Consider the following 138,368-nt stretch of genomic DNA (forward strand, 5'->3'; position numbering starts at 1 on the left):
TGTCCATTCAAACTTGGATATCACTGCACTGGAGGATTGGGAGAAGCAGGGTGCAGGACTCACCCCAGGTGGGAGCTGGGCTGGCTGCACAGGCAGCGCTTCCTCAAAGCACTCCCAGGTCTGGGCATTCAGCTCCAGACCTCTGGCAGAAGTGAGACTGGAACAGAGGCAGCAATAAAGCTGTGCCCAGGCAGGAGGTTGGGGCTCCCTACAGCGCGAGCTCAGAGCTCCACGCTTTTTCTCCTCCTGCTGATCCTCTCACTTTTATTTTTCCACCTGCTGACCCGCAGGTGTTCCTGCTGAGACATAGACGTGGTGGTGGGCATGTTTGAATGCTGGGCTGTGAGGAGGGCAGGGATCCTCGAGGGACCCCGTGTTTGTCTGTGTGTCTGTCCCAAGAGCCGCGCCCGGATCCTGGCCCCACACACCACATGGCTCACCCAAGTGCCTCCCTTTGTTTCAAACTCTTGGAGCCTGGAGCACTTGTTGAACCTGACCACGAGTGCATCAAAGTGGCTGACAATTAGGAAAAAAACAAATATCATTTGAGGTGGTTTTGGACGGAATCCAATCATACATAGATGGGCTCGTTGCTGTTGTTATCATTTTGAATATTCCTCATAGTTGGGATATTTGCGCTGTGCAGCGGCGTCCCCGGCACAGCAAACATTGCGTTATCTCTCTGTGCAAAGGCTCCATTAATCACACCAGACAATGGGCCAGACACATCCCTTTGAGCCTGGTGCTGGGATCCTCCGGGCTTTTCACCTTGTCCAAACGCTTCATCCCTGTCAATGCAGGCAGCATCTCTTCAAAACCAAGGGCTCTGAACTGTGGGACTGACAGGAAAATGTCTAATTCAGTTAAAAGAATTCCCCAGTTATTTTATATTTTCCCTTTGATTTTTCATGGCTTGTAGAAGCTAAACTTTTTCAGTCTTTCCGTCTGTACATGAGATCAATCCAGTAATTTGTTAAAACACTAATGAAATTGCCTGATAGATCTGTGTCCTTTAAAGCAGCAGCAGCAGTGGCAAGCACTGAGATTGAGCAGGATGGAGTGGCCTGGCCAAGCCGTGGCCCCGCTGGCAGGAGCTGCAGAGTGGACAGCAGAGGGAACACAGCTTGGTGGTGAAGGTGCTGTTCTCCTGAAAGAGGATCCTGGCAAAAACATGGCTTGGTGCCGGGGACAACACGCTGAAGGCGAGGTAGGACCTTGTGTGCTGGGAATAGGTGTGGGTGCATGTCCCCTTTTCCTCACTGCAGTGTCCCCTTTTCCTCACTGCAGCAGGACAGTCGGGCACAGGGAATCCTGAGAGCCCCCAGAGGGATGGTCTCCATCCCACATCTGTGAGGAGGGGAGCTCGCGGTGCCTGTGGCAGGCTTTGCCTTGTGCTGGGTTCTGTCTCCTCAGGTCAGGCTGCAGCTGAGCAGGACCCTGGTCCCCCTAGCCATGGGACCCCAAGGGGCACTTGTGGCACTGGGTTTGGCTGTGTGTTGTGAGCCATTTCTGCTCCTTGCAGTCTGTTCACTGCAGGCGTGAAGGACATGCTCCAAAATGAGCCAAAATACCCTCTCCTGAACAGAAATACACCAGAACTGGTTCAGCTTGGGGAACTCAAGTTGAAGGAGCCGTGGCGCAGGGCGCTCACGAGTGTGAGGTGTAGATGCTTTCAGGGAAGATGAGGGTGGAACCCTTTGGCTGTGCATGGTCAGGTTTGAACTCAGCCTCTGGGCTCACATCTCAGAAAGCCTGAATTCAGTTCTCATTTTTCCAGGGATGAGGAAACTCAACACTGTCAATCTCCTCTTTCCTCTTCAGACAGCGGCAGACACTTGAATGGAGGCTCCTCGTGTTTGCAGCCTGGTCACACGAGTGACTGAGACCCGAAATCTCCCTGACATCCTCTCTGGATGCTTTGCCTTGGAACAGCCTCATTCATGCCACACCTGCTCCCTTCCGTTTGTGGAGCCTTCTATGCTGCACTGGACACTGGAAAAGCACTTGGAGATGGCTGGAGAAGGAAGGGGACATCCTGGAAAATGGTCTCTAAACCAGGCCCTTCCCTGTGCCATGACTTTTCTGGGGCTCATTAATATCAGTGGTATGTGCTTATATCTCAGTTCTCCAGGATTAATTAAAAATCCACAGACAGTGACATGCCTAGGGGCTTTTCAATTATGTCACTTTTGGCTAAGGCCCTTACATTTGTAATAAACATGACATGCTTGTAACTGCTGCGGTCTCCAGGTTTTTGTGTACTCAGCCGTTGTGTTCTGCGTTCCAGGTTCCTGCTGGAAGAACTCTGTCACCTTCCCTGAGGCAGCAGAGCTGAGGCCAGACGTGGTGTGCGCTGCTTGTGCATCAGACATGAGTAATAACAAGTTTGGAGGAACTGTACCACTTAATAAAAGCATTTTATTACATTTAAATGTATTAAAATGTGAACATTAAATTCAACACGCTAATTACCGCTCCCAGGCATTGCCGCTGACAGGAAATGGATCCTCACAATTGCTCTGCTGAGATCACTCACTGCTGTTACTGCTCTTTGGTTCCTGGTGTGTTATTAGTGCTCTGCATTTGGGACTTGAGTCATTAACAAAAAGGACTGGGGTTGGGCATTATGTAAATTCTGTATGTTTTCACACAGCTACCGGGGCCTGTGTTATGTGTCTCATTGACAAAAAGAAAAGCAAATGCATTTGGCTCTGCCCTGGCTTGTGGGCAAGGGATCTCAGGGGTCACCCAGGCACAGAGAGGGAAAACCTCTTCATAACACATCTCTGTGTTTCTGCAAATCCCTTTCCAGGGCAATTTGTGTCCCCCCCACCCCACTTGCTGCATGTGCCATGACACCCTGCAACGAACACCAACAATTCCTGCTCTGAAGGAGTTTCCCACTTTCCTGGGAGCCAGGAGCTTCCCATTCCTGCAGCAGGCATGCGCAGCACATGGATCCATTGCCCTGGAAAACTGGGAAAGCCTGCCAGGGGTCTCTGGTAGGTGAGAGGCCTGTGGCCAAGTGCTCAGCTCCGTGAGGCCAAGCCCACATGTTCTGGGATATGGTTACTTCCCAGAGGAAAGGGGGATGCTAGAGGACACGTGGCTGCCTCCCTAAATGAAAAAGAGTGTAAAGCTGTTCAGATTAGTGCACATCAATCCCTGCACTGGAATCAAGAGATGCTTTGGTTTGGCAGCACTGGGGACAAAGCCACCATTTCGTTCAAAGTGTACTTAATGCGACAGAAGGAGGCAGCTTCCTTTGACAGTTTTACAGCTCTTATCAGATTACATCAAAATTAAATTAAAACAATCTAAAAGAAGTGTGAAGTACTGCAGGGAGAACACAAATAAAACACTCCTCTTTGTAGGCTTTCAGGGAAGGGACCACATTCCTTATCAGGGATGGGAGGATGGAGATTATTCTTGAGTCAGTTACGAGCCCAGGGGCTGCGGTGAGCACTGAGACACGGAACAAAGTGGGAAATACATTGGGAGACCAGGCTAAGGCTCCTTATTTTCTTATTTTTCATTAAATAAATTGCAGGATGTTGAGCCCTGCTGCAGTATAACACCCTTAAGCCCCACCCTGAGGTTCATAGTGAATCAAAACCTCCCAGGGCTGCCCAGGAGATAAACTGTGCAGCCCAATGGGTCAGGGACCATCAACCCCTTTCCACCAAATCCTCAAAACTGGAATAAGGCTTCCCATTTTTTCAGTTTGGGAATAAGACTTCCAGTGGGCTCAGGATTTCAGACAGTGCTGGAAGCGCCTGGAAGTTTTGCACTGTTTTAGGTGTTCTTTTAGCGAGCACAAATATTTCTGAAAGCAGAGCCAGATTTCACCTGTGGGCCCTTGTGAAGGTGTGAGGGAGACCTCCAAAACACATCTTTGCTTTCAGTAAACAGAAGAAGGGGGGAGAACAGTCTTCATGACAAGTGCTCTATAGGGGAATGCAGTAATAAAGGGCTCCCAAATCCTCTGCTGGGCATTCCTGGAGTGGGAAAGCTCCGACTCAAGCCAGTGTTCTCCATACTTTGTTGAGCTGGGTATTTAGATGAACACACATCTGAGCCAGGCTGATTTGGGGACAGCCGGGTGCCACTACATCCATTCCACAGAGTTTTTCACTCTGAGTTTAAATCCATGAAGCTGAGCTGGAGGCTGCAGGTGTTGGAAACATCAGGAATGCTGCTGGATCACCAAATCCAGTCTAGGAACCCCAAAAGCTCCCGATTTCCCCAAGGCCAAGGCATGTCCCCAGCCAGAGCCTCCAGCTCCAGCTGAGCTTTCATGTGTCTGTTCTTGGCCAGAAGTTCTAACGAAGCGTAATTACTGTGATGATCTCGCACTAATTGTACTCTGATTGCCATCCTAATTATGCTTAAGCATTTCACTGCTCTCTGCAATTTTGTCTATTGATGTATCGCTTCTCCTTCATTTCAATTATTCCCGCGCTATTCAGATTTTATTGGGGCCCTGGAATTTAAACGCTCATTTGGCAACTTCCTTTCAAAGGGATTGAAGTTTTTATCTGGAAATGAAAGGCGGGCGTTCTGTTTTCATTCTCCAGCTGGAGATGTGAATGCAGGGCTGGAGATGGCTCTGCCTGACTGTGGCTTCTCCAATATGAATTTTGGAGAGGTGACAGCACCAGAGGGACACTGGCACTCCAGAGGACGGGGAAATCAGGGGGGCTTTCTTATTGAAAACCATGGTGTACAATAAACTCGGCAAAGCCAACTGTAACTGTTCAGCAGCTTCCAGTTATTTTTTGGATTGGCGCTTTGCAAATTTCCCCCTTTTCCTGTGACATGGATAGGTGCCCTCCAGCACCAAGCCGGGGGCTCAGGTAACAACGTGAGGGTGAGAGATGGGCTGACGATAAATAATTACTGAAAAATAAAAAAAAAAAAAAAGGAAAAAAGGAAAAAAAAAATAACAAAAGAAAAAAAAAAGAAAAGAAAAAAAAAGGGAAAAAAAAGTCTTCAAGGCTTCCAAAGCGCCTCTGGGCGGCGCAGGCCGCGCCCGCCCGTCCCCATGGCAACGCGGGGCGGCACTTCCGGGGTCCCGCGCGGGGCACGGCGGGAGCCGCACGTGGGCACCGGCGGAAACCGGGATCGGGATCGGCACCGGGATCGGGAACGGCACCGGGATCAGCGCCAGGATTGGGGCCACTGGGACCACCCCCGGGCACCGGCGCCCCCGGGATGCGCAGCCCCGCGCCAGGTGAGCCGGGTCCCCCCGCGGGATGGTTGGGGTTCGGTTCCCGCCCAGGGAGGGCGGATGCTTTTCCCGTCCTTGTTCTCATTCATCTCCTTTTTATTTTCCCCTTGGATACTAAGTTCTAGAGGGCTGGGAAGTCAGTCAGCAAAGATTCGGCTCCTGACAGATGGAGCACGGCGGGACGTGTAACTGGACTTTAAATCCCCTCTCAGATTGTTTATGGCCGGGGTTTATTCCTGGTGCTGGGCCCTTGTCCAGCCCCACGCCCGGGGGTTTGTTTGCTGTGCCTGCCCCAGGAGACCTTCCCTGGGTATCCCTGCCTGCCTGAGCGGCTGCTGCGGCAGAAAAAGCTGAAAAACCCTCTCTGGTGGGGAGGGAATGGGTTTTGGGGAGCTGAGGAACGCAGTGTGCTCCCTGCAGGATGGAGAGGTGGGAAATGGGGATCAGAGCACACATCAGATCACATCCATCGGCTTCTTTGTCCCTTAGGATATCTGTGTTCTCCACTGAGGCAGGAAAATTACTTGGAGAAGTGTGCAGGAAAATTACTTGGAGAAGTGTAAAAGCAAGATCTTGAAAACTGCGTGTGCTTGGCTGTCCGTTGCCTAAGGGGAAATGGAAGGGATGAGATCCCAGATGGAGCGGGGCTGTTAAATTGTGCACATTTAACACGCAGCCCTGATCCTGCTCCAGGTGCTGCCAGGATCGCATGGCTCAAAGGGATGCCTTGATCTCCCAGATAGAGAGGCAGGAAGGGTTTTTCCTGTTTCCCTTCTCTGCAGGGAAACTGTGAAGGGGTGTCTGTGTGTGTAGGGAGAGCCCAAATCCATGAAAAAGTGTTGGGATGTGTGATGTGCCCTTTGCTGCCTAATGACAGCCTGATGCTGTTCCTGAAGAGGCTTTGCTTGTGGCAGAGTTTGCAGGGTGAATCTGCTGGAATCCTCTCTTGGTTATTTTCAGTTTTTCCCTCAGGGCACGGTTGTTCATCCTCGGGTGCAATTTGGAGCTGTTTAATAATGGCAGCTTTACTCTGTTCCCAAAACCACCTTCCCTGTGGGATGGCTTTGGGAGAGGTGTGGGTGACTTTGTGGTTTGGCATGTGTTTGGCAGTGCCATGGTGGCTCCACAGGCTCTCAGCACCACCAGGATTCCTGGTGGACACTCATTCCTGCAGCAGTGCTGCAAGTGGGGCTCACCTGCCAGGAGGGAAATATGAGCTTGGTTTCAAGTTGAGTTCCTAAATAAAATACTTGACTGGCATGTGGGGTCTGTGAGCTGGGAGGGGTTTTGGAAGTGTGTTCTAGTCCATCCCTGTGGCAGGTTCAGGGCAGCTGTCCTGGGAACAATTTCCAACCGTTTCTTGCATGGGAGGGAGTCTGTTGTGGGATTGTGGGGCAAGAAAGGGAGGAATGGGCTTGGGAACTGCCCATGGTGGGGTTCAGAGCCCTTCCTGGGTCGTCTGGGATCTCTGGATGATTTGGTGCATCCCATGTGGATTTTAGGCATCTCTTCCCTTGCCAGCAACCCTGTTCCAGTGAGGAACAGAGAGCAGGGTGGAAGTTTGGAGTTGTTCAGAGCTGGGCTGGCAGATGAGTCTGTAACTCCCAGCAGATCTGACCTCTCTGCTCAGCAAGGGCTGTGCCCTGCAAAACCCCCACGTTCTGGTGTTTGGAGATCTCAGATGGTGAAATGCTTTTATCTCACTGTGTGTTGTTTTCTTCCAGTGAAGCCAGAAGGCTGGAATTAGGAAGGCAGAGAATGGAATACACAATGGCTGATCCACACCTGTAAGCCTGTTTAAAAGCTTCTTAGGGGGTTATTTTATTTTAGTTACAAAGGTTTAGTTATCTTGGAATGCCTTCAGAATGTTGTCTTGAAGGTATTTCAGTAATAATACATTTATATTCATGTTAATTGTAATGCAAAAGTCATGTCTTCAGGTTATTGATGAAATAGCTGCAGCAGTAACATAAATGCCTCATTCTATGGATACTAAAATCTTGGGAATAACTAATGTGCAGCTTGGCTTTATCCTGTTTTTACAAAATCACCACAGCTTAGTCCATGCTGGAGAATCCCAGGGTCTTAGAAAGTTGAAAGCCTTAAGAAGCCCTAGGGGGTATTCCAGGTTCTGGTCCTGTTCTTTGGATTCTTTCTACAGCAGTTATTTAATGTAAATTGCTTGGACGGACAGTCTGTACAAAAAAACACCAAAAAAACAAACAAACAAAAAAAACCACCAAACCCAAACCTAAACAGCAAACCAAAGGAAAAAAAAATAAAATCCAGAAGTCCCAACAACCAGATAGGACTGAGAAGTGTCATCCAATGTTCCATTCCTTTCTTCAGAGGTGTTCTGTAAAGCTCCAGGGACTGAGTGCTGGGTGCTGTGGGAGCCCCTCTTCTGAAAGGTGCAGAAAATGCAGATACAAATTAAAGAAAAAAATATCTGGACAGGTGGGGCAGCATCACATGTACTTTGTTTCCTGGTTTTATTAGATTTGGTTTAATGTAACAGGTTTAGAGCTGCAGTTTCTCTGAACATCTTGAGGGCTTTGGGTTTCGGTTTCCCTCCTGGCTGAAGGGGAGCTGTGAGACAGGGCCATCTTTGGTGCCCATTTCCCTGTGTTGGCACAGGGAAGGCACATCAGGAAAAAGGTCTGTCATCAGGAAAGGGAATCTGGTTTGTAGGTGTGAGAGAGCTGGGTCAGATGGATTTCCAGTGCCCCTCTTGGTGGCACCATGGATTTAGGCAGCTGTGAAACCGCAGCTTCGCTGTTCCCGTTTGGGTGACTTCCAGAACACGTTCCTCTGCTAGTTTTCATTTTGATTTAATGGCATAGGAGTGACTAGCACATAATCCATTTAAAACACAGTTAGAGAAGATTTTTTATGTGTTTACCCTTTGGAACACCAAAGCCCCCATATACATCTGCAGATAAGTGGCACATATATATTTATATAAATGTAGGTGTGCAGAAGAACGAGTCTTCTCCTTTTTGGTGTCTGGGGCAGCTCCCTCAGTGTTGGTGTGTGTGTCTGAGGCAGAGTGATTGTGGTGGATGCTTTTGGTTTATTTTCACACTTTCAAGTGCCTGTTCTTTGCCCTGCAGAGCGAGGCAGAAGCTGCAGAGGCACCTGGAAGCAGTGTCGGCACGGCAGCAGCTGGCCCTGCGCCGGAACCAGGCCCTGCGCCGGGAATTCCTGCAGCTGGAGGCTCACATGGAAACCACAGGCTGGGAGAGCATCTGGAAGATGGAAGTATCTTCCTATAAGACTTGATCATGGGTGTTTGCTGTTGTTATGCAGGAATCTCCTGGTATGTCCTAGAGCTGGAAGCAAACTCCGTCAGAGTCTGTATGTCAGATTGTAGGATAGACAGGTGTGAAGTACCCCAGATTCAAGAGATGCTGTAAGAAAAAGCCAAGCTCTGAGGTTTCTTGAATCACATTATTATTATGTTGTTGTTGTTGTTGTTTTCCCCTAAAGTACAGTTTGGGATGTTGCAAAGTGATGACTCCAGATTTTTAAAAATGAAGTTGCAACGTCTGCTTGTGCCACTGATGCATGGAGCCAGGTTTTTGAGGGAGCACAGTCTGGGAGGGAAATTAGTTCATTCCTGCTTTCTAAGAGCAGTGGCACTCCTCAGAAACACTTGGCTGTGTTTATTTCTCACACAGCCATAGCCTGTTGGATCTGGTGACATTCCCAGAACATCTTTCCCTGGCTGCAGTGCAGTAGCCCAGAATTCAGAGCCTTTCCCTGGGGTGTGCCATTCCCTGCCTCTGATTTTTACTTGTTACTTGAAGCAAAGCAGGAAGGGGGCTGTGTTGCAGTGCCAGCTTTCCCCTGCTGTTTTGAAGGGGATTTTCCTCCTCAGCAGCCCTGGTACACACCAGTCTGCCCAGTGTCAGGGCTGGTGGCTCTGACACCTGCTGCAAGTCCCAGTCCCAGTGCCACAGGTCGAGCTGCACGTGGGGCTTTTGTTCAGTGGGGTTTTTGTTCAGTCCTTCCATTTCTGTGTTCCTGTGCCATCCATTTTATCTTTGCCAAGTTACAGTTACTTTTCAGAGCTGCTGAACAAATGACATCTCCTCCGTGTTAGTTATGGAAAGCAGGAGAGTTATGGAGCATGCAATCATTTAATCTATCATGGGAGCACACAGGAAGAAATTATTGCTGTTTTCTCTCCTTTTTTTCCATAGAGAATGCCCTTTAGGAATGCTTTATCACAACTCTGTGCCCATTTATTACGTGGCTGTAGCTCACAAACCTCCTTTTGTTTCTGAAAGATGCACTTTTGCTCCCTGTGTTTGGTCAGTAATTTTTAGGAGTATAAATAAATTCACTTCAGCTTTCAGCAAAATCCAGGAGTTACATCTGAGTTTCTTTTGAGCATCTTAGCTCCTCACATGGTGAAGTTTTGTTTCCTAAAATTCCATGTTTGGGTTTCCTGAGTGGCTCCTATCTGGGAGCGGAGTGAAGGGCAGAGGCAGGCGAGTTAATTGTGTGAAGGATTCATTCCCAAGCCTGTTCCCTGATGCAGCACAGGTCCTGTAGCTCTTTCAGTGTGTTTTCAGCCTCAGTGTGCTGCTGCTGGGGGCTGCAGTTAGCAGCATGCAGGATTAATTGCAGGTGCTGCCCAGCTCCTCTCCCAACTCTGCTCCAATAAACCCCAGAGTGCAGCAACAGAGCCTTCCCTGCAGGGCTGCTCTCTGGAAATTCTGCCAGGGATTGTTCCTCACAACAGCCCAGCCAGTTTTAAGATGGGGTGTGAAAAACACATTGTGGAGCTTGTTTCATCCCAAGGGATGGGTACACACCACAGCAGCAATATTTTGGTGCTACAGGTGCTGGTTGGGATGCAATAAATACAATAAATAAATAAATACAATAAAATGAGCCAACAGGTTATTGCTGTTCTGCGGGATTCTAAATGATGAGCATGAATAAATGTGTATGAAAGCCCTGCAGCAGATTGTGTACAGGCCACGCTGCCTGGGCAGGGGAGCGGAAAAATGAGGAGCAAATGAGATCCCTGCTTTTAAATATGGTCTGAGTTAAAAAGGCTGTGGGGGCTTTGCATGTAAAGGTGCACGTTTTGCAAAGTGATGTCTCGGGCTGGGGGGGGTTGTTCGGCCTCCAGTTTTGTGTGACGGATTTGTTCCCTTGTAGGAGCGGTACGGAAGGGAAATTAAAAACCTGTTATCCCTTCGAGAGGGCAGCTTGTCAGCAGGAGGTGGCAAGGAGGCAGGACCCAGCAAGCAGGTAATGGGGGGGAAATGGGCTTTATTCAAACTGTGCTCTCCTTGGAGCTGCACAGCCTTTCCATGGGGATTGCAGTGCTGGCACGTGCAGTGTGAAATTGTGTGTAGCACCCGAGAGAAGGAGAACCACCAGTAAAAAGTGCAATAGTTTCATCCAGAGAGCCGGAATTAAAAAAACCTCTGACTGTTTGCACACGTCTTCTTGTTGGCTTTTATAATTCCTGTGCTGGATGGTGTGGAGATGGTCGTGACCGAGGAGGAAATGTTCCTAATGAGGGATATTTGCAGAACTGCAGCCGAGGAGCCGTGTGCTGTGTTTATAATTTTGTGTGTTTTGACCTTTCCTCAGAAGGAGCAGAAGGAGATTGCATATCTAAGGAACAGACAAAAAGACTGACAAGGAATACTTAAATATCTGCTGCCATATATCTGCAGTAATGCAGGCTCCTAATCCCTCCTCCTATCTCCATATAAATGATACAGTTCAAGACCAGAGCTGTTTTCTCCACTAAAAGCAGCAAAGCTCTTTTAGATGAAATGTCTAAAAACATCTTGTAATAACTTGGAGCATGCTGGCAAGAGTAGTCACTTGTGACTGTGTGTGGAAGCCCCTCAGCCAGGCGGCGCCGGAATAGGCAGGACGGGAGCATCACTCCATTATTCCGAGGAGCCGGCAGCACGCGCGTCCCTTAGGCTACAGCATTCATTAAGGAAAGCTTACTGGGCTGAAAGCTGGGAACAGATGATAACGGGATATGATTTTCATATTTAATGCATTCCTTGGAAGAGTGTGTGTGCTGCAGATTGATAGAAGAATCAACTGCTACTTTACTAAAAGACTTTCTAGTTTGCCCTATAGCTACCGATGGAATCATTCAGCCAAGAAATTAACTTTTTCCCCTTTTACCTGCTTTATGTATCTGCTAAGCAGGCTGCTGGCTGCCAGGGAATGTTATTATGCAGTTAAATGTTTGGTATTTAAGACTCTTATCAGAAAAGAAACAGAGGCCACACTATTTTGTTTTTATAGTAGGAGGAAGGTTTTTGGTTTCCTTTCTTCAGTGCATTAGCAGTCGTTAATCTGAGTTTATAGGAAGTTTTCCCCATAGATTAAAAAGTTAAAAACCTTGAATTTAGAGCGTTCTTTAAACTGTAATACACAAAGCAGTGAAGCCTAGCAGCCTTGACCTATATAGGCAGGCCTGTGGCAGGGTGCAAATTGTGGTTTGAACTGGGAGGTGTTGTGGGGAAAGGTGAGTTTATTTTGGAATGTGAGCTGTCCAATTAGGGCAGGCAGTGTGGCAGATGGGATTTCCAGCTGATGGAAAAGTTGTCATCAGTACTAGAGCATCAAAGGCTTGTGCTGTGACTTGAGGGTTGAAAAACTGTGGGCAGGATTTTGGCACTATGACAGTGTGGTGTGTACCCAAAAATGTCAAATTGTGTATAATAATGGATTGGATTGTTGATTCCTTTATCCCCTTCCTCCTCCTCTTCCCTACTAAAATACAGGTAACTTCAGCTACATTGTGTGTTTTTGTCATGTCCCTGTGGTGTGTTTCAGCTCTTAATTCTTTTTTTTTCACATCAATTGTGCTGCTTCTGTCCAAAGCACAGGAGTTTGTTCTCAGTGATGTGGCACTGAGTCGGTCACAGAGAGAGTGTGCAGTCAGCACGTGGGATGTCCAGATACAGCTTGTGGAACTGGTTTTATTTCCCAGCCCTGGGATTGGGATGGGCTTCCTTCAGGCTGGTTGGGATGCAGTGACTGATGACTCCCTCAGTGACATCTTGGGGGGTCACCTCTGGGCCTTGGGGACCCAGGAGGACAATCCCAGAACCAGCAATATCCCAGTGCTGAAGCACCTCCAGGAATGTCTGGCACATTCCTGAGCCATGGGAAATGTGCACTTTTGGCTCCCAGTGTCAAGGGGAGTCCTTAAGTTCAGAAGTCCCACCCTGAAGAGCTCCTTCCCAGCTGGCAGAGCTGTACAGCCCAGGCTCCTGGATCCCCTGTGCTGGGAAGTCAGCTTGGAACCTCTTCCTTGGAGCCTTCAGAACATTTTGGGCGTGCTGGAGCCTCCCAGGAACACCTGTGGGTGGCAGAGTCCCTTCCCAGAGAAGGGGATTGATAGGAGTGAGCTGTGCCTGTGCCTGTTTGAAATCCATTTGTTTTGGAACAGTGCATCCAGGAGCTGCCAGAGCCGAGCAGGAGGCGTTTGAAAGCACCAAATCCCACGCCTGAGAAGTAATTAGGAGGAACCTGAGAGCAGTGGTGATGGAATAAGCTGTGAACTTAATCTGAGTGGCAGACCTTTGCTACTGCTTAAAATGACTTCATGGCTTTTTGTTCTGCTCCTTGTTACGTGGAATTTGAGCTTTTTTAAGGAACCTTAGTCACAGAGCGGACAGGATGCCTTTGTTTCCTTTCAGCTGGGCTTGGCAGCTGACTTGGTGTGGGAGGAAGAGGTCAGGCAGTGAAAGAGATGGGAGAGGTGTGGAGGTGACTGCAAATTGTGCTGCTGGAATTTGGGGCTGGAGAGGAAGCCCTGCTCAGTGTGCACAGTGGCATTACTTTGGCTACTTTTGGCTTTGTATAAACTGGCCATGACCTCACAGCAGTTGTGGTGACAGCAGCCATTCCTCCTAAATTGTCCTGATTGAGTGGGTTTGCAAAGGAGAAGAGGCAAGTGTTAGAACAAAGGGATTTGGCAGCAGAGTGGTTGTGTCCTGGAGCTGGTTTTGTGCAAGTTCAACAGTCCTTGGAGGAAAGTGCCATTCAAAATGTGTCTGCTCTGTGTCCTGTGTCACCTGGTGGGAAAGGCTATGTGACTGCCATGGGAGGAGCAGGAGGGAGACAGTGAAACTGAGTTTTGCCTTGTTGCATGGTGTGAGGGAAGCTGGATCTGCTGTGTGGTTCACACATGGAACACGATGGTCCCTCTGGGCCTTGTGGGCAACTCTAAATGTGGTGCTTTGGTCCAGGGTCTCCAAAGCTGTGGAGGATCCTAATCCCACAGGTTTGACTCTGTAAAATCCAGTCACCATTTAGATGGGTTTGAGTCCTTGGTGTGTGGGGGTCCCTTTTGGCTGGGCTGGGGGTGCAGGCAGCTTCTGCCACTGGATGTTTTGGAGCTTTAATGCAGGCCTGGGCCCTCATTTCACACTCTGACCCACAGGCTGTGTGCCAGGGGTTGTGTCATATTAATGCCACAGCAAAGTCTTGAATTCTGTGGCACTTTTCAGAGCCCAGCATGCCACCCTCAGGAAGCTCCATGTGCCACACACAGTTTGTGTCCTGTTTGTCTCCTCAGCCATGTCCCTCTGTGTGTTTCAGGTGCTGCAGGCCGGAGGACAGGTGGGAATTGGCACCAATGCAGCCGTGCCAGGAGAACTGGGCTATCCAGCAGCAGCCTTGCAGGGCTGCCCCGCATCAGCTGCCTTGGCCACAGGAGGTTTGGGCTCTGAGCAGGAGCCCCCTCTGCGCTCCCCATCCCCTGATGGGCTCAGTGTGAGTCCCGAGACCGGCAGCGCTGCTGGAGAGGGTGAGGAGGGAGCAGCAGGACACGGGGACCTGGCTGCCAGCGAGGAAGGCTCTGAGCAGCTCAGCGCAGCTTCTGGTGCCAAAGCAGCCCCACCAAAGGCGGGAAGTGTTCCAGGTATGGCAGTGGTGTGTGTTCCTGTCTGCCTCCACCCCAGCCAGAGCCTGCCCACAGCTGCTGCTGCTCCTGCCCCTCTGGCACTGGGCTTGGAGCGTGGTGGCTCTTGCTCCTTTTTTGTCTCTTTGTTCTTTCCTCCTTTTGACTCCATTTCATCCCAGGCTGCTCAGCGGGACAGGGAAAGACACACTGGGGGCTGATCCTGGTCAGGGGCACTGTGAGGGAAGATTTCCTCACTGCTGTGCCCACAGAGGCCCTGGCATAGTCTAACCTCATCTGGACGGGTGTAATGTGAACCTGCTTCACCAGAGGAGTCACTTCTGGGTCAGGCTGATTCCCTTTTCCCTCAGAGCAGGTGCATGATGGCTGATTGATTCCCCCAGGGCTGATTTGGTCAGCTAGCTGGTCTCTGTGCCGAGGGGGTTTCTGAGAAGTGCCAGGTTTGTTCCCAAGCCCCAAAGGCTGCAGCCTCTCTGGACTCCCCCTTGTGAGAGGAGCGTGCAAGGACAGGGGCCAAGGGCAGGGAAACCCACAGACAGCGGGGGCACAGGGATGGATGGATGGATGGATGGACGGACGGACGGACGGATGGATGGATGGATGGATGGATACTCTCTCACACAGGGTGAACAACACGGGTAAGCTTGGTTTCAGTCCCTACACTGTGAGCTACTCCATGGTCCTGCTGATGTTTCAAGAAGAATAATTCAGGTTTTATATCTTTGATTTATTATTTTTTGTTGTTATTACAGGGGCAAAGCCTATCCTGAGCAGCTGGTGGGCTCACAGGGAGGGGAGCAGTGCCAAGCTCCCAGTCCCTGCCGGTGCTGAGGAGGAGGCGAGGCCAAGCATTCCCAGCCTGCAGCAGGAACAGGGCAGGGATGCCCAGGCTCCAGAGGGCTCCCTGCTGCCCTCACTGAACCCTCCTGCAGCCCAGGAGGAGCCCTTGGACAGCTCAGCACCACACAGGTACCACCTCCCTACCCTGTTTCCTGGGTCAGCTGGGCTGCTCAGGGCACCAGAGCTCACACCAGGTTCTCCCCTGTCCTTTAGTACCTTGTACCTGTGCTGGGCGTTCAGGGGCTTCGGGCACCTCACTGGGGTCAGAACTGGCAGGTGGATTTGTACTAAAAGGATTTGTTTCTAAAATGCAGATGATGTTCTTTAAATGTTCACAAATCTTATTCCAGTCACTCTACTTGGTAAAACTTCCACTGTTTGAACATTTTTGTTTGGAAATAGAGTAAGAGAGGACGAGGACAATTTGCTGCAGACACAGAGCCTGTCCTGTGCTGCAGGATTTTGTGGCCAGCAAATGCAGCTCCAGAGCATCGGGCTATATCCATCCCGGCAGGATTTTCAGCCCCGCAACGCCCTCATGAGACAGGGAAGTGCATCCCTGTCCTGGTGGGGCCGTGCCCACGGTGAGATGGTGCCCAGAGCTGGCCCAGGTCACCCAGGAGGGCTGGCCCGGGTCACCCGGGAGGGCTGGCAGGTCTGTAGTGGGATGTGCAAAGGAAACAGTGCTTTTACCCCTAGAGAGCAAGTGCTCCTGCAGAAGGAGTTCTCTTCTGCCAGTTGGTTGGGTTTTCCCATCTTGGTTGTTAAATCTGTTAATTCTGTACCTGGGCATGTTGTGGTGGTGCTGATATCAGTGCTGGTTTGGGTGTTGACACCTGAGCAGAAACTGGGGGTCATGGCAGAAACTTCAGTAACTTTATCCTTTCCTATTTGCATCGGGCTGTTGCTCACTATGGAAACATCATCTGATTTACATGAAAAAGCTTTCCCCCAGTCCTCCCTTTGTATCCCACCTGTTAATCACAGCAGAGCAGGCGAGAGCACCGAGTGCCTGTGTCTGTGAGAGGAGTCAGAGCCGACCCCAGCACCAGCAGTTTAACCTTGTGTTCCTCCCTGCAAGGCCTTGCTGTGCTGTGCCTGATGAGACACAGAGCAGCTCTTGAGCCCCGGAGAAATTATACACAAGGTTTGAGCGCCTGCATTGTCCCCAGCACACGGCTGGAACCGCAGCACAGAGCTCTCCTCCCGTTGTGCCAAGCTGAATGCCTCTGCTTCTCAAGGCCATGGATGTGGGATCATCACCACTGCTTGCTGGTGCTGCAGGAAAGATACAGGTTTTAATTTGCTTTACCTGAAAATGAAAAGGCAGATCCACCAGCAGGAGCCGTTCTCTTGCTGTGCTCACGGCCAGGTGAGCTTTCCAAGGCACCTGGAATGCAGCGTGCACACTTGAGCCTTGCAAAATTAATTGGCCAAAAATCTTGTGGAAAAGCTTGCAAGTGATTATTAGTGCATGAATTTCAATTGTACACGTTACACAAAGTATGGGAATGCAGCTTCCTCTGCTCTGTCACACCAGGGATTCACAACATGTGATGTCCTTCCAGTCCCCGTGGTTTTCTCTTGTGAAATTCCTGTGCTGGCTGAAGAAATGTGCTGAAATTCGCCAGATTCTGTGCATTTTTTGCCTTAAGTTGAAATATCTGTAACTTGGACTTTCCCACTGCAGCAGTGTCACTGTGGCATCAGAAGGAAGGAATTGTTCATACACTTCTGGTGAATTACCTGAAATGAGTACAAGGGATGGTGTTGAAAGGAGCAGAGACCATGGCTGACTCCAGAGGCAAAACCAGTCCTTGTTGTGTGCCAGGAAGCCACAAATTTTTATCTTCAGAGCAAATACCTCTCCTGTCCTACTGCAGAGATGCCAGCCTCTGTTTTTTAAGGAGTTTTCAGTTTTTTCCCCTGCAGTGAAGTGTTTGCAGCCGAGGCAGGGAGATGATGTTGGGAAAGGTGATTGAGCAGAAGGTTTCCATCTCGTTGCAGGTCACAGTAGGGTGCTGCAGCTTTGCTGCCTCAGTTATCAGAACTGGCGATTGTTGGCATGTTCCAGAGGATCAGAGGCTGCTCCCCTGCCTTCTCCCACCCAGCCCCACGGGAAGAGCCTGGGATGGGTTTTCTATCAGCAGCCTCCTGGCACCACGGGGCTCATGAAGGCTCCTGGTGTCCCCTCCCATGGAGCTGCTGATCCAAGGGGAAAGGCTCCGTGTCCTCTTACCATTCCCTGCAGCACCCAGCCCTTTCTTTGAGGGCTTAAACCCGGGGGGTGGCAGGCGGGGGAGAGGGTCTCTGAGAATTAGTGTGCAGAAAGATGATGACTATTTTAAGGCCTGAGCTGAGGGGGTGGAAAAAGGCAGAGCTAATGCCTGTGCTGCTTCAGCTGCATTGAGGAGGACTTAGCACAGATGGATTGTGCATTACAAAATGTAACACATAATTCAAGCTGTCAGCTTAATCAGACTGTTTCCAGGAAGCAACCTGTAAAAGAGAAGGACCTCTTGTTTGCTGACCTCTGATCCGTAGCCTGCTGCAGATTGTCATACATTTTGTTTTTCTTTATGTTGGTGTCCCTTCCTTCCCCTTCCCTTTTTATTATTGTATCCCTCTCGAGTGGCACCCTGGAAGGACCACCCAGCGGGAGGAAAACAATGGGAAACGAGCCGGCCGCTGGAATACAGGGTTTGTAAGGCTGGGGGAAAAGAGAAAGCACTGTTTAACTGCCTATGTGATCTCCCGGGCATTGTTTTGCTTATTAAATGTCTAGGAAACTCGACTAAAGACACAGCAGCCCCCACTTAATTGTTCACTGTTGCCCAACACTCGGAGGGAAAACACAGCTTTGGGCACAGCTCAGCACGAGTGTGCAAATGCTGCAAGTTTTTGTGCACAGAGCTTCTCTCTGGAGGCAGAGTAAGCCAGGGTTAACTGTGGAAACATGTCAGCTCCTCCATGTGGGGGAAAGAAAGAAAGAGAACTCTCTTTTGCCCCAGCTGCGGTGTTCATCGCTGGCGAGACCTGGGCTGGGAGCCCCACAAAGAGGCAGCCGGGGACCTGAATAGCCATTTACACCTCTGTCCCGGGATTAGCCCGCGCCATTGTTTCAGTGGTTAAGTCCTCATTTGCATCATTATAGAGGTGCAGCTTCATCAAAACCCCTCTGAGGTTCCAGGGCTGTCCCCATACCTGTAGGTGGTCACCAGATTTGTTTCGCTTGCGGAGGTGAAGGAATTAAAGTGCTCGGCACGAGTGTAATTTCCATGAAGCAATTTCCATGCAGCCCCGGCTCAGCCCGGGCTGATTTTTGGATGGTTTGCTCCTGTGCTTCCCCCTCCTACCCCTTCCTGTAGAGCTCGGGAGCGTGGTTCTTGCCGTTGGCTTTGGAAAGCTCTAATGAAGCTGTTTATTTTCCCAAGGGATGCGATGGGAATGCACTGGAACTCTGTCACACATCGTTGGTGCCTCTCACCCTGTCTGTCCATCTGCAGGTCCGGCGGGATTCGAGCCGAGCTCCAGGAGCTCTGCCAGGCGCTGCAGCTCCTGGAGGGGCTGGTGGAGAGGACGAGCCCCCAGCACCGGGCGCTGTACCAGGGCCAGCCCTCAGGGACAGCGGAGCTGCCCAGGTGAGTGAATGCAACCGGGTAACAAACGGCCCATGTGTGCCAGAAAAACACAGTAAATGGAGCAAGAGCGCCGAGGGAATCCCCAGAACTGAGTGTTGCCAAAACCAGTGGTGGAGAGCCCTCACTGTCCCTCCTCAGCCTCTGGGCCCCTAGGTGCAGAAGTGGGAATTGTGCGTAACTTTATTGACAACGATGCACAGCCTCCACAGACTCTTTTAGGTAGTGGAGGATTGGAGGATTCCTCAGGAATTAGGGAAGAGGGGCCCCAAACAGGCCCGCCCCCCAGCTTGCCACTGGAGGGGATGTGCTCAGCTTCCCTCTCCCTGGGTGGCTGCACCTGGTACATTCCAAGTGCTGAGAGTGACCTCCCTGTCCTGTCCCACATGTGTCACAGAGCACCATGATGTTTGTTTGTCCCTCTGGCTGTGCCCTGGCTGTCCTGTCTCCAGGCTGTGCTCACAGGGCTCGTCCCCCCTGCTTTGTGTTGCAGTGCTTGTGCTGGGGCCAGCGGGCTGGCTCAGGGTGACCTCGAGGTGATGGAAGCCGTGGTGCTGCGGCAGCTCCAGGCCGTGTCCCAGTCCATGCAGAGTGGGAGCCTCCCGCTGGAGAACACCAACGAGGCCGTGGGCAGAGCAGGGCAGGAGGAGCACACCAGGTATGGGGGACACAGAACCCACCAGGGCTGAGGAACATCTCTGTCCCTGCCCTGGATCCACCGAGGCAGCCAGGCCAGCACTGGCAAACGGAGCCGCCGGAGCACAGAGCCTTGTGGCACTCACAGTGCGAGCATTCAGGAGTTCGTTTATTTCCCTCCCTTCCCCAGTGGTGGCTCCTGCTCCACAGAGCAGCCCCAGAGTCCTCCCAGGTCATCTGGTCCACAGTGTCTCCCACTCTCTGGCAGGCAGGGAATTGCAGGAACTCCAGACACCTCTCAGCCAGCCATTCCCAGGATCTGAAAGTAAGGCCGACAAATGTAATTCTGAGAAGGAAATTATTCTGTTTGAGACAGAAGATGCACGTGGCCTTTGGAAACAACAAAGTGCAGTTACACAAAATGGGCTTTTTTTTCCGTGCATATGCCACAAGGACAAGTGAGAATTACTTTTTTTTTTTTCAGGTCTCTTTAACCTAGGAATGAAAACAATTTCCATTCTGCCTTGCTTAGCTTCTGTCTAGACCTCCCTCCCTGTCGCAGGCTCCGCAGTGCTCAAGTGCTGGCAGGATCGGGGCACTTGTGAGCGCTGCAGAAGGGTCTCTCTGCAGTACCTGCCTCTCTTGCAAGGCTGATACGCCTGCGGGCACCAACAGCTCCTTGTGTCTCCTGAATGGTTTCTTAGGGACAAACACTCCTGGAGTTAATTGGAATTCACTCCTCTGAAACTTCACTGGAGCAGCAGGAAAAAAAAAAAACAGCTTTGGCAAACAAAAGGATTGCAGGATTGAGATTTTCTACATTAAAAGACACCTTAGTTGCTTTTTTCCTTTTCCTTTTTTATTCTTTCTGAGCAAAAGACAAGCCTCGGGCAGTGTGTGCCAGGCTGTGCCCCAGGGAGTAAGCGAGGTGCTGAGACCAGGGTTGTGTCTTTGGGTCCTGAGCCTCAGGACAAGGCAGGCATGGTGATGATGATGCCCTGACCGTCTTGCAGAACTCACACATGGCTTCCTACATTTTCTCCTTTGAGCATTTTTAAAAGAAAAAGTGGGAATTAAGGACCAGATGGGTGGTGGCTTTTCCCAGCATGTGTGGGTGGGGTGTCTCACTGAGGGTGCCGGTTTGTTCCTCAGGGACACGGACACAGTGAGGACTCTCCTGAGCCACCATGGCGTGTTCCTGAAGCAGCACCAGGTTCAGCTCCCAGAGCAGGTGGCAGAGATGTTTGAGCAGCTGCTGGCTTCAGGAGAGGAGGAGCAGGAGCGCCAGGTGGGCACTGACACCTTGGGTAAATCAGGGGCACTGGAGGCTCTGCATTGCTGTGGCTGTGCCCTGGCACAGTGTGGCAGTCAGGGCAAGGGCAAGGGGCAGTCTGTGGTTACCCAGCCCTGGGGTCTCAGGGAAGTATGTCCAGTGCTTCATCCCACAGGAAAAGGGACTTTTTAATGTTCTCACTCTTTATGCCAATCAGGCATTGGAACAAGCTCACCTCTTTGTTCTGGTGCAAACCAACGTGAGGCTTCTATCTTCGTCTTTCTCTGTGAATTTTTATAATGAATGATGTATTTTGACTTTTTTTAAAGTAGAGTGAGGTTTGGTGCTGAACACACAGAGCATTTATAAATGGTAGCACACTCATGGTTTTTCTAAGTTAATGCAAAAGTTTATAGCCAATTATTTAAATAAATCAATAGAAATGGTATTCCATAGGCTGTGAGTGCCTCAGCCCCTTACTGTAATGTTAATTGATTTACTAATCAGTGAGAGAGTAGGGCAGAACATAGAGTAAATATTACAGATTCGAGTCCATATTTCTGTCCCAAAACCAGCCCCAGAGGAACACCCTAGATGTCAGGTAGTGGAACATCTAACAGAAACACCCTGAAAGCAGATTACCCCGGGAGCGTAGATTAGTCTGAATGCGTGTTGGAAAACGCTCGAGAGGGAGGATAATGGAGCTGTGGCTGTTTCTGTTTTGAATGCTCAGACTGTGCTGAGAGAGGCCCTTCCAGGAGAGCGTGGGGATGAGCCACCTGTGCAGAGTGATGAATCCTCTCTTGGCCTGCCATCGATCCCGACCAACGGCGGGGAAGGAAAGCAGGGGGAACTGGCATGGCAAGAACGAGGTAAGGGGTGTTCCAGCTCTGGCTGCCACTGCAGATTCCTGCTCTGGACATAGGGGAGTTCTGTCCAAACCCCCAGGGGACTGGGACATAGCCACTGGTAGATCAATGTACATTCGTGATGATTTGGGGGATTTTCCTCAATATCTTGGTATCCTTTGTGATTATGGCTCTCCAAACTAAATGATGCCTGTGGTGGTGGGTTTTTCTGCAAGAGAGAAAAGGCCAGGCCCTGTGGTCACTGTAAAATGGATGAGTGAGTTTTGTGTGCATGTTTGCAAGGCATGTCCCATTTAGGAACTGGGGGATGTATTTGCTGCCTCTTATGACAAAGCCAGACCACAGAAGGAATTGCCAAAATGAAAGGGTTCATGTGAGCCCATTTCCCAGCTCAGGATGTGCCAGTGTTGGGGAGAGCCCAGTTCGTTCCTTCACGCAAGGAGGGAATACATTATTCCAGCGATGGCAGCTCGCATGCTCTGCTCCTGGAGCACCCCTTCCATTGCAGTCTGGCAGCAGCAGGCAATTAGGCTGCTGTGCTCTTTGCACAGCAAATGCAAACAGGCTGCTCCAGGCTCCGAAATCCACACCATTCTTATGTGCAGAGACAACCAGACTTTGATTTAAGCTAATTTCCTGCAGTAGGTCTGGCACATGTCACTGCCACCAGGCATTGCTGCAGGTTGTTTGTTTCCCAGATCCACGAGTCTTCAATTCCTCAGGACATTTGGTTGGCTTGTCCTTCTGTGAGGAAGCTACAGAGAGGCAGGGTAGCAAGTTCCCAGTGGGCGCTGCTTTTATGAGCGGTAATGGATAGTTTAGATCAATAAACAAGAGATAACAAAAGTGGGAAATTAAAGGGAGTAGGGCTTAAAAGCAAGCAAACCGGTCTGATGGCTGCCGCTTTGAAATGGTTTCATTACGGTGTGTTCACATCCACAAGTTACAGGCTGGAGTGAAGATGAGAGCAGGCAAGGAAGTGTGGTGGGAAAGATTCCCATTACAGGTGGAAGGGGTGGCTGCATATTAACCTCAGGCCCAGCACTCGCCTGGGTTGTACAATCCCACCCCGGCGGCTCCGTGCCGCGGGCGACTTCAGAGGGAGCAAACCCAGCTGCTCGCCCTGAGCACAGATTAAATGTCACATCACAGGGCCCACGTTGGCAGAAACAAAGGTGGGGAGCACGGTGCCTCTTTAATTCCTTGTAATCATGTTCCATGTTTCACCGTGTGAATATCCACTCTGCAAGCCTGTCAGGGCCCGCCGTCCGTGTTACAGGGGTCAGCGTCTGTGGTGGAGATCCAGTAATTATATGGCAGCTCCAGAGAGTGCTGGTTTGATTCTTTCCATGAGTAATTGACTGGGGATCATTAGAATAAGCGTGGGGCAGATCTCTGCCAGGCAGGAGCCGTGCCTGTGCCAGCCAGGAGCCTCCTCCTCTCTGCCTCCTGTACCAAAGCTGCCTGATAACAGCGGCTTCCTCCAGCCAGTGCCATTGCTGAGACTTCCTGACCTCTCCTGGCTCTCTGACGGAGCAGACGTGCAGCTCCTAATGCTTGCTGTGTGTAAAAATGCCAAGAAGCTCCTCAGCCAAACCCAGTAACCCAGTTCCAGCCCGTCCCTTGTGAGGGAGCTGTCTCTGCTGTTCCTGTGTCTCCGGGAGTGAGGCTTCTCACACCTCACTTGAAAGCCAAGCTGCGCCTTTCAGACATGATTCATCTTCAGCCCGTGATCTTCTGCAGGCTTCTGATTCCCCTCCCCTCCTCTCCCTGCCAGGCAGCTGCTCATTCCCTTTTATCATCACCATTTGCCGTGGCCCGGGGGCTCTGGAGTCATTATGGGCCTAAAACAGAAGCCACATCTCTTGTGTGTTGGCTTTTGGGCTCAAACAACTTGTTTTGAGGGGTTTAGATGAACTGATATTTGACAGCCATTCATACATGATTGTTTTGCTGTATGACTTTCTCTGAACTTAAGGGAAACAAATTTGGATTGATTTTTTTTTTTTTTAATTTCGGTATTTGCTGCGTTTTTTAAGTGTTGGTTTGAAACACCAAAAGCCTTTTGAGGCTTTGGGGTTTGATAGACTTCACTGTGAAAGCTGTGTGGACACACTTCCAAGCAGTGTTTAGGGCAGCGCTGTGGGAACACTTCTGGAGTTTTGGTTCATTTTTCTTTTATTCTGTTACATAAAAAGAGAACCAAAACATTAATTTATGTGAATATCTGTAAATATTCCAGGAATATTTGTGTTGGTTCTTTAATGCCCTGTCCAGAGCTCATGGGAGGCCACCTGTGAACAATGGGCTTTAAAGGGATTGTACCTGGTCCACAGCTGGCCCAGGGAGGAGCTGGCTGATAACAGCAGGCTCCTGTGGTACCAGGTTATGTGAGGATACAGGGGGAGAGAGGGGCTCATTCTCAGCTCCTCCACGGATGCTTTGTTTTTTATGGGGAAGACTCAAAAGAAATTGTTCAGCTCTTCTGCTGTTCCTGAGGTAGGTGAATAATGTGAGATTAAGAAGGATAAAACCCATTATTTCTTGTTTTGCTGGATGACTGTTTAAGAGTCTCATTTATGAGTAGGAAATTGCTGATTTTATTGAAGGGGCAGGTTTGTTAAATCTTTAACAAAACCAGATTCTCTCTCTTCCCTTCACTTGTCTTTGATTTGAGCAGGCGTTAAGGCTGTAGAGGATTTGAATAAAAATGGTGTCACTGCTCCACTCCTTGGGCTCTGCTTTAAACAGCTGGAACAGCACCCCCAGCTGCTCTCCAGGCCTAAAATCTCCTGTAGGAATAAGGAGGAACTGCCCTATTGCAAAGAAAAAATCAGCTCTTTTTTAGGTATTATATGGGAACATGAGGAAGCACAAGCTGGATTCTGCCTTCCTTTTCAGGCCACCTTTAATGAGCCAACAATTGGGTGACCACTTTTCCCACACCCACGTGTCCTTCCTGGTGAGGTTCTCCTTTGAGGATTCTGAGGTGCTGCTTGGAGTGCACCAATCAAGGCATTTAATAAGTCTCACTCAACCTTTTGCTCTGTTTGATATCATTTGATACGTCTGGGATGGAGGAAGCTCCTTGGGCCAGCACCAGGTTGGACACTGCCCTTAGGTCAGTGTGGATGATGCCATCCAGCAGCTCATGTTGGACACTTAAGTTCCTCAAGGACCTCTGAGTCTCTGTGAAATTGTGAATTCTGGGTGGCAATTCTTCATCCATCTCTAAGCAGAGGCAGCAGCAGCTTGAGCGCTGGTTTTGGGGGAGAGGCAATGCCATGAGCTGTGATACATCATGGGAAAGGGGGGATAATTATTTTTTTAAAACCCCTTTATTTTTTTTCCACTCTTATTCTTGATTTCTCTTTCCTCCTGAGCAGACTCTGGCACCTCTTTTCTGGAAGTGCCTGAGACCGAGCAGGACTTTGGCTGCTGTAATCCAAGTGCAGAAGGGACTGGGAATGTTTACAGCCAGTTAGGAACTGGAGAATCCAATGTGGACAGAAATACTGAATTATCCTGGGTAGGGACATTGGTGAGAGCAGGGCTTGGTTGTAGTTTCAGTGCTGTAGATAAAAACATATATAGAAAATATATGTATGCAAAGCAGCCTTTTAAAGTGGGATTTGTGCTTGAGCATCCTGTGCTTTGGAAACGAATACAAAGATGAGCAATTGTCTGACTCCAGTGAATGAATCCATTTGCCTCTTCTTTTTTTTTTTTTTTTTTCTAAATCAATCTTTACAGAATGGAAATGAGATCCACAGAGCAGGGGAAAAGGGAAGAAAGGAAAGTGGGGATAACAGGTTTTGAAATAGTTGTGTGTTTGGCTGTTTAAGTCACAAAAATCTCAAGATATGTGTTTAATTTTATTTTTATAGGATTTATTTATTTTTGTCTAATTCAAGAGAATGGTTGAAAACACAGAAGTATCAAATAGCATTGACAGAACTGTAACATTCCAAAACAATCTACATTTAAGGGGAAGGAGAACAAAAATAACATTTCTGCTTAATGTGAATGGGAACTTGGAAGGTTCACAGTCCTGTTTTTCCTGCACAGGTGGGGATCACAGCCACGACAGTCCTGAAGGAAGTGACAGTTTGGGAACACATTTGGAAAGCAGCTCCTTGTCGGATGGAAGTGCTCCTCTCTTCTCCAGGTAAGGCTCTAAGGCTGGAAATGGTTCCATGAGGGAGAAACCCCAACAGAAATGGGCTGAAGCTCCCCTGATTTATTTTGGTACTTGGACCAGGGTTAAGGTTGGTGTTTCTGTGATCAAACACTGCAGGTTTGGAACACCTCAGGATATGAGCTGCTCCTTGCTTTAATCTTCTTGCTGCACAGATTTTTAGGCTGCTGTGGGTGAGGCCAGTTCTGATTCTGCAATTGCTGTTTAAATCATAGAGTTTCTATAATTCAAGCACATTAAATATGAGCTGTAACCGAGCATTGATGACTGGCATTCCTGCTTTTGTGTGGGATTAATTCTTACCATCTTAGGTTCAATTGTTTTCTCTTTTCGTATTTTCTGGCACTTTGAGAATGACGAGCCAATGATTTATCCTGCCTTGTGCTATGAAATGCAAGGGTGTTCCTGTAGATGAGTTTTTGAAATGTTATATTTTAGCCCTTCCCTGAAGCCTGGAACAGCAGGAAGAGCAGGATAGGGCCCTGAGAACTTACTTACAGGATCACTGCGGCTGAGTTAAATTACACTGAAAAGTGTAATTTAAAATTAACTATTTTTTATTTAAAATAAAAACTCTTCAAGATAAACCGCATTGCTGCTACACTGCCGGCCAATCGTGCCTGCAGCCACTTCTCCCTCGGTTAGATGCTGCACATTTTTTTGCCTTTTTTTTTCTTTTTCTCCAATTTTGATTTGTAATAGATTTCAAATAATTCCCTCTGGTCTATAATTCCAGGCCTCTCAGTGCTCAGCAGGAGCAGCACACTTTGTGCAGGGACACGCGATGATGCTGCTTTACAAAGCCATGGTAATAAAGCTCCGTAAGTCAGTGTTAGAGTTAGTTTCTGTAAATGTTTCTGTTAGTTTCTCACGGCCACAGTGGGGTTTGGGAGCAGCCCTGGGTGCCTGGAGCGCGGCACAGGGAGGAGGAAGAAGCAGAGCTGTTTGCCGTGCCGTGCCGCAGTTCTGCGGCACTGCAGCTCTGCTCCCGGCAGCCACTCCTCGGGCTTTATTGCTTTCACAAGTGGTCTCAAACCCACTACTTGAGAATAAACATCCCTGCGAGCTCGGCCGTGGCACTTTATAAATTCTCCTTTGCCGCGTTTTGTCACTGAGCTGATGAGTGACCTCGGCGCGGACCCCGCCGGACCGGAATAAAAACCGTGGCTCCTCTGATGTCCCCCAGACAATAATTATCATGTGCCAGTTAAGCCCAAACTACAGCTGAGGGATTTTACTTTAAAGCGGAGGCTCGGGCGCAAAAATGCATTTATAGCTCTTTGTCTGGCACCTCATTATGTGTGGGCCTGATTCATTAAGTAATTGGTTTGCAGTTGTTTACATGAGTATTAAGGCTTTCTATTCAGCAGCCTTTGAGATACACATTGTGCAAATGTTGCATGTTATGAATGCGGAATGAGGGGCCGGGGCCCGGCCCTATTGGCTAAACACTGCGCGCTGTTGAAAAGCAAGAGAAAGAGATTGGGTGCTGTTTTGCATAGCAATGACTTTCTTAATAAGCTTTACAGATTGATACACACAAGCTATAAAAGATGCAAAGAGATACTCTTAGCACATTTATCCATGCTCGTTTCACTATTATGGGCCTGGAGAAGGGAAGAATTGAGGGCTTTCATACTCGGGTTTTCAGTGCATGTCTTCAGTGCATGAGACTTAATAGAATCCGATGTTTATTGTATTATAAATCATGGGGAAGTAGGCAGATCTGCAACAGTTTATTATTAAAGATTCTTTCAATGTAAATCTTTTTCTGCCATTGTATTTCCTACAGCAAAATCATTTTGTGGTTGAGTGGGGATGAAAGGCATAATGTACGACGGAGTGAGTCTTAATAGGAAGCTGCTCTCCGAGTAAAGACCACTTGTTCCCTTTTGTTCAGCGGTGCATGCCAGAGCTTCCTCTTCTCCCACAAATGCCGCCTGCTCTACCTCCAGCAAGAAAACCGCTTTTCCCTGGCTCCTTTACTTTCCCGGGGGAATATTTCTACGCACGGAGATGCACCTCTGGGTGGGGTGTCGGGGTGCTGCAGCAGGCGAGGGGGCATGAAGTGGCGTGGTCCTGGGGGAGAAGGTATCAGAAGTCAGGGCTGAGGATGCCGGCGAGTGCAGGCGGGTGGGCAGCTATGTGTGTGGCATTCCGGGGGGCTGTAGCGATGGATGCAGCCAGTGGAGGTCACTCGCTTTCTGGGAATTCCCCATTTCGGATGCAGGCGTTTTATTTTTCTTTGACTTGTTTGCGCTGTCTCGTTTCCAAATAATCTGGAGATTAAAGGTGCGTTATCAGCTGAGAACCAAAGCCCGCTTTGGATTTGTCAGGACACCAACACAGCATAAAGTCTTTTAAACTTTAATTAATCTGCTGGAAGGACTCTGGGGGGGGTCTCTGAAGGCTGGTTTTCAGCCCTGTTGCCCAACACAGCTGTAGTGACATGCAAATAGAAGTTGGCAGAGTCGGATTCATCTCTTAATCGTTGCTGGGCTCGTTGGCTTTGGCCATCGGGGGGCACTCGGGCTCTGTGCATCCCCCACTTCCCCCTTCCTGAACCAGTCCTGACACTGAAAACTGCTGTGCTCTGAGGAGACATCCCAGAGCTTTGGGGCTGGCAGCAACTCAGCATATGCACAAATGCCTTTCCCTTGGAAATCCAGGAGAAGTGCCATTGTGTCGGTCTGGATTCCTGAGAGGTGCACCCAGAAACAAGGCAGGATCTGATGGTTTTATCCCCCCCCGGTTGTCCAATGGCTTCTGCAAGAAGCTGACTGAAAATTCCAGCAGGATTCTCTGCTGTTCCAGCTGTTTGTGTGAGCTTTGTTTCCTCTGCCTGCACCCCCAGCTGTTGCAGAAGCAGTGCCCTGCCAGGTGTGTGGGGAGAGGCACCAACATCTGCCAGCTGAGCACAGAGGGAACAGTGGATTTTTTGGCACTGCCCCTGCTCTCCTGCAGAGCTTCCTTGCAGCGTTGTGATGCATCTTTGTGTCAGTGGGGTTTTTTTTCTCCAGCGTGGTGAATCCAAACAGAGACCGGTCTTAGATGCAGCTCGACAGAAATCTTTGTATCCTAAAATAAGGGTCGTCCTACTCACAGTGAAATTACTGAAATTCAGTGTTATTACTCCAGCTCTGGCATGATGAATGGACTTTTGAGTTTATACTGCCTATGTGACACTGTGCAGAATATGTACTGTAGGTACTTGGTTTCCCAGGGTGGGAAAGTTCCTCTCTTGGCATTTAAGATTTCCCAAATTTTTGGGCGTCTTTTTCGTTTGACACTAAAACATAGAAGTTCAACAGGTGCTTTAGCAAGAAGACCTCAGGCTACAGTAAATGTTTTCTGCTGTTTTCCAGCAAGCTCCCTTGATTACCTTGGCTCTTGTTGTCCTGGAATTTTCCTTGATGCCTCAGGTTTTAGCTTTTATATTTTTCTGATTCTGTACTGCTTTAGTGTGTAGATCTGAGCTTCATATTAAGGGATAGCAAGCTCTCTTCACAGAGTAGGGAGACAAAACAATTCCCTCTCTAGCTGGGGACCAAGGACAAACAATCCAAACCTCAGTCCCAAGAGCACAAACAACAGCAGAATGAAGAGAGAAAAACAAGAGGGATGAGACTTCCTAACCTAAAGCTATAATTCAACAATTAACTCCAGTATGCAAATGGATCAGAACTTATAAAAGTGAGGGACCTTGTGACCAGTCATCCATTTTTGTGACCATTTTGGTTCATCTTGGGTGTAGCCCTGGCTGGGCTCTTGTACTGCCCAAGATGTATCCATTGAGGATATCCTTTTAATAAATCCCTACTTTTTTCTTTAACTCCATCTAGCCTTTATTCTAGGTCAGCCTTCACAAGGCATCATCCTCTTAATATTAATTTTCATTATAGAGGAAAAAATATTTTCTTGGAGCTTTTTCATTCCTTACTGTTGCAGCATCTTCAATACACAAAAAGCCTGTTTCATCAGAGAAATGGAGAGATTAAAAGGCTCTTTGAAGTGAAACTGGTTTGGGTTTTCTCTTTGTCAGAGCCTGGGTTCAGTTTGGAATTATTTTAGGGAAGAAGCAAATGTGTAAATGGATATCGGAGGGTCACGGCGGGGGATTAGTGGAGGCGCTGGAACCGGCCTGGCTCCGTTTGCAGCCCGAAACCTCTCGGCGGAGGTCTGTGCCCATTGTGTGCTGTGGGTGAGCGCAGCTGCTGCGCCCCGCCAAGGTGCTGCTGCACCTCCCCAGCCGCACACACCTCACCCCAGCATTTATCCCCTGCTGCATTCCCCAGGTTTGGGCTCGTTTTGGAGCTGCTGTTCCCCCTCTGGCCTTTCTGATGTCCTCGCTCTGTTTTCTGTATCTGTGTGCTGACAGCTCTCGTGCCGAGCCTTTGCTGCCACCCTGTCCCCATCTCCCTTCTCTGGGGATGGCTGTGCTTGGCTTTTTGGGGAGTGAACCCCATTCCACACCTGGTGGGTAAGCCCTGGAAGATGCAGATAGTGGTCAGTAGAACACAAACATCTCTCTCCCTGCTCATGCCAGCTTTGATCTTTCCCTTTGTGGGAAGCTCTGGTGGCAGTGAGATCTCCAGATGTTTCTCCATGGATCCCTCAGCTGGATCTGGAACACCAAGGCCTGGAGATGTGGGCAGTCCTTCCTGGTGATCCTCAGCACTGGACCCAAAGCACTGACCCACTGGTGTTTGTTGTGGGACAACAACCACTGAGAGAAGTGGGACAGAACTGAGGAAAACTCAGTTGTCAAATGGCTTTTGTGAGAAGTTAACTGAAAATCCCAGGAACCCCACGCTCCCATTCCAGCAGCAGGATGGGATGTGGCCAAGGGGAAGCAATGGCTGCTGCCCCCTGATCTTCTCCTCTGCTACTTGAAACAGTTCCTGTGCCAGCATCCACAGGAGAAACCTGCCAGCTACAGCTCAGCAACAAGTGGTTTCCTGCTCAATACCCTAGGGAAAACAGTGCAGCCTCTTGAGCAGATTTTCATGGGCTGGGATGCATGGAGCACCTCCTGGGAAGTGCTGAGGACCAGGAGATCTGGCAAAAGGGAGCAGGAGCTCAGGGTGTTCAGCAGGATCAGCACAGAGGCTCCAGTTTAAAATCCTGTCTGGGTATCCTGTCGAGTGGAGGCCTTTGAAGGAGAAGTGAGAGTATAAGGCAGTGTGAAGTTCTGTTTGGAATAAAAGGAAAAGCTGGTGGGCTGGTGCACTAAAGGAATGTTGGAGAAACATTTGAAGCCCAACAGTTTAAAGCTTTTCACTGAATAAGGTCATTATGAGTTACATCACTGTTAGTACTCTGCTAGTGCTGTCACTTGGTACTGGCACTTCTGCCTTGGTTTGGTGCCTTGGTGGAACCTGGGCTGTGTTTAATATTCTGGGAATTTCTGTCCACAAAGCAGGAGCCTTTGGAGAGGAAATGAGATTTAAACAGTGGGAGCTTTCTCTGGGTAAAAAGGAAGAGTGGCTGCACCACTGGTAGCTGCAGTTTGTGAAATTTTACATGCGCCTTTCCAGCTGCAATCCCGAATTCTGACTGAATACTGGGGGTAACGCTAGCAAGGAATCATCTTTGCTTTGTTTGTGTCCTTCACAAATGACTCCACAATAGTGGAATATTTGTAGCTCCCCACTTTAAACACTTCTGTATTGGCTGCCACATTTGTAAATGAAACACAGCAAATCACAGACATTTCAGCGTCCTGTTGTGCCTGAGGCCACAGCTTCAAACTGCACCTCGACATTGACTTATATTTCATTGCTTGGCCCATTGATGTCCCAAATATCTCCTATTTGATCTTCCTTATTAAAATCAGCTGAAGCTTTATTTTTGGAGCTTCTTGCAGGACTGCTGCTGTAACAGTTAATTCTCCCCCATGTTTGCCCCCGTGTGATTATTCCCCAGCCCCAGCACAATGCACGCGCTGCACACAAAAGATCAAAATGATTCCAGCTTGTTTGAGAGATTCAAAAGGGCCTGTGATGCTCCAGACACAAGAGCAGCCATTTAGCAGAGCAGGCTCGGGCTGCACACACATCAAGGTAGATCAAAGGCAGTGGAGATTGCACATTGCCGTGGGGCTGGGGGACAGCACCAGGACCTGGAGGAAGTGCAGGGAGCAGCACTGGGGGGATTTGGTTTTGTTTGGATTTTGTCTTTCTGTACTTTGCGTGCTCTGGAAGGCGGCAGCAGCTTGGCAGGGCCCTGCTCCTCTGTACCTTAACTCAGTGCTGGTGTAAATCAGTGCTGTTACCAGGGAATGACTCCAGGAACTGCTGGAGTCCCTCCTGCACGTGAATTTCTCCACCTTTTAGGTGAAGAAGTCCGTGATTAAATACCTATTTGAAAAAAAAATATTTACAGAAGTTACTAGGCTGTTGTTTTTTCAAACCATTTCACAGTATTTTTTTAAAAGTCACTTTTTTTTTTTTTATTGGAGACATTGTGCTGATTGTTTGAAATGTTTTACAGGCCTGAATTGCGGAAGGAAACAGTACCTGCCATAAAATCCAAAGGTAAGAGACAAATGTTACACTACTGAAAATTAGTGTCTTTCTAGTTAAATTTGTACCATAGAAGCCCTCCCAAAACAACATTATGACCTGTAAAAGGTAGAGGGAAGGGGAAGCATGGAATTTTCCTGTCTCCAGTGGGAGCCAGCAGGGAGCTGAGGAGGACAGATCCAGGGCAGAGAGGAGGTGTTTGTGGGGGGTGCTGTGGAATGGGTTGGGATCTTGGCAGGGTTTAATCAAATGCCTGTTAACAGCAGGTGGAGGGAACTGGAGAATGAGAAACCTGGGCATTCCTTGGTCTTTCCTGTGACCTGGGACTTGGGTGGGTGCAGCTGGAGGGTTTTGTGTGGCCAGGCTGCTTTTATTCTGAATTGGTGTCTGGACCCTGTGTGTTTTTGCTGCCCACACATTCCAGTTCCCCCTTTATCCCCTGCAAGGCCCTCCAGGGCCTGCAGCTGCCTCTGACGGAGCCTCCTGCCAGCGGGGCAGTGCTGGGAGCCAGGATCTCTCTGCCTGGAGCCCTGCTCTGGGTGTGGGCAGCCCAGAATGGCCCAGTTTTAGAGGTGTGCCATTGAACTGAGGTACAGATGCCATCAAGGACAGCTGCTTTGGTGGCACTTGAAAGGCTCTGGCGTGCCTGGCCCCTTTCCTGTCTTGAAGCTGTTCAGCATGGCAGCCAACACAGGGCTGGCTCTGATGTTCCTGCGGCCCAGGGGGCCGGGGATGGAGGATGAAAGATGCAGATGCTGCATTTGTAGATAAGGTGTTCATGGAGCTGGTGCCATCAGAGGCACCAGAGTGCCTCAAACATGAGCTGCAGTGTCTGTGTGAGTGTGACAGCCTTCCCCCTCCTGCTGTCCCTTGCTGAGCCCTGGGCCTCATTCCGGCTGCCTTTGGACAGCCAGCAGCCTCTGGATTAGGTGGGAACAGAGAGCACAGCTCTGTCAGCCACTGTGGCCCTGATTTCATGTGCCACACTTCCTGCTCTGTCCTATCCATGGGTCAGAAGAATTCACATCTCCAGAAATCTCTCAGGCACTCTGAACTGCTGTGGGATTCTGCTGCTGTCAGTGAAAGGGTTTGCTGATTCCCAGAGCCTAAGGTTAAAGCCATGTTCTCCACTGAGATCAGGCCTGCCTGGATCTGCTCTGATCTGCAAGTGGTGATTTTTCATTTGTGATGTCATTGCCATTTTTGTGCCAACTCTGATGTCATGGCCCGCTGGTGACTTCATCGCAGGGTCAAGTAGTGGGGAGAAAAGGGAAGAGAGTAGACAAAGCTGCAATTCAGGCAGCAGCTGGTCAAGTAAATTGCTTGGAGTGGAAATGTTCTGCCCAGCTACCTTGTGGCACAATGGAGTGGGAGCGCTGAATGAGGCCGCTGTCCAGCACAGCCGCTGCGCTGCCGGACACTGCGCCAGACACGCACACCTGGGGCTGGGCTCCCAACTCCCAGCCCTCAGTCAGCCTCGTGCTCGTGGCTGTGACAAGTGGCACAGCCACAGAAAAGGTTTTACACCTCTGCTTTCCTTCTTCTCACCCACAGCGTTCTGGGGTGAATCTGATGACAGCAGCTCCGAGCTCGAGGCTGCGTTGCGCCCACAGACCCACGGCACGGATTCAGACGACTTTGATGATTTCTATGACTGAGTTTCTCCCACTGACTTTGGGGAAGAAACAAACTGTGTTTTCCTTTACACAGTGAGTGTGCCACAGGCTGAAGAACTGCCTGTCACTGAATTGGCAAACCAAATTTAAATACCAAATAAACATACTGGATCCTATGTATTGTCTGTGTGCTCTGTCTGACCTGCAGCGTTTTCCTGCTCTGACTGTCCCCTCCCGAGGCTTGTGGCATCCCAGTATTGGGACTCCAGCACTAAACAGGGTTTGGGAAGAAGCAGCCAAGCATTGTGGGTATGCAGACAGGCGCTGCTGGGGTGGGCTGGCATGTTTGATCTTTATCTTCTTCTGCAGCAGATCAAGAAGAAGAAATGCATAAAATGTCCATTTGTAATTCAGCACATTTTGGAACAGAGCAGCATTTACATGTGGCAAGCCCCAGTGCTTTCCTGCTTTTCCTTGCTTTGTGAAATCCGTGCTGGCGTTGCTGTGTGGACATCACAGTAATTGGATGACTCCAGGAGCTTCATGCATTTTTAATTTTCTTCTTTTCATTCCTTTTATCTAAAATTAAGTTCATTAAACATGAGATTTTCTTTGGGGGGGAGAAACCAGGGGACATGTTAAAGCTGTTCATAAATGATGACGAGTTCAAAAGCAGAAAGCAGCACCCCAATTAAGCTGTGCTGTGCTGCAGCCCCACATCTCCCAACATGGGCACCAATCTCTGCACCCCATCCCTCAAAACCCAGCTAGAAATGGGAACAGCATTCAGTTTAATAAGAGGAACTTGTAAGCTGAGAGCTCAACAGCACAAAATGACTTGCAGAAGGCTTGGAACAGAGCAAGAGCCCTTGGCACAGCTGGTTGCTGTGGGTTTCAGTCTGCCATCAGTGAAGCTGCAGCCTGGAATGTTCTGGGAACTGGGAAATCTGCACCAAGGATGAAACAGGGTGAGTCTGTGACCAGGGCTGACATCCTGGGAGACTGCTGGGCTCGACTAAAGGACTGCAGCAACTGACAGAATGAGAGGACAGTCAAGCTGCGCCAAGGGAAATACAGGCTGGATATTAGGAAAAGCTTTTTTACTTTAAGAGTGATAAAGTACTGGAATGATCTGCCTGGGAGGTGGTGGAGTCACCATCCATGGATCTGTTTAGAAAAAGACTTTATGTGGCACTTAGTGCCATGGTTGAGGTGTTAGGGCATGGGTTGGACTCTGATCTCGAAGGTTCTTTCCAATCTAGTGATTGTGTGATTCTGTGACTAAACCAGATTTTACTGAGGGGTTTAATGTCCTTTTTACCACACCAGCTCCCCGTGTCCTGTGGGACTGCTGCCTTCTGCCTGTGCTGTGAGGTGGGTATCTTGCTCAAGGCCTGGGAGGAGCGTGGAGAGGAGGAGCAGCAGCCCCACTGGAAAAATCCAGCAGCCTGCAGTGCCAAGGGACATTTCCTCAGCAGCGCAGTGTCTTCGAGCTCTGAGCTCCTCCTGAGTGGCTCTGGGCTGCTGATGTCAGCCCACTTTGCTGCCTGACATCAGTCTGTGGGGCTCTCCACCGCCCCGGTCCGGCTCAGCCCTGACAGCGGCCCGTGACAGGTGACAGATGGCTGCAGAGCCACATGCAGGCAATCTCTGCCTCTTGGTGTGGGAGCGATAGCCGGGCTCTTCTGCAGCGTTATTCGTGATACACTTATTGTGCACAGACTCATTAGATGCAAAACATCCTGCCAGTCAACTTCCCCGTGCTCCTTCACAGCTGTCACCCCGGCCCTGCTGGCAGGTGACGCTGACGGACAGGGGCACTGGAATCAACACACCCCCAGCAGATTCCCATCAGCACACCACTCATCCCAGGAAAGTGCCTGAGCAGGAAAACCTTCCCTGCTCCTTCCTGCCCAGGGTGCGCCACTCTGTGCTGTGCTCATGGATGTGCAGGTGGCAGGTGAGACCTGGGCTCACCACCCAGAGCAGCTCCTCGTGCTCAGACCAACTTTTCAAGGAATTGTCTGCTGCAGTATTAATTTTTCCAGCACTTGTTTACCCAAGCAATTATAAGATAAGATGATTGCCTTTCATTTGCGTCCGCCAGCCTTCTATTTTCTTCGTCATTATCAGAAAAACAACTGATTGCCCATCAATACAAACAAAATGTTCATACTAAGCTGGCGTGATCCCTACAAAATTCTGGGAGGAGAAGCACTGGAAGGAATACAATAGGAAGCTTCAATCAGGGAACATTTTGTAAGGAACAGATAAAGGACAATCTTCAGCTGATACCACAGGTGTGGTGCCACTACAAAGTTGCAGGGGAAATTTATTCAAGTCACAGCTTTTACTGAGAGGAACGACAACAGAAAATGGCTTAACAACAGCCAAGTGAGGATAAGAATAATGAGAGACACAATATCGAGTTAATTTATTCTACAGCGAATTAGCCAGGTACCAAGGTTCCCCTCTGCTCCCCAAATCGGCGGCGTTGACTCAGCAAGCACTGCTGAGGTTTTGTTATTTTTGTTAATGGCTCCCGGGCTGCTGTTCCCTGTCCTCGGCCCTGTGGCTGCCCTGCTAACGGAGCTGATGTGCGGCAACGGGACACGGCGGAGCAAAACCCGCCTCGTGCTAATCCCGTTTAATTCCCGGCCGTTTAATTCCATTTTGGTGCCGTCAAACGGGCACAAATTAACAGTGTTTGCTTATGCCACGGGCAGAGCAAGGGGACGGCAGCTCTTTGCCTCGTGTTGGTCTCAGGAATCACATGGAGACATTTCCCACTGAGGGAAATGTCCCCTCAGAGGGCACAGAGCAGCCGTGCCCTGAATCGCTCCTGCTGTTGCCAAACACGGGATGAGTCAAAATTGTCTGAAGTCAGGACGTTCTTTAATGTAAGATCTTTGTATATTTTCATGCAGAGACCTCATTAGTGCATCCCTTCCTCAAGGACACCCTGGAACCACCAAGCCTTAAGGATGTAGTAAATCCAGATGTTGGCGCCTATGTGTGTACTCCTAACTTGGCAAAACACCCAAATTCCATGTATCCTATATCTGAACTATTTGTTGTAACACCGCAACTCACGCCTACAGCTCAAAAAGAGGTGCAGACCTTTCCCCTGAGCAGGTGGAAGAGTTGGCTGGGGTTACATAACTCATGTGGAAATTACTGATCAATCCTAAAAGGGGCTGTGCTCGGGAAATTGCCAGCTCTGGATTTCTGAGTGTAAGAAACAGAGGTTGTGCTGGATTTAGGGAATATATTGAGCATGCAGCTCATGCAGCGCTGAAATAAATCATCGATTTCTCTCTTAATTATTGGCTTGTTGGGCAACACTGCTGTGTGTGTGCAGCCTAAAGCACCCCACTGTCACCCTGAATTTTAAAGATTTTCTAAGCCTTCTGATGTTTACATTTTTATAACAAACTTTCTCACACAGTTTCTGTAAATAACTTATTGTTTTGCATTCTTTTATGGAGGAAAATTTTGATGAACTGTTGGTTTGTCCAGTGTCATTGGAGAGGTGGCGCTTTCACCCTCCAATCCACTGTCACTTTTGAAAATCTAGAAATGTTGGAGTCAAAAAATAAACTTCCCTTTTTTCACCTTGAGAACAGCAGTGTGTGCATGTCGTGTTATGTGTCTTATAGTGACACCCCACAGCAGCACCCCATGCTTGTTTTTTAGCAAGGTGCTAAGGGAAGGTGAGTCTTCTGTTAAATAGTTCGTTTATGGCAGTTTGTGAGAAGTTGTCACACTGCGTGTCTTGGCTGGGCGTGAGGGCAGCACTGGGGCTGTCTGAGGAGTCAGGCTTCCCTTTTCCTCCTGGACATCACTTTTGTGCCCTCTGGCTTTATTTTCCCCTCTGAGTGTCCCTTTAGTGCCCCAGGAGCTGCCCAGACACGTTTTACGGGGCGCTGTCCCCTCACGCTCCCGGCCTCCCCTCAGGCCGCCATTGCACCGCCCTCAGCCCGGACCCAAGATGGCGGCGCCGCCTCCTCGCGCACGCGCGCCCCGGCCCCGCCTCCCACCCTCGGTTCCCGGCGTGCCCCGCGCCGCCCCCCGACCCCGGAAGTGCCGCCGGCGCCGCGGGTCCCGCTCGGCGCTGCCCGTCCCGCTCCCGCCATGGGAGTGCCGGCCTTCTTCCGCTGGCTCAGCCGCAAGTACCCCTCCATCATCGTCAACTGCGTCGAGGAGAAGGTGAGCCGGCCGCCCAGCACCGCGCGGGCCCGCCGGTGGCCGCCCCGGGGCTCTGCGGAGCGGGGCTGGTGGGGCCGCACCGGTGCTGAGCCCCCGTGCTGAGCTCCCGGTGCTGAGTCCCCTCTGTGCCCCCGTGGGCTGCCCCGGGGCATTTCCAGGCGGGTCGGTGGATTTGGGCTTTGTTTGGGTTTGGTTCGGGTGTTGTTTATGATTGGGGGATGTTTGGGGTTTTTTTGGGGGGGGTTTGGAGTTTTTGCCGGATTTTTGATCCCGGTAGAAGCGGCCGCTCTACGCGGGGAGTTATCCCCGTGCCCCGCTCCGTGCCGGGGGTGCGGGTGAACTCTCGGCGGGAATGGGCACGTGGGGGAAGCGGGAATGGGCGCCGGAGCCGGGAATCGAGCGTCTCTTCCGATTCCTCCTTTTCCGGCCGCTTCCCTGGAATTCCTTCCCTGGAATTCCAGCCCTTCCCGATGCCCTCGGCTCTGCCCTCGTGTGATTCCGACCCGGAAAAGTAAAATTTGAGACACTGGTGAAATTTGAGTAGGGAGCGCTTTTGGCTGTTTTTTAATGTTTTTCGCAGTCCCTGCTTTTCCACAACTTTTTTTTTTGGGTGGGAATTAGAAGCCGCAGCAAGCTTCGGGACTTGCTGGAAACACGAGTTCAGCTGCCGAGCCTCTGGTTGTGCTTTAGCCTAGAGCAGCCTCAGGGGGGTTTTGTGTCATTGCTGGTGATTTCTAGTTCGGGATAAACCCCTGAACTAGAACTCTGGTTCAGGATAATCTCCTGGCCAAACACGGAGCTGATTATTCCAAAGACATCCTCTAAAATTTGGCTTTCCATAGCAGCAGGAGGAGGTTTCAGTGAAGACTCTGACCCGGGATTCCACAGGTGCCTTTCCAGGCAGCATTGCAGCTGAAATGATGTTTGTTTATGTGGTTTTTTGGATCGGGTTCCTTCAGGCACATCCCTGCAGGCACGGGGGTGTTGTGCCATCCTATGGGACACGGTGGGAGGGACAGGGAGGATGGAGGGATCTCCCTTCAATGGCACCGTGGTGGATTTACTGTGCCCTGAGCATGGCAAGTTCTCCTCCCAAAGCTAATTTGAGCCTTTTTGAGGAGGCAAACTCTGGAGTTCTTGCTTCCCAAGCTGCTTTTCCCATAATAATTTGTGTTCTGTTTTGTTAGATTGTACTGGCTGCAGTCTGCTGGTTTGGAAAGCTCAGGGCGTGTGCTGGGGCTTCTGCCTCTCTCCTCCTCCTCCCAAGGTGTGCTCACCTTGGGGAAGCACCTGGAAGGGGATAAAGAGTGGGAGCACAGTGGGGGAGATCAGGGAAAAGAGGGTGAAGTGTTGGAATTCCGTGTTGGGGCTGCAGGTGTGCCTTGCCTGCAGCAGGATGTTCAGCTCTGTGCTTTTCCAGGCTGGTTTTGTGTTGCAGGTTCAGGCAGTGAAGCACAGGTTTGGTTAAAAATGTGAGCTGCTGCTGCTGTGGTTTTATTGCAGCTGTGATTTCAGGCCCTCTCAGCAAGGTGGGAAGTTTATTTTACCTGTCACTGCAAAAGGTGAATTTTTAATGGGGGATAATTAAGATTTAAGAATCTGCCTGAGAATTTTTATGGAATAAAAGGGGGGTTGTTTAAGGGCTTAACAATTTCCCTTAATGCTGAGCTCCAGCAGCACTGACTCTTCTGGACTCTGCACCAAACTCCTGGATGTGACCTCTCCTGGGGCTTTGGGAACCCTCCATTTAGGGGCTGTCCTAAATCACCCTTTAAGATAAAAAAGCAGCCACAATTTAAACAGCAATTACATCTGTAACAGTTTGGGGCAGTTGTCTCTAAGAGCAGATTTGCCTTTTCCAGCACATTTGTAAATGTTAGATTAATCTCTGTGTAATCAAAGCTGCTCTCACATTTAGGCAAAACAAAGGTTTGCATAGCCCTGATTTTACTGATTGTGTGTCTCTTTTTTCAGTCTTCAATAACTGAGCTTGTACCAGCCAAATTATTTATGAAAATAAGTGGAAAGACACAATAAATTCCTTGAGTTGGATTTGCCATAAGTGAAGTGGCAGTTCTTGCTGTCCTCATCCACGTTGCTTTGTTCCAACTCAAGAGCACGTTGCAATTACAGCCAGGACAGCACACGGATAAATCACATTCATTAACATTTTTTTTATATTCAAATCTGGTCATAAATCTGAGAGTGGACTAGGACAGCAGGGAGAAGCTGTAGTTTGTCTTCCTGTCGATGAATTTAAGCTTCTCTCACGATGTAATCAGCTCCGTGTGTGTTTTAGGATTGCTGTAAATCTCTCTAATCAGAAATTTTGTATCTCCCGGTAGCTTGTCTCTTTGAAATATTGAAAAGTTGATCCTTGTTCTCTTACCTTGCTAGATTAATCAGATTTAAGAAAAAGAAATAATCTTCTTCTTAAGCTGAGCGGGAAGAATGAGAGGAAGATCTTGAAGATAATAAAAAAATCCAGGAGAGAATATTCTTAATCAAATGGATAGGAATTAACAAAGCTGCAGCTAAAGTATCATGTTTGAAGATCTGTTTTGAATGGTTTCAAAAGAGGCTGGAGATGAGAAGTGAACAGTTTAGTTATATCACAAGAGATATCGCTGCCACACACTTCAGCCTCCCTTGCACACGGCTGCTGCGTGAGAACCCCAGTGGGCTTGTGAAGGGGGGGCTCCTTTTCTGCCTCACAGAGCTGGGATTCCTCCTGAATCCATTGAGCTCCGATCCCACAGGGCTGGGGATCAGGGAGAATCCAGGGGGGTAGCCCAGAGGAAGGTACAATGTTTGCACTGACACTTAGTTTCTGCTAACATCACCTCATTTTGAGTGCGTGGTGTCTGGAGAGCTGAGTGGAGGAGGCAAACAGCGGTGCTTGGGGGTGGCATCTCTCAGGATAACTGTGCCAAACCTAAATACTACATCCAGACTTGAGAAATGAATGGAATGAAACTTGGGTTTCATTTTGGGGCTAAGAAGTTAGCCAGTCCTGCTGCTGCTTTAAGCAGGAAAGTTGATCTGTAAGTTTTGGGGTTTTTTCCTCTCTGAATCTCCCTCAGAGATTTGGGGAACTCACTCAGTGAGTAGCAGGCAGGAGGTTGGGAAGGGCTTGTTGTTGGCTCAGCAGCAGCTGCTGAGCTCCATGTCATGGGATACCTAGCAGTATCCTGGATTTCCCCATCCCAGGCACTCCTGTGACTGCAGCTTTCACCTCAGAACATGCCATTCATTTTATTAATTTTTAAACTTGGCTTTAAGCCCAGCTGTTCAAGAGCACACTTTGTTCCACCTTTGAGTGTGTTGTAACCCATTCCAGCCAGAATTCCTCTGAAAATCATGAGGCTTTTCCTTGCTCAGATCCTGTCTCTTCCACGCTCTTGGGCTTTAATCCATGTGTGTTATGTTTGTGGCTGATGGAAGGGAGAATCAGTGTTGCTGATTGTCCTTTGACCAAACTAACCACAAAGCCAAACCACAAGCCCAAGGACAACAAAGGCCCAAACAAAACAAACATGAAATTATGGTGAGGAAACGAAAGTGACCGTGGTTGTTGAGGATGTTGAAGAATCCACTGCTGGAGCAGTCCAGGCACACAGGTGGCTCTAGGTGATTTAGGATGAAGAAATAATATGAGATATGAGAACTTCTTGTCAGGAATAAAAAACAGCTCTTCCATAACCCACCATTGTGTTTTCTGGTTAAAAGTAGCTGAGGAAAGAAGTGCTGTTTAATAGTGAAAAGTGCAGCTGCAGGTAGTGTGGGTGCTTACAGCTGGGACTTGATTTTAATAATAATTACTTATTACTTAGTGTGGGTACATTTTTTTCTTCTGCTGCCATTAAAACCAAAGCAGACTTTGATGAGCCTGTGCACTAACAGCTGCAATCCTTGTCCCCACTGCGTCCCCAGGCCAAGGAGTGCAATGGTGTCAAGGTCCCCATTGACACGAGCAAGCCCAACCCCAACGAGGTGGAGTTCGACAACCTCTACCTGGACATGAATGGCATCATTCACCCCTGCACACACCCAGAGGACAAGTAAGGCTCTTTGTTTGGCTCTTTGCAGGTGCTGTATCTCTCTCACAGCATTTCAAGTGTTAAATTGGATGCTCTGTGTTTTAGGCCAGCGCCCAAAAATGAAGATGAGATGATGGTGGCGATTTTTGAGTATATCGACAGGATCTTCAACATTGTGAGACCAAGGAGACTCCTTTACATGGCCATAGATGGAGTGGTGAGTATTGACACACTGGGTTTCCAGCTGGAAAATCCTCATCTCCCCTCAGTACTCAGAATCATGGAATGGTTCTGGAAGGGACCTTAAAGATCTCCTGCTCCCTCATGGTCAGGGACATCTTCACTAGCACAGGTTGCTCCATCCACCATTAGATCTGATGAGAGGTCAACTCTTTGTAATAACTTCTGACCCAAAGCATCTCTCTGGACAGGAGAGATTGTCTAGATGCAAAAAGTGACCCAAGCTCTCCTGTACTTTTTTTAGGCCCCACGTGCCAAAATGAATCAACAGCGGTCCAGGAGATTCAGAGCCTCAAAGGAGGGCATGGAAGCTGCTGAGGAGAAGCAAAAAATCCGACAAGAAATTCTGGCCAAAGGTAGGGCAGTGGCCTTATCAGAGGTTTTTTCCTTGAGAATCACCTTGTTTGATCACCTCAGTAAGGTTTAGAGAAGGGCTGTGTGTGCATTGCAGGGAGAAGGGGAGAGCAAGCCTGGAGAAGGCTGGATCTGTGTTTTCCAAAGTTAAGAACTGAGACAAAACAAAATGTCATCTTTTCTTCTTCAGTCTCCTGCCTGAAATGAGTTTGTGTTGAGTGCTCTTAATTCCTTTTGAAAATAAATTGAACAGAAGAGCAGGGATAAATGCAGTGAGAAACAACCAAAACCCTTCTGGAAAGGAAGTACCTGTTTGTAGGGCTTGATGAAAGGAGGATTGAGGCTTAAAAGCAGGGATCAGATGGAAATACTCCTCTACAGGGATAATAAGATGCCAGCAAGGGGAGTTACTTGACAGTGGAAACTCTAAATTCAATGAGGAAACAAAAGTCAGAGCAACTTTGAGGGTGGTGGTGACACAGCTGGAGTGAGAGGGGAGTGTTTGCTGCTGGCTGGGCTTTGAAATCTCCTTGCTGAAGTAACAATGTTTGTAAATGTGGCAGCACCTTGTAGGACGGAGATAATGCAGTGATAAGAGTTGGTTTGGTTTGGTTTTGTGGGAATTGTATTAAACAATCTGGTTTCAATGAGTTAATTATTCCCAGGGGAGCTGTCTGGGTTTTGCCCTGCAGAAATGCTGGCAGTGTTCCATGTGGATGTAACTCTGCTCTCTGTTGCTCCAGGTGGCTTTCTGCCTCCAGAGGAGGTGAAGGAGAGGTTTGACAGCAACTGCATCACCCCGGTGAGTGGCCTGGCTCTGTACCCAGCAATTGCCAGGGGGTGAATGTTGGTTTAATTCCTTTGTTTCCAACCCTCTGTAGGGAACTGAGTTTATGGACAATCTTGCTAAATGCCTGCGCTATTACATCGCCGACCGCTTGAACAGCGACCCGGGCTGGAAGAACCTGACAGTGAGTTTCCCACTTTCACACTTGAGGGAGATGAAGGAGATGTTTGGGCTGGGTTGAGATCCAATTGAAGAGTAGAAATTTAACAGATTTGTCTTTTGGCCTGGCTGTGAGCTGTTATTAACAGCAGGCCAGCACACACATCCCGCTGAGGCTTCAGAGATCCATTCCGTGCTGATAACTCCATCTCCCAGCACCATTTGCTGTGATTTCATTGAAGGACAAGGAGCAGCTTTGCTGCTGGAAGCCACAATTTCACATAATGGGGAGACAGGGCTTTAGGAATACTTTTTCTGGTTTTGGGGGAAGTGTCAAGATACATTGTAGTTGTATCTTTTGCACTGTTACTTTTTTGTAATTGCTTCCTGAGCAGACTCAATTTCTCTGTTCCTCTAATGGCAAGCAGTGAAAATAGAAGTGCCAGCTTTCCTGCCTTTCTGGGCTGGGTGATTCTCCCCTGGTCTTGCCCAGCCACTCCACTCCTCCATTTCTGCCCTGTGTGTGCTGCACACAAGGAGCAGTGCAGGCAGGAAATGCAGCTGTGGGTGCTGTGTGCCACGAGCTGACTGTTCAAGTGCTCCAATTAGAGGGCAGTTGGCTCTGCTTGATTCCCCCATCAGACAGGGGTTTTATAAACACTAATTCTCGTCAGGGTGAGGAGGGGGTGAGGAGATCGTGTTTCAGTGCATCAATGAGCTGAATCTGGGAGTTCTCTAGTGCCCATTTCATTGCCCTGATAATTTATTGGACACATCAAACGTGACGTGATCGTTTCAGTGGAATTTGAAGCAGTGTCAGCTTCAACCTGGAACTGGCAGAGCAAAGTTCACTTTGCTCCTTGCTTGTAAATAATTTCATCTTAAGTCACAATATTTTAGCTCAAACCACAAGTTAGAATTTCAAGTATTCATAAGTCAGATGCTGTGTTCAGTATATAAGTTACTGGTTTTTTTTCCTGTGGCAGTATTAATTGTTGCCATTATTTCAATTCTTTTCAGGTTATTCTGTCAGATGCCAGTGCTCCTGGTGAAGGGGAGCATAAAATCATGGATTACATCAGGAGACAGAGAGGTAAAATTCCAATTAATGTGGACATTTTAAGTTAAGCTCAGTAATAACTTACTTAGCATGACTTTGACAAAATGTAATTTTCTTTTGTGCAGCTCAACCCAACCACGACCCAAACACTCACCACTGTCTGTGTGGGGCTGATGGTGAGTTTTCTCTTGCTTGTGTTTCCTGGGTAATCACATCAATATCTTGCTTGAAGCAGAATCCACTTTGCTTCTAAACATTAAAAAAAAAACAAAACCAAAACTTGATTATGTTTATCCTTAATCACATTTTACTCTTCTCCCTTGCTTGGTAGCTGATCTGATCATGCTTGGCTTAGCTACACACGAACCAAACTTCACCATCATTAGGGAAGAGTTCAAGCCAAACAAACCCAAGCCTTGTGCTCTCTGTAACCAGATGGGACATGAGGTTAAGGATTGCCAAGGCCTACCCAGAGAGAAACAAGGAAAGGTAAGAATTTTGCTATTTCTAGGATTTTTAAATCTGTAGTGTACAAGGAGATTCTCAAATCGTTCTTCCTGCTGGTTTTAGCTGAAGCATGGTACAAATTGTTGCTGGGAATACCTTGCTTTCCCCTTGGAAGTAAAAATACAAAAGTGTCATGCCAAACCTGATATCCCCACTTGTGGTGTTTTGTTGTTTGGAGTTTTTCCCACTGAATGAGAACAATCAATCAGTAACTGAACAGATGTGCAAAGCAGCACAATACACACTTGGCACAAGGGCTTGGGAGCCTTTTTGGATCTCTCTCAACTCTCCTTGAGGCAAACCTTGCAAGTGGGGCTGGAGAAGCTGTGGAATTCACTTGGCTCTGACGTGAGTCCCCTCTGGTTTTTCAGCACGATCAGTTTGCCGACACCATGCCGGTCTCGGAGCAAGAGTTCATCTTCATCCGCCTGTGTGTCCTGCGAGAGGTGAGGTGCTAAAATTCCATCCAAAACTATAAATCCCTATAAGTTCCATCCAAACCCCTGCAGTGTTCTCTGAGCTCCTGTTGCTTGTGTGTGTGTTTTGCAGTACTTGGAGAGAGAGCTCACCATGGCCAGCTTGCCTTTTACTTTTGATTTTGAAAGGAGTGTTGATGACTGGGTCTTCATGTGCTTCTTTGTGGGGAATGATTTCCTCCCTCACCTGCCATCCCTGGAGATCAGGTAGATGGGAATCTGTGTTCTTGTCCTGCAAGAACAGCTCCTGTGCTTTTCCCTACCAGGAGTCTCACGCTGTGCTTTGTGTTTAGGGAGGGAGCAATCGATCGCTTGGTGAACATCTATAAAAACGTGGTGCACAAAACCGGGGTGAGAGTTTTTTCCTTTAAAAATATCTGGGTCTTTGCCACAAAACAGGCTTGTTTTTCATCTCTGTTATTCTCTGACCTGCAGGGCTACCTGACTGAAAGTGGGTTTGTGAACCTGCAGCGGGTCCAGATGATCATGCTGGCTGTTGGGGAAGTCGAAGACAGCATTTTCAAAAAGAGGAAAGATGATGATGTAATTTCTTTGTTGTTGTTCTGACATTCTTTGAGTTAGGTTTTAATCACTTACTATTAGCCAGAGACCCTCCTTTAAGAGAATAAGAAAAATACCCAGAATTTGTATTTTCATTGTTATAATCTCTGGTGAATACTTCAACACTGCTGTCACACAAATAAGGCTGCAGCTAAATTTAGTAGATCATTTAAATCCTTAGCAAATTTTTGGAGCTTTGGGTACCCAGCTGGTTTTTTTCCCCATAGATTTTCAGGGCAGGATAGAAAATTCCATCCCTTTCTGTTGGATTTACAGACACAGGAATTGACCCATGTCTTACTCAGAGCATTCCCTAAAAACCTCGTGGTGTGGTCAGTTGAGGATTGTAATGAAATAATTTGCCAAGGAGTCTGTGTCCATGACTGACTTTATTTCCCTTTGTTCTTCATTTAGGATAACTTTAAAAGACGACAAAAAGAAAAAAGGAAGAGATTGAAGGTAAGTGAATTCCTTACCCAATGCAGAAACTAGCAAGAATTTGAATGTCTACTTTAGTTTTTGGATGTTGGAACTGCAGGTGTAATCATGGTGTTTTCTGCCTTGTATGTAACTACTTCAAAGTTTAAAAAAATTGAGTTAGGTTGATTTTTCTTTTTTTTCCTATTCCACATTCAAAGAATATGCTTTGTACATTCATTTCCCCATAATGTTAATCTGAAAATTGTGAGGGAGCATCCTCCCAGTGCTGGGCAGATCACACAGCCCTTTCAGCAGCCTTGTCTGTGTTTATCTTGCAGAGGGATCAGCCTTCCTTTATTCCTGGTGGTCAGTTTTCCCCTCAAGCCCTGGGAAATCGATCCAGCCCTCAGGCAATCTGTAACCCTCGACAAGCTGCCTTTGAGATGAGGATGCATGACAGGCAGAACTCGGTGAGTGGATGTTCAGAGGCATTTGCACAGAGAAAGGAAAGAATTGAAGCCTGTGTTACTCCTTTTTGTCTGCTCTGTCCAGTTTGCTTGAAAAGCTGGCACCTCAAACATGATTCTTCAAGGAAGTGGCTTTTAATAAGTGATTTTTCTAAGTATGCTTGAATAAAATTGTCTTCTTTATTTCTGCTTGGAATGATGCTTTTCCCTGGGGAAGGGAGAAACTTGGATGAAGTTTTGGGCAAGGTATTACTGAGGGAAAACTGGAAAGAAGTGCTCTGTTAGAAGTCCTGCTAGCTTTAAATAACAATTATGACAAATATTTTCTTTTTGGTATAAATCTTCATCCAAACAGTGAACAGATTAAAAGTTCTTTTTCATCACAGAGATGTGTGTTCTGTCTCTGAAGTCTAAATACAATGTGCTTTTTCAAGGTTTAATTTCTGCTGCTCTTCCCTTTTAATCTCAAAACTTTTTTGCGCATGAGTTACACAAATTAGTTCCTTTATGGAACAGGAAACATTTCTTTGAGGCTCTAATATTAAAATAGATCAATTTGAGAGGAGTTTAAGAGTCCATCTGTGAAGGAGCTCAGAGTATTTCTGGCAGTTCTGAGTTGGAAGCACCTTTTTTTCACTAGTGCCACAAAAGGAAGTTGCAGCAGAAGCTGCAGTGGTGTTCCAAAATTGGACTATATCCAGGATGGCATTTTTAAATCAATTATTACTGTGTTTATTGCACTTGTTTCTTTCTCAAAGCCAGTGACATCTTTGCCTCTATGCATCAATGCCTGCCTTTTAACAGAGAGATGTTTTTCCCTTTTGCCCCTTGACTATGATGGGTTGTGCAGCCTTTGCCTGGAGTTTTTTTGGAACTGAAGAGAAGCCTTGTGATTATCACAGAGCTGTTAATTTTAACTTCATTTTTAAAAACCTAACAAATCTTCCTCTTTCCCCCCTCACCAACCTTCCCCTGTTTATCTCTAATAATTCTGACCCTAGACAACTTCAGCATCTCCCAACACCAGCCTGACTCCTGACAGCAGCCCGTCCCTGGGAGGAGGGATTAAGCGGAAACCTGAGGACAGTGACAGTGAACCCGAGCCAGAGGATAATATCAGGTGAAGCCATTTTTTGTAGCACTTTGTTGGCAAATTGCTGAGATAGATGCAGCCTAATTAATGCCATTTAGCTCAGTGCAGCGCTGCCTTCGGATGCTTTTGTGATCTTTTTTATCCAGCGGTAATTAACGTGGAGGGTGAAGATATCCAGTAAATTCCAGTGAGATGGGTGAGCTCTGGCTGTTGAAGCTAAGTATCCAGATTAGTATGCATGCAGGTTTGCAGCCTCCCAGCCACTGCTCCCTCTGAGACCGAGCTTGGCGAGACATTCCCTGATTATGTGAGCGGAATGCTCCTGGAATCCGGGAGCTGTTTAACCCGCACGTGGGCAGCACTGTCAGTGCTCTCCACCATCTTTGGGTTGCAGCAGGCCCTGGTTTGGCTCTGAGTTCTTGCATTGTCTCAGGAGGGCTGAGCCTGGGGTGGTTGAGACAGGAATTTTCTGGGAATTAACCACCAGTGAGTCTGCATTGGTCAAGGGTTTCAGTGAAACTGTTTGCATCGAGGTGAAGGCCTTTACAGCTGTTCCTGAGAAGTGCAGCCACAGGGGTTTGTTTTCTGTGGAGTCTGCCCATGGCCTAAGACTCAGGGTTCTTTCCTTTTGGAGTTTTGCTCGCAATCATCACAATGTATTTGTGACACGTGGCCCATCAGCTCTAGCAATATCACAATTCTTGTTATATGTTCTCATTCTTATTTTCTTTCCAGTGTGTCTATATCTGAACAGACTGATTTTTTTTTAATCAATCGAGCAATATTTTTATATAAAATCATAAATTTTAAGGTTAAATTACTCCATCTGAGTGTTAGCAGAGCTGCTAAAAGAAGCTTGAGCAGTATGAATGAACTGTGGTGATTCACGAGTAGCAGTGGTTCTGACATGGTATTGCCAAGGAAAAGGATGTGCTACATTCAGCGACAGTTTTTTAAGCTTTTGTAGCTCAGAATATTTTTTCATGTCCTTTTCTGAGTGGAAATTAATTCTGTGCTTGCCATTGTAAATAAAAAGAACTGCATTGATGTCCTAGATGCAACCACACTGTTTGTGAAAATAAATTCTGTATTTAGAATGACTTTGAAACCAGAACAAATTGTTGCAGTCAGCTACAGATGGGTTTTATCTCACAGAAAGGTTTTTTTTGAATTTATGCAAGTGTCTGTCTGCCAGGCAGCTCAGAGCCTGCAGATGTTCTTGACTCTATCCCTCAAGCCTTCAGTGCCAGGAGCTCTGTTCTTGCTTACCTGCTTTTCTGGAAGTCTTGAAAGCATCTTGGCTTTTCTGCCTGCTCATCAGTGTGAGTTGTCTTGGAAGGATTTAGGAAGTGTCCTGAGCAACTGTCTGAAAACAGAAGCAAAGATCCTCTTTGCAGAGCCAAAGGGATGTGCATCCTGTAAGGAAGCACAAATGGATTGTGACTCTCTCCTAAAGCTCCATACACAGGATTTAGGGCTCTGGGAGAATCTGACCAGTGTCAGCTTGAGGTGACCTCTTGGAGTGGTTTGAAATAAAATTCCATGTAAGAAAACAAATCATTATTAAGGGATTATGTGGTTTAACCAGTTTGGTTCTTTGCTGACATGATACAGCAGAGCTGAAGGGTGCAGCTGCCCGTGTGTGAAAGAGGAGCCAGTGTTTGTTTTCCCTGCCCCATCTGTGGACAGACATGAGGGGGAGCTGTGTGAAGGAAGGATGAACTGTGGCCTGGTTGGCTCCTGTGCTCCCAATGTCCACCTCTGGCCCGAGAGAGTGAAAATCCTGTGGGAAAGGGAGCTCATCTGATGTGAGGCAGCACGCACAGGGTGCTGAGCTACAGAAGTGCCTCTGGTAATCACAGCTTGTCTGAACAGAACAGAAATTGTTATGCATTTGCTTGCCTTTATATTTGAGGTAGCAGGAAAACTGTCAATTCTGCCAACAGTCACATTTTATTCTGTTGCTGCTGAGCATGGCTTTTTCTGCTTTCATTTAAACTGCATATAAATGGCAAATGAAGTAGCAAGTGGCTTTGTTTTACAGTGTAATTCAGACCTGCAGATGTGCATCTGCTGAGGTGCCCATCCATGTTAACACGTTGCCTGTGCCTGGTTGTGTTGCAGGTTGTGGGAGACTGGCTGGAAGCAGCGCTACTACAAAAACAAATTTGACGTGGACGCGTCCGATGAGAAATTCCGCCGCAAGGTTGTGCAGTCCTACGTGGAAGGGCTTTGCTGGGTTCTCAGATATTATTATCAGGTACCCCAGAGTTTCTTGTCTGAAGTTGTTTCAGTCTGTTGCTCGTTTTGGAAAAGCTGTGGGGTTTTTTTGAAGGTGTAAAGCAAACGTGTGCCCATTCTGTTTGACACTGGGGGTTTGAGTGCAGTTTCACCATCTCTGGAGCTGCTGAAGGAACAACTGGATGTGGCACTCAGTGCTCTGATCTGGTTGACAGTGTGGTGATTGGTCACAGGTTGGACTCTCATTTCAGAGCTCTTTTCCAGCCTCAGTGATTCCAGGATTCTGGTTCTCACATCTTGGTGCAGCAAGAACCGCTGCTATTTTCTCTTTCCCACAAATAATGACACTGCAGGTGCCTAAATGAGAGAACAAAGAGCAAAGCCCTTGAAATGCCAGTAAGAATTTGCAAGGGACAGAGTTGTCAGTCTCCTCTGTAGATTGTAATGCTGCTCCATGAAGTGTGTTGTGATTGAAGTAATCTGTATCAGATTTAAATCTTTTGATAATTGAGATGTCAGATTGGCAAGAGATTAGTGGGCCATGGTGACTGATGGTTAATGAGGAGCTTCGTGCCCTGAAGGCAAAGTCAGTTAGACTGGCTGTGTGACCTGGGAGCACAGTGTGCTCCAACCCAGGGAGTTTGTCCTGTCCCAGCAGGAATTTGGAGCTTCCACACAGGGCTGTGTTCTTAAAACTTTGTATTTTTCCTCAGTGGCTGCCACCTGTCCAGCTGGGAGCACAGGCATGGCAGATACCTCAGGTGCCTACAAAATGCAGCTCCCAATAGGTTTTTTCACTCGCCCCCTTAGAACAAAATGGGAATGTGTCCCCTTCCCTCCTGCTCTAACCATTCCCTGAGTTTGAGCTCTGGCTCATCTGTTATGGGGGATGAAAATCATCAAGTTTAGGGTTTGCAAGCTCTGGTGCAGCTCGTTTGCAGGGAAGCTGTTTCCCCCACCCTTGTGTACATGATCTCCTTTTGTGAAGGACAGATGTCACCTGGATGCCTTTATAGGTGGGAATTATCAGGATCCTGGGCACAAGGAAACTGTGGTTTTTTAATCATGACAGGGTATTTTCCCACAACTCTGTGTGGCCACCAGCCTCCAGGGGTGGAAATGAGCCTTCAGGTGAGCTGTGGGTAAAAGTTTCTCCTTCAGTGGTACAAGAGCACAAGACCATTCCAGTCTGTTGTATGGGGATGGAGCAGCTGGAAAATCACTCCCTGCTGATATGGAAATGAGGTTAGGAAGCTGTTGGGCAAGGGGAACTTCAAAATAGGTTTGCTTGAGGATCTTTGTTTGGCTTTTTTTCTTCTCACCGTAATAAAAATTGACTCCAATAACCACTGCTGGCTGTCCATAAAACTTGTGCCAGAATATATTGCATGCCTTTCTGTTCCTGCAGAAAGCTAAGAATGCAGGGCATGTCCCACTAGAGGGAACATCTGTTTGGAGAGGTGGGAGGAAAAAGGGAAAAAAAGAAAGGAGAATGACTGCAATCCACCTGGCTTTTGAAACATTCCAAGTCTGTCCAAAGGACTGCAGAGAATAATTACAGGTGCTGTACTTGTATACCAAAAATATCACTGGAGGAGCCTTGTTGACATTTAATCGTTCAGAACTGGAAGTCAAAATAGTAGTGGGCTTTTGTTTCAAGTGGTGCTGCTAAGAAAAATAGCTGAGGAGGTGAAAGCTTGACTTAGACCCTCTGGAGCCACGTTTCCTTTAGGAGGTGCACGGTGTTCTGGTGTGTTTTGAGTTTGCTTGATTCTCTCCCTTCTGAGGAGACACTTTGTATTCCCCACTGCTCAAGGCAGGAGAAGGAGAGGGGAAGAGCAAAGCGCTCCTCCAAGTGTGCAGCAGTGCTGGTGCTGGAGAGAGGAGCACCAGTGAAAACCAGAATGCTTCTCAGCACTGCAGCAAATACTGTTCACATTTGCACACCCAGCAGGGCGTGCTGGGGTCTCTGCTCCCACACCTCCTCCCCAAGTTAGCTTTGGGATTTTGCTGTGGAAAACAGGAGTGTAAACTGCTCTCTGCCACGTTGTCATGTTTGGTGACTGGGCTGCATGATTTTCATTTGCTGATTTTTGTGTCTCCCACCAGGGCTGTGCATCCTGGAACTGGTATTACCCTTTCCACTACGCTCCCTTTGCCTCGGACTTCGAGGGCATTGCAGACATGCCCTCAGACTTTGAGAAGGGCTCCAAACCGGTAGGGCTCCTGATTTATCAGCTCATTCACTGCTCATCTGCCCTCTCATTCCAAGACTCTCACACCTGCTTGTCTGTTCTCAACAGTTCAAGCCTCTGGAGCAGCTGATGGGGGTGTTCCCGGCCGCCAGCGGAAACTTCCTGCCGCCCACGTGGAGGAAACTCATGACAGACCCAGTGAGAATCCCTCTTTATTTATTTATTCCTGTCTCTGGAAGCTCAGGTCATCTTGCACTGGTGTGAGGGAGACCTGCTGCTTCTCTCTTCAGGCAGAGAAATGCTGGAGACCAGGAGGGAAAGGTTTTGGAAGATTGCAAGGACTTTTTCAAAATCCTTAAAAGGGATTTCTTGGAATTCAGATGTTATTTCCCAGTTGTCTTACACTTCAGATGGTTTAGTTTGTTCCAGAAATCTTCCAAAACTTAGTTGGGGACCAGATAACTTAACTTACCCTGATTAGCTCTCCTCCTTATCCTAATTTTTCTCTCCTCCATAATTTCTAATTTTAAATCTCTGAGTAGTGCAAGTGCCCATCCTCACTTTGTATTTAAATGGCTTTTAATGAAAGCTGTTTCTGTTAGCAAAGACCTTTCTGTTTGGCACCACATGACATTCTGAACCTGTGTTAAAGTTGGCTTTAAGGGTGATTTTTGTTTTTCCAATTCCAGGAATCAAGCATCATTGACTTCTACCCTGAAGACTTTGCTATTGATTTGAATGGGAAGAAGTATGCTTGGCAAGGTGAAACTTCAACTCTCCTTTTTTTAATTTTTAGACATTAGTCTTAAAAACCTGTAAAAATAGAAAGAAATTGGAAAATTATCTTAGTGAGAAAACACTGCACAAAGGTAACTTGTGTTACTTGTTGTGGGGACAAGTATTTTACAGCAGGTGTATTTTTGTAAAGAAATTAGTATGAAGAGCAAATTATGAATCAGTAACTGGTTTTGGATTGGCAATGATTATTGGTAATTTCAGCAGTCATTCTAGATTTGTTCATTTATCCTGAACTAGAGTAATCATTCTTCTCTTTTTATCAGCCTCAGTGTGTTATTGTCTTTTGTCTCCTTTGCATTTAATTAATGGATCTTGTTCTGCACAATCAGTGGCTCATTAGTACTGTGCCAGAAATACTTTGGGGAATATAGAAATATTTTGGAGCATACAAAAAATTGAAAAAGAGCTACAGCATTTATGCAACTTTTCCTTTCTTTAGAGAATGTTAATTTCCAAGGTCTGCCAGATTTTGTGGATGGGTGTAATTTACACTGCAATTAAAATTTTAGGTTTTCAGTTTGAGTGCAACAGGTTTTGTTTGAATAAAGCCACAGAAGGATCTGACTTCTGAAGCAAAAACGTGATTCCTTCAGATTCACACTGTTCTGGCTGTTTCTTGGCTAAGGAATCTTATCAGAGCTTGCCATGCTGGTGTCTTTTCTGGGTTTTTTCAACATATGGGAGGAAACTGTTTTGGTTTTGCCAGGTGTGGCGTTGTTGCCCTTTGTGGATGAGCGGCGCCTCAGAGCTGCCCTGGAGAAAGTGTACCCTGACCTCACTCCTGAAGAGAGTAAGAATTGGGGTGTTGGGCTAAGGAATTGGGGTGTTGGGCTAAGGAATTGGGGTGTTGGGCTAAGGAATTGGGGTGTTGAGCTAAAGAATTGGGGTATTTTGTTGCCACCTATGAAATTCACCGTAAATGAATGAAGAAGGTGTCCTGAATGTTTGGTTGGGTTGAGTTTATGACAGACTCTTCCTCAGGGGTGCTGCTGGTAATCAGAGTGATCCTCAGTGGATTTGTTTTGTAACACTTGTTCAGCTTATAAAGGCTAATGCTTGTTTTCCTGTTGTACAGAAATAACATCTGGTTCTTGTGGGTAAAATGTGGAGCTGTGTGGGGTTTGGGGTTGTTTTTTATCAATTCTGTCTGTATCTGCAGTGTTACTCTATTGTAAATTCAGCATTCTTCCACTGAACACAAGATTCCCATTATTTTACTGCCTGCCAGCTGTCCTTGGGACCAGACACATCCTGCTCTCAGGGGACATTGTCTTTCCTATGTTCTCAGAGCTTTCTCCTAAATCACATTGAAACTTGGCTTTTGTGGAGGTGTCACCAGGACAGCCTTGCTGCTTTGCTGCATTCCTTCCTTCCCTGTTTCCCCTGAACTCTTGCCCCATTCCCATCATTTCTCCAGCCAGGAGGAACAGCCTTGGCGGTGACGTCCTCTTTGTCGGGAAGCACCATCCCCTCTGTGACTTCATCGTGGAGCAGTACAAGACCAAGAACACAGAGGTAGGTTGCACTTGTTGCTCAGGGGAAAGGGTGAGATGGGAGCTCTGAGGTGCTGCAGCTGAAACCTTCCTCCCTAGGCAGTGGACATCCCACCGGAGCTGTGCCACGGCATCCAGGGAAAGCTCACCCTGAACGACAACGCCGTCCTGCCCGATCAGTGAGTGTGGCCTTTGGGGGGGTTCTTGCTGCTAGAGGGCCCCTCCTGCTCTTATGGCAGCAGAAATGGTTGTGTGCCCCCCAGGAGTAAATTAAAGCTCCAGACAAAGCCACGTGTGTAGGTCTGAGGGTTCAGAGCAAGCCTGTGTTTCCTCCAGCTCAGTGAAATTTGCATTCTGTGGTCCTGTTTTTTAACCTCTCAACTTGGCTTTTAAAGCAGCCTCAGATATTTTTAAAATGTTGTAATACATTTGTTTATTTGCTGAGGAAGCTTTGTTTGTTTGTCATTTTGCCTGTGGAAGGCTGATTTTTATGTGTTTAGTTATTGTTTTATGAGGTAAACAAGGCCTGGGTAATAAAAGTGGTAGTGCTCGCTGGCCTGGTTCAGTAGGGTTATGTTTTGGCTTCTCTGCTTTTGTGTGGATGTTAATGTGGGCTGATCTGATATCCCATTAGTGCACATTGCCTAAAAACCCCAAAACTCTGCTTTTGATATGCTAATCTGCATTACATCTGAGAAAAATCCAGGTAGTGATAGCTTAGATATATTTTGGCTTAGATATAGTTTGGTTTTTTCCATTTAGTGTGCAGCACTAAAATCAGGGCTGTTCCCAGCTACACAAACTAAGAATATTTATACTTTTAGTTTTTTTGAGAGTGCATCCAGTCTGAGGAACGATCAGTGTAATCTTCTCCTTGTAGGATGCACACTTATTTCTCTGACTGTGCTCAGAGACAAAAGCAGGTGTTCAGTGCCTTGTTTGCACAAACACTGGCTTGGTTGGACAGAAATGTACACTCTAATAGACATTTCTCCATTCTTGTCATGGTTGAGAAGAATACCACCAAGTTAGAGTTGTTCTTGGACAGAACAGGAACAAGAAACCTCCTCCAGCCTTGATTTCCCTGGACAGACCCTAGAGAATCCCCACACATCTGCTGCAAAAGAGGTGGCATTAAGAAATAAGGATTCAGTCACTCCAGTGCTTATAGAAGTACTTGGTTTAGAGGAAAGGCAGGTTAACTTTGAAAGGAATGCTTTGCAGGCTTAGCTGGCAGAGCAGCAGATGGTGAGAAATGTGATTGGTGGTGTTTTGACAGAGGTTTTTCTCTTCACCAGGGTGGTGCAGTCTCCTGTTCCCATGCTGCGGGATCTGACACAGAACTCTGCCGTCAGGTCAGTAAACTGTGGGCTTTCACACAAGGGTGTGCAAAGTGCAGCACCCAAAACACTGAAAATCACTTGTGATCTGCATCATTTTTATCTCCAGAGAGGCACAGCTTGGTTCAACCAGAGCAACAGCTGTGCAGAGAAGTAATAAATGCTGAGTTACACTCTGTTAGGGCACAGTAGGAAGGATGTCCTAAATGGGGATGTAGTTCCTGTGGGTGATCAGTTAAAGGAAGGGTTTGGCTTTTCCATCTGCCACTGTCAGGAGGTTGGAATTGTTCTGTGCTGGTCCCCGTTTCTCTGTCACAAGGATTTTTCCTCCTGTCTTTGGAGGTGGTATGTGCAGTCAGGGCATTGCTCTTCAGGCTGAATTTTCCAGGGAACCATTATTTTCTTTCCTTGTACCCTCATTCTTTCTTAGTCCTGGAAAACATGAATTCCATCTGGAAGAGTGAAATTGTTCTGCTTATCTGTGTGTTTATGGCTTTCTTGGTCATAAAGCAGTGACTACTATTTCACTTTGTCTTCATTATGCAATGAGCCTAATCCTCAAATATTTTCTTCTAGCATCTCATTCAAAGATCCACAATTTGCTGAAGACTTTATTTTCAAGGCTACAGTGTTACCTGGGGCAAAGTAAGTGTCAGCTGTCAGCTTTCAAATCATTCAATTTTGATTTATCCATCTGAGTATTTGCTCTGACAAGTACTTATGGAACTGTTCTTATTGTTCAGGAAACCTGCTCCAGTTCTGAAGCCAGGAGACTGGGAAAAAACCAACAATGATGGCAGGCCTTGGAGACCACAGCTTGGCTTTAACAGGGACAGGAAACCAGTGCATTTGGACCAGTCAGCGTTCAGAACCTTGGGGTAAGGCTGTGGGGTTACTGCTGCCTTGCTGGGGTCACTGCCCTCCTTCTCCCTTTCTAAATTAAAAAAAAAAAAAAAAAGGGATTGGGCATGGAGTGACCAAGTTTGGGTGCTGGTTTTCCATGTTCGACACCTCAGCATGTGATATTTAAATTCAATATTGCTAAAAACTGAACATTACGGTGATTTTGCAGTAATGCCTTGTTTGCTTTTTGATTTTTTTTTCCCTCCTAGATAGTTCTAAGTCACTCTCCTGCTGTTTGGGGTTTTTTAAAACTTGTTTGGTGGATGCTTGCTTGTAGGAACAATGAGTATATTATGCACAAGTGATAATTAAGACTGCTAATGAAGACAGGAATGTCTTTTAAGCTTTTAAAAACAAGCTTTAAAAATTAAATGAGTTTCCATACTAGGCAGTGCAAGGAGCCATGCATCTATCAGAGCCAGAGAAGAGAATGTTTTAAAGGAGACTGGCAAATAAAGTTGGACTCTGGAGTGTCTCCTTAGGAAGAGATAATACCTTCTTCATCTTACGGCTCTGGGGGAGCTGCAAGAAGGAAAAGCACTCCCTTTTAGGAAGGAAAAGCAGAGCTGTCCTGGGGCTGCACTTGAGAACCCTTCTGCATGTCACAGGCACAATAAAAAGCACAGCTGTGCCATTGGAAGCCTGAGCATTTCCCTGGCAGCAGCTCCTCAGGCCCGTGTGTGTGTCGGGATGTGCTTGGGCCCTGATCCACCAGTGCATCCCTGGCCCAGAGGAAAGAGAGGGGGCTTGGGATGGGCTGGGAGGCAGCTGTGCTGGGAGATGGAGCCCAGCACAGCATCCTGACCTGCTGCCTTGCCATTTCTCCCCATGACAGGCACACAATGCCAAGGGACAGGGGCATGCCAGGGATGTACCCCAACGCTGTGCCGCTCGGAGCCTACGGCAGCCCCTACGCCAGGCCCCTCATGGGCAGCCAGCAGCAGATCCCCAAGCTGCTGTCAAGTAAGTGCCTCTGCTTCCTGCTTCTCACAGCTGGCTTGGTCTAAACATCATCTCTCTTCATCTCTTTCACTTTTTTATCTGTGTTTAAATACGATCTGGAAAGAAGAATTTGGGGAATGGGAAGGCAGAACTAGGAGACAGGCATCCAAATTCATCTCCAAAAAGAGAATGTTTATGTGGTTTTGGGGAGGTTTTTGGGAGCCCAGCAGTCCCTGTGCTGCTGTTCCTGCTGAGTCCTGATGTGTTATGGGAAATGCTCCAATGTGCTCTGTCTGTCCCACATCCCTGGACCTGATCCTGCCAATGAGGCACTCCCAAGCTCTTGTCTTTGTGGCACCCGAGCCCCTTGTGCTGAACAGGCAGCACTCTGCAGGCAAATACCCCCCAGTGCCATAGAGTGGTTCAAACTGAGGAGGCTTGGAGCCACTGCTAGAGAAGAAATCCCAGTCCATCTGTTGGCCTTGGAAAACTGTCTGGTGACTTTCTTTGTGGGCCTCCCTCCCCCTCAGAGCACCACATCCATTCCTGGCCACTGTTCTGCCAGGTGTGCCTGGCAAACCTCAGAGCAATTGGTTGGGCTTTTCTTCCCTCCTCCCTGTGCTGCTTTTTGCACGAGGCAGAGGTTGCTGTGCTGCTGTTGTGTGGAGCAGCAGGGACAGGATCCAGGTGGAGCTGCCTCATGGAGGCTCCTTCACCGCTCAGGGTCGTGTGCCAGCCACGCTCTCCGGAGCCACTTCCTGGCACTCTGCTTTCATGGGACACCACAGCGCTGCACGCTGCAAATGTGTCCTCTGGCTCTTCACTGGGTGGTGTTCCTCCTCTTCTGCTAAGGCTGTCCTTGGAGATTAGACTTAAACTCTAATTAACTTCTCATTTGCAATGGATTACGGCAGTGGCAGCGCTTGACTTAGAGTTTGGAGATTGTTTCTTTCGGTGCCTCGTTATTTGGGGCCTGAGGACAGCTCATGTCCATCAGGAGGGTGGATCAAACAGCCTGAGGGCTATGTTGCTCCCTAGAACCATTCCCAAAATCCATCCTGCTTGCCTGGCTGCAGGGTCAGGCCCAGCCTGGCCCACCCGGTTCTGTCAATGCCAAGTGAACCACGCGTGCCTCAGCTCCTCTACTGCCAAGCAGAGTCACACTTGCTTAAACCCTTGTTAGAAGAACACCTCCAGGTGGCATAGCCCTGGATTTCTGCTGGGATCAGCCTTTTGGATGCTCACCTGCCCAAAGATCATAACACATCCTGGATTATGGATTGTGTGGGTCTGGTGCTGAGCAGACCTGTGAAGATGAGGAGTGTCAGCAACTGCCCAAATCCCACTGCAGTGAGGCTCTTGCTGAGTGGGAGCAGTCTGCCTGCACAGTGTGGCTGGGAATTCATGAACATTTGGGCCAATTCCCCCCAACAACATTCTGCCTGGAGTCCCCAGAGATGTTCCTAGGTTGGCAGCACAGCATCTTCTTCCCTTTTGCTGTCACCTCTTCAATACCCAATGTCTTCATCAGAGCACTGGCACCTTCAGCTGGAAAATCAAATCAGGAGAAATGGGAAGGCCTCTTGGATGACACAAGGTTCTCTCCAGTGTCCAAGTTGTGTTCATCAGCTGTACTGTTGTCGGAGAACTGCAGTTGTGCTGGGAAGCACCCACAGCCCACACATCCCTGAAAAACCACATCTGATGAGGTCAAAACCCCCACATTCAGTGGGACTGATGCAGAGCAACTTTGCCCTTGGTGTGTGGTGCGTTCACACACATGCTGCAGTAAAATCAGCCTCCAGAAGGGCGATGCGGTCAAGCCAGGAGCCAGCTCCTCCTCAAGAGCCTCAGGGCTGGGGGTGTTCCTCGCCAGTGCTCCCTGATTTGCCTTGGATGTGCCAATTTTCAGCTGATGAATAATTGTCTGTGCTGATAACTTGGGGAGTCAAGTGCAGGGTGGCAGCGCTCTGGGAATGGCAGGTTTGGCTCCTGCAGAGCAGGACATCTGATTTATGACTTGCGTGGCAGGCAGTAAACTTGTCAATTAGCTGCCTTGGAAAAGTGATTTTGATTAGTGCAATCAGTAAACACAAAATCTTCTCTTTGATTGCCACCCTGATTAGATAAATTGTTACTTGAGGAGCTGCTAGACAAGGCAGTTTCTTTGGCCTTATAGCTCTGAGAAATGCCTAAGTTTTGCAGGCTAAAGAAAATATTAATTGTCATTCCTTCTCCTGTTTTGTACCTTTCTGAAGTGCAATTCACTGCTGCAGACTTTCTCCCTCCAAGGTTGTTCTGTCAGCCATACAAATGAGTAGGGGGGCTTTAAGTGTTTTGATGATGATTTCATTGAAGTCTTGCTTAAACTGAGCTGCAGAAAGGTGTGGTTACAGCAGGAGATCTGAGTCCTTGCTCACATGCAGGGGAAGGGTCTGCAAACAAGATGTTGCCTGTGTGTCTGTGAACTTGGAAATTATCAGAGAGTCATTGTAGGATATTTTTGATTGAAAGTTGTGCCACTCAGGGGCTGTCCAAAACTTTTTAAAATATTTTAAGCTCCAGTTGAAAACCTGCTCATTTTCTCCTAAAGCAGCATTGTGGATTCCATTGCCCTCCCCTTGTTTTCCAAAATAAACATGGCTTTGTGTGGGTTCAGCCTGTTCAGGCCTGGAAAAGCCCTTGAGATTCCCAGGCTGATCAGCAGGGAAATGCCACTTCCCTACCCTCAGTCCTGGTCTGCTTCAGGCTGGAAATTGGCTGGAAAAGAGGGGCTGAGGAGCATTGATTGGGAGCTGTGTGTGTGTGTTTGGGGATGTAAAACCAGGCTCTGGTTGATGTAGTTGTGTGTCTAGGTGTAAAACTGAATAAATAACCCTGCATGGGGGATAAATGAAGAATTATGGGCTGGATTGGCTTTGCCCAGCAGGCTCCCGGGAAGAGCAGAGCTGCTGGGGCTGGGAATTTATTTGGTGTTCTCTTCTCTGGGGCTGGGACAGACAATCCAGCCAGAGCTAGGAGAGAGGCACAGACTTATTTATTTAATGTTTCCCCCTTCCCCTTTGCAGGGGAGGCCAGGCTTCCATGTCCTGGCCCCTGGCAGCACGGCAGGGTGTCCGTGTGCCGGCCATTATCCAGCTGCTGGAACCAGCTGTTGGAATTAGGTCACACTTGAAGGCCATTGAAAGCCATCAAAGGTGTCAGTGAAACTGGAGCTTTTGATTGACGCTGGCCCCGAGTGCTGGGGGCTGCCTGGGTGCTTTTGAGGAGCTGCTGCTTTTATCCTGTTTGCTGACCAGGTTATTTAGAAGGACAACAAGCGTTTAATTGCGGGCCCTGTTAAGGCAGCGTTGCTCCTGCCTGGCCTTTGTTTGTGCCACCCAAACCAGCCCTGCACAATGGGTGAGTGGGTGGTCTCCTGCACGCCAGCACTGGGGCTCTGGCCAAGGTTTTACCCAAAAAGGCTTAATTCAGTCTGATTCCATTATCTGAGACATCATTAATAGGTTTTTATTAGTGTATTATCACTGCCCGCAGTCAACTTTTAAATGTACCTTTAGTATCTTTAGTGATGATGCAATTATATTTTGTTTTAATGAATGCTTCACCCTTTGCATCCTAAATATAACTATATTTACCTAAACATTAATAAAAAAGAATAATCCACTTTATTCCATGCTCTGGCCATTGTTTTAGTTGCCTTTATGGAATAAATTAGCCCAGTCAGAGGAAAACTGGCCCATATTTTGACTTTATTTGTCACAAACATGGTGTGTTGTGGTAACACAGTGTTGGGTATGTATTTGAGTGCCTGTATTTTTTCTATAGTAATGAATGTACTGGTGAGATATATGAATATTAAACTGAGTTGTTAGGGTGACAGACGAGGTTTTGCATCTTCAAAAATTCAAGAGGAGACACCTGCGAAGCATCTGAGCACTAACCAACGCCAGAGCTGGCAATTAAAATTCATAATTCCCTGTTATGAAGCTTGTTGGATGTGCTAGAGCCAAAAAAGTTGCTTTTTCTCTGTTGACAGCAGGACTCTGTCCAAGCCAGCAGCAGGAAGCCATGACTTGGAGTGTGTTTGTGGCACATCCAGCCCGAGCCTTCCTGTCTGGCTTCTCAAAAGCATCTCTGGGGCACACAGAGGAGGGAGCACAGCTCCTGAGTTGTACTTGCTCTCTCTCTTATTTTCCTATCTCGTTTTGCCCTCCAGATCTTCGGCCCCAGGAGTCCTGGAGAGGTCCCACACCCTTGTTCCAGCAGACACCACAAAGGTAAGGCAGGAGGGATGTGAAACGTGCCCAGGAGGGCGGACTGGGCTCTGCCAGCCTTCCCAGTGTTTGGTTTTCCCTTCTCTGTTTGCAGTATTGTGGTTTAAAATTGTGGAAATGATGCTGTGCAGCAGGTTTTTTGAGTTAATTAATGTCCATGATTTATTGATGTTTTGAGAGCCCACTACGTGGTGTTCATCCTTTAAAAGGCTCGAGTACTTTGTATTAAAAAAAAGGAGGGAAAAACACTTTCCATTAAAACTCAGGCTTCAAAATTAACTTTACTGTTGGTGCTTTGGTACCGTTCTTGGTTCTTTGGCCTTTATCTTATTGAAGCTTTTGAGATACTATGAAATTGAACACAGAGAGCTTAAAACTGCATTAGATTTTGGACAGGCTAAACAAATTTCTTTTTAGGAGGGCTGTGGAGCTTAATGAGGCATAACTAATGGTGTTCCACTTTTATCATTCCTGTGCCACAGCCGCAGCATTAGCACAGACCAGCCATTGATTCTTGCTACAAACCTCTTGAAGTCCTAATCAGCTTCTTTGGTACAAGTTTTTCAGGCCTGACAAGCCCATTGTAGGGCAGTGTCACTGTAGGTCAGTAGTTATTAGTTGCCACTGAAAACAGTTTCTTTAACTACTTAAGGCTGAACTGAATTAAATGCAGAAGGGACTCAGGGAAGGATTATGGAATCTGCAGCCCAATAAGTGCCATCGAATAGAAGGAATGTGACATGGTTTGATAATCAGGGATGTTTTACATGCATCCCCTCATTGATGGCTTGTGTGTCCTCCGGTGGGGTGGGCTCAATAAGCCCAGGCTACCTGTGTCAGCTATGAATAATGACATTTATTTATGTTTATGGAGGAGGGAGAGAAGTTTCTGCTCCAACACCCAGCTTTTTTCCCCCCCTGGGTTTATTTGCAAATGTTTCACCATTGAAAATATGGGCTTTGGGGGAATTTATTGAGCTCTCCACAGCCACTTTCCATGGCAACCATTTTGATCCCCACTGAAGTAAGCCTGGCTCCCTTGTCCTGTGCCTCATCTGTGTGGAATATTGTAAGGCAAGATTCATTCATAATGCAAACTTTAATACTGCTTGGGCCATGGGAGTTGCCACTCCCACCCCTTAATTAAATCCAATTTATATACTTTGATTTGTGAAGGACTGCTGCAGGTCTGTCACTTGTCACTGCCTTCCCTTTGTTACACTGTGCAGGGTTTATGAAAAGCTCTGCCAGCACTGAGGATAAGTAGTTTTGCCGTGTCTTGGAAGGTTTTGGATTTGGGGAGCAGATCAAACGTGCTTAGAGCTGGTGTTGGGTTACTGCACAGAGAATTAAGCAGAAGGTTAAACACAGAGACACTCGGTACAGGAAAAAGCATCTGAACCTGTTGAATGCATTTGGAGTTTCCTGTTCTTTCCCTGGGAGCTGCTGGTTCCCCAAACTCCTGCCCCTCTTGTTCCTGCAGCTCTCCAGGAGCAATAACTTCCATGGGGGAGAGCAGCCAGGGGTTTCTGCTCAGGGAGGGAAGGAATGAGGGAGCCCTGTGGGTTGGAGTGGGTGGGCAGGAGGCTGGGATAGCCTGGATTCACCACTCTGAGCAAGGAATAAGCAAGGAGCCCTGCCAGCTGTGCTATTTCAGGGATGGAATGGTGCAGCAGGGGCTAAACTGGATCTTCCTTCCCAGGCCTGGGAGGAAAAACCAGGAGTGTAAAGCTACTTCTCCATAATCCAGCTATTCCTGTCTCCTGTATGGGATTTCTTGCTTTTAAACCTAGTGGTGCACCTTGGTGTGCAGCAGGGAAACCGAATTTTGGGGTCCCTCTCTCCTGTCCTGACATTGCTGGGCACTGCAGAGGTCCTTTCCCTGCTCTTGAGCCAGTCCAGAGTTCATAGAGAGACATTTGCTACCTGGCTGTTGGAGATGTATCATCTGGTTGAACAGATTTTTTTTACTATTCATAGAAATAATTTCCAAAGTGGATGGAGTGTGAAGACAGGAATGTTTTCCTGCATAAATTCTCCTGAATTTATCTGACCTGGCTGAATGTTTGAGTTGGTTTAACTCTGGATAGTGCCTGTGTGAGCTCCTGGGGTGTTCCAAGTGGCACAGTTCTCTTTTTTTGGTTAGTTCTTTTTTTGGTTACAGCTTTGCTGTGTACAGATCTCCACCCTCAGGTGGTTTAGATTACCAACCAGTGCCCCAACAAAGCAATGATATTTGTGGTGTTTAATTTGTTAAATATCTCAACTTTTCACTAAATAGCACTTTAAAAGTTTAAACTCTGTGCCAAGTAAAAATTAATGTCAGAAGCAATCTGTGTCAAACTTCCCCGTTCCAGGCATGGAGCAGGAGCTAGCCTGTGAGCCTCAGTCATATTTATCACCAGCACTTGTTGTAGAGGCTGAATGATTGTTAATGAAAGCCCCAGAGCTGGGGCTGTATAGGTAATTCTCTACAGTTTTCCTACAGGCTGAGCAGTGCATTTTTCATGGAGAGTTTGCTGTTTTCTAGGAATCATGAGGGGAAAAACTTAGTACTCAAAATACTAAATCACAAGAACCAAGTATGACCAAAGGATGAACTTAGAATGTTGAGTTTGAGAGTTTAGTCCCCACAAATGTAAAGTGCTCTTGGCTTTTACTACAGCATGGCTCCTTCTGAGGGGTGGTGTGGAGGGCAGCAGGTAAACCTGGCATGCAGAGCCTCTGCTGTCCCCATCCCAAACCTGGCATGCAGAGCCTCTGTTCTCATCCCAAACCTGGCATGCAGAGCCTCTGTTCTCATCCCAAACCTGGCATGCAGAGCCTCTGTTCTCATCCCAAACCTGGGATGCGGAGCCTCTGTTCTGATCCCAAACCTGGGATGCAGAGCCTTTGTTCTCTGCTCTGCCCATCCCAAACCTGGGATGCAGAGTCTCTGCTCTCCCCATCCCAAACATGGGATGCAGGGCCTCTGTTCTGATCCCAAACCTGGGATGCAGAGCCTCTGTTCTCTGCTCTTCCCATCCCAAACCTGGGATGCAGGGCCTCTGTTCTGATCCCAAACATGGGATGCAGAGCCTCTGTTCTCTGCTGTCCCTATCCCAAACCTGGGATGCAGAGCCTCTGTTCTCTGCTCTTCCCATCCCAAACCTGGGATGCAGGGCCTCTGTTCTGATCCCAAACATGGGATGCAGAGCCTCTGTTCTCTGCTGTCCCTATCCCAAATCTGGGATGCAGAGCTTCTCTTCTCTACTGTTCCTGTTTCCCTCCAGGCTGGCCCTGCTCTGCTCAGCCAACTCCCTCTTCAGCAGGGGTCAGGAAGGATTAACTGTCTCCACTCTCCATGTTTTTCCCTCACAACATCATATTGTCCTGCAGGACCCACCTGCTCTGAATCCTTTAAGGAATTGTCCCTCAGCGGTGCTCAGCTGTAACAACCGGATCACGGCCGTAGCATTTCCCCTAAATATTTTGAATCAAACAATATTGGACGTGTTCTACCTGTTGCTTTCTAATTATCATGTCAGAATGGGTACTTGAAGGAAATGAAAACATTTCTTGCTGTGGGTAATCCGGGATGGCAAACTGGGCCATAATGGATGTGGGATCTGCGTTCCCATATAAACTGTACACCAAATGTCAGTCAGCCCGTGCCAATTAGTGCTTATGTTGCTAGGTCACCGTGGTCAATTGAAAACGGCATCAATAGAACTTGAAAAGGTTTCTTCCCGATCAGACCTCCTGACATATTGAGCAGAATAATGGATGGGAAAAAGCAGCCAAGGCCCCTACCCTAGATTCCGAATGCTCGCCGTAAGAATTCATTTGCAACCTGCAATTAACTGGGAAGAATGGGCTCCCAGAAAGAGTCTGGGCGTTCAAAGAAAGCCCCTGGCTCCCGTGTGGCACATGTTTACTCCTGGGGTGTGCTGGGGAGCCTTTGGGATCAGCAAATCTGCCCCTGCAATGAGAGGTGCACGGAAGCCTTCCAGGGAATTGGAAAAATCCGCTGCGTGCAGCCGAGTTTGCCGCTCGTGGCAGTGCCGAAGGAAGAGGTCGGCAAAGGAGGATTTGGGGAGATATTCCCCACTCCTGGTTTCTCACTAGCACTGGGCTGTCCGTGCTGAGCTCAGAGACAAAGCCAGGAGTGGGTCTGTGCTGTGGGACGCTGTGCAGGAGCCCCGTTCCCACTGCAGCGTTCTCTCCTTGCGCAGAACCGCCGGAGCTGCTCCTCTGCTCGCCTGGAACCGCGTGATGCAGTCCCCAAACCAGTTCCAGCCAGCCCAGTACCAGGGCATGGGGCCCATGGGATACCCCCAGAGACCCGAGGACCGCATGGACAGGGGCAGACAGGTAGGAAAGAGGGGCCCCACGTGGTGTGGTGCGCTGTGCTCCCCTCCCAGCCAAGGCTTCTCCCTCCTGGGGCTGTGCAGAGGGAGTGTGGCATGGGCAGGCATTGCTGAGCAGGATTTAGTGTCACTGTGTCACCACACGCAGGTGGGTGACTGCCTGGCTGCACCCCCAATGTCCATGACATGATCACTCTCCTCCTGCTGCCTGAGGCATGCATTCCCACCAGCCTTCCACAAGGAAATCTGCCCACTGGACCTTTTGGGTTCTCCCCGACGTGTTTAAAATGTAGATTCTTACACCTTCCTGAATTTCTGCCCTGAATTTCTTATTGGCTTTCTCTGAGCTGAAAAGCTGCTTAATGCAAATGTTGGGTTCTCCTAGCCTAGAGGAATAGACATGTGGAAATAGCTCTCTGCAGTTAAAAGGAAACAAGCAATTGTGAGGGGAGAACTTCATCCAAAATTGCAGGTGACTTGGTCAGCAGTTCATGAAAATGCCACAGAGTGAAAATGCTGCTTGAGAGTAGCAGGTGACTCTGCTTAGGGAACTTTTTTTTTGGGGTGTGATCCCAGTAAAACATGATCTGCATATTGTACCAGAAGTCTGGGTGTTTACACTGTTAAACACTCATTTTAAATAAATTTTGGATATCTAGATTGAACTCCTAGCTCTGCTACAGTTTGTGGAAATCAGAACTGTGGGAAGGTTAGTGACAGTCCCAGGGAGGAGGAGGTGACAGCCCCACTGCCCTGTCCTTTATGTGGAAATTAAGGCACAAAATGTTGGAAATGTGCCTTCTGCTGGGGCCTGATTCAGCTCAGGACAAGTCAAGTTAATTTTCTTCCTCCCAGCCTGCTCACCTGCCCAGTACCCAGATGTGTGTTACACAGCTCATCACCAGCACAAACCCTGCCAGCACTGGTTGTGACTGGAGGCAGAAATCACCAACATGGGACCTGAACCTTGACCCAACCTGTGGAGCTCTAAAATACATTTTATATTTGGTTAAGATCAGATTTCAGAAATCTTTCGTTTTGTGACACACAAAACCCCAGAGGCAGAGGAATAAATCCCTGATTGCACTAATCCATAGCAGGGGCTGCTGTGCTCCCGGGGGAAAATTGGGGGAGGATCTTTGTGCTGCTGGAGTCTGGGCAGGGTTTAATTAGTCTGGGAAATGGACTCCTGGAAAAGTCTGTCTGCCATGGCACACACTCTGCTCTGCCCTTCATCCCAGGCAGGATGCCCCTGCTGAAGGAATCTGTGCTTGGAGCACTTCATTCCCAGCCTTAAATTGTGGTGCCCAACAGCTGGAATTGTGAGGGGGAGCAGGAATGGTTTCCCAGCAGGGTTTGCAGTGGGGGCCCAGGGAGGGTATCCCTGTTAATTCCCACTTTGGAGCCCTGTGGACATCTACAGCCTGGGTAAAGGTGTGGTCTTGCCCAGAACAGAATTCCCCTGGTGCTGGCATGGACCCACCTGTGGGTGCAGGAAACATTTAACCCAGCAGTGACAACCCTTCTTTTATTTTTATTCACATACATGATGAGTTCATGATTAAGCACAAATCTTTCAGCTGCAGTGAATTTGCTTCCTTTAAAAATTCCCTTTGCAGTTGTGCTGCAACTGTTTATCTGCTTTTAATTTTCTTTTTTTTTTTTTTTTTTTTTTTTTGCTTTTTTCTCTTCTTGTTATTTTTAAATGAACTTTCAGATGTCATTATTTCTTCGAGGCTGGAGTGAAATGAGAAAGTACCTGAAAGGGTTTAGGGTGCCAGCCTAATCATTGAATCCGGCCTTGCTGCCTGAAAATTTCAAAGCTTTAAAGCCTTGAAAAGGGATTCAAGTGGAAGTGGTGACACGTAGCAGCATAAATAATTATCTTTGGGCCCTTTCACCTCTGAATTCTTTTTTTACAGCGTACAGAACATGGTCTGAAGAGGTTAATAAACGCGCTGCCGCAGAGTGCTTACAAAATTAATGCAGCTGCCATGGATCTGGGGGGCTCCCTGGGAGTGGGGCTTTGCTGCCTTCCAGCTCTCCCAGAGAAGCAAAGAATGAGCTGGCTGGGGTGGTGCAGGTGTTGGGCAGTTTTATTCCAGCCCGGAGCAGCACACAACGGAGCATCCACCGCATCCACGGCTGCTGCAGCGCTCCCAGGCCTCCGCTTTGTCCTTCCCTGCTGATGGCTTGGAAGGGTTTTTTTTAGGGATGTAGCCAACTTGTTTGTTTTTTTTTAATTGAGTTCATCAAGCCTGGAAACAAACCTTGCCTGCATGGGCAAGGCTGCAGGAGCCTCCCTGGCAGGTCTGCTCGCAGCTCCGCGGTTTCCGTGGTTATCCCAGCGGCCGTGGGCTGTGATGGAGAGAGATTTCTCTTTTAAAGGAAGGAAGCCCCTTTTTCCCTCCACACCCAAAATCCCCGAGTAAAGAGCAAACCAAGCCTGTAGCTGGTGTTGGTGCATCACCTTTAATTAGCTTGCTGGTCTCTGCAATGTACCAGGTTTGGAAATCATTTAAAATTTTTCAGGGGCGCTCTGTGAAATTTTCAAACGGATTTTTCCCCTGGTTACCTGATGTACCAAATGCCTGAATTTAAGTACAAATATTCATCTAATTTGGAGTAATTTCCAAAGTGAGATTTGGATCTCTTTGACCTCTTATTAAAGCGAACGAGTGCTGGAAAACACCTCTTCTGCAACAAATACAGCTTTCGTTTTTCCTTAAAATACTTTAGCATAAAAACGCTGAGTGTGAGCTGCCCCACATCCCTGGCTCCCAACGTTTCTCCTTTTGCAGCAGAGGTGTCGCAGGTGGGAAGTCCCTTGCTCACGGTGCTGGCTGGGGGTGGATTTATTTGGGATTCCAAAACCTGTGCAGCGCAGCGATCCATTCCCAGCCCGTGTTTTTGGGAGACTCCACAGCCGGATGAGGGATGCTCAGCCCTGCCCCTGGCACCTCTCTGAGCAGAGGATGTTTTGTCCCCGTTCCTTATGGCGCCTGGAGCTCACCCCACTTGTTTACTCGTGCTGCTAATCCCAAAAATAAATGCTTGCTTTTGTTTGTTTGTTTGCAGGCGTACGGCCCCGGGAGGCCCTACCCGCTCCCGCATCCCGCAGGAAGGTACAGCTGGAATTAGCTCCTGCCTCCTGGTTTTATTTTTTAAACATGGAAAACGTCCGGGATTTTGCTTTTGTTCTTTTTATTATTTGTGGGGTGAGGGAAAAAAAAAAAAAAAAGAAATTGTTAAGCACCATCCCTGTAGTTTTTAAACGGATGCCTGTTTTAAATGTGCACATTTCTTACGGACCTGATGATGAATTTTTGGGAGGGACTGGGAAGAGCGGATTGCCGTCGGACGAGGTGGGAGTGCTGCGTTGTCCTCCTTACAAATCCAAGCTGTGCTGCGCGCTGCCCGCCCCTCTGAACTCCAAACATCCTCTACTCCACACACAAGAGCCTGAAAACAGACAAGGGGTTGGAAAGAATGCCCAGAAATGGGATTTTATGGACTCTGGGGGCAGACCCAGCAGGCAGCCAGCGGCACTGAGAGAGACACAGCCCTCAGCCCTCGCTGCTCCTTGGCAGGTGCTTCCTTCGGTTTCTCGGACTCTGAAGTAAAACATTTCAACTTTTCTTGGATGCGTGCCCGTTTCTGGCGTGGGTTTTGTCATGGCATAACCAGGCAGGGGCCGTGGGTTTGTCTGTTTGATACCTAATTTAAAACGGCTGCGAAGGGCAGGAATTCCATTCGTTTTTAGCACTCTTTCTAGGGATTTTCTGTGTGAGTGTACCAAATCAGTAAATATTTTTATTTGCTTTATAAAGTGGCTTTTGAAATTCTGAGCAGTGGCGTGTGGTTAATTTCCAGCCCCCTCCAGAGCGTGTTTGTGTCTTTTACCTGTGTGCACACGTTCCTGTTGATTTATTGGAAAATAATTCCACCCAACCTCTAGAATTTAAAATTTTTGTTTAATTAAAAAAAATTAAATGAGGAGAGCATTCACTTCAGCTTTCCCTTTGGATTTTTCCATTAAATCCGGGTATTGTGTAAATCAGCAAAGTTCCCAGTCTTGCCCCGACTCCTTGGTGCTCCCTTCTTTCCAAACATCCAGGTGTTAATCACCAGCAACTGGGGGAAAAGCCCTAACAGCCCCGTTTAACTTGGAAGGAAGAAATCAACCTGGATTCATTATTTTCAAGTGATGGAAGGTGGGGCAAAATCCCTCATTGTGATGCAGCATTCCCGGGGCTGGGAGCCGCCAGCCCTCCCCAGGGCCTTCTCCCACAGCCGGGAAAAGATTGGGGGCTCAAAAAGAACGATTTTGCTTTTCCAGCAGGACAAAACCAACTCTGAGGGTGAGTTTTCATGGGAATGGGCTGGAGGAAGGAGTGGGGTGGGTCGCCTACATTCCAAAGTGGATGGCCCCGCGTGCTGGTGGCTTTGTCCCTTGCTCCAATTTTTTGGGGCACAAGAAGTCTGGGTAAACATTTGGGAAAGGTTCATCCCTACAGGCTTCACTTTGCCCAATCCTTCACCCCCTTGCAGTGTGAGTAGAGCCAGCCTGGGCCCTGGGAGCTGCGCTGCCCACTCGGAGCTCTGCTTGGAGCAGCGTGCTGGCCTGGAGGCTTCCTTTCCTCGGCTGGGATGCAGGAGCTGGCTGGGCAGCACCACCTTCCTGGGGCTCTGCTGCAGTTCCCTGTGCCCCCAGCTGCTGGGGAGCCTGGGGGTCACCCTGGGACAGCATCCCTGGGGAACTCCTCAGGCTGCTTTGCTCACATTTGGGTTTTTTCCCCAAGCTGGAGCTGAGCCCGATATATCCCCTTGGATTTAACAGAGTTTGAGGGGGAAGCCACTCACCAGGCTGGGCTCAGTCCCACCCCAGAATTTAAGTACAAATACACATCTAATTTGGAGTCGCTCTGGGCTGTTTCCCGTGGGACCCAGCAGGGAGAAATTCTCCCTCACGGAAAAGGAAGGGAGCCAGGGAGGAAAGGGATCTCTTTCCACAAGAACGGTGGAGATTCCCTTCCCCTCCAGGCTCCCACATAAGGCTTGGGGACAGGTCTGGGACTGAGTCTGTGGTCTTGCAGAGGCCAAAATCCCGATTTTCCATCTCAGGATCGTTCCTTCATGGCACAGCCGGGAGTGGAGCAGCCCCGGTGCTTCCCGGGGCTGGGGTTCAGTGGGTCCCCCAAGGATGGGGGAGTCTGGCAGAGGCGGGAGGGACACAGAATTAAATCCTTAGCAGCAGACAGGGAGGCAGCAAAAAGGGGATTTTGAGCTTGTCCTTCAGTCCGTACACCGAGAAAGAAGCAGCCGAGTCGTGAGAACAAGGCTTCCTTTTTATTGTTTAAAATAAAATTAAAATAAAAAATAAAAGAAAGAAAAATTGCCGGAAGGAGTCCCGAGGAGCGTTTCCCGACGTGCGGGATTTCCTCGGACAGTGGCGCGGGGATGAACCCGCTCCGGCTCCGCGCATCCCCCGGCCCCGGCTGCTGCGGGGTCCGATCCCGGCGGGAAGCGGGGTCCAGCCCCGGGGATCCTCGGGCTCTCCGTCACCTCCGCACGGCTCCGAGCCAAGGGCCGGGGCTTGAGGCGGCTCCGCGGGATGCGCGCCCCGTCCACGCACGGGCATTCACTGACTGCGCGGTATTTAATAACAACAACGAGAAAAACGGGGTTTTCCCCTTAAATCCCAGCACCGGCGCTGCGGGGCTCTCCTGCCACGGCTCCAGCCTCAACTGAGCTGCGACCCAATTTACCTCGGGCGGAGATAAGAACGGAATGGCACCGTTCCGGGGCACCCCCACGGCATTAATTCGGCCGCCATGAGCTGCGCCTCGAAGGGTTTATCGCGATTTGCGCCGGGGCTCCGGGCTGCGCTGCCCCGGCCGCCCCCGCCCCGTCGGGAGGAGCTCTCGGCGGCCGGGACACGGACACACCGACACTCACACAAATCCACTCTGATTCACACTCACGCAAGCACTCGGCGCTGCCGTCGGGGCCGTTTGTCCAAAAACAGGAGAGACTTAAAAAAAACTCGAAGGGAGGCCGGGAGGGGACTGAAAGTGGGGCGGCCGTCGGCGATCCCCGCGGGCACCGGGCAGGGCGGAGCGTCCGGCGCCGGAGGAGCGGGGCGCTCGGGGACACACACACGGGACGCACCGATTATTATTACCACGTCCTGCCGTAGAGCAGGTTGGGGCTGACCATGCCGCCGTTGTAGTCGACGCCGGCCGAGTCCAGGGGGGCCAGGGGAGCCACGGGGCCGTGCAGCGCCGGCGGGCTGGGCGACAGCTCCTCCAGGTCGGCCGCCTGCCCCAGCGAGCCGGGGTGCGGGTGCGCGGCGGCGGCGGCGGCGGGGGCCGCGGGGGCGGCGGGCCCGGGGCCCGGGGTGGCGTTGCCCGGCGGCGGGCAGGGTTTGCCGTCCTTCACCAACACCGGCACGGCCACGCGGCGCGGCGAGGGCTGCTGGCACAGGCCGCCGCCGCTGCCGCCGCCGCCGCCACCGCCGCCGCCGTCGGGGTGCAGCTGCTGCGCGGCCGCCTTGTCCTTGGCCTGGCGCTTCATCTTGTAGCGGTGGTTCTGGAACCAGATCTTCACCTGCGTGGGGGTTAGGTGGATGAGGCTGGCCAGGTGCTCCCGCTCGGGCGCCGACAGGTACTTCTGCTGCTTGAAGCGCCGCTCCAGCTCGTAGACCTGCGCCTGCGAGAAGAGCACCCTCCTCTTCCTCCGTGGCGCGGCGTGCAGCGGCACGATGGCCTTGGCGCCCTCGGCGATGCCGCTCAGGCCGCCCATGCCGGCCACGTTCATCCCCGCCGACGGGCCCATGAACCTGGAGACTGAGCGGGACGGCCTGCTCAGCGCCCGCCCCGTCGGGGCCGCCGCTCCGCTCCCCCCGCGCCCGGCCGCCCCTCATCCTCCTCCTCATCCTCCTCCTCCTCCTCCTCATCCGCGCCCCCCGCGCCCGCACTTACTGCTGGAGTAGCGGGGGTCGCCGCCGGGCCCGTACCAGCCGCCGCCCGCGGCCGCGCCGCCCCGCATCCCCTCGGGGTAGGCGGGCAGCTCGCCCACGTTGCCCAGCCCGCCGTTGCAGTAGCCCCCGACGGCTCCGTGCGGGAACTGCGACACGCCGTGGGGCATGTGGTAGGCGGCCGCGCCCGCGGGGACGTGCTGCGGCACGGCGGCGGCGGCGGCGGCGGGGGGCACGGAGGCCTGGCGGTACGGCCCGAGGGACGCGCCCAGCCCGCCCGCCCCGTCCATGCCGCCGAACTTCTTGTAGCTCTCCTCCATGGGGCTGAGGATGTCGGTGACCGAGAAGGGCGTCGTGTGCTTGGGGCTCAGCGACATGGCGCGGCGGGGCGGGACGCGACGGGGCGGGCCGGGCCGGGCCGGGCGCTGCCGCCGGCACCGCCGAGCCGTCCGCGGCGGCGGCCACCAGCCCCGGGCGCCGGTAGCTCGCCGGTTCTTTTAGCCCGGCGCCGGGTTTACGCCAGACGCGGGGGGGCGGAGCGGCGGCGGGCGGCCCCGGCCCCTCCCCGCCTCCCGCCGGCCCCCGGCCCCGGCCCCCTCCTCCCGGCCATTGTCCTGCGCCCGCCCGACGGCTCTTAAGCCCGGCCACGCCGGGGCAGCGCCCGAGCGGCTCCGAGCGGCCCCGGCCCCGCCGCCCTCGCCCGTAAGTACCTGCCCGTTCCCCCGAGCCCCTCGCCACGGTGCGCGGCCACCCCCGGGCACGGCGTCCCGGGGCAGAGCGGCTCCCGCCCGGCCCCGACGGCAGCACCGGGCAGCCCCGTCCCCTCTCCCGGCCGGGCTGCACGGATCCCGGTCCCGCTCCCGGCCCCTCGGAGCCGCGGCCGCGGGGTGCGAGGCCAGCGGGGACCCCCGCGGCACCGGGGCCCCTTTAGGGCCGATGCTTCGTTTGCGGTCGCGTTTTCGGGGTTTTTTCGGTCGTTCTTCGTTTGCTCGTTGGTTTTGGCGCAACGAAAGGCTCTCCTGGAGCAGCCCGAGCCCGCGGGCCGGGGCCGGAGCGGCTGCGGGACTCGCTCCGCCGCCCCGGGCAGCGGCTGCGGGGCTTCTGCACCGGCACCCCGCGCCCGTCGGGGCCTCTCTGAGCGGGGCTGAGCGGGGTCTCTGCCGGGCTCAGAGGCCGGGGCGCAGCCAGAACCCGCGGCCGGAGCTGTGCCCGCATCCCCGGGCCGGGCACCGCTGCGACGGGGCGGGTGCAGCCGAGCGCGGGGAGATGCGCGGGGTGCGCGCCCGGGGACCCGCGGGGCTGCGCCTTGCCCAGAAATTGGTAAAACTCGGGGTGTTCAGTGAGCAGCCTCGCCCCTGAGCGGCGCCGGTTCCCGGGGTGCCGCCGGTGTTCGCGCACGGACTCCGCTCTGAGGGTTTTGGGGAGCCAGGGGTATCCCGCACCCTCCAGACTGGACCCTTCCCTTCTCAATCCCCATCTTTTCCCTGATCTTTTTGAAGGCAAGGCGCCTGCCGGTCTGCGGTGATTGTTAAAAATAAAAGATAAAAGATCGGAGCGGGCGCAGGTTTGAGTTTTAAACTTTGTGCTCCACACTGAAACTCTGACACCCCAGCGAGGGTCAGGAGTTAAACGGGTCCCGAATCTCCACGCGCTGCCGTCCAAATCCCGACAGCTCTGTTCAGTTGCAATATTCCCACCATTCGGGCAGAATTCCTGGCACCTCCATCCTTTTTTCCCTCTGTACCTGTCTTCCCCTCCCCTGCTCAAAAAAAAAAAAAAAAAAAAAAAAAAAAAAAGAAGAGAAGAGAAAAAGCCAAAGCCTTTCTATATCCTTGTGAGAGCAGCACGGGGGATGCCCCACGCGTGGGGACACTGCTGCCCCTCAGGGAAACCCCAGGTGTGACACAGCTCTGTCCCTGGGGTCGGGCCCCCAGCACAGCCCCCGGTGCCCACCAGTGTCACCAGTGGTACCAGTGAACTGCTGAACCGTGTCTGAGCCCAGCTCTGCCTTCATCAGAGTCTTCCTCCAAAGGCTGATCATTTTATTATTTTATTTTATTTTACTTTACTTTTTAATATTTTATTTTACTTTTAATTTTAGGTTTTTTATTTAATTTTACCTTTTTAAACTTTATTTTACCATTTTTTACTTTATTTTACCTTTTTTTACTTTATTTTACTTTTTAACTTTATTTTGCCTTTTTTACTTTATTTTACTTTTTAACTTTATTTTGCCTTTTTAAACTTTATTTTACATTTTTTACTTTATTTTACTTTTTTACTTTTTCTTTGTTTTTCTTTACTTTTTTCTTTACTTTTTTTTCTTTACTTTTTTTTTCTTTACTTTTTTTTCACTTTACTTTTTTTTCACTTTACTTTTTTTTTTTTTACTTTACTTTTTTTTACTTTATTTTATTTCGGCGCCTGTAGTTTTCCCTCCCTACTGGAGCAGGTCCCCTCCTTTCTGGGGCTCACACTCCAGGGTGGAGCTGCTGAAACCTCTCTCCAAGGGAGCAGCTTGGCAAAGCAGGAACCCTGCCCTGGGGATGGATGGATGGATGGATGGATGGATGGATGGATGGATGAGAGGTAGAGCGTGGTGTCCCTGCTTCCCTCTGGGAAGGGACAGGCTGCTCCTGGCGCTGTAGGAAGGATTCCCTGCCAGCCACTGGGGCATTTGGGATCTCCCCGAGGCCTCAGTGCTGCTTTGGGGTCAAAGCAGGCAGAATAAGGTGAAGGGCTGGGAGGGACTGGCCCTGTTTGTGTCAGACTGGCCCTGTAAGCCGGGATTTTGGGATGTGGCACGAGCGAGCTGGTTTGTAGGGACTCAGGGGACAGGTGTGTCATCAGCCCCTGCTCACACCCAGGGAGAAAAATCCAGCCAGGATGTCCCTGGACAGCAGCCCAGGAATTTTCCCACATCAGTAACGTGATGTTTGGGATAAAAAGCATCACTTCATTTCGGTGATGAGTGTAAAGAAAATCTTTTTGATGTGGCAAATGTCTCACAAAAAAACAGCCCGCTAACCTTGAACTCTTTCTTGCTTATAGAGGTGTTTTTCTAAGCTAACCCTCCATCACCTGGAGGTTCCACACAAAACCAGACTTTTTTCCTTCCCTACCCTGGCAGGATCAAGCTGCAGATTCCAAGGGAAGTAGTTTAAAAGCAAATTAAAAAAAAAACCCAACAACAGCAACAAAAAAAAGCCAAAACAAAACCAAACAAGCAAAAACCCAAAACAAACAAACAAAGAAAAAACCACCAAAGAAAACAAAACATAACAAAAATACAAACCCAAAACAAACAGAAAAAAACCCAAAAAACCAAAACAAAAAAAACCCCACCAGTAAATACGTAGAAATTGCAAAAAACAAAAAGCCAAGAAGCCAAACTCTTGTGTTTTAATTTTTGGGGGTGATTTTCCCCGCTCCCTGATTACCCCCGTTCCGCGGAAGGTCGCCGGGATGCCGGCCTGTGCAGATGTGATTTCCAGGAGTGCAGTTGTGATTTCCCAGCCCGGCTTGCCTCCCGGATGATAATGACACACTCGGGGCTCATTTCCACACGCAAGTTGTCCTTTGCCGTGCCAGCCCGTGCCTGTCGCAGCGGAGGTGCTGACCCCGGTGCGCCACAATTGACACGGAGATGGAGGCTGATTTTTTTTGGGAGGGCGTTTTTCAATAATCCAGTATAAATGCTAATTTATTTCTCGGCCCGAAAAGCGATGGTTTCCTCTAAATAATCAGCGGTTGGCCTCTCTCTCTCTGCGCTGTGGTGGCGGCTTGCCTCGGTTCAGCTCTCACCAATAATTTGCAGAGATTAAAAGGGTCTCGGAAACGGAGGCTTAAGGAATTGCTTTCTAAAGACGTGGCGAGATTGGAAAAGGAACCCGGGGTTTCCAGCGCACTCTAAAACCATTTCCACGTAAAACCCCGGAATTAGGGAGTTTGAAGTGGCGCTAAATGGGCTGTTCACGGGCAAGGCGAGAAATTAACCCGGCACCAACCGGGACATCGCGGCCGCCGGGGGGAAAAATCGAGCCTTGAGCCAGGAACTGCGGGCTGGGATGCCCAAGGGATGCCTGGCAGGAATGCCCATCGGGAATGCCCATCGAGACTGGCACGGCCACAGCAGGACACCCTGTGACAGGTCTGGTCTGCCCTAAAGTCAGGTTTAGGAGGTCCCTGTCCACCCACCTCTTTACATGATGATAACTTTCATGGCATGATGTTTATCCTTGTGGTTGTAGGTTTTCCTTATCGTGGCTTTTTTGGTATAACCACCCCCCTCACACACCAATAAATATATTGGTCTCACACAGCCTTCCCTGGGATTCCTGCTTGCTGGGTGGATGGGTTTTCCCGTGGGGTTTGGGTGACAAGGCAGCTTTCATCCTGCCTGTGGAAGGGCATGTTTGCAGCTACTGAGCTCCCAGGGAAATGCCTTGTGTCCCCAGATCCAGCTGGGAAAAGTTTCTGGAAAGGGAAAAGAGTGTGGGTGGGAGCAGAGCAGGTTCCAGTGCGAGCAGCAGGAAAGGGAAATATCCCAGAGCTGCTTTTAGGGTTTTCCTAATTATTGAGGTGGCAGGAAATGCTCTGGGGGATATTCCTGAGGCATCTCCTCCAGCTTTTCCTCGGATTACAGAATGTAGATGTTTCTCTGGCACCACTCTATGCCTGAATTCCTAATCCTGGATCCCTGATCCCTGCACCTGCCCCATCCCACCTGGCAGCAGCGTGTGCCACTGGCTCCTTTTTGCTGGCCCCACTGCCTCTCTCCTCTTTATTGAGGCTCTGTTTTTCATTCCATAATATTTTCCCAGTTTCATTAGTGGGGATAACAAGGCTGGCTTTCCCTGTGCTGCAGCATGGGTGAAGGAACGCCAGGAAAATCCAGGATCCTGAGTTACTCCCAGGTTTAAATTCCCTCCTGGTTTGTGCTGCTCGTGACTGCTCCTGCCTTTGGAACGGGAGCCCTTCCACATGGTGGCTGTTTTCCCATGGGTTTTACCTGTGGGATCACCATGGAATTCCTGCCTGGTTTGGGATGGAAGGGACTGGAAGGACCATCCTGTGCCAAGCTCCAGATCAGGTTGCCAGGGTCCCGTGCAGCCTGGCCTGGAGCACTTCCAGGGTTATCCAGCGTCCCCATGCTCCTGGCTGCTGGGTTCAGTTCAAGTCCAGGACTGGTGACTTGGAATGAGCTTTATCCCTGCCTCTGCTGCCCAGGAGAGATCCTTGTGCTGGTGGGGAGGGTGAAGGAGCCAGAGGCTGCCTGTGTCCAGCTGGGAATTTCACTTCTGACAGAGCTGGATCTGCACAAACCTCCAGACAAGCACATGGGTTTTCTTGGGAAAGGGGAAAATAAAAATATGGAAAAGACTCCATTTGGGTTGGGTGTGAGGAAGTCACGAAGTAGAGAGTCTTCCTGAAGGATGATCTTCACAAATTTTAAAATCAGAGCAATATTCCATGTACGGTTAGGAGTAACCATATTGACTCGGTGCCCTGGAGCTCCGAAGTGGGGAGAAATCCCCTCTTTTGGAGGAAAAATCCATCCCTCCTTTCTGTGCAACCCTGAGGAGTAGGATTGTGTCTGATGGGTGCAGGAGCTGACAGGGGAATTGGAATGTGTTGTTTCCCAGGGGTGTGGAGAGCCAGGGAAGATGGTCCAGAGGTGCAGTTGTGGGTGTGAAATGGGGATCAGCTGGGATTTTGGGATATTTACCCCCCTGCCTGTGGCAGCTGAGGAGCAGCTTCAGGGCTTGCTTCCCATCACTGGAGCAGAAGGAGCTGGAGCCCAGACATGGCAGAGGTGGGATAAACCTGGGACAAACCTGTGGGATCACCTCGAGACAGGACCTGTCCAAGGGCCCCTGAGCCCCTGTGCTGCTGGATCCTTCATCCTTCTGGATTTTCCATGGCTGGATATCAACTTCTCCTGGCCCTGCTGGGTCCTGCCAGCTCCAGACCGTGCAGGGCTGGGAAACACCACACAGGCATCCTTTAAATCCCACTGAGGGACCCACGGAGGCTGCGGGGCAGCATCCTGGGGTTTGTGGGACAGCCTGGTGTGGAAGTGATCCAGACCCTGGATGGGGAATGGCCGGAGCTGGCAATAACAGAGCAGGACAAGACAGGGCCAGGAGGAGTCTGTTACACTGGATTTGTGAAGGACGTGGCCCCCAAGGAGATGAGTTCTGCTCTCAAAAGAGCACGTGGTGGTGGTGGGAGATGTCTCCCAGGCTTCCTCCACAGAAATTCCTGCTGCTGTAGCCACCTCTGCCTGGATCCAAAGCTGTTCCACAGGGAAATTCCCTCTGGGCTGTGGGAGGCAGTAGCAGGATGGAAAAGTGCCCTGCTGATGTGTGACCGTGTTCACAGGGGTCTTGTGTTGAAGGAAGAGACGAGGATCTGACTCCATGTTTCAGAAGGCTTGATTTATTATTTTATGATATATATTACATTAAAACTATGCTAACAGAATAGAAGAAAAGGTTTCATCAGAAGGCCAGCTAAGAATAGAAAAGGAAGGAATGATAACAACGGCTTATGGCTCAGACTCTCTGTCTGAGCCAGCTGGGCTGTGACTGGCCATTAATTAGAAACATTCAACATGAGACCAATCCCAGATGCACCTGTTGCATTCCACAGCAGCAGATAATCGTTGTTTACATTTTGTTCCTGAGGCCTCTCAGCTTCTCAGGAGGAAAAATCCTAAGGAAAGGATTTTTCATAAAAGATGTCTGTGACACTGATGCCTTCCCAGCTTTGGGAATCTGCTGTCATGAGGAGCAGCATTCCCGTGTGGAGCTCTGCAATGCACAGTCCCTCATGGCTGATGGACATTGCCCAACCACTGGTTTGGGGCTCTCACTTGCAGGAGTCAGCACTTTGTGGGGACAGAAATCCCTGGGAACACCCCATTGTTGAAGTGCTGGAATAAGCCAGGCTCCGAAAAACAGCGGAGAAGTTTCACACTTGAACAAAGCCCCCGAGCAGATGTTGGAGAGGTGCTGGCCCCTTCCAGATGGGGTTAATAAAAGACTTCATTAGGTTAAAAAACAGAGGAAACCGAAGTTAAGGACCTTCTCCTGCGTGCCGTGCTGTTCTCTCCTGCTCAAGGCCATCCTTTTTCCCGGAGCCCGGGTTCCTGCTCCTCCTCATTGTTCCCTCCCGGTGCTGCCGTGCCGGCTCTGACCCGCCGGTGTCACGGCTCCCGGAGCTGCTTGTCACCATGGAGTTGGCTCTGCAAGGCAGCAGCGGCATTTCAATCACCCAAACCGGGCTCAGCACTGCCTTCCCACCTGGCACTGCCCGGCACTGGCAGCAGGATGATCCCAAATGGATGCACGGCTGAGGGGCTTCGTCCCTCGCTTTGCTTTTTCCCCCTGAACATCTCCCACGGTGAATGGGGAAGGGAGTGGAGCTGGGGGAGCTGAGGATGGAAGGAGACATGGATGCCTGTAAGTCCTTGCTCTTATTTTCCCGCAGGAATCTGCCCTGCTTTGGAACCCTTGGGAATCATGCCTGAGTCTTGGGGTGTGGTATTTTTGGGGTCCCCAGAAGAGGGAAGGAAGGAATGAATCTGACTCCATGTTCTTAGAAGGCTAGCTTATTATTTTATGATCTATATTGTATTAAAGATACTATACTAAATAAATATAATACTAAATATAATAGAATCGTGGAATAGCCTGGCATTGAAGGCACCTGAATAAATATAATACTTAAAAATACTACAGTATTTTAATATTAATAAATATAATACTAAAAAATACTACACTAAAACTATACTAAAGAATAGAGCAAGGATACAGACAGAAAGCTGAAAGATAATAATGAAAAACTTGTGACTCTTTCCAGAGTCTGAAACAGCTGGACAGTGATTGGTCATTAAGTCGAAACAATTCACACGTTGGATAAACAATCTTCAACCACATTCCAAAGCAGCAAAACACAGGAGAAGCAAATGGGATAATTATTGTTTTCCTTTTTCTCTGAGGCTTCTCAGCTTCCCAGGAGCAAAATCCTGGGCAAGGGGATTTTTCCAGAAAATACGACAGTGCCACTAGGGTTTTTACTTTCAGAGCTGTGGATCTCACATGGGCAGGATTTGGGGTGTCCCATGGAGAGCTGTGCCCTCCTGGGCTCCAGGTGTGTGGGATGCACTCCCCAGTGCCCAGCAGCATTGGGAACATCTGCTCAAGGAACAAGGGTAGGGCTGAGAGCTTTCTCAGGGAGTTCTTGGGTTTTGCCTCTTGCCAGGAGCCAGCCTTGATGACTCTAATTGTTTCGGTTTTAATTGTTGTGGCAGGTCTGGTGTGGGGCTTGCTCCAGGTCTAACCCCTCTCTGTCAGCCTTGACCCAGGGGGAAGCTGGTGACTCCATGCTGCTGAGCCCCTCTTCCATCTCTGGGAAAGGAGTTTCTGCCCATGGGAGGCGTGTGACAACTTTGGGTGTGTGTGACAGCTTTGTGTCTCTGTGCCAAACACACCCTTGTCCCCACTGCAAGGTGGGCTGGGACAGGGGCTGGGGCCTGCCTGGGGGCCACTGGCAGGGTCATTCTCACTAAGAACAGGGAAACAACACGTCCTGGTGGATGAGGGAGAGGTAGGATGGATGATGTCCCTGGGAAAGAGCAGGGCCTGGGGCTGGGCACGCCTTGTGGTGGCGCAGGGACAGGGATGATCCCAGCCTGGCATGGGCTGTCCCTGCCCAGCTCCACAGGGGGACTTGACAGGTTATTCCTCATTTCTCGGTGATTCCAGCTGAGCTTCCAACAGTTTGGGGCTCTGTGGTGTGATCACAGAACCACTGGGGCTGGAAAATCCCTCCCAGCCCATCAGTCCAAGCTGCGCCCGACGCCCACCTTGTCCCCATCTCGGAGCACTGAGTGCTACCCCATGGCCACTCCAAACCTCCCTGGGCATTTCCAATGCCTGACCACCCTTTCCATGAAGAAAGCCTCTCTGCTGACCAGGCTGGATGTGCTCCAGTGCCTGGCATGTGGAATGCTCCCCACCCCAGCGCCGGAATATTGACAGGGCACCTTTGCCGTGTTCGTTCTGGCGTTAAACTGCTAATTAATTATGACATTTGTGCTACTTCATTCTGCGCCCTGGATCTGCAGAACCTGGCAGGCAGTTAATTAGCTCTCTCTATGCAAAGGATACAGGGGGAAAAAATAATTGCTTGAGGAACAGTCACGGCCTTCTCTCAGCGAGGTCCTACCTACGAGCTGCCTCAGAGCTGCGCTCCCAGCGACGCCTCTGTCAAAGGCCAATCCTTTGGAAGAGAGATTTGAAGGAAAAGGTTATCTGGGAGATGTGCCTGCCTGGCTGTTATTTAGTGCTTGTAAGTCCAAGGGAAATCAATTATCTAAACAACTCCCGTCGTGGAATGGGTTTCTTTATTCTTGTCTAAATATGTTCTCATCTTTGTCTGTCTGCGTGGGGATGTGTGCAGCCAGCGAACCTGAGAGCGAAGGAGGAGCCCTGGCCTCTCACAACTCATGCCTGGCAAGGCTCAGGGGCTTCCCCACCTTCCTGGCTGTTTAAAAATAGAATTTGTACCCCAAAAGAGCTGTGGAGGGATGGGAGCCCCCCAGTTTCACCCTCCCAAATTCTCTTTCCAAGTGTATCCTGGTTTCCCAGGCATGCAAATGTGCCAAACCCCTCCAGGGGCTTCTCTGAAAGAAGCTTTTGGGGTGGTGCGTGTGGTACCTTCTGCCTGTGGGCAGATCTTGCTGATTTGGGGGCCACCTGTCCCCAAACCCCCCTCAGAGGGTTTTGCAGCACATCCCCCTGGAGCATCCCCCTTCTCTGTTTTTGCCACCTTGGCTGCTGCTGGAACAAGGGGACCTTTCATGTGCCTTCAATGCCAGGCTATTCCACCATTCTAACCCAGATTTTTTTTTTTTTTGCAGCACACCAGGCACTGCACTCCTCATTTTCCACCTTCTCTAACGAGGAAAGGTCTGTGACCACCGCGGGCTCATCAGGATACAAGAGCAGGTTTTTACTTTGGGGCCAACAAAGACGAGGAGGAAACCAGGATAATGGAAATGGTGTTTGTGCCTGCAGGGATAAACAGGAATTTTCTTAACCAGATTGGAACCTCCAGCAGGTAACTTGCCCTCTGCTCCCCCTGCGAGAAAGTTGTTTTATTAGCAGATAGTTCCATGTTGAGGCTGCCACGGGAGTGTTGCAGTAATGGAGTTGACATCTATATAATGGAGTTGACATTTTATTCAAAAGGGAAAAGAAAAAGCTTTAACAAACAGGGGTGCCCCCCTCCCCCTTCCTTTCTTCCCGTGTTTTGCTGCCATCGATCACATCAAGCCGCACAAACTTTGAGCGGCCGCCCGTGCTGGCAATTTAATAAAATTCCATACAGCTCTGGGTGCTTCAGGGACAGGGTGGGGGAAATCAGCCCGCTGGGAACTTGAACTTGGCTGAGAAATCAAGGCAAGGGCTTTGTTCAGCAGGAAAGCACCACAATTCCAGTTGGTTCTTGGCAGCACGCTTGTGTTAACGTCGTGTGCTGGTCCCTGCGTGTGCTGGATACTTTTGGGAGAGGGAGAACAGGGATTCCTGGGGAACAGGGATTCCTGGGGAACAGAAATCCTGTCATCTCCTGTCTAAACTGCCTGAGGGATGGGCTGCTGCTGCAGGTTCTGCGATGGTTTGTGTTGGAAAGGAAATCTCTCCCATGTTCTACAGGTTTAGGACAGCCGGGACAAACAGGCCCAGCTGGGCCCATGGAGGTGAGAGAATGAATTCCAGAAAAAAGCACCACTAAAGCACTCTCAGTGTATGACATTCCTGCAGCCATTCCTTCCTGTGGGGAGTGAGCCATCTGGGATTTGTATCCCTGGTTTGGGTGAGCAGGGAATGACCCACAGCTGTCCCCTCTGGTTGTCCCTTGTTCTGGGTGTAGCAGAAGGATCACTGAGGGAAAACATGAGCTCCCAGCCCCCAAAATGCTTCGGGAAAGTAGAGTATTTTTAATTAACTCAAGTTAAAAGTCCCTTGGGGGCATCTTTCCCCTGGTGTGTGATTTAAGTCACACATCTCCTTTTCCCCCCTCCAACAACCCGGTTGCTGCAGCCCGTTGACATTTGTGTTTCTGATGTAATAATCAGATGCTAAAACACTGAGATTACATTTGGATCAACACATTTGGTTCTTAAACCCCGAAAGTAATTATCTTTTCTCATCTACAACGGATGGAAATATTATTCCATTAACCATTAAGCAGCTCTGAGCCGGGGCTGGTGTCACTGTCGCGAGGCCTACGGGGATTCTAACCTCAGCTTTTCCCCATGGCCAGAAACTTTTTGTGGAGCTGTGGGTGAGATTTCACGGGTGGGAACTGCCTCAAGCAGAATGAAGGTTCTCAAAACCTGGCCTTGAGCATTCCCAGGGATGGGAATGCTGCTAAAATCATGGTTAATTTCCTTTGGTTTTGTCTGCCAAACATCTTGTTGGAGCCCAAGTTAGTGAGTGCTCTCCGTGCACCCAGCTCTCCACTTGGTTCCCTGCAGAACAGGGATGCACCCAGGGCCCCTCAGGCACCCTTTGGAAGGGATTCCCGGGGAGGAAATTGATAAGGAAGTCAATAACAGCACGTGTTTGAAGTGGGACTTCAGCTCAGGGCTGGGAACACTTGAGGAAGCTCTGGCCACAATTAAGCACTTAATCAGGAGAGAGCGGCAATTTCCCCAGCGCAGGAACCACCGAGCGCACATCCAGACATGGGAGGGAAAAGTGTCTCTGTGGTAATTAATATCCCTCCTGATGGAGCCTGGGATGGCCTCGTGGAGTGATTTTTGTGGCACAGCGGGTGCCAGGGATTTTCAGAAGCATGAACCCTGGTGCCTCAGATGCTGCTCGAGGGGTAAAACTGCTCCTCCCGTGCCACTGCTGCTCAGTGGGTCCTCTCCTGCTGGCTCTGCTTTCCCTCCCTTGGAATAACAGCTGAATTGTCTCTTCTTCCTCCCTAGGTGCTGGCTGGAGACTCCAGGCAAGCATTCCAAGGATAACAGGTTTCCCAGGCAGTTTTCTGGGTGCAGAGCTGCCTGAGGAAGGTGCTGGTCCCTCAGGAGGATGCACTGGGTGCCTGCCCTGCTGCTTTCTGTTGTTTTTGGGGTTGTTCCTCCCCTGTGCCTCACCCAGCAGGTGGGGCTGGGCTGGGCTTGGCTGGGCTGATGATCTCCCTGCTCCCATTTTTCCATGCCAGGGAGCTGCTCCGTGCCCAAGCTGTGGCAAACTCAGCTGCAGGTGTGAGTTCTCTGCTCTCACCCTCCTCCCCGATCCCAAAGTTTTCAGGGCAGATCTGGGAAGCGCTCAGTGCTCTCTCCACTCATTCCACACTCGATTACAGATAATGCTGTCGAGGTTTGTTGTTGATATTTTCTGGTTTGTTGCTTCTGTGGCTTCTCAGAACTTCTTGTTCCATCTCCAAACGGCGATGAACACGGAGCCTGCCGCCGCCAGCGTGGCTTCTCCTCCTTGGAGCACCTGATTCAAAGCCTTCTGAAGTTGCTGGGAGCTTTTCCAGTGGATCTCAAGTCAAGAATCTTCCAGGCTGGCGCTGGCTTTGATGGGCTTCGAGTGTGGCACACGAGGCACAATGGGCTCCTTGTTCCTCTCCAGCTCCCCGGGAGCTGTGCTGAGCCACGCTGAAATCATCCCAAATAAATGCAGATTAAACCCTTGTCGTTATTTTTGGGGGGTTTCGAGGGGCACAAACAAAGCTGGGATTGCTCTGAGTGCAATTACATCCAAGAACTGTGTGGGCAGCTCAGGAGGTGAAAGAAGAAGCCTGGAGTGGTGGGAGTTATTCCTTAAAAACTGACAGTATGGATAAACAGCATGTCAAAGCAGGTAGCTGGAACATTTTTAGCTGCTCCACTGTGGAGTTCCTTCCCAAAAGTCCCCAAGGCAGCCAGAGGAGGAGTTAAGGGTGGCTTTTCCCCCTGCTGCAGCCAGATGGGATGGAATAAATCCCTCCTCACATACAGCCAAGCCAAAGCAAATATTGTGCAGTGATTAAGTGGCAACCCAAACAGAGGCAGGCATGCTGCGGGCTGAGGCAGGAAACCTTGGGCTGCAAACCTCAAGATACTGTTCACTTAATTTGGTTACGTATTTGATGGCTATCTGGAGTGGCCCATGAATTATTGATGGAGAAAAGCTGCTGTTTGCCTTTAAAATAGAGCTACACAAAGTAGAGAGTGGGTTTTTAGGGGCGTAAATGCTGTTTGCATGGGGCACTGGAGAGGTCCCCAGTGTCCCTGCTGGTGACCAGGGGCAGGAGCTGCTGGAAGGACACATGGTATTCTCCCTGTTTGATAATCAATGGTTATCATCAATTAGGGAGCAGGAAGAGTGAAGCTCTTCGGTTCACCCATGGCTGAGGTGGAGCAGGAAAACCCCAAACCCGGTAGGTGCTGTTCCCTGCCCTCGGGGTGTGAACAGAGCCTGGAACAACGGGGTGGAGCTAAACTGGGATTGCTCCCGGATTCCTGTTTGAATCCCAGCACAACGGCAACAGCCACATGGAAAATCTGGGCTTGTTTATCATTTTCTTCATGCCAGTGGCACAAACCCGATGATGTGCCCGGCCAGATGGCCTCAGGCACGCCACTGAGTTGATTTATCCCTTCACAGGTGCTGGGAGATCCAGGGAAAAAAATACAACACATTTTCCAAAGTCAAAACCTCCCTAAGACAAATTAGGTGAGCTGGTGTCTCTGGGCAGCCACACAAACCAGGTAGATGGAGCTGGATGTCATAGGGATTTTCCCAGATCTGCCACAACATAGCCAAATCCCTGCTGGACATCTTTGCTGGCCCTGGAGGTGACAACATTTTGATGTTGAGCCACTGATGTGCTCCATTGGGACTTTGGACAGGCCAAATTTTGGGTGGGTTTCTGCCACACAGCGCTGGGGCTGCTCTTCCATAATCAGGCATTCATTATTTGTTTATTATTTGCAAACCCATGGTCCAAGAGGGAGGAGAATAAAATTTTCTCCTGAATGGGCTCCACCATGACAAAGTGACTTCCAGTGTTACCATTCCTCTGACTTTTCAGCTACATTGTGCAATCTGTTTATTGATTAATTTTCCCAAGACTTTGTGTGGGAAGGGAGGTTGGGTTTCCCGTGTGTGGGGTGCTCTGGGATGCTCCAGGAAGGAATTGGGTGCACACTGAGTGACCATTCCTCCTCCTCTCCCTCCCTCCCTCCTCACCACAATCAGCTCGCTTTGCTCTTTGATGGCTCTGGGGTGTTTTATTTTCTCCTCATTCACAAACCCTTGAGAGAACCGAAATACAAAAAGCTGGGGATGCTTCCATTGCCTTTTTTCCCGTGTAATATGGAGTTTTAAGTGGCCTCACTCGAGAGGAACCAATCGAGGAGCTGCCTGGAACCCACAGCAAGCTGCTGCCACCCCAAGCCACCGCTAATGACAGCCCTGAATTCCCTTTTGTGGTGGGTTCTCATCCAGCTGTTCCCTGACTCTGAGAGGGACATCAAAGGCAAGTCCTGCATTTATCCACAGCTTAAAAAGCATCCCCTGAGCCAGGAGGGGGTTTTGCCCTTTAAGGCCTTTGGGATATTTAGGATTGCACAGGGGGTTTCCATCCTGGCAGCGGGAGCTTGGTGAGGTGCCTGGCACTGCCAGCATTCCCTTGGGTGTGGAAATCCATGGATCTGGTGCAGATGAGCACAGACAGATTGGGATGGCCGTGATGGATGAGCACCAGTGGGGCCAAGGGTCTGTGAGGATGGAGTGGGAATTCCCAGTGTCTCTCCCTGGGAGGTGTTGAAGGGGTGGTGGCCTCTGGATCTGGATTTGTGTCCAAAATCATCTCTGATCCCTTCCCTTCCTCACCTGTGATGGGCCTGATGTGCAACCAAATCCCTCTGGATACGTGTGGGGCAGCATCTCCTCTTGCTCCTGGGGCAGGACAAGGCTGGCCTGGGAGTCACTGGGAATCACTGGTTTAGTCCTGGGCTCACCCCATGGGCTCTGCCTTACACAGCCAAAGGGGCTCCCAAACTTTCATGGGATTGCTGTGGGATTTGGGGAAAGCACCTGGGGAAAGGACTCAGGGCTCACTTCCCTGCAGCTCCCTCTGAAATGTTTCGGGCTGATGCCTGTCGTACTCTGGGAATGAGCAATGCTCCTGCTGGTGTGCAGGCTGTGGAAGGAGAGTGCAGCCCTTCCCAAACCACTGGAGTGTGAAGGGGAGGAAGAGGATGAGCAAAGCCTTCAGCCACGCTGCTGCACCCCCAGGGAACACCTGCACCAAGGAATTGTGTTACCTGTGGGATGTGCTGCCAAGAACCCATCTGTGGTGTGGCAAAGGATGGAGACACATCCCCAAGGATATGAGGGATTTATGGCCATTTCTACCCAAAATTTATCGAGGCTGAGTCCCTTGGCCTGATTTTGGGTTAAGAATCCTCTGTGGTGCGTTCATCTCTTTTAGGAGTCTGTGACTTTTTGTGGGACAGCTCTAACTGGAGAGGGGAGAAATGATGTCTGGATAACAGCAGGGAAGCTCCACAACTGGGAAAATTTTCCAGGGATGTTTGTTTTAGACTCTTGAACAACCAGAGCTGAACTCTTTCCCTTCAGACACCTCTTCCCTGCAGGATGTGTGTGCGGGAGCCAGGAGTGGTGCATCCCACAGGTGATGGGGAGGAGCAGCTCCATCCCTGCACATCCAAAGACACAACCACTCCTTAAAACTGTTTTGTTTTCCCCTGAAATAGCTCAGCCTGCTTGGCCAGATCCAGTCAGAGGCAATGATTTGACCAGCACGATTTGACTCAATTTATTTCTTGCAGTTTTTATCTGATGGAGAACTTTCTCCCTGAATTGTGGCTGAATCCCACAGAAAGCAGCAGATCCCAAGGCAGGATCAAGCCACTCTGTTTGTCCAAGTGGAACTGGAAAAATCCCAGGGAGGTTTGTCTGAGCTCTTGGGTTTTCCCAGCAGATCTGGGATGTTTTGTATTGAGAGCATGGATGTGACTGCTGGTGGTTTAACTCCAGATGTGTCAGTGGAACTCAGGGCAGTGCATGAACCCCACTGAAACTGCCCAAACCTTTGTATGGCCCAATAAAATTATGTTCAATAAAATTATGTTCAATAAAATTATGTTCAGACAAATTCAGAGTTTTGTGGCTGGTGAGACCTGTGGGGCCTGTGGGAGGGAAGGATGCTGCAACCTTAAATCCTCCTTTTTTTTTCTTCTTCTTCTTTTTTATTTCACTCAATCAAGTGCTTGTCCTTTGCAGCTGAAGCATCCCAGGTTCTCTGAGTTTGCTGGTAATTTAAATATCAGGGAGGGAGAGGAGGTGGGGACAATATTTACCAGTATTGGGCAGGCGAGAGAGGGAAAGAGGGAAAGAAAGAGGGAAAGAGAGGAAGAGGGAAAGAGAAATAAAGGGACAGAGGGAAAGGGGGAAAGAGGGAAAAAGGGAGTCTGCTGCCTGCAAGGGCCATGGGGGAGCTGAAGGGAGGGGTCTCTCCTGTGTCTCTCTCATCAGAAATTCCCTGAATCTCTACATAATTACCGCTAATTAGCGGCATTGGGCAAAATGCAGAAAATTCGCCAGCACTGAATGAAACCCAAAATTCAGTGAGGCATCCCTGGTGAGGGAGAAGCCCAGGGCTGTCCTGAGGCACTCACCTGTGGTGCCCAGGTGCCTGATTCCCACTGGGTGTTCAGGCTGCACTGTCCCCAGTGTCCCCAGTGCAGGGAGGGAGCTCTCCCCATCCCCGTGGCTCCCTGTGGGGCGGGAGGAAGCCGTGGATGTGCTGCCTCATCCTCTCCATCTCTCCGGAATTCCACGCCGTCCTCGCCATCGGTTTGTTTGCTCTTCCAGCGTTGAAAGGACGACTGCTGAGCACCAAACCCTGCCCGGGCTTTGGGGACACTCTGCTTGCCCCAAAGGTGGGGTTTTGGGTGTTGGGGACACTCTGCTTGTCCCAAAGGTGAATTCTGGGGTTGGGGACACTCTGCTTGTCCCTAAGGCAGGATTCTGGGCCTTGGGGACACTCTGCTTGCCCCAAAGGTGAGGTTCTGGTGCTCGGGACATTGCTTGTCCCAAAGGTGGGGTTTTGGGTGTTGGGGACACTCTGCTTGTACCAAAGACTGAATTCTGTGGTTGGGAACACTCTGCTTGCCCCAAAGGTGGGTTCTGGGGCTTGGGGACACTCTGCTTGCCCCAAAGGCTGAGTTCTGTGGTTGGGGACACTCTGCTTGTCCCAAAGGCAGGGTTCTGCGCCCTGGGGAGTTTGAGGGGTGGCACCAGTCCCCGATGAAGATCAGCGGCCAGACCTCATCACTCTCCGATCTCCACGCTGCATTTCAAAGCGATGTCCCCGGTTTAGGGCTCAGGCCGCTCCTCCTGCAGGCCGGCGGGTCCTGTCCCACCCCTCCAGCGGCCCGTCCCTCCCCTCGGTGTCCCCGGGCGGCCGCCAGGGTCCCCTCCCCGCGGGGCGGCCCCGACGGCGCGTCCCTGTCCCTTATCCAGCAGCGCCGCCGCGCGGCCATCCCGGCCCGGGGACGGGGGTGTCGCCGGGCACAGGGACGCGGAGCCCCGGGGTGCCCCGCTCCGCCGGGCCCGGGGGCTCCGAGGGGCAGCGCAGCCTCCGCCCCGTCCAGCGCGGCGCTCCGCGGGGCTCTGCTGCCTCCCCGCGGCCGCTGCCTGGGCTGGGCGAATAACCCAACCCCAACCCCTCGGTTAGAGCAAGGAACCCCTCCAGGGGTGCTTCTCGGGGGGCTTTGGGGGTGTCATTCGCGGGGGAGCCTCGCAAATCTCCGGTAACGCGGAGCGGGGTCTCGGCTCTGCTCGCCGCTCCAGCGCCGCCCCCCGGGGCTCCCCCCGGGCCTTTGGAGCCCCCCCGGCTCCCTAATGAACCCGCCGGGAGCTGCCCTGGGCTCGGTAAATATTGGCTTAGCTTCCCCTCGAGCGGCTCCTCGAGCAGCCCCGAAAAACCCACAGCGCCGCCAACTAAGCCCTACAGTCAACAGGGGACGGGGGGAAACTCCGCGGGGACACAACCGGGAAAAACGGGGGGAAAAGGAAACGGAGCTGGCCTGGAGATCGGGCTGAGCTTCTAAATCCTCAAATCTCGACACGCCCTGGCGGCCGAGAGGGGCTGGCCGGGGTTGCCAGGGCCGGATCCCCATCCTGGAAGCCTCGTCCGAGCCCGGGGCAGATCCGGGCACCGCGGGGATCCCGCGCAGCGCTGCGCGTCCCGGGGCGCGGGGGATGCCCGGGCTGGGGCTTCTCGCCGCTCTTTTTCTCTTTTCTCCCCTGTTTTCCGTCCCATCCGTTGTTTTTCTTTTTCTGCTTTCTCTGGTTATTTTTTCTTCCTTCGCTTTTTCTTATTTTGTTTCGTTATCTTTTTCTTTTCCCTCTTTTGTCTTTTTCATTTCCTTTTCATTTTCGTTTTTTTTTTCCTCTTCCCTTTTATTTTTCTCTGTCCTTTCCCCTCTTTTTCTTTTTTTTCCTATTAATCGTTTCTCCTTTATAAAATTTCTTCTTTCTTTCTCCACTTATTTTCCCATTTTCGTTATTTTCTTCCCCTCTTTTTAAAATTAAACTATTTATTTCCCCTATTATTATTAGTAGTACTTTATATATTTTTTTTTCCTTTTTAATTTCTGTCCCTCCCTCTCCTTCTGCCTCCCTCCCTCCCTCCCTCCCTTCCTCCCCGCCTTGCACAACCAGGAGCGCGGACAAGAAAGGGCCATTTCTCCGGCAGGCAGCGGGACGTGCCAGCCGGGCTGGCGGTACGGCCGGGCCGCGCAGGGAGGCGGCAGCTGCAGCCCAGCCCGCCCTCAATGCCGCCTTGTTCTGCCCGGGCCTCCGCGGCCGCGCAGCGCGGCTCCGCGGGCTCCTGCGGGGGGACGCGCTCGGGGCTTTCGGTGCTGCGGGGGGGGGGGATTTCCTGTGAAATGAGAGAGAAACTTGTCAGAGAAGAGGAGAGGCTCTGTTGGCCTTCAAAGAGAGAGCAGAGATTCTTTTTCCTTGCGCCCCCTCTTTTTTTCCCCCTTTTTTCTTTTTTTTTCTTTTTTTTTTTTTTTTCCAGAATAGATATAGCACGAATTTTTAATTCGCCTGCCTTTCACAGACAACAATGCTGGGTTTGAAAGCTGGGCACAATTTGGGTTTTGTCAGGGGTCCCCGGCCCAGCTGGCCATATGGGATACAACATGTAGAACATGCCGAACAATGAGCGCGAGTGACAGCCCGAACAAAACGCGGAGGACAGCGCTCCCTGACTCCGCGCTCCGCATCAATGCCGAGCCCCAAAAAACAGAAAACAGCCAAGGCCGAGGCAGGCGAGGCGCGGCGAGGGCGTCCCCCCCCCTCCTCTCCTCCCGCACCGTCTCTCCCGGTTTTTCGCCGGCTCCTTTGGCTTCCCTGGCTGCGGCTCGTTAATATGCACGCCTCTAACATGCTCACCTCCCTGCCTCCCCCATTGTGCTGCTCTCTGAAGTCTACTGTATATTGTGCAAAGATAGACTGGCCCGGCGGCACGGCAGATATAAGGCCACGGAGGTTAGGGCCACACAACTGGTTTGATAGACTCGCCATAGCCCGAGGGGAATGAGGAGAAAAAAAAAAAAACAAAAACAAAACCACCCAAAACCAGGGAAAATATTGGGATTTTTTTTAAATTAAAAAAATAAGTAAGGAGAAAAAAGCGACAGTTTTCCGTCTGTCCGCTCCTGGCTCGCACGCCGGGTTTGGAGAAGGGAAAACCGGCTCTGGTCGCTGTGTCCCCCTCGGATGTGGGACAGCAGCGCAGCTCCCCAAGGCTTGGAAGCGGCCGCCGCTGCTCCAGCGCTGCGCGGAGCCTCGGTGGTTCGGGGATGGGAGCAGGGATGGGAAAAGAGCGGAGGAAAAATGTGGGAAAAGGCTAATAAACCCCAGCGGCGGCGCGGAGGCTGCAGGATGCGCTGGGGCGGAGAGGCACCCCGGGATCGGCGGGGCCGGGATGCTGCGGGATCGGGATGCTGCGGGATCGGGATGCTGCGGGGCCGGCGCCGCTCGTCCCATGGCGTTGAACTGCCCCGTCCTGGCCGGGCTTAGCCCCGCGGGACGGGGCGGGCCCTGCACCGGCCCCGCTGCTCCTGACAAAAGCCTGTTTGGGTTTGTTTTCGTTTTTTGAAGCATCTTTAGCAGCCCGAAAGCTGCAGGGGCGGGCTCGGAGCCGCTGCTCTGCCGCAACCCGCCCCGGGCCGGGCTCGGTCCCGGTCCCCGTTCCAGCCCGGCAGAGCCGCCCAGCCCCGCCTCGCCTCCCTCTTGTCTCTTCTCCCTCCTCCTCCTCCGAGTTTTTGGGGGGGTTCTCCAGGGGTTAACCCTTTCCCCAGCCCTGCCGGAGCATCCCCGAGGGCTGAGCCCGAAGTTCGGCTCTCCCTGCCGCTCGCAGGGGCTCCAGCCCGGGGAGGGGGCACCGGGGCCGTGCCAGAACCCAAATCTCAGCAGCACCGAGCAGCAGAACAGCGCACTCACAGACAGAAATTAGGAAAATATAAATTCTCCCCGCTCCGATTTTTCGCCGGCGGATGAAACCGACTGTTCCCACCAAAAAAAAAGCGCGGTTTTTTCCCAAAAATGAAGCCAGGGAGGAGCGTGGGGCCCCGCTCGGCCGTGTCATCCCGGCCGGGCCCAGGCAGGGCTGGCTCGGGGGATGCGGGGCGGCCGCCGAGGCCGCGACTTTCCGTCGTTGTTATTGGCTCCTTTTCTACTATTTCCCCTCGAAAAGCAGCTTTAAAAAAAAAATTAAAATTGGTATTAAATGTCGGGGAGGCCCAGGGGGCCGCTCTGCCGGCGGAGAGGGTTTCAGCGTCCGCGGGGCTTTTTCCTCCGCTCGGGAATGGTTAAGGCGACCCCCAAACGGGAGAGAGCGAGCGGAGCGCCCCGGCCGCGGCTCACGGCAGCGACAACGACCGCGACAAGGGGCAAAAACACCCCCGGGAGCAGCTGTGGGGGCCGCAAACTGCGCTCCCCTTTTGGGGTGCTCCGCTCAGCGGCCGCACCCCCGTTCCTCACAAAATCACAGGAGCAGCGCGGGGGATTTTATTCTTTATTTTTTTTCCTTTTTTTTTTTTTTTTTGTAATTCTGACGATCTCCCCCCGCTCTCCCCTTTTTTCTCCTCTTTTATTTTATTTGTAGGTAGACAGGACCACTCTGAATGGCGCAAAAAATTTCTGTAAACAATGACGCACAAAAAACACCTCCCTTCCCTCACCCCCCGCCTCCCCCCGAAATGAAACCGAAACCCCCCCAAAAAATGGAGGGGAAAAGAAACGGCAGAGGGAAAGAACCCATAATAATAATAATAATAATAGCAATAATAATAATAGCAATAATAATAATAATAATAATAGCGTTTCCCTCGCCATTCCTTCCCCCGCAGTTGTTTTTTTTTTAATTTTCGGAGCATCAGTCTGTCTCCGTTTTTTTTTGTTTTTTTGTTTTTTGTTTTTTTCCTCTCTCTCTCGATTTGTGCCTGTTAATTCTGTGTTTTCCTCCGCTCTCGGGGGCGTGTGCGCGGGGCCCTCACCAAGTCCATTGCTGCGCCTGTACCAAGTGATGCGCTGTGGGGTACTGGGGGCTGCCGGCCGCGCTGTACTGCGCGTTGTACTGCATGTGCTGCTGCAGGGACTGCGCGCTGTACGCCGAGAACGGGATGCCCGCCTGGAACGTCGCGGCTGCCAAGTCCTGGGCTTTGAGCGTGTGGCACGGCTTGCCGTCCCTGACTAGCACCGGCACGGCCACCCGCCGCGGCGAGGGGAGAGGAGTCACTTCCATACCTTTCTCGGCCCGCGCCCGCTTCATCTTGTAGCGGTGGTTCTGGAACCAGATCTTCACCTGCGTGGGGGTGAGGCGGATCAGGCTGGCCAGGTGCTCCCGCTCGGGCGCCGACAGGTACCGCTGCTGCCGGAACCGCCGCTCCAGCTCGTAGGTCTGCGCCTTGGAGAAGAGCACCCTCCTCTTCCTCTTCTTGCCCGCGTCCCCGCCGCCCACCGCTTCCTTCTCGTTGTCGGGCGACTCGTCTGCCGACGGCTCCGGCGATTTGGCCGAGGGGTCCTGGCCGCCGCCGCCGCCGCCGGCCGCCAGCCCGTGCACTGCGGACAAGCCGTGCCCGGTGGGTCAGCGGAGGGTGACGGGATGGGGGAGCGCCCCTCGGCCGCCCCCCGCATCCCTCCCGCCGCCCCCCGCATCCCCTCAGCCGCCCGGAGGCCGGCAGTGGAGAGAGGCAACCCCCCTATCCATCCATCCATCCATCCATCCATCCATCCATCCATCCATCCATCCATCCACCCACCCATCCATCCATCCTCGGGTCCCCCCACCTCGAGCCACATCCCAGCGCCCCCCAATCTTCGCTGCCCCGGCACTCACGGGAGTACTGGATGCCCTCGGCGCTCGCCAGCCAGCGCGTGTAGGGATTATCGCTGTTATCATAGAAAGGGCTCTTCAAAGGCAGCGTCGGAACAGAGTCCAAGGGGGTTTGTCCCAAAACTCCCGCTTTCCTGGGCGGCTCGGGCGCCTCGCTCTCCTCCTCGCCGCCCTCCGCCGAGCCGTCCTCATCGTTGGTGTCGGGGAGGTCCAAAATGTCCTTCACCGAGAAGCCCGTCTTTGTGTTGGTCAGAGACATGTTCCGGCCAAATTCCGCCTGGGAAAGTTGGAGCCGCGGCTTGGCCGAGCCGCCGGGTCACGGCTGGGCACGCACACGCCGAGCGGCGACAGCGACACTGCGCAGGGACACGGGGAGGGACGGGGGGGGGGGCACGGAAAAGGGGGGAAAAAAATACAATAATAATATGGATTTATAGAAAAATAAGCGGCGGGGGTTGTGCGGGAGAGAAGCGGCCGCAGCGCCGGGTCTCTGCGGTGCTGGTTGTTGTGCCACGGGGGAAAATTCCGGGAGCGGGAGCAGCAGCTGGTTTCGGGAATAGTTTGTAACTCCAGGGAGAAAAAAAATTAAAAAAAAAAAAAAGGGGGGGGGAAGACACGCCAAAAAAAAAAAAAAGAGTAAAAAAAAAAAAAAAGATCACTTCTGGATCTTGTTCAGCCGCGCCGAACCCGCGCCTGCCGCTGGAAAATCCCGAGCCATTGCTGGAGCGAGGAGTCCATATAAGGCTGGTCCCCACACATGAACCTGCCGAGAGGAGGGAGAAAAAAAAAACCTACATTAAACCCAGGAAAGGTTGGCCACGTGTGGGCGGGTCTTGGAAGTCAAGTGGATGAAGACAGTGTTTGCAGATGTGAAATTGCGGGTTTTGGGCGAGCTCCGAGCTTCCACCATTGGTGATGAGTGGTATAACGTGTCAGTTAATTACCGGCGCGGGGAGGGTCCTGGGCGCGGGGAGGGAGGGAGAGGGAAGGAAGGAGAGACGGAGGGAGGGAGGGATGGAGAGAGAGAGGGAGGGAGGGAGGGGGAGACTTCCCAGCTCTTTTTAAGGCCACTATTTACATACAAAGAGCTGTGCACCAGCCCCGACGCTCCGGACGCTCCAAAGTGTGTTTTCCACCCGTGTTTTCCTCCGACAAAAAAAACCCAAAATCATCACAATAATAATAATAATAATAATTTGCTGTTCCCACAGCCGCTCAGGCTGCGCGCCCCACGCTGCCGGCCCCGCTCGGCACCGAAGCGGCTCAGATGGCAAGAGCCCAACTTATCTAACCCGCCTAGGTCAATATTTTGGTTGGGGCTTAGGGATGAGCGCTGGAAATTAAACAGCGAGTAATTGATTCTAGTTTGCTCCGAAATTAAGCGAACTGGCAAAATGCGATCGTCAGGCGCGACCCGGCGAGATCCGGGAGGTGATTGCTGGGGAGGGGGGGAGTGTGTGCTTGTTTGAAGAGGTCTCATTGATTTTGCCACCTTCTTCCAGGGGAATGAATCCAGCCCGTTGGGATCATTCGATGGGCTGCAGCCCGATGGACTCATACACCACTGGATTTTTATTTTTTCTTTTCCATATTTCTTTGGTTTGTTCCTTTTTTTTTCAGGACTTGGGGAAGGAGGGAGAGGGGCAAAGAAGGAGTTCCTTCCCAAGGGAAGGCCGGCACCCCAGGTGTCCCCACGCTCGCACACAGCAGCGCTCGGCTCCGGCCCCGCGGAGCCCGCAGCGGCTCCGGGGCTCGATGCAGAGACCGCCCCTGCTTCTCTCTGTGTGCCGCCAACTTTTATTTTCATTGCCTTTCTTCCTTCGTCCTGTTCTCTGCACCTGCCCAGGAGGCACACCCTCACGGGGCAGGGCCAAGGTCGTTATCTTCCTTCCTTCCTTCCTTCCTTCCTTCCTTCCTTCCTTCCTTCCTTCCTTCCTTCCTTCCTTCCTTCCTTCCTTCCTTCCTTCCTTCCTTCCTTCCTTCCTTCCTTCCTTCCTTCCTTCCTTCCTTCCTTCCTTCCTTCTCCTTCCTTCCTTCCTTCCTTCCTTCCTTCCTCCTTCCTTCCTTCCTCCTCTTCCTTCCTTCCTCCTTTCCTTCCTCCTTTCCTTCTGTCCCTCTCTCCCTTCCCTTTTCCCACTCTTTTTTCCTCTCTCCTGTTTTCCATCCCTTTGCCTTTCCCGAGCCCCGCCGGGCCGGGTTGGAGCGCGGGGCCCATGGAGATGTGCGGGCCGATGCGGGACACGGGGTTTGGACAATCTGGGAAGGGGTTCCCCCCATTCCCCTCATTTCTGGGCAGGAAAAGTTGCCCGAGTTTCCCTTCCCGGGGGGAAGGAGCCGCAACCCCGCCGGGCAGACGCCGCCTCAGGCTTCCTCCTCCGCGCCCATCCATGGATTCGCACCTTCCCGTCCTCTCCCTCGCCGCTCCCCCCACTTTTCCTGCCCCAGCCCCCAGCCTGCCTCCCATAAAGTATGTGATGTGGCTGACAATGCCCAGGGATTTTTTTTTTCCCTTTTTTTTTTTTTTTTTTTTTTAAGCGAGCCCCAGCGCGCATCCTGGGTGGTCGGCCCCGCGCAAACACAAATACAACCCGACGGCTAAGCTGGGGACAATGTCCGCAATGTAGACAAATGTCCGGCTCCTGTTGGAACCCTTTGTCTCGGCGCAGTTTTTGCATTTATTTCAGTGGCGAAATAATACGTGATTGACGCCCTCTTTCAGCGCGCCCTAACTGTTGGGAATAAATCTGAGGTTGTTCCTAGTTGTCATGGTATTCAACCGCACTCAATGGCTATCTCTTCATCCATTGCGGAGTCCTCCTCCTCGATATCGAGGGAACCCCTTCGGGCCGGCCCCCGCCCGCTCCTCTGCCCCGCTCCGACACCGCCGATTCCCACTGAATCCCGGAGTTACCGATGGATTCACCCTACCTCTGGTGGGGAAAAAAAGAGAGAGGGAAGAGCGGCGATAATCGCGATAGCGGCGGGACGGAGAACCCCGACAGCAGCCGAGCCCGGGGAAGGGAGGGCAGAGCATCCCCGGGACAGCCTGCGCGGACAGGGCGCCGCGGGGCTGGCAGCATCATACTAATAATAATAATAATAATAATAATAATAATAATAATAATAGTGGTGGTGGTGATTATGATGATGATGATGATGACGACGACGATAAACACTCCCACACCCGAACCCGAGGCCGCGGCCCGGGCAGAGCGTCCCGGGGCACCGTGACGTCACCGGCGGGGGTGTGACGTCAGAGCCGCGCGGACCCCATGACGTCAGGAGGGGTCGCGAGGCCGGGACACTGACCCGCGCCGGGGTCGCGCTGCGTGGGGCCAAAACCAGACGGTAGCGGCGCGACAGTCGCGACAGAGCCCGGACACGGCGGGGCACCCGCCCAGAGTCCCCCGCGCCCCACGGCTCGTCCCACGCGTGGCGGGGACGCTCCAGAGCCGGGACAGGCCGTGACAAGGCCGGGAGCGCTGGTGCCCTTCCTCCCCAGCCCCCGGCGCTGAGCCGCCCTCGGGGACACGGGGCTCTGCCCACGGGGACCCATTCACGGGTGGCTCCCTGGCCCCCGGGGTTAAGGCTGATTTTTCTGTGTTTTAGGATCGGAAAGGACAGTCCCTGGGGTAGGAGGGGGAATGCGGCCTCCCGAGCAGCTGCTCGCGGTCGCGCGTGGGCCCCAATGCCGGCGGGGTCTCGCCACGCCGCGGGCGGCCAGTGGGGCTGATTTTGAGCGGTGTCCTCGCCTTTTTCCTCCCTGCCTCGGCCCGAGGATGATCCTGCTCCCCGCACGGCGCCGGGGCTCCCCCTCTGCTCCCAGCCCCGCTCCCCTTTCCGATCCCACGCATGAATCGCATCGAGTGTAACAACACATATTGTGGGAGAAATGTAGGAAAGGGTGCTGGGCAGGAGCCTGCCGCTCTCCCTCCCCTCCCTACCCGGCTCCATTCCCGCTCCCGCTGCGCGGCTCCGGGAGCGGCCGACAAGTGGATCAATTTATTGTTTGATGGAGCCAAAGATGCGAGACATTGTTTTCCCTTCCCCGCAGCCCGCAAATAAACAAACGGAGCCGGGGCTGCACCTTGCCGCTCGGCCCGGATTAGCGGAGCCCACACAAAGCCTTTGTTAAGGGACAGGTTGATTTTATCTCCTAGAATGAGATCCACTTGGAATGAATGGGGAAAGGGAAGAGCAGCCCGTGTCCTGATAATTGTCGTGAGGAGCTTCACCTCGGGAGCATCCCTGTAAGTAACACCCTCTTTGTTTTAAAGTGTGCAGGAGGGAAGAAGAGCCGCCGCACCAAAGGGGACAGCTCTCCCCTGGCCGTAAAAATATAGAACCAAAATTTAAAAAATCAGAGTAAAACCATCGCAGCCAAATAACATCCCGCGCACGGAGGGCTTTAAATCGCATTTTCCAGCCCTGGAGAGGAAATTCTGCTGCTGCTGCTGCTGTTCGGCAGAGGCTCCGGCTTGGAGGGGACCGGCCACGCCAGGCCGTGGGCACGGAGCCCACGCCACGGGATTGCCTCCCACGCCGGCAGCGAGAGAGAGAGAGCTCCATTAAAAAAAAAATTTAAAAAATTAAAAATCGTATTTCCTAAAATCAAGGGCAACCGGAGCCTCCAGAATCCTCCGCCGCTTACAGGAACTTAATTGTAACGGAGTTTCTGCGGGCTGAAATTCCCGGCTCGTTTCCTGGCTGGAAAAAATGGCATTAGCAAAGGCGTTAAGGATGGTTCGGGGGAAAGAAAAGGGAGGAATAAAAAAAAAGGGGGGGAAAAAAAAGGGGGGAAGATCGCCCCACACGCAGGAAGGGAGCCAGCAGCAGCATTCCCTATGGAAGCTCCAGGGAAAGCCCCCAGCGCCCCCCAAAATCTCGGCGCCGGCCTGCTTTTCTCCGGCAGACAATTAATTCTTCTCCAGGACATAGGAATCTAAATGAGCTTCCCTATTCTCACGATTGCTCTATCTCCTTCCCCCCGAAGCTTCAAAGGCGGAGAAATCCTTCCAATTCACCGATATTCCTTATAAATCTGTAGATGCGGATCTGCCCCGCAGCCAAGCTCCCGAGGTGGCGAATTGTCACAGAAATTGGGATTTCCCCCCCCTGAAACCCCCCTGCTCCCCGGGGGCCGGCGGGGTTATGGCAGAGCCGGAGGACACATGTTAGGGCTTTGATAAATGCACTTTAATGAGATTTTGGAAATTATTGCCCATAGTGATGGAGGCTGTGGGGTACGGGCACAAAGCCGGGAGCCCGCAGCCCCCCGACCCACATTTTGTCTTATTTAATTCCCTGCAAGCTGTAAGCCTGGCCCGGGGCTCCCTTCCCCTTCCCAGCCTATTCCAAACCGGTTTATGGGCCGGACAAACGGGGGTGCCCCCCCCCGGAGCCCCCCGGCTCTGCCGTCCCTGTCTCCAATGATTAAACGTGTCCCGACGAGATTAAGCTTTGTCAGAAATGATTTTTCCCTGCCGGGCCCGCCGGCCCCGGGGCGACGGCAGCAGCACCGCGGGCGGGATTCGCTCCCTCATCAGGATTCGCTCCCTTATCAGAATTCGCTCCGCACCCCGCGCAGGGCTCCGCGCCCGGGTCAGCGCCGGCTGCGGGTCCCGAATGGGGGTGCGGGGAGCCCCGGAGCCGGGGCTGGGTGGGGACGGGCCCGCTCGGTGGGCTCGGCTCCCAAAGCCTCGCCCGAGCTTGGGGCACACGCGTGGCACGGGCAGGGATGGGGTGAGGAGGAGGAAGAGGAGGGGGCGTCGCCGGGGCCGGGGCCGGTCATTCCCGGTCCTCTGGCGGACTCTGCCGTCGCGGATGAGAAGTGTCCCACGGCCGGGGCAGGGGGAGCGCCCCGGGCTCCCTTCCCAGTGCTGTCCGTGCCCCTCTGCCACCCGTGCCCGTGGCCGTGGCCGTGTCGCAGCCGCGCCGTCGGGGCCGGGGCCGCGCCCCCTCGGTGCTCACACCGGCTCCGACCTGCGCGGACTCCCCGCCCCACAAAGCGCCTTCGCACCTGCTGCTGCCCCCCTCTGTCCCCTCTGCCCCCGGGGGTTCACCCTGGGGTCCCCCCGCTCCCTGCCGGGCTCACCTGGGCGGGTCCCTGCGCCGGGGAGCCCTGGCCGGCCCCAGCACTCACCTGGGCGGGGGTCCCTCGGTGCGATGTCCCCCCGCTGTCCCCCGGGAGTCACCTGGGCAGGGTCCCCGTGCGGGAGCGTCCCCCCCCCCGCCGCCTCTCGGGGCTCACCTGGCCGCGGTGCCGAGGCGGGGGGTCCCTAGCAGGGGGGGCTCCGGCGGCGGCCCCCCGCCTCCCGCATTGTCTCCTCCGTGCGCCGGGGCCGCTGCTCGTCCCTCCGGCCTCACATCCCCCGCGCCGCTCGCTGCCGTCCCCGGCGGCTGCCGCCGGGCGCAACACCGGCCATATGCTCCGCGGCCATAAATTGGGAAGGAGCACAAACACGCCGGTTCCTGGGTGGCTCTTTTAAGGCTGAGCCGGCCCCTCTCTCCCCCCGGGGGGCAGAGCCCTCCCCCCGGCCCCCCTTCCCCAGAGGAGCCGCTGGCTGCGGCCCCCCCGCCCCCGCCGGGCCGGTCCCGCTGGCCGAGCGCGGATGGCTCGGTAGCCAGGGCGCCGAGCGGCCAAACCGCCAGATGTGGCACGGTGTCGGTGCGGCACCGTGTCGGTGCGGCACGGTCGGTATTGATGTGCCGGGGCTCGTTTACATTAGATACGCGCCTGATGCGGCCGCTGATAGCGCCGGTGTGCGGGAGATCCGAGCCGCGCTGCCGCCGCCGGCCACTGCCCCCTCCCCTGCGCCCCTTTCCGCGGTCCTTTTTGGGTTTTAACATCATTTTTTAATATTATTATTATTCGGAAAGAAGGCGATGGAGTTGGCGACCGAGGGTGGTGCTGCCCGACTTCCCTGGAGGGTGAGGAGCGGTCATGGAATGCTGGAATATCCTGAGTGGAGGCTGATGGAGCCCAGCTCCGGGACAACCCCAAAAAAACCCCAGAGCGTTTCCAAACATCCCGAGCCTGGATGCTTCCCTGCCATCCCTGTTGGCAGGAGGCTCCTGCCAAAGGTACGATCCCACTGGCATTCCAGAGGGATGGAGAGCTCCCAGCTGGCCACGAGGGCTCCCTGGGCATCCCATGTCCCGTCCAAAGGCTCCGTGGGTGACATGCAAACATCGCTGGGGACAGAGGGAACGTGACAGAGCTCCTTCCCCATCCCACCTGCCCCTGATCCTCCCCACACCTGCCCCGCTCCTGGGAAGACCTTGGAGTGCTGTGTGAAATTCCCGGGTCAGATAGGGCTCAGTGAAACCCCCTGGTCACAGATAAAGTGATTGATCCCCACAGCGATCAATAGAGATCCCATTCCCGGCAATTCATAACTTTGCCGAGCTTGTTTTGTTTGGATAAAGAGCCCGGATTGCTGAGAGAGAGAGTGAAACTGGGGGAGAAAAAATAATTCTGTGATTTTGTGTCACCCACATAAAAATACCAATCAAACCTCGGTGATTTGCAGACATATTCATTTGCATAAAAAAGTCTTCATTTGCATAAATCTGCAGGGTCTCCTCTTTCACAGCAGGAAATTCAGGCTGGATGTCCAGGCCATGTTTCACCCCATTCCTAGGGAATGCTGCCCAGAGGGATTGGAACTCTGTAAGTTTGGTTATAAACCAGCTTCAGCTCCTTTCTCCCCTCATCCAGGAAGGAGGGAAAGTGCAGGAGAAGGCAAAGGAGCAGGAGATGCATTTGGGCCCCCACAGGCATTCCTTGGGACACCTGGGCTGAGCTGCAAAACCCAGGTTGTGCTGTAAACCAGTTCCTATTTTATTAATAAGAACTCCCTATTTCATTAATGAACCCATTTTTATCCATTATTTTTATACTTTGGGGGTGTTTTGGCACCTGGTGTGTGGATCTCACCATGCCCCAGAGCTGCAGGAACCAAACCAGCAGGCCCAGGCTCTGGAGAGTGATGCAGGCTTCACACGGCCTTGGGAATGAAGGTAAAGCCTTTAGTCCTTTCAGCTCCTCAAACGTCCCATGTGGAATCTCCTGGAGGGGCTGGTGTGAAGGTGGGAGGTCTGGACTCCAGTCTGGGGAGGTTGGAATGGGCTCCACCTCATGACAAGGGACTTATTCCCAAGTATTTGCAGTCACTCAGCTCCTCTCCAGCAGAATCCGCTGGTGCCTCTTTGTGTCCCAGGACTGGGAGCAGCCTGGGAGCTCTGGGCTTGGAATGCTCCAAAAATTCCCTGGCCGAAGGGATGCATTTCCACTTGTGATCCACAGCCCTTTCCCAAAAGTGAAGGAATCCAGAGTGCCCCAAGCACAGAGCTGGGACACGGCGGGGAAGAGCAAGACCTGCCAAGTCTGGGCTCAGTTCCTTATTCCAGCCTGGTTTGCAGAAGGAATTAGAAAGATGCCCAGTCTGGCAGAGCAGGGAAGGTGAGGGAGCAGACAGGAGCAGGTGGAGGGGCTGGGGGAGCACCCCCACAGCCCACACCCCTCTTTACAACCCCGGTGTGTTTGAGGAGCCCGAGCCCGGTCCCTGTGCAGGGCTGGGCACACCTGGGGGTGACAGATGGCCGCGGGCTGTCCCCAGGCTGAGCACACAGCGCAATCTGCTGCTGCTCCAGCCCCTGCTCCTGGCACCTGGAACAGGGCAGGGAAGGAGGAAACCTGTGCAGAGGGAGATGGGGATTGCCCCATCCAGCCAGGTTTCGGCTGGAAGCAAGCACCCACTCTTCACTTTGTGAAATATAGAATTAAATTTAATTTCATGTTATTTTGCTTTTCCTGGGCGTTGCCCTGGGATGGAGCAGGAGCAGGTGCTGGTCAGAGCTGGTGGGGACACAGCAGCCCCAGGGTGGGACACCAGCTTGGACATGGGAGGATGTGTGGGCTGTGGGGGTCCTGTGATGACAGCAATTTTGGGGACACCATGGGGACACTGTGGCCTTGGGGACACTGTGGCCTTGGCCTCATCTCACCTGCCTGGCAGAGCAGGGGAGGTTTCCCAGCATTTCCAGGTGGAGGCCCATGTTCCTGGTGGAGCAGAGGGAGCAGGAGGATGCCCCGGTGACACCAATGACATTCCCACTCAAACTGGTTTTGTCCTCCCTTCTTCTCCTGTCTCCACAGCCACCCTTGGTGGTCCTGCCACGCACGCCCAACTTTTTGGATGGAATTCTCCACTGCAGTGTTGGGCTTGGAATCCCTCAGGAAGTTGCTCTGGATGGATTTAGCTCCCAGCACTCTGCCATGGGAAGCAGCTGCTCCAACTCCCCTGCGCCCACCTACACTTACGGACAACGATTTTACCTGGGATGCTTCACCCAACCCCACAAACCCTGCAGGTGAAACAAGCTCCCTGGTGGGAAAAAACCAAGCAGGGTGGGAAAAAAAAACCAGGCAAGGCGAGTGACAGTGATGGCACAAAGCCTGGGAGCGACGTGGAGCCCCCGGCGAGGCGCAGATAAGGAGCGCTCGCGCCGTATCGCGGGCGCCCCATCAATCACGCGTCCGTCTCCCACCGCCCAGCGAGGTGGGAATGCACGGTGGGATCACTGTCAGCCAGGAGCAGCAGCCAGGAGCAGCCAGGAGCAGCAGCCAGGCTGGGAATGCTGTGCCCAAGGGGACACCACAGTGGTGGCCTCAACGCCGGCCGGTGGCTTCCCAGGAAGGACCAGGCAGGATTGTCATGATATCTGTTCTCCTCAAGCCAGGTCCCATAAGCTCTTAGAGATCTATATCACACTCAGCTACCTTAGAAGCCACACAATCAGCAAGATGGCTTCTGTGGTAGTGTTAGAAACAGAAAAGTTTTAATAAAAGGTAAAATAACAAAGCTCTTTACAGAGAAAAGTCGAGCCCAGGTGTAAGAAGTTCTTGCTCCTGGTAAAACACCTCACAGAAGCCATTATTTTCTTTGTTCTCTTCTTTTTCTAGTAAATTGATTAGGCAAGACTTTTTGGCTTTTGTCCCATTGGCTGTCCTAAAGTTTGAGGTGAAGTTCCCCAAATCCTATGAGATATCTTTTCACTAATTGAAGAAAGAAACTTCTAATCTTTCTTCCTTTTTAAAGACACAAAACATAGTTTTGTCACTCCATCAACAAGGGGCACATTCCTATATCGTCCCCAGTGGAGACAGGGCCACAGGGAAGGTTTGGAATGGACATCAGGGAAAGGTTTTTCATCCAGAGGGTGGCCAGGCACTGAACAGGCTCCCCAGGGAATGGTCATGGCTCCAACCCAACTCAGGGATGCTCAGGGCGGGATTGTTGGGGTGTCTGTGCAGGGCCAGGAGCTGGAATGGATGATGCTGGTGGGTCCTTCCAGACCAGGATATTCCATGATTCTCTTATTATCTGGGACATCAGAGTGCTGCTTGTCTCGTTTTCCATCTGGGAATGCTAATGGCTTCCACATGGAAAACCTTGGTGGGAGCATTGGCTGCTGACCCTCGCAGGAATTCCCTGTGTGCCACAGCGGATCCCAGTGGGAGAAGATCACAGCACCAAGGACATTCCTTGGAAACCCTGCCACATCCCAAATGACAGCAGGGCAGAACTCCAGGGGCTCTTCAAAGCTGGGCTGGGAAGGGCTAATTCCCAAGTTCTTCCACTTCTGTGGGAACAGCTGGTAGGAAAAGCGGAATCCCAGTGGAAACAGGGCAGCTCTTGTGGGGTGGGAGGAGGGACAAAATCTGTCCCTGGGGTCTCTGTGCCCAGGAACCCAACCCTGGGGGAAGCTTCTCAGCCAGGAAAAGGAGAAAGTGAGGAGGATGAGGAGGGAAACACAGACAGAGTGGGACATGGATTAGTGGGAGCCATCAGGGGAAGGCACATGGAGCCGGGGGGCTCTGGGCAGGACTTGGCCCACTCAGGATGGCCTGGGAGCAAAACCCCCCAGCTTTCCCTCACCCCTGCTCCCTCCGTGCCCCCCGAGGGGCTCCTCAGCCCTGCCTGGCCGCGTTTGGAGCCTGCCCTGGCAGCTGCTGCAGTTACACATTAACCGGGACAGCAGCGCTGCTCTCCCTCCCGTCCGGAACCAGCCCCGGCCCGGCTGCCCTGGCTAATGTGTAACCCCGGCCCTGCTGCTCCCGCCCGCCAGCGTGTCCCAGTAGCTAGGCTGGCTCGGGAGCCGGGCTGTGCAGGGACAGTGTTTGATCTCCTCGGCTTTTATGGATAAATGTTTTTCCAGCAGCCCTGGATGCTTCCTTGTGGGCACAGAGCAGCCTGAGGGACAGAAGGACCAAGCCCAGCTTGCACAGGGACTGTTTTCCTGTTAAATCCTGCTGATTTTCCTGGGAATGGTGGGATCTGGGCTGCTGGAGTCTGTGCTGCTCAGCTCAAGGTGTTGGGTGGCTCTTGCTCATCCCCACACAGCCACTGCCAAAGGAACAACTAAAAAATACCTGTGTTGGCTCTTCTCCTTAGTGAGACTCAAGCTTTTGGGGCTGTGGAGGCACCCTTAGGGATGCGCCCCTTTTTTTTACCCACTCAGATTGAATTTCTGGGACTCAAACCCTGTGAGAAGCAGGAGAAGCCATTGGGGCGATGGGATGAGTGGGGATGGGATCCTGCAGTTCCAACAAGAAAAATGTGCCCATTTTTGTTGTTTTTTTCTCCCCCTCCTTTTTTTTCCTTTAATAAATTAAGTATTTATGCTGGATAATGCCCATTGAGGGTTTGTTTCCTCCTCTTTGGCTCCACTGAGCAAACTCCTGCAGCAGTAGGTCACATTCGTACTAATCAGGATGCTGAATGCTGCCTCTAATCCAAAGTTTTCCATCAAAGGGAAGGTTCTGAGTCATGTAATGAATATCAGGAGGGTTCTGCTCTTCAAAGGTGGAGAAAAGTTGATTCTTTTTGAGATAAAACTCGCTGTTTGGAAAAAAAAAAAAAAGATAATTTGAAGTAAAGCTGAAAGTAAAGCTTATCACCAAATATTATTCACAGCAATAGCAAGGTCTGCTTTCCTCCCCCCTGGAAGGCTCACAAAACCCCTATTTGAGTGAGAGACAGAGGAGAAATTGGCTGGATTTTGGATTTTCTAGGAATTTGGGGGCCTTGGAAATGCTCCTGGCTGGGAGTGTGGAGGGGGTGATTCTTGGTTTTGCTGAGCGGCATTGGCAAACCTGGCTCCATCCCCAGGGATTTGCTGTAAATTTGGGGGGAAAATTTGGAATTACATGGGCCTTCAGTCGCTGTGCAGGCAGAGCAAAGCAGCAGGGAGGCCTGAAAAAGGAGGAGAATACATGGAAAAGAGGGGAAATACTGGGGATCACCAGCACTGTGAGCTGTACAGGGGGTGCCCCATCCCTGGCCAGGCTGGATGGGGTTTGGAGGAACCTGGGACAGTGGAAGGTGCCCCAGGGCAGGGGGTGGCTCTGGATGAGATTTAAAGGCCTCTCCAAGCCAAACCATTGTGGGATGGCTCCATGAATCCCTCTCCATTCCAAGCTTTTCCAGGGAGCAGGGATGCAGGTGAGCTGCTGCAGCTCCTGCCCGGGGATTAGCCGGGTGCTGAATGCCTGACCTGTGCTGCTCCCAGGGTAATTACTGGGCTGTGAGGGGGAGGCAGGAGATTCCTGGGCTTCTCCTCGCCGTGCTGAACCCATTGGGGATTTTTTTCCCTTCTCAGGTAGCACTCCAAGGCGGTGGAAGGAAACCGAAGGAGCTCGGAGTCCCTTTTGTGCCTCTGTAATCTCAGGGTTGATTTGAATGTTCCCCTCGCGGTCATTTCCCGAGCCCCTCTCCCTTTTCATGTCCAGCATCTCGTGTTGAATAACTCCTCGGGCTCTGTAATTTCGGGATCAACAACGGCGCTGACAATGGAGAACAAATTACGCGGGGAGAGGAGCCCGCAGCCCCAGCTTTATTCTGCTGCGTGTGTGCATCCCTAATCCAAATTAACACCGGGATCAACTTTCTCCCGGGCTACTCGGGCTCGGCTTCGCACAAAAGACAGAGAGAGCTTCGGCCACCTTCAATAGCTGAGAGCACCCCGGGGCTCAGGAGGAAAACACGTGGCTGCAGCAGGGAGAGCAGAGGGAAAGGAAAGATTGGGAAAGCGGGAGAAGGGGTTGGGGTTTCTGAAGCCAGGCTCTCTTTGGTTCCTGTTTCTCCAGCTCCCAGCAGGATGGAGCTGGAAGGGGAAGTGTGTGGATGTGGAATCTCGGTTTTCCTTGGGTTTGGGGCTGATCCGGGATCAGGGATGCTCAGGCCGTGTTTAATCCCCAGCGGGGCGTCCTGTGCGGTGCAGTGCTCGTCCTCTGCCCTCCTGCCTCTCCCTGAAGCAGCAAACAGGAGGAGGATCATCATTGGTAAAAAATAACCCCAAAAACCCTCAAGAAACCCCAGCAGAGCATCTCCTCCCTCACCCTCAGTGTTCACAGCCCAGGCTCACCTTGGCTCCCCGTGCCTGTGATTCCAGAGCTCGGAGCCGCTCCTGAGGCATGCCCACCCCAATTTTGTCCCGAAATCCCCACAATTTGGGCGCTGCACCCCTCTCCACCCTCTGGCACCCCCAGGAGGTGTCACCCAGGTGAGCAGCAGGGATGGGAGCAGCATCCCGGGGCTGCGGGGCTGCTCATCACTCACTCACCGGTGAGCCTGTCTGCAGCTCCGTCAGATGGGTTCAGTGGCTCGTTCTTCACGTGTTGGCCACCTGGCTTATTCGCCTTGAACTTCCCGCACTGGCTCCCAGAGCCCTGCATTATCTCCCTGAAGGACACCCGCGATAATTTCATTCAGCGCGGGGCTGTCTGTAAAGAGAATAAATGAAAAGACTTAACGCGGCAAGAGGACGTGAGACGTGTCAGCGCTGGCGGCGGCTCGCTGAATATGCAGCGAGTCCTCCTCAACTTCAGGCAATTGAAGAGCTTGAAATAAATTCACCAACTCTCGTAAGGGAAAAAAAAAAAAAAAAAAAAAAAAAAAAGAAAAGAAAAAAAAGTGAAGGAAGTGCATTACCGGGGTGGCAGGTGTCAAGTGACTCGGCGTTTTAACATTTTCATTATGCTCGGCGAGTGTAAACAGCGGAGCCAGCCAAGGTTTTCCCTCCCTACAAATCGCGTTTGGGCTCCCGAACGCCCCGTGGTGAGCCCGGAGCCAGCACGAAACTCCCGGGAACGGGTGCGGGAAGCTGGGCTTGTTCCCAGGGTGACAAGTGTGGAGATGGATTGGTCACAGCTCGGTTTCCCTGTCCCCTCCTCAGCCCCTGCCAAGGGAAGGGCTGATCCCAAGGGAAGTGCCTGCGGAGGCTTCCCAGCTTTTGGGGCCTGAGATCCTGCTGGATTTGGCCGCTGTGGCACAGAGAGGGACGTTCCAGTGGGATTCGGGATGTTCCAGTGGGATTAGGGAGCTGCCGGGAGCTGGGGCTCCCACTGGGGACCATCCAAGGTGTCCCTTGGGTTCCTCGGGAGGCTGGGAAGTTCTGGGTGCTTGGAGAGCCTTGGGAAAAGGAGTTTTGCTCTGGAGGCTGATGCACAGCGACGATGATCCCAAATAATCCATCGGGGAAGTTGATTTGGGGATGGAATGGTGATGGGAAGAGCGGAAAGAGCACCAGCGGGTGGGTGCTGGCCAGGAGATGCCGTGGGTCACTCACTGGCGGCACCGGAGCTTTCCTCAGTGAGGGACGGCTGGAAAACTCGGGATGGGCTCCGGCTGGAAAGCTCGGGATGAGCTCCATCCCGGGCGGGATGAATGGAGCGGGGCTGGCGGCGCCCACGGCACAAAGCGGCGGCTCCTTTGTGCCTGCCCGGCTCGGGAGCTCTCGGCACCCGCCGCGGGCTGAAGTGGCTCTTGGGCTGTTTAAAGGTTGAGTGCTGCTGCTCCGAGTGACGGGAGGCAGATTCGGTTAAATAAACACGGCGGCTTAGAGAGAAATTGAAGGTGACGCCGAGAGCTGGAGCAGAATTTAATGTTGGCAGCCGCCTTCCAGCGCGGCTCTCCTGCCGCATCCCTCTGGAACCGGCCGGGACACACTCCCTGGAATGCTGGGGTCGGGGAATGGGGGCTCGGAAGGGTGGCACAAACAGGGAACCCGCTGCAGGTAATTCCTGAGCGTTTCACGCCGCCCCCGGGCAATAGGAGAGCCTGGGTTTGTTCCCAGGGTTTGTTTCACCGGGCTGCCCCCGTGCCCTGTCACGCCGCAGAACCCTTCAAAATGTCCCTCGATCACTCCTGTCTCCGGTTTTCCACCCTCGCCCCCCAAACCCCGGTGTTGGTCCTGGGGTTGTGTCCGTGGGGCCCTGAGGGTTTGGGTTCAGAAGGGGCTTTTTTGGGGGGTCCCTGGGCTGCGGTTTGCTGGGGAGCTGGAGCAGATCTCCCTCCTGCTCCCTGCCCTGTCAGCACATGGGAATTCCCCTGGAGGCAGAGAGAGGAGAATCCCAAAGGTCGGAGCAGAATTTTCCCCTCCCTCTGCAGCGATTCACCGCCTCTGCCCCAGGGGGAAATCCCACCGGATTTTCCTGTGGGGAGAACTTCCCAACCCAAATACGTGATGGTGTTGAAGCACAATTGTTTCTCTGCTCCGAGGATTCCCCCTGGTACAGCCCTCTCCATGGCCGTGGAATTCCATCCTGGAATTCCCCAGAGCAGGGATAATGCAGGGAATGAATGGCTGAGGGAGACTGGCCTCGTTCCTGAAGCGCCATCAATTCCCAGGCTGAGGAAGTGTGGGCAGGAAAGCAGAGTTTTGGTCAATACCAGATTCCCAAAACAGCTGCAGTGCAGAGCAGAGGAATTTCGGTGGTTTTTTTTCCCAATCCAAAGCTCACGGAACATTCCCACCCGGCGTATGCTGCTCCTCAGAGCAAAGCCCGGGGCTCTGCTGCCCCTCGCCTTGTGCCAATGTCTGCACCGATGGATTTTCGGGAATTCCGGTGTGCAGGGAAGGAGGGACCTGCAGGACTCCCTGTTTCCAGAGGGGTGGAGCTGGGGAATTTCTCCGTGCCACTAAAAATCCCATTGAAGGAAAAGCTTGGATGAGGCTTGGAGCAACCTGGGATGGTGGCATTGTCCCTGCCTATGGCAGGGGGCTGGAATGAGATGAGCTTTGAGCTCCTTTCCAACCCAAACCCTTCTGGCATTCCATGACAAAGAGAGGCGCACGGAGAGGAGGCCGGGGCTGGAAACGCTCCGGGAATGTGGCAGCAGAGGATGGGTGGGACAAGGAGCGCCAAGGAGAGGAATGGATGGAAGGAAACGTGCAGGAAAAAGAAAGGGGGGAGCTCTGGGATCACCACACCGCAGCGGGGATGTGGCACAGCTCATCTGTCACTGCCTTGGGACCTGTTGGCCCCATCCACGGCACAGAGGGGACAACGTGGCCCAGCCCTGCTGCCACCCCACCCGGGTGACAGCGGTGTCGCCCAGCGCAGGTGCAGCGGGAAGAGAGCCCCGTGTCCCCCTCGGCGTGTCCGGGGGCTCCGGATGGGGCTGGGCTGGGGACGGGGCCGCGATGTCGCGATCTGCGCTGACACCGTGTGGCCGCTGCCCGCAAATCGCCCCGGCGCACGGCAAAAAGAGAATTCAGCCCAAACAGCCCCGAAATGTCCCCAAAGTCACCTCCCGGGCCAGGGAAGTGTCACCCGGTGGAGGCAGGAGATGGCCCTTGGCCCGCTCCCCTGCCAGCCTCGTGCCTGGATCCCCACATCCTTCAAAATGGGCTGGATTTGGGCACTTTTAGTGCTTCCAAGTGAGCTGGATTCGGGGTTTTTTTGTACAGTATAAAACTCAACTTGGTTTAAAATGAAATGCAGTCAATTTAAATAAGATATCAGAAGGGATTTTTACTGTGTTAAAATCTGTTTTTACTGGGTTAGTGAGGCCCTGGCACAGAGTGCCAAGAGAAACTGTGGCTGCCCCTGGATCCCTGGGAGTGTCCAAGGCCAGGCTGGAGCCATCTGGGACAGGGGAAGGTGTCCCTGCCCATGGCAGTGGGATGGAACCAGATGAGCTTTAAGCTCCCCTCCATCCCAAATCATGCAGTGATTTCCCAGAAAGGCCCTCCTGGCCTGGATCTGGCTGCTCCAAGATATTTTTGGATATTTTTAATCCCTCCTGTTCCCACCAGGCAGCTGATTTGGGGAGTACAAGGATCTTTTATGTCCCCTTTGGGCAGGCACGAGGCCCTGGAGAGGAACCATGCCCAATGCATTCAGGCACTCTCAGAAAAACTCCTTTTTCTCCTCAGCCTTTTCCAGCCACAGGCATTTGGCATCTGGAGGGCAAAGCTGCACGTTTGGGATGCAGCTGGATGGGGCTGGGGGCTGCAGACGGGCAGGGGGTTTTGCTGAGTGAAAAATTAGTTTATTCTTCATTTCTGCAGCACAACCTCACGGATAAAGGTAGGGAGATTCTTACCCAGCGCTCCCAAATGGGGCAGAATTTTAGGATCACCATGCCAGGAGCCCCGAGGGCTCTGGCTGTGCCTTGTGGCTCAGGAGAGAGCCCCGACAATGGACAATGGAGGCGTTTGAGGGACAACAAACAACTTTGCTGCTGCCCTGCGAGTTTGTGCCGCCGCCGCAGTCACGGGGTGAGCGCAGGGCATGAATGGGGGCTCTGCTCCAGGGAGCCGGGCTCGGCCACTTCGGATGCTCGGGTGTCAGTGTTTTGTCACAGGATCAGGGCCACAGAAAGAGCGGGGACAAAAGGAGAACATTCGCTGTAGAGAAAAAACAAAAAAAAACCCCAAAAAAACAACAACAAAAAAAACCCCCAAAAAACCCCAAAATAAAAAAAGAAAAAGCAACAACAAAAAACCACCCCCAAAAAGCCAAACCAAAACAAAACAAAAATAAAACCACAAAAAAACCAAAATAAAAAAAAACCAAACCCAAAACCAAAAACAAAACAAAAAAAATCAAAACCACCACCACCACCAACAACAACAACAAAAAAAAACCACCAAAAAAAAAAACAGGAAAGGAGAGAGAGAAAGGGCTTAAAAATATGGCATGGATGGGAAAATATGAAAATATTTTATATCATATATTATTTATATATTATATTATTATTTCTATATATCATATATTATATGTTATATTATATATTATATATTATATTATATTATATTATATTATATTATATTATATTATATTATATTATATTATATTATATTATATTATATATTTGTTTTATATTATATGAAAATATATGAAAATATTCCAGTGGAGAAAGGGACTGAACCTCTCCCAGGGAAGCTGGTTTGGAGCTGGGGAAGCTCCTTTTCCAGGGAATTCAGGGCTGCCAGGGGATGTGGTAGGGTTGGGAAGCTGAAATCTGTGCCCAGTGCTGGGGATTGGAGGTGTCCATATCCAGGGCGCCTCTGGATCAGGAGCCTTTGGCTGGACCTATGGAGAAAGGCTGAAAGGGCAGAAAATTTGGGATGAAAGAGTTGTGGGATCTCCTGTTCCCTGTGTGCTCTGCCTCCAGCCCAGCTGGGATTCGGTAGCAGGAGCTGTAACGAGGTGACAGAGAGACGGATCCTGCTGGAAAAAGGGCAAACGAGGCAAAGATTCCTTCCTCCCGAATTCCAGGCCTGGCTGCCAGATGGAGCAGGGCCGCGCTGCCCCTGGAAGCCCAGCAGGGTGCTGGGGTGAGAGATGCTGGGGCTCCTGGGCTCTGCCCTGCGGCATTCCCTGGGAATGAGCTGCGAGAATTGGAGAGCCCACAGGAAACTTAAAGGGTTTTTGTTTTTATTTTTTCCCTGCAGTCTGGGAAGCTAAAATTAGAAATAATGCCAGAGGAATAAATACAAACACCCAATCAGGCAAACCAAAATTGAGCAAGGGCGGCACTGGGAAGGGAGAGGGGGGAAAATGTGCTGGATTGGGACGTGCTGCTGGCTCTGCTTCCTGTGGGATTTGGCTTTTTCGGGATGCCAGCCCAGTTTTGGGTGTTGCAGGCCTGGGTTTGATCCCACAAACAACTGCTTTTATCCAAGGGAATCAGAAACAGGAAAGCCTTTGATGTTCACGAGCCCCAACATCCGCTTACGGCCTTTTCCCACCTTTTGGGATCTGGGATCATGACACTGCCATGGGATTGTCCCCAAAATCCACTTCCTGCTTTTTCCCACCTTTTTCTGCCTGTTCCCACCTTTTCCCCACATTTTCCTGCCTTTTGAGATCTGGGGTCATTCTGGGATCATGACACTGCCATGGGGTTGTCCCCAAAATCCACTTCCTGCCTTTTTCCACCTTTTCCTGCCTTTTCCCACCTTTTCTCACCTTTTCCTGCCTTTTCCTGCCTTTTGGGATCTGGGGTGATCCTGGGATCATGACGCTGCCATAGGATTGTCCCCAAAATCCACTTCCTGCTTTTTCCCACCTTTTCCTGTCTGTTCCCACATTTTCCTGCCTTTTCCTGCCTTTTGGGATTTGGGGTCATTCTGGGATCACGACACTGGGATGGGATTATCCCCAAAATCCACTTCCTGCCTTTTCCTGTCTTTTGGGATCTGGGATCATTCTGGGATTGTGACACTGCCATGAGATTGTCCTGAAAATCCACTTCCTGCCTTTTCCCAACTTTTGGGATCTGGGATCATGACACTGCCGCGGGATTGTCCTGGATGCCAGTGGGATAATCCAGGAGTTTGGGATCACTGGTGGAATTTTGAGCTAAAAATCTGCAGATTTTAGAGGGAAATGTGCTCTAAGCAAAGCTTGTGGGCACCCACAGCAAACAGAGCCTTGGCATCAATCTGTAGCCGTGATTCCTGCTGGGATTTTGGGATGCAGCTGTGGAATCAGTGCCCACCTTGTCCTGGCAGTGCAGCTGTCCTGGGTGACACCGAGATGTTCCCCAGAGCTCCATCCCCGCTCCCAGTGACGCCATCCATTCCAGTTTATCTCCCCCATGGATTTGAAGCTCTTCCCGATCCCTATCAGAGCCTTTCCCTCGCTTTCCACATGAATAATGAATGCTGGTGCAGCTTCCCATAAATCATCGCCATTCCCAGTGCCACGGCTGCTTTCACTGCAGACATCTGCATTTCAGACCATGGAGAATGGGGAAAATCCATCTTTTCCCTTCTTCCTGGTGGGATCACGGCCTGCTGCTCCCAAGGGAAGGGTGACTCCAACCCCATCCTTTGGCTTCCTTTGGTTTTGGGGCTGGAGAATGTGGGCTCCTGGCTTCTCCACGTTGCTGGGACACATCCTGGTGCTGCTCTGGGAGTGTTTCCATGCCCAGGGTGCTCCTGGAAAGGCCTTGGGAGCTCTTTGATCCCTACTGGCATTCAGGGATTTGGGGCACGGTGAAGCTGGGTGGTTCCTAGGCTGGGAAGGAGCTGGTGGATGCCCAAGCCACGCTTCCCTCCTTCCTTGTGGATCCATCCTTTGCCCTTGGGATCAGCCAATCCCTCCCTCCAGCCAGGGCACACCCACCCACACCCCGATTTGCCTTACAGGAGAGATTTTCCAAGGAGAAACCACAGCATTGCCTTTCCAACCCATCCTCTGGGGCCTACAGAGCGCGTTTCCCTTTCCCCACCAGGCTTTGAGGGATTCTCCCTCTTTCTCCCCCTTCACCTTGGCTCGTCTTTTATCAGAAACCGCTCGGAAACTTATTTTTATTTTATTATTTTTTTTTTAAATTCACGGGCTTTTTATTGCAGCTCCGGCTCCGTGCTGAGGAGCCCGTTCTGAAGTGTTCTCGAGGCTCTCATTGTCCCTTATCTCGGGATTGTATCTGGCTGCAATTCATCCGCAGTCATGCTTCAGAGGCGAGCATCTCTCATATGAGGCCCCTTTCATCACGCGCTGACAACTCTTGAATACATCATTATTCGGCGGCGGGGTTGGGAATTATAATCATTAGGCAATTTTTCCACCCCTAATCTGATTTTATAAACTGTTTCTTTTCATTATCTTCGGGCGGCAAACAGTAAATGCATCTGTCTGCCGAGATCCTCCTGATAGCAGTAATAGAAAAACCCAGCCAGGACATCTCAGTGGCGAGGAGGGAGCTGGCCCTGCATTCGCACATTCGCAGGTTATTTAGGCTGGAATTCACCTGGCTCAAATTCCCAGAGTGAAAATTCCCTCGGGTGAATTTTGGGACCGGTGGAATGGCGTTTGTACCCTTAAAAAGGCGGAAAAAAAGGAATGGGAAGGAGGAGATGTGTTTCCACATGCCATGGCTGTGTTTCCAAGCATTTTATAGGGAATGAGTGTCCCATTTCACCTCACAGCCAGGTAAGGGAGATGCCACCTGTAAAATGTGGGATCCCACGCAGAGATGTTTCCTATTTAAACACTTGGGGTTTTTTCCCTTTATAATGTAGGAAAAATCAAATCTCCATGGTTCTTTTCCCCTCAGAAACTTGGGAGAGGCAGCCGGAATGGAGCTGGACAAAGCCAACGTGCTGCTTCATTAATTCCCTGCTCCTGGAATGTGTGGGACCACGATGCTCAAGATCCACCAGGATTTCAGCCCTCGGTGCCCATTTTTGGGATGGAACAGGTCATTAAACCCAACCGTGGCTGTCACCTGCTGGGTTTGTGGCAGGGACATTGGGATGAGGCCTCCCAGGGGTGACCCTTTCACCATTTTTTAAAAAACATCCCAAATTTGCTCGGAATTGGGCAGGGAGGCTCCATCATTGTCTATCCCTGGGATTTGACAGAACCTTTCCTGCCCAGGGAAGGGGATGAGGATGAGCTCCAGGGGTGAGGAGAACTCCAGAGGTGCCAACCCCATCCCTGTGCCCTCCTGCTCTGCTGTGGTTGTCTCTGCACATATCCCAACCCATATTCCAGAGGTGAGAGGAGCAATGGGAATCTCGGAAAGCAAGATTTGGATTCCCAGTCTGCTTTTAAATCCCATATTTATTCCTAGAAATAGGGTTAAACAAGGAGCTGTGTCCTCCTTTACCAGGAGGGGAAGCACCCCCTGCTCTTCTCTTCATGGAAGGGACGGAACACTGGAAATTTGACCGAAATCCCCATTTTCTTCTCCCTTTCCTAAAAAAAAGCTGCCTGGATGGCGCAGCCCAGCAGAGGGAGGAGGGAAGGAGGGAGGTTTGATGTCTCACTCAGCTCGGCCCGCAGTGACAGGAGCCAATAAACCCGTGTTGATCCAGAGCTTAGCCAGAGCAGCCGCCAAACCCGGGGCAGATGGCAAACAGATAACGGGGACGCTCCAATTTTCCCCCGTTTATTCGGGAAGATGGAGGCGGATAAGGCAGCGCAGGGTAAATACCCGGTATTGATTCGAGCACGGGGAATAAATCCCGCTCCTCTGGAAGGGCTGGAGCGGGATTTCCCTGCTGGGAGCTCGGGGGTGTCAGGGCCCCATCAGGCTCATTCCCGGCGCTGGGAATGCCATCGGAAGATGGAGATTGCCATCTCCCGGCGCCTGGAGATGCTGCAGCGCTGCTGGGAGCGGCCTGGCCGGGCTCCCATCCCGTGGGAGCAGCACATCCCACCCTCCGTGCTCTGGGAAGCTCCAGATCCCTCTCCCGTTTTGTTTTCCCCTCTGAAACATCTGCGGTCCTGGAGGGAGAGGGAGGAGATGGTGCCGGGTGGGGACCCAGATTCCATGGGATGGAGCTCTGGGAAGGCCTTGGAGTGGGCATAGAGGGATGGGGCTGCTCCTAATGGGATGGGGATTTGGGAATTTGGGACCTGGGAAAGTCACATCCCCCAGAGAGTTGAGGGATGGGGCTGCTCCTCATGGGATGGGGATTTGGGAATTTGGGGATTTGGGAATTTGGGACATGGGAGAGTCACATCCCCCAGGGAATAGAAGGATGGGTCTGCTCCTCATGGGATGGGGATTTGGGAATTTGGGACCTGGGAGAGTCACATCCCCCAGGGCACAGCAGGATGGGGCTGCTCCTCATGGGATGGGGATTTGGGAATTTGGGAATTTGGGACCTGGAGAGTCACATCCCCAGGAATAGAGAGATGAGGCTGCTCCTCATGGGATTTGGGATTTGGAATTGGGAATGGAGAGTCACATCCCCCAGGGCACAGCAGGATGGGGCTGCTCCTCATGGGATGTGGATTTGGGAATTTGGAAATTTGGGAGAATCACATTCCCCAGAGCACAGAGGGATAAGGCTGCTTCTCATGGGATGGGGATTTCAGAATTTGGGGATTTGGGAATTTGGGAAGTTGAGAATCATGTCCCCCAGGGTTGTGCCCAGGGCACAGAGGGATGGGGCTGCTCCTCATGGGATGGGGATTTGGGAATTTGGGACCTGGGAGAGTCACATCCCCCAGGGAATAGAAGGATGGGGCTGCTCCTCATGGGATGGGGATTTGGGGATTTGGGGATTTGGGAATTTGGGACCTGGGAGAGTCACATCCCCCAGGGAATAGAGAGATGAGGCTGCTTCTCATGGGGATTTGGGAATTTGGGACCTGGGAGGGTCACATCCCCCAAGGCACAATGGGATGGGGCTGCTCCTCAGGGCAGCCCCTGAGCTGCTGGAAAATGCTCTGGCTGTCCCTTGCTCCACAATGACCGTCCCCATGGCTGCCCCTGTGCCTCTCCCTCCTCGGGGACATGGACAGGACAGAAGGGGATGTGTGTGGGACGGAGCTGAGTGTCCAGGTGGATCCAGGAACACCAAACTCTGGCTTTGGACACTGCCCTATGGATCTGTCTCAGCTCAGCCAGGGCAAATATTGACGAGTGGCACTTGTGTGTGCTGGCAGGGACAGGGAACGCAGACGGGAATGTCCCCAGGGCTGGGAGCCGTCACTTCCCGCTGCTGTCAGAGCTTCCTGGGATTTGCCACACCGGGATCCGGGACTGCTCAGGGTCCCTGGGGTCCCTGCTCCGGGGTTTTGGTGGCACCAGCTGGAAAAGGGCACCCAAAAGTGTCCTGAGGGTGGGAGCAGGGAATGGCTGGGACAGGGAATGGCTGGACAGGGAATGGCTGGGCAGGGAATGGCTGGGGCAGGGAATGGCTGGGCAGGGAATGGCTGGGACAGGGAATGGCTGGGGCAAGGAATGGCTGGGACAGGGAATGGCTGGGACAGGGAATGGCTGGACAGGGAATGGCTGGGCAGGGAATGGCTGGGACAGGGAATGGCAGGGAATGGCTGGGACAGGGAATGGCTGGACAGGGAATGGCTGGGCAGGGAATGGCTGGGCAGGGAATGGCTGGGGCAGGGAATGGCTGGGCAGGGAATGGCTGGGCAGGGAATGGCTGGGCAAGGAATGCTGGGCGAATGGTGGACAGGGAATGGCTGGGCAGGGAATGGCTGGGGCAGGAATGGCTGGGACAGGGAAAAGGCTGGGACAGGGAATGCTGGCGGAGCCAGGGAATGGCTGGGCAGGAAGTGGCAGGAATGGCTGGACAGGGAATGGCTGGGCAGGGAATGGCTGGGACAGGGAATGGCTGGGGCGGGCAGCTCTGCTGGCTGTCCCCTCCACATCTTTTCCTGCTGGGATGCGAGGATCCCCGGCCCCTGGCAGCTCTGGGAAGCGGCGCTAGAGGGAGCCTCCAGGCTGGCAGTGCATTCCTGCCCCTTTTCTCGGCTTTTTCCTCTCTTTCCCCCCCTCCAGGAGTTTTCCCAGCCAAGGATTCTGACACCTGACCTGTTCCGGAGCTGTGCATGGAGGCCCATCATGCCTCCCTCTGGAGCCATCCAAAGGTTCTTCCCAAAAACCCGCCCAGCCCTGAGCTTTGCCTCTCCAGAACTATTTAAAAGGAAAATTTACTTTCCCCTCTTATTTAAAAACTTAAATCTTTGCTAGGGGGTAGTTCTGACAATCCATAGCTATTTCTAATTTTTCCAGAGAAACCCCGGTGAACTTTATCTCCATTCCTGAATTTCAGATCTTCACGGCTGATAGGATAAAGATGCTTCCTTCACCTCTGCTGCTCCGTTTTTTCCTTAAATCCAGTAACACTTAAAAAAAACCCTTTTAAGGTAAAAATCTAACTATTGATATTTAATTTTCTTTTCCCCCAGAGGCTTTTTCAGGGACGCTTTTAAAGTTATAAACGACATTTCCTGTTCATGCTTGAGGCAAAATTGGATGGGGTCTGGAACAGCCTTGGATTTTGGAAGATGTCCCTGTCCATGGAATGGGATGAGCTTTAAAATCCTTTCCCACCCCAAAAATTCCGGAGCTCTTTGTAGATTATTCTCCACGTGCTGCTGAATCCAAGAGGCATTTTGGGAATTTAAATGTATTTTATGCCAGCAACACCTCCACGGAGCAGCTCCACCTCTCCTGTCCCTTCCGAGCACCTTGGGTGTCCCATAGCCAGGGATTTGTGAGATTCCCTTCCACACAGGGAATTGAGGAGGAATTTTTCCATGGAAAAGGCCGTGTTCCCCCCCAGACACCTCTGGCTGGCACTTCTGGCACAACCGGTTCTCCCCCTGGAGCGGAGATTGGGATCGAGCTTGAAGTTCAGGCGCTATTGACAAAGACTCTGTCAACAGAAAGGTGTTGAAGGACGGGATATTTGTGGAAGAAGTCACCAAGAGGTGAAAGATATCCCCTTCAGGGGCCTTTTCCTGCTGGGCAGGCCCTGGCTTGCCAGGGTTTTCCTGCCGGAGCCAGAGGCTGGGATGTGGTGGCTCCATCTCCTGGGCTTTGCCGGCATCCACCTGGCATGGAGCAGAACCAGAGCCCTCAGGGAGCAGATCCATGCTGGAAAACTGCCCTGGAGGCTCTGCTAGATGGAGTTTGGGGTTCAAATATCCTAAATTAGGGATAGGGAATTGCAGCTTAGTGTGGAAGTATAACGGGCTCGTGGAAAGGGAGTTTCCTTGTGTTCCCTCCGGCTTCTTTTCCTCCCCCATATTCCAAATTATCCTGGGATATTTGCTCACCCTTCTTGGGCTCATCACCACTCTTTTGCAGCCAGGATCCTGCCTGAACCCTCTCCAGAAATAATCCCTCTGTACAGAGGAATAAGCAGCTGTGGAGCCTTTTTCCATGCGCCAGTGGTTCCCTAAGGAAGCCCCCTCCTTGGGATAGGGACACAGCCTGGGATCACCCCCAGTTCTGTGTGCCACTGGGAAGAAATGAAGATTTTGGGGGTTGAGATTGGCCAGTGGATGGTGAAGAGGGTGGGCATGGAGCCATGGGGGTCCAAAGGGTGGAGGGATGGATGGATGGATGGATGGATGGATGGATGGATGGATGGATGGATGGATGGATGGATGGATATCCCCTGTCATTCTCACTCCCTTGGAAAAATGCAAGAGCCAAGAAGAAATCCAAGAGGATTTGAATCACTGAGCTTTTTGAGGAAAATCAGTCCTGCTCAGGTCTATTGGCGGCTTTGCTAATCCCAGGGCAAGGAATTTCCTGCAGGAGAGCAGATCCCGTGCGGGTCACTGGCTCTGGGCCTCCTCTCCTCGCTGCTGCCCAGCAGAAGGAAATGCACTGGAGGTGTTTTCTCTCCGTGCTGGCACAGGGACAGACGCGGGGCATTGTGTGTGCTGCCGAGATAAGGATCAGGCAGCCGCTGTTCTCACCTCAGCCCGCACCGGGATCAGGTAACCCGCCACAAACGCGGCTTTCAGGCTTTGTCCGGGCTCCTCCTTCCTCCAGGTGTCCATGCAAGGCCTCCTTTAATTTTTTTTTTTTGGTGGTTTTTTGTTTTTGTTTTTGTTTTTGTTTTTTGTTTTTTTGAGGAGGATGGACACAGCCCCATGGAGGACCATCCCTTCATCCCACAGCTCCTTACTGGGCACATCACTCCCATTTCCCAATCCATCCTATCCCTCTTATCCCAGCCATCCTGCTTGGTCCCTGCAGCAGCCAGGCCTTGCCCTTGTCCCCTTGTCTTGTCTAAAGAAGGCAAAAACCTGTCGGGACCCAGGAATTCCTCTGGGTGACTCAAGACTCTGGCAAGGGGCTCAGAGACCTTGGCAGGGAGTCAAAACCACCTGTGCCTTCGATTTTATCCCATGGAAACAATTCCCAACTTTGTGTGAGGATTTACAAGCCACAAGGGTCTGAGTAGAATGATAGTTAATTCGTCACAGGGTGAAAATGTAGAATTTTGGGGTTTTTAGAATGGGGGTCCAAGAGGCAAGATGGAGGAATCTGGGCATGTCCTCTTCTTCTTCTTCTTCTTCTTCTTGCCCTCATCTTCTGCTGAGATGGTGACACCTTTGGGTTGGTTTAGAGTAGAGACAGACTGTCTAACATAGGTGATAGGTGTTGGAAAATTATTGTAAATAAAGCACGTGTAGTTATTAGTATAAAAAGCCAAAACCACCCCAAGGGTGGTCAGTGTGCCATGAGCCGACCTGCTGGTCAGACCTCAGTGGGTCAGAGAGAGAATTGATAGGAATAGATAAGGAAATAGAGAGTTATAGATAAGGAAATAGATAGTCATACATAAGGAAATAGATAGTCATAGATAAGGAAATAGATAGTTATAGATAACGAAAATTAAACAACCCCGAAAAGCAGAACCGACGAATCTCGACTTCTTCTTCAGTAGCAGGGCTGGGAAAAAAGAGAATTTTGATACCTTGGGGGTCATTTTAACCACAGAAAACCCAAGAAAAACCCTGTGAAAGCCCTAAAGCCTCCAGGCAGCAGGGAGGAGTTGTGCACGATGTCTGAGCATTCCCAGGGCCCGCCTGGCTGCAGTCCCACCGTGCTGCAGCAGCCGGCCCCTAATTGCATTGTTTCCGCTGATCCACGAGGAAATTATTTATGGGCACGAGGAGCCTGCCCGGCTTCCAGGGCCTTTCAACTTTATAGGAGTTTTCCATGGGCTGCTCCTGCAGGTTTGGGTTATTTTTACCCCCCAATTAAAGAGGGTTGCTCTCCCTCCCTCCCTCAGGGGTTTTTTCTCTCTATCCTGGCGGGATTGGGATGGGACGGGATGGGATGGGATGGGATGGGATGGGGTCCCCATGGAAGGAGCTGTAGCCACGAGGCTTCTGTGGCTGGAGAGGGGCCAGCTTTGCCCTCAGCTCGTTTCTCCCCGCTCTCTGCAGATCCTGATCCTGTTTGTCCTTCCCTCTCCCGGCTCCGTGTCCCAGCCCTGGCGCTGCTGATGGATTCCCAGCCCCCCCACAAGAACATCCATCCCCAAAGCAAACAATCCCAACCTGAATGGTGCTGGAAAGGGCACATCCCAACCCTAAACATCCATTATTACCCTGGAATATGAACTGCTGGAGGAGCTCCATTTCCTCTGGCTCCTTTTTAATGGGTACCTGATACCCACAGTGCTTCCACACTGGGAAATTTGCTCCAAGACTCAGAATTGCTTGGCAAAAACCTCACCAACAGCAGCTTCTCCATCAGGGCAGCATCTCCAGGCTGGGCTCTGCTCCCTGTAGGATGCTCCTGGCCCCCAAACCCTTTTCCAAGCCGCGGGAATGGCCGGGTACCCTCATGGGGAGGGAACGCAGCCTCATCCCGGCCGTGTCCCGCCTGGAAGTTGTTTTCCATGCTCCCGCTTGGTTGGGTTTAGGCACACAGAGGGTTTTTTCGGGAAGGGAGCAGCCTGTGTGGCAGGAACAAACCATGTGAGGTTGCTTTAAGCGCCCCTTGGAGCGGGGCCAGGAGCCCAGGCAAGGAAACGCTGGGAGCTTGTTTTAATTTAGTGGTGTTGAAGTGTTCGGCTGCAATTAAGCAGCTGAAAATTAAACAGAACCAGTCATTAGGGCTGGTGGGACAAGCCCGGCAGACCAGAGGATATAAATTATTTCCAATGGGGAATGCCAGAGCCGGGCTCGGGATGGATGGGGATGGTTCCCTTCCGTAGGCCGTTATCTCTTGGTTTCAAACAGGAATTCCATCCTGAGGAAGTGAATCCCTGCTGGATTTTGGAGCAGGTGAGGAGAGGGAAAAGAAGCTCATGGCAGAGGGTGTCCTGTGGAATTCCCTCCATCCCAGGGAGTCCCTTTGTCTCCCTGCCTGAGCTGTGTTTTGAGCTCCCAGCATTGTTCCCTGGAGCGGATGCTCCCTTTCCTTGGATCCTGCTCCCCATGGAAGGATCTGGAACCATCAGGCTCCTGTGGCCCCAGCGCTGGGCCACTCCCAAGTGTGCTTTGGGGGACAATGACCCGATCCAGGCCATGTCCTGGGGGAATTTCTTCACTTCCTGGGCTGCTTTGGAGGAAGGATTTGGAGCAGGAATTGATGCCTGGATGGAGTGAAGGTGGAGAGGGGCATGAGCAGGAATTTGAGCTGGAAATCCCTCACCTCCCATGGGGAAACCACAGCTGAGAGGGGAGGGATGGGGCAGGCTCTTCAAAACTGCTGGCTGGGCATATCCTTGGTGTTCATCCTGATAATTCTGGGATATCAGCGCTCACAGACAACACAGAGGTACCAACCCGGATCCATAAAACTTCCAGCATCCTGCAGGATTCTTTTACAAACCCAGAGCCAGGTAAGCCCAGAAATGCTCTTTTAAATCCCTCACTTTCCAGCAGAAGTAAGACTTAAGCCTGGCTTTAAAGCCAAGCCTGAGTTTTAAGTGCATTCCTGGGACCTGCTGACGGGAGTGGGAAGCTCCCCCTTGGCTTCAGCAGGATTTTCCCGGCCTGAAATGGAGTCCAGATCTCCCGAAATAAATCCCCCCATCTCTGGAGCTGCAGAACCACACAGAGCCCCAGGAGCTCTCGTTCCCAGAAAAGGATCCAGCTCATTCATCTGCCCACATCATGTGTGTTAAATCCTGCTGACATCTCCCAGAATCCCGGGGAATAAATGGAAACCAGTGCCCGGAGAGCTGGCGGTGCCACGGGATGAGTGGCAGGAGCATTGTTTGTGCGCAGCCTTTCCAAAGGGAGCTCCCATTTCCCCCTTGCCACGACAAGATGTGAAATTTTATTCCCATTTTATCCCAATTACTGCCTTAGAATTCTGGCACGGAGTGCTTCCGGTAATGCACAATAACTCCAACATCCAGGGTGCTTTCCCAGTGTTGGATTTAGGGGGGGAATTCCACTGAATTCCCAGTCCATGCTCCCCATCCCAGATATTCCCATTCCAAGGCTCCATCCCACCACTGCTCTTCCAGGAGAGCAGCACAATTTACCTTACCAAAAACCTCATTTGAACCAAAATTTGAGATTTTCTCAAATAAAATTAAACTTTTCCAGCCACTTTTTCTTACCTATTTCTCTTACCAAACAAGTCTGAACCCCCGAATCTTCCCCAGCTCAAAATGTATCTACTCAGCCCCACACACCTGCAAAAAACAAAAAACATTGAAAAACCCCATTTTGCTCCAAAAAGGTGTTTTTACTCCTGGAGAAATTGGTGACAACAATTTATAAGGCTGTAAATAATTATTTTCTGGTTTATTTGGATGGTCTCCTGCAGATTCAGGGAGGCAGAGCAGTGAGGAAAAGTTCTTTTTTACCCCCTCCCATATTTAATTTTAAAGGCCATGTGCAAGGAGGAGCTGTCAGGCAGGAATGGGAAGCAGAGGGACTTTTGGGATTCAGGAACTGGCTGGAGCGGACAAGGCAGCTCTTCACAGCTTTAAATCCCATTTTATATCCCCCATTCCCACACAGGGAGAAATAAACAGGGTTTTGCTGTGATTCTTCGGGGCCTTTATGGTGTTTGCAATGTTCTGTGCTGCTCACCTCGCTCTGGCCCTGCATCTTCACACTGGGACAAGTTTCTGCTGGGAAATGAGCCCTGAAAAGAGTTTACCCGCCTCCAAATGGCTCCAGAACCCTCGGGAAATCCTCTGGAGCCGCACCAGGGAGCTCTGGATGGGCAGAATGGCACCCTGGGCACAGCCAGGGGCTCTGGAGTGTGGCACCAGAGGGAAGAACTGCAAAGGGGACATTGGAAAATCCAGGATTATTGAATTCAGTGTTTATATATTCAATAATTTAATATTCAGCACTATTGAATTAATATCCAGCCCTATAAAATGTTGTTTAAAATCCGCCTCCACCATCAAAGCCAATTCACCTTGAGGAAAACCAACGGGGAATTCAGGTTTTTTCTTCCTCCTTTTCAGGCTGAGCAGCCCGGCAGGTTCAGAGCCATCCCTGGGGAAATCCATGGATTACTTATCCCACTTTTCAGCCCACCCTTGTGTACACCCCACCCTCTTTCCTACGAGACCTTCTCAGGACGAGAAAGCCCTGCATTAAACGCTGCTGGATCCATCCATGCCCCAAACGCCGCTGGATGCATCCATTCCCTAAAACCTGACTTTAACATTATCAAATCCTATCGAATCTGCTCCCAGCTCTTTCCGTGGAGGAGCAGATTCCCTGCTCTCCCCGTGCCCACCCCAGCGAGCCCCCGGTGCTATTCCAGCCTCCCCGATGTGTTTTTCCAGCAGCACAGCTCCACATCCCGCTCCCTGCCAAGCCCGCGGCCCGGCGGTGGCCGGGAGGGGGGATCCATCCCGCTAGGAAAACACCGGGAATGGCTTTAGCAGCCCCTCGGCCCCCACGTGTTTGTGGGGTTTGTTTGCAGAGCCGGGAGCTGATCCCGCCTGGATTTACACCCAGCCAGGGCTTGCTCAGCTCCCTTTACTTCGGGAGCTCAGTCCGAAGGAAAACATTGGGAGGGAGTTTTGTTTCTCTTTCAGAGCGCTGGAGAATCCAGGGAATATTCATTCCCCAAAGAGAGAGGGGGACACCTGGCTCCATGGTTTTGGGGGGCTTCTCCAGCCTCAAGGATTTCACAATTCCAAGATTCCAGGGGGGCTCCCTGTGGGAAGGAGCTGTTGGTGTCTCACGGCACCTCCAGAGGCCCCGCGGGTTCCCAGCACTCCCGGAGGAATTCCCAGCACAGAGGTGCCGGTTTTCTCGGGAATGTCGGCAGGGAGAGGAAGGAGCCCGGCTCTGTCCTTTCGCCACATTCCCGGCTCTCCCGGTCCCTTCCCGAGGCTGCTCCTCGCACGCCGCTCCCAGATGTGGCGAGCGGGATTCGCAGGGACCGACCCTCAATCCCCCCGCTCCTCCCAGCCCCAGGCTCCGCCGATAACCGGGATTTTCCCCCAAAAACTCAGGGTTTTTAAATATCGAGCCCTGGGAAGGAAAGGGGATCCCTGGCACGTCCAGAGCTGTGGGATGCGGCTGGAGCCGCACATCCCCGCCCTGCACTCAGGGCATGGAATGAGATTCCACAAAAAAAAAAGCCATTGAAATTGTTCCAGGGCAAAAAAAGAGGAGAAAATCCATATAAAGAGAAAAGCAGGATGGATCCATGCGATTTATTGAGGATTTTCAACGCTCCGTGCTGCCCTCGGACCAGCAACCTTTCCCATCAGGAATTTTTTATTTAAAGTCTCCGGGATCCCGCTCTGGTTTTCACTTTGAGAATCTCTCATCAGAGAGCGCAAAGGGATTTTTTAGGGACGAAAAAAAAATTCAAATGGAAAAACTCCCGGGGGGTTTGGTGGGTTTGAGGAGCTTCTGGCAGGGAAGGATTTTACGGGAGAAAATCGCTTTTGACAAATATTATTGTTAATTATCGGAGCTGTGGCCTTGACAGACCGGGCAGAGATGCTCAGAGGGAAGATCTGGAGAAGGATTTTGTTTTGCTGAGCTCTCAAATGTTCTTCCTCAGAGACCAGGAAAATTTTTTAGGATCCTCCAACTCCCTTCATTTGGGCAAAAGGCTGGAGAAAAAAATCCTGTTGGAATTCTGTCATGTCTCTGACACACGAAGCACAGGCTGAGGCACCCAGCACTTACTGGGAGTTTTCAGAGTGTCTGATCCCACAGGATTTTCCAGTTTGGTTTGATCCGGATGGAAAAGGAGCTCCATAAACTCCTGCAAGAGCCCCAGCGTTCCTGAATCAGCAATGAATTAATAATAATAAAATAATGGAGCACAGGATTGCAGTATCAGATAACAACACAATAATAGAATATATCATTGTTATTGAATAATAATTTAACAGCTTTATTATATTACAGTGTAATATTAATTATATTATTTTGTAACAAATAGTAGGGAATAAATACTGGTGAAACATCCAGGACCCCCTACCTTTAACTATTCTCATCTCCAGCTTCTGCAGCAGAAAAACATCCTTGACATTCCTTTCCAATATCCTTGATATTTCCATCCAGTATTCCTGATAAATCTATTTAAAATGAAAAAAAAAAAAATTGAAAAAAAAAAAAAAAAGGGAAAAGTTTCCAGAGCTCCCTGCTCCTCTGGATTTTTATTCAGCAAAATTAATGACGTAAAATCGCGCCTGTCACCCGAGGCTCAGCCCGGCATAAAAATACCCACAAAATTCCAGCAGCTTTGGCAAAAACAGGGAAAATTAGGGGTTTAAAATATTTTTTTCGCTCCGGATGGTGTTCAAGCGGGGAAAGAGGGGCTGGAGAAGGGAAAGAGGAGCTGGAGCAGATGGAAACCATCGTGGGCAGGGCAGGGCAGGGAATGGCCAGGGGGGAGCAGATTTGGGGGTCGGGTGCTGCTCCTGGAGCTCCGCAGGGAGCTGGACAGGGAGCAAATTAATTGGGATTTTCCTGCCGCATCTCACCTGAGCAGCCGCCCCTTTCCTTTCCCTTTCCATTCAATAATTTTCTGTTTTCCCTTATTTTTCCTTAGTTGCTTTTCTCTATCCTAATTTTAAAAACTATTTTATTTTTGCTTTTATTTTCTCTTCCTTTTGTCTTTTTTTTCATTTCTCCCAGCTTAACTTTCCTTCATCATCTACCTCTCTTCCCTTCTTATTTTTTTTCCTCCTTCGTTTTCTTTTCATTTTGATTTCCCTCCATTTTTTCCTTCGTTTATTTTCTATTTATCCTTTCCCTATTTTTTCCCTTTCCCGTTTGCTTCTCTCCCTTCCCACCCCCGCTATATCCAGGCACACATTCCTGCGGGGAATTCCTGGATCCCGGTGATGTTCCCGGGACCCCGGCAGGGTTTGGGGAACGCGGGTGGCGGGCGGGGAGCAGGTGGGGGGAACTTTTCCTGCCGGGATTTTTTCCTTGGAAAAGCCTCATCTCCAGGCAGCGAGGGATGCTCCAACACCAGGGGGAAAAGGCTCCAGGGCCGCGGGGGAGGAAATTTTCCTCCATCAGGGCAGGGGACCCCCAGACCTCCCAAAAACCCATCCCCAGGGATCCGCAGGGGCGTCACGGCCGCACCTGCCCCCCACCCTTCCAGTCTTTTGCGGGAAACACTCACGATATTCCCACCGATCTCTCCGTGAGGGGGGATAAAAATCCCGGCGGGAATCCAGCCGCGTTTGACGGATTCGCCTCCGGGCCGGGTTTTTTGGGGCCGAAACAGGCGGATTTCCCTGCCAGGGGATGAGCAGCAGCGCTTCCTCGGGGGAGCCCCCCCTGGCAGGGATCCGTATCCCCCAAAACGCGCCCGTCCCGTCCGGTCCGATCCCGTCCGTCGGGGCCGGAGGTGGGGCAGGTGCGTGTCCGTGTCCCTGTCCGTGTCCGCGTCCCTGTCCCTGTCCCGCGTGGGAAGAGCTCGGGGAGGGAAGGGGGCACTCGCAGCTCGGGGTCCGTGAGCCCCCGCCGTGTCCCCGCCGTGTCCCGGCCGTGCCCTCCCGCAGCTCGGGGGCGCTCGGGGGGTCCCGGTGGCGGCGGCGCGGCCCCGAGGGGGCGGGCGGAGGGGGCGGCTCCCCCGGCCCCGCCGGCCGCGGCCATTTAGGAGCGGGCGGGAGCCAATGGGCGGCGGCGCCTCCGCCGTGACGGCCGCGATTGACGCGGTTCCCACGTCAAATTGATCCCGAGGAGCGGCGGGGGCTCCCCGCGAGCGGGGCTCGCTCCCGGCGCCGCCAGGACCCCCCGGCCCGGCCCGGCCCGGCCCGGCCGCCCCCAGCGCTCTCTATGCGGGCACTGCGCCCTCCCCGCGCCGGGCCATGGGTGAGTGCGGCCCCGCACGGGCTCCGGGACGCTCCGGGACGGCTCCCGGCGGAGCAGGGCACCGGGAAGGGGCAGGAGGCGGCCGGGGATGCCGGGGTGCCGGGAGGGTTCCGCGCTGCTCCGTCCTCCCCGCGCCTCCCTTCGCTTTCGCTCCGCTCCCTCCTTGCGAGTCCTTCTCCCGTTCTCGTTCTTTTGCCTTCTCTCTTGTCCCGCTCTCCTTTTCTTGTGCTCTTTTTTCCCCTCTTTGTCGTTTCTGACTTTTCTTTTTCTCCCATTCTTTCCCTGTCTTTCCTCCCCTTTCTTGTTTTACTGTCACTTTTATCTCACTTTTTTTTGTATCTGTATCTCTCCTTTCTCTCTTTCCTTCTTTCCCCCTTCCCTTGGGCTTTTTTCTCTCTCTCTTTCCCCTTCCCCTCTCATTCTAGTTTTGTTTCTCCTTTTTTCCTTTTTTCCTCTCCTTCCTTTCTTCCCTTTCCTTTCTTCCCTTTCCCTTTTTCCCTTTTTCCCTTTTCCCTTTTTCCCCTTTTCCCCCCTTCTTTTTTCCTTCCATTTTTCTTCCTTCCCCACCTTTCCTTTTCTCCCCTTCCTTTTCCTTTCTTCCCTTTTTTCCTCCTTTCCCCCTCCCTTTCTCGCTTCCCCTTCCCCTTTCTCCCCTCTTTTCCCTCTCCCCTTCCCGCTGCAGCTCCATCCCCACCCCGCGGGCACCACGGCCGCTCCCACCCGCGCCGTGCCCACCCGTGCCGTGCCGATCCGTGCCATCCCGCCCCGCAGAGCACACCTACGGCGAGGTGAACCAGCTGGGCGGCGTCTTCGTGAACGGGCGCCCGCTGCCCAACGCCATCCGCCTGCGGATCGTGGAGCTGGCGCAGCTCGGCATCCGGCCCTGCGACATCAGCCGCCAGCTCCGCGTGTCGCACGGCTGCGTCAGCAAGATCCTGGCCCGCTACCACGAGACGGGCTCCATCCTGCCCGGGGCCATCGGCGGCAGCAAGCCGCGGGTCACCACGCCGGCCGTGGTCAAGCACATCCGCGACTACAAGCAGGGCGACCCCGGCATCTTCGCCTGGGAGATCCGCGACCGCCTGCTGGCCGACGGCGTGTGCGACAAGTACAACGTGCCCTCGGTCAGCTCCATCAGCCGCATCCTGCGCAACAAGATCGGCCCGCTGGCCCCCGCGGGGCCGCCGCCGGCCGCGCTGCCCTGCGCGCACATTTACCAATACCCGTACCCGGGCCCCGCCGCGCCGCCGCCCGCCAAGGCCGCCCCGCACCCCGGGCCGCACCTCGGGGCGCCCCCGGTGCCGCTGCCCCGCTCCTGGCCCTCGGCGCACTCGGTCACCAACATCCTGGGCATCCGCACCTTCGTGGAGCAGGCGGGTGGGTACCGCGCCTTCCGCTCCCCTCCGCCCCCACCGTCCTTCTTTCAGCCCGTTTTCTTGGTCGGTTTAGTGGTTTTTGTCTCTTTGTTTTGTCCCTTTGATTTTTTGTTCCGTTGGGGTTTTTTTTGTTGTTTGTTTGTTTCGAGGTTTTTTATTTGTTTCGTGGTTTTTTATTTTTTTTTTTCTTTCGGGGTTTTTTTGTTTGTTTCGGGGGTTTTTGTTTGTTTCGTGCCTTTCGGCTCGTTCGGGGATTTTTTTCTTCTGCTTGTTTTCGGCTTTTTGTTTGGTTCGTGCCTCTTCGCTCATTTCGTGCCTTTTTGCGTCTTTCCTTCTTTTTTTATTAGTTTCAGCTCCTTAGTTTATTCGAGTTTTTGTTGCTGTCGTTTCTTTAATTTTTTGCTGTCTGTTCCAATTTGTTTTTTGTTTGTTGTTCCCTATATTTTCCTTCCCCCCCCTCCCCTCCCAATTCCAATTTTTCCCCCTTTTTTTCTCCCAAGGGCCTCCCCCCGCTCCACCAGCCCGTCGGGGCGGCGGGGCCAGATGCGGCCTCGGCTCAGCCACATCTTGAACTTTTTATGAAAAATGTGGAAAATATTTTCCTAGGGATGATAGATTGCTGACCGCAAATTCGGAGCCCTGAATTTCGCTCCGCAAAGGGGGATTAAAAAAAAAATAAAATATATATATATGTGAAAAGGAGGGGAAAAGAGGGAAAAATAAGAGGAGAGGAAAAATCAGGGAGGAAAGGGAAGAGAAGGCAACTCGGATCCGGCCTCCTGGATTCTTCCGAGGAATCTGGGAATTTTGGGGCTCCGGGAGACCAAGGCCGAGCCCCTGCGGCTCCAAGGGGGGACAAGCGGGCCGTGGCAGGGGGCTGCGGGTCCTTTTATCCTTCCAAAAGCCCGAGTAAATCAACCGCATGAGTTTCCCCCCGCGCAATCATTTATCCTTAAAATTCCGATGTCACTTCTCCAAATCCCCTTCGTCGGGAGAGAAATTGGAGCCCCTAAATTATCGGGGATTGGGAATTGGGAGAGGGAGGGGGGGAGACGGCGAGCGGGTTTTGGGGGGGACACCCCAACCTCTCCCCGCGGTGTGATCCCAAATTTCGGGATGCTGGAGGCAACGCGGATTCTTGTGCCCCCAGCCCGTGGGTTTACACATCCAGGCGTTTGGAAAAGCGGGAATTCCTCTGTTTCACCCCAAAAGCTGCTCGGGGCTGACGTTTTGTTCCCCAGGGGCTCTGGCTGGCACCGAGGGGGCCGCGTACCCCCCGAAAATGGAGGAGTGGCCCCCGGGAGTGAACAGGAGCGGCTTTCCCGGGCCGGGCCAGGCGGTCAACGGGCTGGATAAGGCGGCCATGGACACGGGGGACATCAAATACCCGCAGGTGAGCGCTGGGGGACACGGGAGACATCAAATACCCGCAGGTGAGCGCTGGGGGACACGGGGGACAGGAGGGGACAGGGAAAAGGACAAGGCTGCCATGGATGGCGACATCAAATACCCGCAATGAGGGCTGAGGGGACACGGGGGACAGGAGGGGACTGGGCGACATCAAATACCCGCAGGTGAGAGCTGAGTGGACACGGAGGACAGGGAAGCGTGTCACGAGTGGGACTGCAATGGGGCAGGGAAGGGGGAGCAGGGAGGTGGGCAGAGAGGACAGGGAGCCCCGTCCGCGCTGTTCTGAGCCCCCTGTCCCCTTTGTGTCCCTGTCCCCAGCCCGGCGCGGGGCTCTCCTCCATGGGCACCTTCCTGCCGGCCTGCGCGTACCCCCCCTCCAGCCAGCCCGGCGTCTACGGCGGCTCCCCCGGCGCCTACATCGGGCCGGGCCCGCCCTGGCAGCCGCAGGGGAACCCCCTGGGCCACCACCACGGCGAGCTGGCCATGGCCTTCAAGCAGCCCGGCGGCCAAGGTGAGCGGCGACAGAGGGGGACAGCGCGGGGACAGCGCCGGGAGGGACCCCCGGGCTCGGGAGGGGCCCCCCCGTCTGGGATGGGAATTGGAATTGGAATTTCTCTGCCCGCCAGGGAATGGGGAGGATTCCCGGGCCGCTCATCTCCCCCGGAATGTAAGAATGTCGGGGACAAAGCAGGAGCCTTTCCCCGCGTTCCCCTATTCCACCGATTCCAAAACAGAAGCCTTGACAGGGAATCATTAATTCTCAGCAATTACCTATTAATTATTAACTGACAGCAATGATTTAACGATTTGTTTATAGTTATTAGTTATCGTAATTAACTGTTGTTTTATTTAATTGGTTCCCGCGGTTATTAATGAATTATTTCCCTCCGAACGCTCCACCGGGAATCCCACGGGAGCAATTTGAGGCTGTGAGAGGGGGCGTTGCTTTTATCTCCCGTTAATTATTTCCCCTCATTAATAGAGCTCGATTCCCTCGTTTTTAAAAATCCCGATTTTTCCGCCCTGGCTATAAAATCCCCTTCGACATTTTTGTCATTTTCCCCGCATTAATTGACTTTCTATTATTTTAATTAATTTGCAATTAATTCCCCGTATATTCGTCCTTTTAAATGTTTTTTTCTCCGGGGTTAAATTTTTTTTTGTTGTTTTCCCTTTTTTTTTTTTTGTTTGTTTGTTTCATTGAGTTTTTTATTTATTTGGTTTTTAATAATTTTACCGTTTCTAACCTGCTGCGAGTCGTAACCTCAGCCATGCCGGGAAGGAGAGATTGAGCGAGGAAATAAATATTTCAAGCTGATTATTTAAATATTAAAAAAAGAAAAAAAGAAGAGGGAGAGAAGGAAGGAAAATGAATGAAAAAAAAATGAGAAAGAAGGAAAGGAAAAAATAAGGATATAAATAAGGATATAAAACGACCACAGCCACTTTTGCATATTTAACATATTTTCGACGTATTTAAAATTACTTGGAGCCTGAATTTTCTGACTTCCCAATTTTTAAGCTGTTTCGTCCCCAGACTTTCTTTAAACCTTTGTAGGCTTTAAATTTATTGGTGGGCTTTCTTTGCGTGTGGTTTTTAAACTGATTTTTATTTCTCTCTTTAATTTTTATTTTAAAAGTTCCCCGTTTTTCCCTTTGGATCGGTTTTCTTGTTCTGCCACTTGTCTGGGGCGAGGAAAATTGGATTAAAATGGGATTAAAATCGGATTAAAATTGGTTTGTTGGATTATCCGACAAACGAGCTGGAGGAGGAAGGGTGGGCTGGGGGTACCTGCAGCGAGCGGGAAAATGGGAAAAGGCAGGTAAGAAGGAAGGACAACCCAGCCAGGCCATTTCAGCCCTTTCCCAATTTCCTGGATTTCCCTCCCTGCTTATCCCCGTGCCTCCAGCAGCCCCGGGATAAATATCCCGATCCCTGAAGGCAGAATTCCCGAGGGCTGAGCTGGGGTGGGACGGAGCTCAGCAGGAATTCCATCACCTCAGGAATGGTGGCACTGTCCTGTCCCCTTCCCGGCACAGTCACCTTCCAGGACACCCCAAATTTTAGGAATTTTTGGGGATGTGTTCTGTGCGTGGCTGGGGCTGGTCGGGGCCACCTGGCCAGGTCCCCCCGTGTCGCCGGCGGTGCCACCAGCGCCGTCCCTGTCACTGGGGGTCACATTCGCTGTTGGGGGCTCTGGGGGCGGTTTTGGGGTGTCCCCCCCGTGCTCGGAGCCTCCATCCCCCGCCTCGCCTGTCCTTCTTCCCTCTCCTTCCTGCAGGGGTGGACAGAAAACCGCCCAGCCCCGCGGGGAAAGCTGCGGAGCCCCTGAGCGCCATCCACGGCATCGCCATCCCGACCTCCTCGTCCTAGAGCCGCCGAGCAGCTCCCAGGGACTCCTGGAACCTTGGGATGGGCTCCTGCAGCCCGGAGCGGGGACACGGGACAGCCCGGGCGGTGACAGGTGACTCTGCCTCGGCACACCCCCGGCAGGACATTCCCGGAGGGATGCTTGGCCTCCACTGGATCGGAAAGGGATGACAGAAGAGACTCAGTTTTCCCTTATTTTATTTTATTTTATTGTATTTCCTCCCCCTCGCTTTCAGTTTTTCCTTCTCCTCCTCCATACTCCCCAGGACTGTTGGGTGCCGTGATTGCCTCCCTCCCTCCGGGAGCATTCCCGGCTCTGTCCCAGCCCGGGGGAGCAATTCCCGGCTTCCCCAAGGAGCCTCCTCCGTGCTGGAGCCCTTTCTCCAGCCCCTTCCCAGTGCCTCTGCCCCGCCATGGAAACGGACCAAAATTCCAGGACTTTTTATGGGATATTTCTATAATAAGGAACCTTAATAAAAAGTGACCACAGTGGGCACACTGCAGTGACCTCCCTACTCAGGGTGAGCACCGTCCCTTCTCCAGAGCTCTCCAGGAGCGGGACAACTCGGTGGGATGCCTTGGAATCGCTCCCTGAGCTTCCTCCCGGGATTTTCCCGCATCCCGGCGCTCCGTGGCCGCCTCCCCGCCGCTGGCACTGCCCATTTCCAGGGGACTGTCCCCGTGTCCCCGCGGTCCCGGCAGCCGGCTGGGATGCGCTCGGGATGGGGCTCCGCATTCCCGGCTCCTCCAGCTGGCGTGGATCCCTGCATTGTGTGGGAAGGGGCAGGTCCTGCAGCGGGGCAGGGAGGGAAGGTCCTGGCAGCGGAAAACACGCCGGGATTGCTGAGGAGAGCGCGGCTCGGTGGGAGGGAGGGAGGGAGGGAGGGAACAGGGAGATGCCAACGCAGCCCAGCCCGGGACACGGTTCTGTCTCCAGCCTCGGAGTGGCAAAATTCGGTTCTGGCTCTGCTAAAGCCAGGCTCGGATCCCCAATGCAGGGCTCGGCAGGGAGGGAAGCTGGGAAATGCAAGGAGGTGAGAGCACAGTCCCAGGGCAGGATCTGCAGCCCGACTGCGGCTGAGCGAATTTTAGGGATGTGAGAATGGAGGAGCCACCTGAACCAGAGGAGGAGTGGCCCCGTCCCCTGCCAGGTTTATCCACGAAAAGCCGCATTCCAGCGCGTGGAAGAGCAGCTTTGGGAATGATGCGGGACAGCAAAAACCTTAAAGTGTGCTGTTTGCTGTGTGCCAGTTCTCAGCACCCGCTGGGGCTCCTCATCCCTGCATTGCAGGCAGGGATATCCCTCTGGATTTGGGACTGGGGCTCTGGGATGTGATTCCTCATGCCCTTATCCCAGGCAGGGATATGCCTTTGGATACAGATCTGGGATTGGGCACTCTGGGATAAGCAAGGCACCAGCGCTGGAGTCAGATCCTTTCCATTCTGGTCCTGCCAGTATAGTGCATGACCACCTGAGTTATTCCCATCCAAAACTGCCATGGACCTGCCAAAACCCTGGAAAAACAGCTGGATGCTGAGCACAGCCTCAGGGCAAAGGTGGCCATTCCTGGGCACTCCCTGGCTGTAATTAAAAATGCCATTTTCACGATTTCCTGTGGAGAAGGGATTTTCTCCTTAAACATCCCCAGAATATTTCCCTGTGCCCAGCAGAATTCCTGGAGCAAGCAGAGCCACCAAAACCCCCAATCCAGAGGCCCTAAACCAGCTGGCACCTGTTAGGAGGGTCCAGGACATCGTGGCTTGGGGTCCCCAGGGAGGAGGGATAAAGGAGGAGCTTTGCTGGGTGGGAAAACACCCTCAGGACTTTTATTCCTGTGGGACTACGGGGAAAATCCCTGGGGAAATTCAGTGCCTGCACTGTGCACCTCAGCTCACGGAAAATCCTGGGAGTGGAGATCCCCACCCAAAAAAAAAAAAAAATCCCCAAAATAAGTGAAATAAAATGGGATTTTTAGGCAGGGTGAAGTGCTGCTCTGCCTGGCCACAGAACAGGCAGCCTGACAGCATCCAGGGAAAATTGGACGTGATGGGAGCAGAACTTTTGGAATTGATGGGAGCAAAGCGAGGGGGTGGAAACAATCAGCCCTGACACTTCTGCAGCCGTGGTCCTGTCAAAATCGATCCCATCCCTCGGAACACGGCAATTCTGATGGAATGGGGTTTGCAGCCTGGAAAAAAACGAGGCTGGAACCGTTTCCGTCAGCTCTACCTGCTCCATATATCTTTAGCGCCCTTTGGGGAGCACAGAGCAGGATGGGGAATGTTACTGGAGACTGGCT

At 51.5% G+C, this 138,368-nt stretch overlaps 5 protein-coding genes and 2 long non-coding RNA genes across 9 annotated transcripts; 5 read left to right on the plus strand and 2 right to left on the minus strand.

Annotated features, from left to right (window-relative positions):
• The first annotated feature begins 218 nt into the window (after positions 1–218).
• Positions 219–4,728, plus strand: LOC135446115 (uncharacterized). Its single transcript, XR_010439670.1, has 3 exons — positions 219–1,207; positions 1,822–2,104; positions 2,288–4,728. It is a non-coding gene; the product is annotated as an uncharacterized LOC135446115 (long non-coding RNA).
• A 316-nt stretch (positions 4,729–5,044) lies between these two features.
• Positions 5,045–33,926, plus strand: KIZ (kizuna centrosomal protein). Its single transcript, XM_064709628.1, is given in 14 exon segments — positions 5,045–5,117; positions 5,120–5,258; positions 6,955–7,017; positions 8,344–8,491; positions 10,409–10,498; positions 13,835–14,156; positions 14,909–15,125; positions 18,503–18,637; positions 19,128–19,292; positions 20,423–20,558; positions 21,277–21,415; positions 25,481–25,580; positions 32,103–32,146; positions 33,689–33,926. Coding segments are annotated over 14 exon segments (1,875 nt in total). The 3' UTR covers positions 33,793–33,926.
• Positions 33,927–37,823: 3,897 nt separating this feature from the next.
• XRN2 (5'-3' exoribonuclease 2) lies at positions 37,824–70,509 on the plus strand. Of its 2 annotated transcripts, none has more exons than XM_064709629.1 (30): positions 37,824–37,959; positions 41,893–42,020; positions 42,105–42,216; positions 42,484–42,595; positions 43,337–43,395; positions 43,475–43,564; positions 44,560–44,632; positions 44,725–44,775; positions 44,931–45,088; positions 45,478–45,552; positions 45,656–45,789; positions 45,876–45,933; positions 46,018–46,125; positions 46,558–46,602; positions 46,902–47,033; positions 48,032–48,150; positions 50,248–50,383; positions 52,474–52,581; positions 52,668–52,757; positions 53,249–53,321; positions 54,064–54,147; positions 54,775–54,872; positions 54,950–55,029; positions 56,149–56,205; positions 56,767–56,835; positions 56,934–57,068; positions 57,929–58,056; positions 62,255–62,315; positions 66,527–66,665; positions 69,740–70,509. In XM_064709629.1, exons 1-30 carry the CDS (start codon positions 37,885–37,887, stop codon positions 69,800–69,802), a joined length of 2,850 nt encoding a protein of 949 aa, XP_064565699.1. In that variant the 5' UTR covers positions 37,824–37,884; the 3' UTR covers positions 69,803–70,509. The 2 variants fall into 2 exon arrangements, with proteins under 2 accessions (XP_064565699.1, XP_064565701.1); XM_064709631.1 differs by lacking the exon at positions 37,824–37,959 and adding an exon at positions 37,986–38,121.
• Positions 70,510–72,701: 2,192 nt separating this feature from the next.
• NKX2-4 (NK2 homeobox 4) lies at positions 72,702–74,017 on the minus strand. Its single transcript, XM_064709632.1, has 2 exons — positions 73,645–74,017; positions 72,702–73,509 (listed from the first exon to the last, which is right to left on the minus strand). Exons 1-2 carry the CDS (start codon positions 74,015–74,017, stop codon positions 72,842–72,844), a joined length of 1,041 nt encoding a protein of 346 aa, XP_064565702.1. The 3' UTR covers positions 72,702–72,841.
• A 255-nt stretch (positions 74,018–74,272) lies between these two features.
• Positions 74,273–86,360, plus strand: LOC135445045 (uncharacterized). The gene is made up of 2 exons (XR_010439439.1): positions 74,273–74,342; positions 83,569–86,360. It is a non-coding gene; the product is annotated as an uncharacterized LOC135445045 (long non-coding RNA).
• Positions 86,361–94,824: 8,464 nt separating this feature from the next.
• NKX2-2 (NK2 homeobox 2) lies at positions 94,825–102,549 on the minus strand. 2 transcript variants are annotated; one of them, XM_064707086.1, is made up of 3 exons: positions 102,343–102,549; positions 96,096–96,448; positions 94,825–95,818 (listed from the first exon to the last, which is right to left on the minus strand). In XM_064707086.1, the coding sequence occupies exons 2-3, from the start codon at positions 96,349–96,351 to the stop codon at positions 95,250–95,252; spliced, it is 825 nt and encodes a 274-aa protein (XP_064563156.1). In that variant the 5' UTR covers positions 96,352–96,448; positions 102,343–102,549; the 3' UTR covers positions 94,825–95,249. The 2 variants fall into 2 exon arrangements, with proteins under 2 accessions (XP_064563156.1, XP_064563155.1); XM_064707085.1 differs by lacking the exon at positions 102,343–102,549 and adding an exon at positions 96,888–97,088.
• Positions 102,550–130,788: 28,239 nt separating this feature from the next.
• On the plus strand, positions 130,789–136,775 carry PAX1 (paired box 1). Its single transcript, XM_064707087.1, has 5 exons — positions 130,789–130,911; positions 131,683–132,288; positions 133,529–133,680; positions 134,016–134,208; positions 135,980–136,775. Exons 1-5 carry the CDS (start codon positions 130,908–130,910, stop codon positions 136,069–136,071), a joined length of 1,047 nt encoding a protein of 348 aa, XP_064563157.1. The 5' UTR covers positions 130,789–130,907; the 3' UTR covers positions 136,072–136,775.
• Positions 136,776–138,368: the final 1,593 nt, after the last annotated feature.

Source organism: Zonotrichia leucophrys, chromosome 3 (genome assembly GCF_028769735.1).
Source record: "Zonotrichia leucophrys gambelii isolate GWCS_2022_RI chromosome 3, RI_Zleu_2.0, whole genome shotgun sequence".
In the NCBI taxonomy this organism is placed as follows: domain Eukaryota; kingdom Metazoa; phylum Chordata; class Aves; order Passeriformes; family Passerellidae; genus Zonotrichia; species Zonotrichia leucophrys.

Bases quoted from the DNA above. Each gene is read 5' to 3' on its own strand.
- XRN2 (XM_064709629.1), top strand. From the start codon at position 37,885: ATGGGAGTGCCGGCCTTCTTCCGCTGGCTCAGCCGCAAGTACCCCTCC. The intron at 45,089-45,477 runs GTAAGAATTTTG...CTGGTTTTTCAG, and splicing joins CCAGAGAGAAACAAGGAAAG to CACGATCAGTTTGCCGACAC. The intron at 57,069-57,928 runs GTAAGGCTGTGG...TCCCCATGACAG, and splicing joins TCAGCGTTCAGAACCTTGGG to GCACACAATGCCAAGGGACA.
- NKX2-4 (XM_064709632.1), bottom strand. From the start codon at position 74,017: ATGTCGCTGAGCCCCAAGCACACGACGCCCTTCTCGGTCACCGACATC. The intron at 73,510-73,644 runs GTAAGTGCGGGC...CGTCCCGCTCAG, and splicing joins CGACCCCCGCTACTCCAGCA to TCTCCAGGTTCATGGGCCCG.
- NKX2-2 (XM_064707086.1), bottom strand. From the start codon at position 96,351: ATGTCTCTGACCAACACAAAGACGGGCTTCTCGGTGAAGGACATTTTG. The intron at 95,819-96,095 runs GTGAGTGCCGGG...GCTTGTCCGCAG, and splicing joins CGAGGGCATCCAGTACTCCC to TGCACGGGCTGGCGGCCGGC.
- PAX1 (XM_064707087.1), top strand. The intron at 132,289-133,528 runs GTGGGTACCGCG...TTTGTTCCCCAG, and splicing joins CACCTTCGTGGAGCAGGCGG to GGGCTCTGGCTGGCACCGAG. The intron at 133,681-134,015 runs GTGAGCGCTGGG...CCCTGTCCCCAG, and splicing joins GGGACATCAAATACCCGCAG to CCCGGCGCGGGGCTCTCCTC.